Source organism: Myotis nattereri, assembly GCF_964212035.1.
Source record: "Myotis nattereri genome assembly, chromosome: 2".
Taxonomy (NCBI): Eukaryota; Metazoa; Chordata; class Mammalia; order Chiroptera; family Vespertilionidae; genus Myotis; species Myotis nattereri.
The window spans coordinates 150,126,940-150,233,941 of NC_138076.1; the positions used below are offsets into that span (position 1 = coordinate 150,126,940).

Here is a 107,002-nt window from a genome sequence, read left to right on the forward strand (position 1 = left end):
GAAAGATTAAAGACCCAAACATAAACTACAAAATCCTAAATATATCAGAAAAAAATATAGGAGACTATGTTTATGACATTGAGAAACTCGAAGTCATTATAAACCAGACCCTAAATGCAAAAGACATAAAGGGATTAGCTAAGTTTGACTCCATTGCGACTGATATATTTGAAGAGCATGTAACCCTTCTCTACTCCAAAAGGCATCATAAGCAAAGTTACAAGATTGATAAATTTCAACACGTTTAAGCAAAGTTAAAAGACAAGTGACAAATTAGGAGATGATATTTACCACATGTACCATACAGAAAGGACTAGTATTTAGATCTATAGAGCACTCTTACAAAAAAGAAAAAAAAATACTCAAACCAATGGAAATATGGAAAAATAATAGGATAAGTTATTTATAGGAAAATAAATACAATTGGCCAATAAATATATGATAGCTGATCCTCACCAATTATCAAGAAAAATTGATTGATTATATATATTTTTAAATGCTTATTTATTGATTTTTAGAGAGAGAGAGAAAGGTGGGGAGAGAGAACATTGATTTGTTGTTCCACTTACTTATGCATTCATTGATTCACTCTTGTATGTGCCCTGCCTGGGGATCAAACCATAGAGTAGGGAGACAAGACTCTAACCAACTGAGCTACCCGGTCAGGGAAAAATTGATTATATTTAGAACACTGAGGTAATTTTAAATCATTACATTGGCAAAAATGACACACATTAATAAAATATTGACATGGGTGTGGGAAAGCATGCAGACACTGCTAATGGGAATATTAAATTGATATAGTCATGTTGACGGGCAATTTAGCAATATTGAGTAAAATAAAAGTACAAGTAGATTATAATCCAGCAATTCCAGATATCAGTGTCTACTTTTGCAAAACACTGACATTTTGCACAGGAAAACATGTACAAGCATGTCCCTTGCAGAGTTCCTCGTAAGGAGAAACTGGAAAAACTGAACCACGAATAGACGAATGACTAAGAAAGGGGACATTCAAACTATGCATGCAGTGGTGTGAGGCAGCCAAAAGAATGTGGTAGGTCTGTGTCAAACTGGATGGCTCTTCACAGCGTCCAGCTGGGCAGAAAAGCAAGTTATAGATATATTTTTCTATGTAAAAAGAAAATAAAGGGCACTACAGAATGAAATTACATATTTCCTAAGGGACACGTGTAAATATAGGTAAATGTTGAAAGAAGCACTGAGAGGATGCTAATCTAATTGATAACCCAGATTTCCTCTGGGGGAATGAGGTGGGGCTTGAAGGGGATTTGTCCTTAGCTATAATGTGTGGGGGCTATAAAACATGAATACTTTTCCTCCCACCTTTTAGCTCTTCTGGCTGGGCCAATACAAAATTAACGAGACACATTAACAGGAGAAAATCTAGTATGCATGGGGAATTCACATAAGCACAGAAATGCCAAAGATAGGGAGGCAAAGATACTGGACAAAAGGGAAAGAGGAGTCAGAAGTGAGAATGGGCAGTTTACAGGGAGCTGAGGAAGAACAGAACACACATGGCAGAAAAGTTCCTCCCAGGCAACTCAGAAACAATGGAACACAGGGCTATCTGAGGCCCTGTGTGAAGCCCGCTACCTGCCATACTTAATTCAAATTAGGCTGAGGGGACAGCCGAAGGTCTCCTTCCTGAAACAGGGTGCTCTGTCTGAATCTGTTAGCCAGGAAAGAGGGGAAGGGTTAAAGGTTCTTCCTGAGTCCTGTTTCTTAATAACTAGATTAAAATCAATATCCCAAAGAGCAGCATCAGGATGGCAAAACTTTGGTCCCCTTTAAATGTAATTCTCTTTTTTCACAAGGAGAATTTATGTATTACTTATTTAAAACTAGAAGCCCCACACATGAAATTCGTGTGTGGGTATGGTCCCTAGGCCTGGCCTGCGATCAGGGCCATCTTCCCCGGCTGCTGGCAGCTGGCCCTGCCCCTCACTGCCACCCACCCCCAGTTCCCCGTTCACCATCAGGCGATCGGAGCCTGCCGGCCAGGGGGAGGGACAAAGAGGTCAGCCGTTCCCGCTCGCTCTCCAGCCCCACCCCCACCACGGGTCTCCCTCTGTGTGTGGGGTGACTCATGGGGGCCTTGGCCTGGTGCTGCCCGCGTCCCTTCCCATCCACCCCCGCGTCCCTGTTTGCCATTGGGTGATGGGACCCTGTTGTCCAGGGGAAGGGACCAAGAGGTGGTCAGTGCACCTCATAGTGGCTGGTTGAATGGTCGTTTGGTCATTCTGCTGTTAGGGTCAATTTGCATATTACCCTTTTATTATATAGGATTTATTTGTTTAATTAAGTCAGTTTTCTGGTTAATAACTGGTATAAATGAAATATGTATACTCCCTTTAAACATATAAAGATGCTGACTAAAATGTCAAATAAAATTTAAATAGTATAAACTTATAAATATTAATTTAAATATATACACATATACATGTATAGCATAACTTGAAATAGATTTTTTCATTTTTATTTATTTTTTATTTTTTACTTATTTTATTTTTTTTCTTACTAATCCTCAACCGAGGATATTTTTTCCTTGATTTTTAGGGAGAGTGGAAGAGACAGGAAAAGACAGAGAGAAACATTGATGTGAGAGAAAAACATGGATTGGTTGCCTCCTGCTGAGTCCTGACCAGGGCCAAGGTCGAAGAGGAGCCTGCAACCAAGGTATGTGCCCTGGTCACAATTGAATTCTAAAGTCCTGGTTCGTAGGTTGATCGATCAATGCTCAACCACTGAGCCACACTGGCCAGATTAGAATTTTTTTTTTTAAAAAAAATTAAATTTAGAGAGGAAGGGGGAGAGATAGAAACATCAATGTGAGAAAAGAAACATTGATGAGCTACCTCCTGCACACCCCGTACTAGGGATCAAGCCCATAACCTGGGCATGTGCTCTGACCAGAAATCGAACCTGAGACCTTCTAGTGCATGGGATGACACCTGACCAACAGAGTCACACCGACCAGGGCTAGAGATTTTCTTTTGTAGCAGAAATTAAGAGGGAATAGGATTAGACTTCATTAGTAGGGACTGGACATTCACTTGTGGGCTGCAGCATCAGAAGCCAACAGAGTGTGGATTAACCAGGTGGACAAGGACATCAGGCTGGAAAAGTGGATGAGAGCAGAACTGACAAAGAATAGCACATGGCTAAGAGCAACTCCCAACCCCAAATTCTAGAATAGCAGCTTAGAAAAGCAGGGGATGGGAGAAATATAAAACCAAAGACTGAACATTTCTTCCTATCTATCTATCTATCTATCTATCTATCTATCTATCTATCATCTATCTATCTATCATCTATTAAAAACCAGAACATTTATTGCACAGCTAATTATTAAAATCTTTAAGATAAACTGTTAAATATCACAAGCATCTTTGAATATTCCTATTTAAAAGAGGCTGGACATTGTCTAAATGGACCATTTAAATGATCAGATACAGCCAGATTTAAATAGTTTTCCTATTAAGCTCCAGGTTCAGCCTCAGGAATAATTGTAGGCAAAATTAAAGTGTTATATTTTTATTTGCCTGAGTTGTAATGAGTTGAATGTGCAACCCCACATAGTTTTCAGAAGCTTAGAGCAGGGCTCCTGGGTGAGCGGGAACCACAGTCTACTACCAGGGCTAAGTACAGATGGCGAAACCCTGGGCTGAGATGAGTTTGTTAGTAAGGAACGTGGTTCTGTTGCAATCCAGATGCCAGAGTGCCTAGAACCAGGAATAAGGCAGACTTGAGTGATAACTTTTGAGCTAGGTTTGATCCTTCACCCTGTGCCTGTGGGTTGGCACTCAAGAATGTGACAAGGGTGGACTCATTGTCTTTGTTTGGGGGAAGGCTGCACTTTCATACCAAAGCTGACAGTTAGGTCCCCTTACCTGGGGGTCTAAGGTGAGGTTTGCTCCTAGAGACGGAGTTACATAACCTTCTGCCTCCCTGCATATGTTAGTGTAGGTAGCTAGTTAGTATTAATAAGGAAAGAAGCAAAGGGAATCAGACCTTAAACATCATAAACTAGGGACCTGAATTGGACAGTAAGCCTGCTTCACTAGGAAGTAGCAGCCTAGGCCATTGCATCCTCTGCTCTGGGGACCTCATCCCCAAAGTGGGCAGGATTGTTACTAGTCATTAGTTGTGATTAGCTAGTGAGAAATAAGAACAGCAGAGAAATCCCTCTTCTGGGCACATGCTCAGGGGTGGGGGGAAGAGATTAACCAACGAATTTACATGCATATATGCATAACCCATGGACACAGACAAGAGTGCAATGAATCCCTAAAAGGGGGGGAGGGTACACGGTGCAGGGTGGGGTCGGTCAATGGGGAAAAAGGGGGCTTAGCTGTAATACTTTCAACAATAAAGAAGAAAAATGTTTCTAAAGCAGGTTACTCCAGCTCACAGCAGTTGGGGGGCTGCTCCTTGTGATGACCGCTCTGCACACTTCGGTGTGCAGCAGAGCGCTTTCTGTGTACTTCCCATGACATCACACAGAATACTGGCGAGCCGTATATTCAAGGGTCAAGGCGAAGTACAAGGAATGCTTTTGACTGCTTCTTCTAGGACATTCTTAGTTGACTCTTAAGGGAAACTGTCTTTTTTTTCTTTTTCTTTTTTTACGGTGAGTGCGTGATGGTGAAGAATAATACAATGACTGCTAGTAGAGCTGGTGCCACAGCCTTGATTCATGCCAAGGTGCCAAGCATCCTACCCACCATCAGTGTAAATGTCAACAAGGTAAAAAGAAGCCAATAAAGGCTTAACATTATTATGAAAACAATTTAGACTTTACAAGAGCCCTTCAGGGCGTACATAGGCCACACTTTGAGAACCTCTGCCCTCAGCTTTCAGGATGTCACAGGGAACAAAACAACAAAGTCCCTGCCCCAGGAGGAGCGCAAATCCCAGGGATGGTAGACAATCAAGAAGTAGAGAAGTAACAAGGTGATTTCAGAGGTAATGAATTCCATGAAGAGAATAAGCAAGGGCAGTGAGAGCAGGGGACTAGGCCTGGGGGAGGGGCTGCCTTGGCGAAGGCCCTCCCAGGTGGTGATATCTGAGAGGAGAGCTCAGTGATGAAAGGGATCCACCATCAGGAGCATGTGGGAGAGATTTCTGGAAACATGATACAGCAAGGCCCACAGCCCTGTGGCAGGAATTGGTATTTAAGAGATGGAGGAAGGCAGACAGTTGGGTCTGGACAGGAAAGTATTTTTTATGGTCCTTACCATTTCTTTTGGGGATTTCATGTTATTATTCTGAAAAATGGTAACAGTATATGCATTAACTTTAATTCTAGCAACAATCTTGTTGTTATCCCCCATTTTACAGATGAGGAAACTGAGGCATGCAGAGAATAGGAAAGTGGGTGTCAGAGCTAGAACACCGAGGCAGATTGGCCACAGAACCTATACTCATAATGTTTAGAGACTCTTTTTGAGAAAACAATCTCTCACTAGGTTAAAAACGTCCTTGTTAGTGCATATAAAAGCTAGTGTGTGTGTGTGTGTGTGTGTGTGTGTGTGTGTGTGTGTGTACTATATCTAATGTATCCCTTTTCACTTTGGGTCTGGGAACTGGTAGCTCAATCACTTGAGGAGTAGCCAAAGTTCAGTGGAAAGGAGTTTCTCTGAATAATTACCCTGAAAAGTGTCTCAGCTTGAGCAGTCAGTCACCTTTGCATTGATTCTTTGAAACTTTCGTCTTATCTATATATATATTATAAAAGCCTAATATGCAAATTGTCCCCACGGGAGTTCAACTGGGAGACCAATCGCTCACTATATGAGCGCTGACCACCAGGGTGTGGTGCGGAACGAAGGAAGGCCCTGGCTGGCAGCCGAGGGGGCAATTTGCATATTGGGCTTTTATTACACAGGATAGCCAAATTAGGACTAATTTATTTATTACATTCAGTCCAGTTTAATTATTTGCATAAACATAACAAGAATAGCAATTGATCATAAAGGCTCCCTTAAATCGGCTTTACTGCAATCTCACAAGGAATCTCCAGATTGAACTTTAATTAAACTCTCCAGACTAAGAAGTCCAGCCACACAGTTGCCATCAGGCTCTGTCTGAAACACCTGTAGATGTTTTACTTGTCTAAATCTCTCGGGCGGAAAGGGGGGAAGGTCAAAGGGTCTTTCTGAGTCTTTTGTTTCTTAATAAAACAGCTTAAAGTCAATATCTTAAAAAGCAACTTCATGGAGGCAGAGTTTTGGTTTCTTCTCTACTTATGCTAACACTGTAAGGATTTTGCTTTTTCCCTTTAATAGAGAATTCTTGCTTATACAGAGAATTTTCAACATGAGGGCATTTAGAATTAATTAGAAAGAGGCAACATCACAGATATTCCTAATTCTAAAGATTCTGTCAAATTTACAATGAGAATGCTAATTAGCTTTTCATGCCTCTGTACACGTATTGTCGTATTCATCCCCAAAGTCACTTACGTTTACATTGCAATCACAAATCTTATACTTTTGAAAATAATGCTCTTAATAAATTCAACCTGAATTCCTCAAGGACGTTCACTGCAACCACAGTTTAAACAAGATTTTTTTTTCTTTCTCCCTTCTGTGTTGTGAATGCACATTTATTCTGAGTTAGCCCAGAGTCTAGGTTTGTTGCCTCTGAATCAATGCTCTGTCTAGGAGGTAGGTGCTAGAGAAGACAAGCCTCCCTTTCATAGGTTGAGGGCAGCAAAATAAACTTTTTCAACCTTAGGTCTGATGGAGAAAGTTCTTCAAATTAAAAAAAAAAAAAAAGCAAGGCTTTCAGAATAGCATACTAATTTTTATTTTATTTTAATAAAAGGTGTGACTTTAAAAATCATGTATTGATATTTTAAAACAAAATTATAGGACTAATTTAGGTAAAAGTGTTAGCATAGATAGCTAGACATTAATAAAGGAAGAGAGCAAAGGGAATCAGACCTTATTAAGCACAATCAACTGGGGAGAATATGCTTCCCTAGGAGTTTACAGTTCCACACCCTCCCTGGGGAACCACTGGTCCACTCCCCACAGGTCACTGAAGGAAGGGATAGAACAATGAAGGGGGCGGTAAGCACCTGTGCAGTGAGAACCAAGATGGCACCAGAGGGGCCTATCAGTCTAGCATGGAAAAAGGACCAGATTGGATAAAAGAAACAACCCAGAAGATCTAGGAAAAAGATTTGTTAGAAGGTGGACCCATCAGAAGCCCATGAAAGCTTGGGAAGTTGATTGGTTATTTTGAAAAAGCACCTCACTGCCCTGGCAGGTATGGCTCAGTGGGTTGGGCATTGTCCCATGCACCAAAAGGTTGCCGGTATATAAATTTCAGGTCAGGGAACATGCCCTGGTTGTGGACTTGATTCCTGGTGGGGGGCGTGCAGGAGGTAGCCGATTGATGTTCTGCTCTTGCATCAATGTTTCTCTGTCTCTCTCTCTCCCTTCCTCTCTTTCTAAAAATCATTAAAAAATACATATATTTTTTAATGCACCTGGTCCTTCCCAAGCCTGAGATAATATAATCCCAGTTAACAAAACCCCTTTTTCTCTCTCCGTAACTGGTGCTCATCCATCTGTTCGCATGTTTTCTTTATAGTGGCCATGTGACCCTAGCAGCCTCCTGGGGAATCTCTGGACACTGTCCCTATTTTGGGGCCTGATGAAGGCAAGCTTGGACTTTTTCCATGGTGGGACATTGGAAACTCAGGGAAATTCCTTTGATTTTGCATCTGGTGCCACAAGTAAATCTTACCACCTCCTTCCCCATCCCTTCCCCATCCCCTCCCCATGAGTCTCCTGGAATGCTTTCCTGCGACACTGAAACCCCACTTCCATCAGCCACAAAAGGAGGAACTGATCTACAACAATCAGATGTCCTACATTAGAAATTATATCTATATATACACACATAGCCAGTGACAGGAACACCGTAATGACCAGAACGACCGGTCACTATGACGCCCACTGCGGCCAGGGAACGGGCCCAATCGGTGGGGTGGGGCCGAAGCCAAACTCCCATGGCCTCGCCCCGCAGCCAGCCCACCCCTGATCAGCCTCTCCCACCCTGATTGAGGGTGGGGTGGCCAGCCAACCCCCCATAGCCCTTCCCCCAGCCCTCCCTACCCTGATCGGCCTGCAGCCCCTCTCACCTGACGGCCCCACCTCTGATTTCACTCCCCACCCCAATAGGGGGCAAGGCCGGCTGGCCAACCTCCTGCAGCCCCTCCCCCCGCCTGGCCCCAACTCAGATCAGCCCCCTCACCCTGATCAGGGGCAGGGCTGGCCAGCAACCGCTTGTGGCACCTCCCTACGGCTAGCCCCATCCCCGATGGGCCCCAAACACCCCGATTAGCCTGCAGCCCCTTACCCCAGTCAGCTACCATCAGGGGCAGGGCCAGCCGGCCAACCACCTATGGCCCCTCCCCCAGGCTGCTGGCCCCCAATCAACCCCTCCACTGCAATCAGAGGTGGGGCTGGCTGGCCAACCTCTCACGGCCCCTCCCCCTGGCTGCTGACCCCGATTGGCCCCCACCTCATTTGGGGGTGGGGCCAACCAGCCCACTGCCCACAGCCCCTCCCTATGGCCGGCCCCACCCCCAATCAATCCCCCAACTCCAATTGGGGGCAGGGCCCACTGGCCAATCACCCTCAGACCCTCCCCCCAGCTGGCTCGGCCATGATCAGAGCAGGCTGGCTGGCCAACCTCCAACCATCTCCTCCTCCCTACAGGCTCTGCCCTGATCCACCCTGAGTGGGGCTGGGCGAGCCGGACCCCACCCATGCATGAATTCGTGCACTGGGCCTCTAGTACTAGATAATGGAAACAGCCCTAAAGATTCACCAAAAAATTATTAGAATTAATAAATGAATTCAGTAAAACAGCAGAATACAAAATTAATATTCAGAAATTTGTTCTATTTTATACACCAATTAATGACCTATCAGAAAGAGAAATTAATAAGATAATTCAATTTACAATTGCATAAAAATGAATAAAATATCTATGAATAAATTTAACCAAAATGGTAAAAGACCTATACTTGGAAAATTATAAGACTTTGAGGAAAAAAATGAAGAAGGTACAAATTAATGGAAGCATAAGCTGTGCTTATGGATAGGGAAAATTAACATCATTATAATGTCCACACTACCCAAAGTAATCTACAGATTCAAGGCAATCTCTACCAAAATACCAGTGGCATCTTTCACGGAACAAATAATCCAAAAATTTATATGGAACCACAAAAGACCCCCAAAAGCCAAAGCAATATTGAGAAAGAAGAACAAAATTGGAGCTACCTGATAGCAAACTAGACTACAAGACTATACAGTAAGCAAACAGCATGGTACTGACATAAAAACAGACACACAGATCAGTGAAAGATAAAAGAAAGCCCAGAAATAAACTCATGCTTATGTAGTCAACTAATCAATGTCAAAGGAGGCCAGAATATACAATGGGTTAAAGACAGTCTCTTTTATAAATGTATTGGGGAAAACTGGACAGATACATGCGAAAAGAAAAAAATTAAACCAGACCACTGTCTCACACCGTATACAAGAATAAACTCAACGCGGACGAGGGACTTAAATGTAAGACCTGAAACCATAAAATTCCTGGAAGAAAACACAGGCAGTAAACGCTCTGACATCATTCTGAGCAATATTTTTTGTTTGTCTCTAGGCAAGGGAAACAAAAGATAAAATAAATACATGGGATAACATCAAACTAAAAGGTTTTGCCCTAGCAGGTTTGGCTCAGTGGATAGAGCATTGGCCTGCGGACTGAAGGGTCCCGGGTTTGATTCCGGTCAAGGGCATGTACCTCGGTTGCAGGCTCAATCCCTGGCCCCAGTCGGGTTGGGTGTGGCAGGCATCCAATCGATGTGTCTCTCTCACATTGATGTTTCTATCTGTCTCTCCCCCTCCTTTCCACTCTCTCTAAAAAAAATAAAATAAAAAATAATCCTCAGGTGAGGATTAACAACAACAGTCATGGAGATGTAAAGTACAGCATAGGAAATATAGTTATTAATAATGTAATAACTATGTGTGGTGTCAGATGGATACTAGACTTACTGTGGTAGTGTTTTGCAAGGTATATAAATGTCTAACTACTATGTTGTACACCTGAAAGTAATACAATATTGTGTCAACTGTAATTGAAAAATAAATTTTTTTAAAAAAAGGGAATTCTGACCCATGCTACATCATGGATGAATTTTGAGGACGTGTGCTCAGGGAAATAAGCCAAATAGTAGTAAAGCAAAGGAAATACAGAGTAGTCAAATTCATAGAGACGGAAAGTAGAATGGTGATTGTCAGGAACTGGGGTGGAGGGGAATGTGGCATTACTGTTTATTGGATATAGTTTTTGTTTTACACGATGAAGAGTGCTAGAAATGGCTGGTGGTGATTTTTGCACAACAATGTGAATGTACTTAATACCCCTGAATGTGTACTTTAAAAAATAGTTAAGATGTTAAATTTTATGCGTATTTCACTACAGTAAAAAATTCAAAAAATTTTAGATATTAGAAATTGGAGCCAGAGAAGTGGCCCAAAATGTGCTTCTCAGTCCACTCCCTGCATGCTTAACCGCAACCCAAATTTACAGTTGAACCTTTAACAATGCAGAGGAGGGGAGTAGGCCTGCCTCCCCTCTCCCTCACACAATTAAAAATCCATGTATAACTTTGACTCCCCCAAAATTTTATAGCTAATAGCTATGGGAATGTAAAAAAAAAATTCCCCCCACCTTTTAAGTTCTTTTAGCTGGGTTAATAATCAAATCAAGACAGATTAATAGAACATATCCAAAATTTATTACGATTGTACATGTGGGGGTGCTATAAGAATCTAAGTCCTGATTTACATGCCATTTTGAACAAAGGAGAAGGGGGACAGGGGCCTAGGATTTCGAAGGGAAAGTGGGCAATTCACAGGTAGATGAGAAAAGAGTAACATGTAATGAACAAATTTTTGCTGGGCCACCCATAAACAATGGTTCACAGAGGAAGTTCAGGAAGCAGGCTCTGCTGGACTTCTCCCTGTCTGCCACGTTTCATTTATGTGATGCTAGGGTGATGTTCCCTTCCTTTAAGCAGTTTTTTTCTATCTAAATTCCTTTAGGCACCTAAGGGGGAAGGACCAAGTTCTTTTCTGAGTCTTTTGCTTCTTAATAAAGAGCCTAAAGCCTGGCTGGCGTGGCTCAGTGATTGCGTGTTGACCTATGAACCAGGAGGTCATGGTTCGATTCCAGGTCGGGGCACATGCCCAGGTTGGTGGCTCCATCGCCAGTGTGGAGCATGCAGGAGGCAGCTGATCAATGATTCTCTCTCATCACTGATGTTTCTATCTCTCTCTCCCTCTCCCTTCCTCTCTGAAATCAATAAAAATATACTTTAAAAATAATAAATAGCCGAAACCGGTTTGGCTCAGTGGATAGAGCATTGGCCTGCGGACTGAAAGGTCCAGGGTTCGATTCCGGTCAAGGGCATGTACCTGGGTTGTGGGCACATCCCCAGTGGGAGATGTGCAGGAGGCAGCTGATCGATGTTTCTCTCTCATCGATGTTTCTAACTCTCTATCTCTCTCCTTTCCTCTCTGTAAAAAATCAATAAAAAATATATATAAAAAAAATAATAATAAATAAACAGCTTAAAATACATTTTCCAAAAGGCATAGTATTTTGGGGTGGCAAAAGTTTGGTCCCCCTCATTGCCCACTGTTGACTAGAAGCCTTGCCAATAACAAAAACAGCCGATTAACACATTTTTGTGTGTTGTATGTATTATGTATTATTATATGCTTACAATAACATAAGCTAGAGAAAAGAAAATGTTATTAAGAAAACCAGGAGGGCCCTGGCTGGTTTGGCTCAGTGGATAGAGCGTCGGCCTGCAGACTGAGGGGTCCTGGGTTCGATTCGGTCAGGGTCATGTGCCTTGGTTGCGGGCACATCCCCAGTGGGGAGTGTGCAGGAGGCAGCTGATCGATGTTTCCCTCTCATCGATGTTTCTGGCTCTCTATCCCTCTCCCTTCCTCTCTGTAAAAAATCAATAAAATATATTAAAAAAAAAAAAAAAAAGAAAACCAGGAGGAAAACACATTTAGAGAATTTATTGAAAAAAAATCCATGGATAAGTGGACCTGCGCAGTTCAAACCTGGGTGGTTCAAGAGTGAACGGTATTTGTTAGTCACATTTATTATTCTTTTGACTTTCCTGCATATGGCTACATCCATTCCCTCCTCCTGAGCTGTTCTGCTTATTCTGGTTCCAGCTACTTATCTTGGGGCAGGATCCAGACCAAACACTTAATCTCGCTTGTAGACGCTTCCAAAGCCTCCTGGGAGACACAAGGTCACCGGGTTCACTACCTGCACCCTGAAATGTAATCGTTCACTATTCTAGCACATTCTCAACATCAAGTATCTTAAACCAGTAACAGATGGTTTAAATAAATTATTTTTACAATTGTACAGGAAACAAAAAAAACCTCTTAACTTAAACTTACCTATAATGTCATCTCCGCTCTTCTTTTCTGTTGTCACTGTTCCAAACACTTGAAAAGATGTGTGTTCTTTGCTTGTTGAGTTGCAGGGTCCTCGATACAGCTTATTAGACAAGCTCACTAGCTTTCAGGCTACTTGCACTATCAATTTCTTTTTTTAAAAAAATATGTTTTTATTGATTTCAGAGAGGGAGAGAGAGAAACATCGATGAAGGAGAATCATTGATCGGCTGCCTCCTGTACGCCCACTACTGGGGATTGAGCCCAAAAGCCAGACATGTGGCCTGACCTGGAGTCAAACTGACCTCTTGGTTCATAGGTCAACAATCAACCACTGAGCAACACCGGCCAGGTTGTGTTATCAATTTCTAATGGAGTTATGTTTAAAATCTCAATTTTTCTTTTATTAGTTTGTTATGTTACTCATGATTGTTTATGTTCTTGGTGAATTGTCCTTTAAAAAATGACCCTCATGATCACGGTATCTCCCCTGTCAGGTAAGCAATCACCCTGTTTCAGAGGTCCCAGGAGATCTCAAAAGGCTAATTTTTTTTTCCAGTATCCCACCTCCTGGGTTAAGGTCCACCCGTCACGCTCCTGCACCAAACGGCCAGCTGTAATTTTAAGAAAAGGAGAATTGAGAAAACAGGAAACTGACTTTTTTGGGAGTATAAGTACAAACAGGAAAAGGAAAATGATGACATTTGGTTGATCATTTAATTGTAAAAGAAAAAATAATCTCTATGGGTAACAGAAAATTTCAAAATTTAGAAATACATGTAAACCTAAAACTGCTCTTAAAAAAATAAAGTCCTTGCCCAGCTGGTGTGGCTCAGTGGTTGAGTGTCAACCTATGAACCAAGAGGTTACGGTTCAATTCCTGGTCCAGGTACATACCTGGGTTTCAGGCTCAATCCCCAGGGTAGGGTGTGCAGAAGGCAGTCGCTCAATGATTCTCTCTCATCATTGATGTTACTATCTCTCCCTCTCCCTTCCTCTCTGAAATTAATAAGAATAAACTACCTCTTGACGGCAGAAGACAAACAAACAAATTAATTAATTAAAGTCCTTAAAAATATGCATAGCTCTGGCTGGTTAAATAAGTATGCCGGCTTGTTCTTGTGGCATATATAGTATTTATGAGATATTTTTAAATAGAAAAATGTGAATTACTATGGTTTTGGGTGATGTGCTATTTTCCATATTAAAAACAGCACAGCAATAACCATAAACAACTAGTTGAATGGCAACAATTCACCTCCCAATGATTTCATATGATGTGTGAAGCAGCTTAAGTCAAATGAATCAACACATGTCTTCCAATATAAAAAATATGAAAATAAGTCACATTTAATGTTTTGCATATACTTTCTAAAAACAGAACCCAAGAGTAAAGAAATGCTCATGAACAAGAAAATCCTTATAAGGATTAAATAAATTCTTTCTTGTTTAGTTAATAAAATCCGCTCTCCATAAGAACAAATGAGACATTATAAATTTAGTCTAAGAAGCAGAACCAGGGGATTTTATAGCTAGAGGGCCCCTTGGAAATCATCTGGATCCAAGCTCTCACTTTACAGATGAAACAGAACTGAAAGTCAGGTGACTCGCCTAATGCCAACGGTATCCCAGTACACAGCAGAGTCTGGACTGGGAGCCACAGTCCTGATGTGCAGGATCGCCTCCCACCACAGCACCATACTGGTTCCCAGACTGGCACTGGCCTTTCTCTTGGCAGGTTCTTTTTCTCTTTAACTTAGCAGTACTACGAACAAGAAAATGCATGACTGGATCAGCCGTTAGTGGTTCACAAGATTGTTTTTCCAGAGTATCTGCAGTTGGCAAAAGTAACTGTTGATTTTGTTAATAGCAGTCCATATGACAAGAATACATTCAGGAGCTCAGGAGCCAGAAATAAAACCTCTTTTCAGAGCAAAAGATCATCGCTGTCACAGAAGCATCTGCCCTGTGCCTAGGGGTACTAGGATATTGGGTACTACACAGCTTCAGTTCTGTAATGATAAGTTACCATCACAATAAGTCTTAGGCTCACTCATAAAGAGCCCCCAGTTCTTATCAGGCAACACTCAGCGCTGCTTGTAACACTGCGTGTAATTAGCCACAGAATCGTCTCCACTCTTGGACTCTATATCCTGACCTCTCACACGCTGACTAAGCCCAATCCAATCTGCCTTTTTGCCTCCATCACTGCATTGAAGCAGCCTTACTAAGGTCAACAATAAACTGTCAATACAATTGCTATTTTTCTGTCCATGTCTACCTTGATTTCTCGGCAATATTACCACAGTTGTCTACCCTTGCTCCCATTACATCGTCATCCTCACTTTCCCTCTACCCTTCTCTTCCTTTTCAATTTCCTTTGCAGAATTATCTTCCTCTACCAATATATGCAGGAGTTCCTCAAGGTTCAGTAGACTTTTTGCTTTATACCAAGCTCATCCTGGTCTGTGCTTTCATCCTTATTGGGTATACTCCAGTAACTCTCCAAGTTTTATCTCCACTCTAAGTCAAACATTTCCCAACTCCTACATCTGTATATCTGATTATTTGGTTAACATCTTTAATCGGAGGCCTGAAAATCAACATAGCCGTGTCTGAACTCATCACCTTCCTCCGCCCTTGTGTTTCCTAAGAGAATGGCACCATTCTCTATCAGGCTGTGCAGATCAGACACGTGATTATTAACTTCACCCTCTCCTGTGCCCTTCATTTCAGTTCAAGTCCAGTGGATTTCATCAACTAAATTCTCTTTAATGTATCCAATCCTATCGTCTCACCACCATCCTTCCAAGCGATCACATCTACACTAATAAAAGAAAAACATGCAAATTGGTGTCACTCTGCTACACTCACCAGCCAATCAGGACGAGTATGCAAATTAACCCAACAAAGATGGTGGTTAATTTGCATACGCAGGCACGGAGCGAAGACTGAAGGCTCTGGCCGGAGTGAAGACTGAAGACTGAAGAGCCCTATCCTCACTGTGGCCGGAGGGGAGAAGCCAAGCCTCGCTGCAGCCGGAGGGGAGAAGCCTAGCCTCGAGGCTTGGCTTCTCCACTGTGGCTGGACCAAAGGCCTGGGTCCCGGGTGCCAGAGGAAAACGGGTGCTGGCAGCCAGGGGGAGGAAGGCCTAGTGCACGAATCTTCGTGCAATGGGCTTCTAGTCTTACTATAGTCACCACCCAACTGGTCTCCTGGCATCTCTCTGGTTCTCCTTCTTTTGTTTCAAAACAATGGGGCTGACTGTGCCATCCATCAGAACACACCCTCTTGCTCTTCCTAGATTTCTCACATAGCCTACAAGATATTCTATGGTCTCAGGCCGGTCTGCCATTCCAGGCTCATGTCACACTCTATCTCTCCCCTTCCCTATACTCCATCCTTTATGCAGTTCTTTACACTCATAATTCCTCCCACCAATGGGCCTTTGTATGTGCTATGCCCTTTTAGCAGAAATGCAGTCCTTTCCCTTTGCTTAGCCAACTTCTATACATTCATCAGATTTCAGCTCAACCATCCTTTCCACATAGATGCCTTCACTGACAGTCAGGCCTGGGCTAGGTTATTTGGTTACATGCTCCAGAGAACCATGTTCTCTTCAGCATAATAAACTCTGTTTTTATTTAATTAATGTCTATCTTTTCTGCTAGACAGATGTCTCTTGGAAACATAGAGCTGTCTTTGCATAGTGCCTAGCACAGTACCTGGCAGACAACACACATTCAGTAAAACTTTGTTGAGTGAATGAAATTATTGTGTTCCTAATGTTCGCAAGTATAATCCAGTTCAAGTTTGGAAACAGAAATGCAAAACAGGGTATGTTTAATAAACCTGATTTCCATTCTTTTAATCAGACTTTCACCTTTGGCCATTCTGCATATTCACTCACTCAACTATTGACTGACAGAGCCAATGTGAAGTGCTTGATTAATGCTATTGCTCTTAGATAAATTAAAAAAAAAAAGATGACTAATGAGCCTGGCCAGTGTGGCTCAGTAGTTGAACCAGGTCAGGGTTTAATTCCCAGGTCAGGGTTTAATTCCCAGACAGGGCATATGCCCAGGTTGCAGACTTGATTCCCAGTAGGGGGCATGCAGGAGGCAGCCAATCAATGATTCTCTCTTATCCTTGATGTTTCTACATCTCTTTCCCTCTCCCTTCCTCTCTGAGGTCAATAAAAATATATTTAAAATAAATAAATAAATATAGCAATGTTTAAAAAGTATTTTTAAAGATGAAACAGGAGAAAGCTTGGTTCATTATAGAGAGAGAGATTCCTCCTTTGGGTTATTTTAAAAGGGACAATAGGATTTCACTTCATTAGATTCCGCATATTTGGGAGCTGGACAGGCCAGCGTTCCCACTGCACATACACACTGTGCGATGCTATCATTCTTCCACGGGTTCTAATACACACACGAAAGTGAAAACATCAGGTTCTCTTTATTTAACAGGTAAAAACTGAAAGTCCAGTCATGTAACATAGGATAAAAAACAAATGCAGTTATATCTGTAACAGGAAGGTGGTGTCCTCCACAGCACCAAGCTTCCAGTGTGCCTCTGGGCTGGTCCTGGTCATCTGGAACATTTTCCCTGGGAATTTCCTTCCTTGTCAATGGGAAGACCATCTTCAGGGTCAAATCTGTTCACCAGCCTCTAGGTCTAGGAGTACACATTTTATTCACTTACATATATGTACCCCTCCAACTTTCTCACTGCATTCCTACTGACATCAGTCATTCATTATAACCCTTCCCCAACATTTACTACCCCCCCCCCCCCGAACTTGTATTTACAGTTAAGGAGAATGTGTACATGGCACAAGTTAACTCAGCTGCTAGTGCACAGACACCACGTGATCCTCACTGTGCTGACATACTTTTCCCCAGCTTTGGGGAAATAATTATGTACACAGAGAACCGCAGTTGACAAACAATGCCTGAGGCTCATCTGCTAAGACAAATTGTTCTGTACTTCTTAGCACAGTAAGATACATTTTCAGAAACTGAGAACCAAAGATTATTTAAAACACAAGTAGAAAAATCACACATCTAATCATACAACAGATTGACTGATAACACTGAAATTCTGTCAAAATAGATTTTCCTTGAGGCTTTCATTTCAAACAAGTCAGGAAAAAAAAAATCCTAAAAAACCCACATGGCTTTGTCCTCTTAAGAGTTGCTTTCTCATTTAAAGTTTAAAAATAATATTTAGAAAAAGAATTACTTATTACAAGAGGGTTTATCTGTCTCAGTCAACTCATTGTGAGAGGTTAACAACAATTTCTTTTAATGTTCTAATGTCAAGAAGTTGGAAGGCAGAAATAAATTTTGCAATTAAATATATGGCACTATGTATCTCCTAGGGTGGGATTTTGTATTTCCCCTATAGCCTAATTTAAAAAAAATTATTCCTGTCCTGGCCGGTGTGGCTCAGTTGGTTAAGCGTAGTCCTGTCCACCAAAAAGTGGCAGTTCGATTCCTGGTCAGGGCACATATCCAGGTTCTGGGTTCGATCCCTGGTCGGGGTGTGTTTGAAAGGCATTGATCAATGTTTCTCTGTCCCAATGATGTTTCTCTCTCTCTCCCTTCCTCTCTTTAAAAATCAATAACATTTAAGAAAAAAATTAAAATTAAAAATTGATTCCTTTAAAAACTCATAGAACTAAACATTGATAATTTTTCTACTTCTCTTTCAAATATTTCCTAACATTTTCACCAAGTTTTTGCTTTGTGTTTGGATAGCATTTGCCATGACCTTTGTGTAAGAATTTTCCTCAGCCACCTTAAGGCTGGACAGTCCACTCCAGATACTCAATGCCAAAGGAAGCCCCACTAATGCCTCAAATGGGGGCTGGGGTGACCGGGGCAGTAGGAAGTAATAGCAGAGGGGTGGTATTAAGAAATTACTAACATGAGCTCAGTTGGCTGGAGCATCATCCTGTATAGCGGAAGGTTGTGGGTTCCTTTCCTGGTCAGGGTACATACCTGGGTTGTAAGTTCAGTCCCTGGGGCACTTATGGGAGGCAACAAATTGATGTTTCTCTTGTACATCAATGTTTCTCTCTCTCTCTCTCTCTCTCTCTCTCTCTCTCTCTCTCTCTCTCTCTCTCCTTCCTCTCTCTAAAATCAATGAAAAACATATCCTTGGGTGAGGATTTAAAAAGAAAAGAAGAAAAAAAAAAAAAGAAATTGCCAACATGAAAGGCTCAAAGAGGCCAGGAGAACAGTTACCAAGATAATAAGAAACCTGTCCAATTCCATCTATAGTCTTTCCTTTGGGCCAGTTGAACATGGAGCTATTTTGTTTTTTAACTTCACATACCCTTTGTAGAGTTCTCTGAGAGCTTGAAAACAAGAGAATACCAATAGAAACTGCAGGGGTTTTTTTTTTTTTGATAATGTATAACTTTTTACATCAATTTTCCACTGGAAAAACAGTACTATTGGAATTGGACTTTGTTTTATGGTTTTCTGTCCTACACTTTGTTTTCTATAAATTATATTTCACTAGAGGCCTGGTGCATGAAAATTCATGTACTGGGGCGGGGGGGGGGGGGGTTATCCCTCAGCCCAGCCAGTCCCCTCTCACAGTCCAGGAGCCCTCAGGGGCAGGAGGCAACCCAGTGATCAGGGGAAGGTGACGCCCCCATCACACCTCTGCTGCTGCCACTGCCGGCAGCACAAGCCTCAGCCGGCCCTGGTTACCTGAGCCTCGGGCAGCCCTGGGCGGATGGGGGGCTGAGGGAACTGGGTGCTGCCATCTTGTGGCTATAGGTGCTGCCATCTTTGAGGGCGTGGCAGTTAATTAGCATATTCCCTCCTTATTGGCTGTGGGCGCCGCCATCTTTGCAATGGTGTGAGGGTCAATTAGCATATTTCCTCTTTATTAGATAGGATTTCTACAAATGAATTAAGCAGGAAGTTATACTAAACCAACTAAAACAGAAATGCTAGGTTTAAATTCTGACTTGAATGCTAGCCAAAATGATAAGAGAGCTCACACTGGGGACCACCCACAAGCAAGCAGAGAAGTCCTATGAGTCCTTCTTTGGAAGAGTATGAACACTTAACTCCCAGGACCCATCTGTGGTTTAGTGATATGCAGTCCTTTGTCGCTGTTACAGAACTTTAAATTCATGTACTTCATTTGGTGTAACCAAACCATCCTACATACTTCATACAATCATGACCTTTGAAAAGAGGCGTGAATTAAGTTCTTAAAAATAAAGGTACTCTAACTGAAAAAGTCATATAAAATTCCCTTTGTGTTACTTCTTGTAAACTATCATTCATTGAATTCTGCAATGTAATTTTTTTTCTTCTTTGAAAGCAACTTGCACGCTTAACATTTTTTTAGTCTTCTTGGGGTGATTTTCTTTTCTCCACAAAAAAACAATTAAGGACGTTGTACCAATTTACTCTTACTTCCTTCCTGTTCATTGAGTTTAAAGTGGGTATAGGCGAGAATGCCAAATAATGTACATAACATGCCAAGACACTGATTAACTGACAGCGGATCCTTAAATAAAACATAGCCTCCAAATAAAGTGATGCAGAACTTGAAGTGTCCAAACATGTTGTAGCTGAGGGTTTTGGATAAGGATAAAAAGGAATAACAGGCGAGGTGCTATATTCACACACACACACACACACACACATGCACACACGCGCACACATGTGCACACACACACACAGCAAGGGCTTCCTGGAGCTGGAAAGAATGGCGTGACACACAGCCGGAACAGCTAGCCGTCCACCCTGCCCCTCGTCTAAAGAACAACAGGAGCTTCAGTGAAGTGCTGGGTCCATCCTAGTTCCACAGGTAGGTTTCAGCAATGAGTCAGTGACAGGAGACGGCGTCAGCTATTCCTGCTCACCTCTCCAAAGAGAGAAAAGGGGCTAAAACAGAAAGTTAGGAAAGGAATTCCGAGCAAGGTAGAGAGAAGACATGTTGTACAGCAATTTATGACTGTTTCAAAGTGCCATTTCTAATAATTATTAGAAATTATTATTATTATTATTATTATTATTTCTAATAATAACTTCCCTTGGCAAGTGAGGTGAGATGCGACGTGTAAGGCACCAGAGAGCTGCCTCAAGGCAAGCTCTCCGTATGCTTATTTAGGAGGGTGTGAGGGGAGGGGAAGGAAGCAATACTGAGCCCCAATGACATGCCAGGCACTAAGCACCCTATGTGTTAGCTATAGTAATAGTTATCAGCAGCAGTATTGATGCATAATAAACACCTGCCAGGTGGCGCCTGACACATATTCTCTCAAACACTCAAAACAACCAACCATCATTTCGTAGATATTATTTCCCCCATTTCATAAGTGACAAGAGTGAGGTCCGAGAGCTCTCACGCCTTGCTCAGGCCCCCAGGTAGGGGCAGAGCTGGCGTGTGCACCTGATCTGCCTCACTTCAAAGCCTAGGCTCTTTGCTCTGTTCTGGGGCCGACTGAGCAGCCTGGAAGCTCCTCTCGGCAGGAAAGTGCTGGCGTGTCACAGGGTTACCTGAGCCTGCCTGACCCAACAGAGGTGACTTCCTCAGAGACAGGATCTTCCCAAGGATCGTCATGAGAACATGAGAACTATGCTTATTTCCAATGAGGAGCTATCTTCACGTGCACTGCCTCTACCACTGTGGCATTCCTTTATCGCCCAGCCTCTTTTAAGTAGATCATGATGTGTTAAAGATATTTATACAAGAGGGAAGGCTAATTTAAAGAAATTCTTCAGTGAATCCTTTTGTCAATAAAAAGAGGAGCAGCTATACATGGTATTTACAAATCCTCTCTCCAATTTTCCACTCATTAACTTTCACTTCAGCACCCTGAAAGCTCTTCTCAAAACTGTGAGGACCTCCGCCTTGCAACCCCCCTCCATGGATTACCAGTCTCGCTCGCACCTGACCTGTCGGTGGCATCCCTCCTCACTTGGTTTCTACAGCACTCTCCTTCCTTTCCGCCTCGGTCGCGCTTTCCCTGTCTCTTCCACCTGGCTCCTCTCATCCCTCTGAGCTCGAAACACCGAATGGATCTTTGGGCGTCTTTTCTTCTACTTGTTTGCTTGGCCTTCTCAACCAGTCTCACCACTTTAAACCACTGGCTCTCTCTGGACTCTCCCCAGCTAAGACCCTGAGCTTCCAGACTTGTTCACCCAAAACTGAGCGTGTGCTCTTCCTCCCCACCCCCAAACCTCAGGGCTGTCCCATCCCAGCTGACGGCAACTCCATTCTACCATGTGCTCAGGACAAAACCAAAGGAGTCAACCTTGTTTTCCCTCATATTCTCCACATCCAATTTGTCAGAAAAACCTGTTGGTTCTACTTAAATATATCCAGCCCTGGCCAGTGTGGCTCAGCTGGTGGGGCGTCTTCCTGCACACTGAAAGGTCACTGGTTCAATTCCCAGTCAGGGCACATGCCACAGTTGAGGGCTCGATCCCTGGTAGTGGGTGTGCAGGAGGCAGTCGATTGATATTCTGTTCTCACATCAATGTTTCTCCCTCTCCCTCTCCTTTCCTCTCTCTCTAAGAAAAATCAATAACAATATTTTATGAAATATCCAGAATCCAATAGCTTCTCACTGTATCCACTGGTACCACCCTGGAACCAAACCACTGTTACTTCTAAATTAGAATATCGCAATGGCCTCAACAATTTCCTTTCCTGCCTTGCTTCACATAGTCCAGTGGTTTGGTTCAGTGGTAGCAGTGGATATAGTGAGGGGTGGACTCTGCCACCTAGACAAGGTCTGATACATAATTGGGGACAGGGAGTGCTACTGGCATCTACAGAGGCCAGGGATCCTGCCAAACATTCTACGATGCATAGGACAGGTCCCTGCAACAAAGAATTGTCTGGCCAAAAAGGTCAATAGCACTGATTAGGGAAACCCTGCTTTACTCTACTCTTGACATAGTGGACCAGAGTGACCCTATTAGAACATAAGTAAAATCATGTCATTTCTCTGCTCCAGCGGCTTCCCTTCTCACTCAGAGGGGCGGTCCTTCCGTAAGAGCTCTGCCCCACCTGGCTCCATCACCTCTCAGGCCTACGACACATCCTCCCTCTGCGCTTCCTGCTCCAACCGCAAGGGCGCCCTTGTTCCTTAGGGCTCCTCACCCACTGTTCCTTGGTTCCCTCGCCTGATCTGCCTAGAGTAACCTCTTTCCCTTCAGGTCTTTACTCAAAAGTCCCCTTCTTACAGAGGCCTTCCTGACTTCTCCCCCTAAAATTTCACTCTGTCCGCAACATTCCATATCCTCATCCCTGCTTTATTTTTTCTCCCTGGCACTTAACACTATCTAACACAAATCTGTATATTTTCTTTTTGTGTTTTGTTGATAGTCCGCTTAAGCCCATGAGAGCAAAGATTTTTGTCTATTTTATTATATCTCCAGTGCCTGACATACAGTAGATATTCAATATGTAAACAGAAACTCAATGAACAGTTTACAGTGGGTGTTCAATAGATGTTTGTTGAATGCATAAATGTTCTTATTAAGGGCACACACTTGGATGCCTTGACGTGGCAGCATGGTGCAGGAGTTTGGGGACCAGACTGCATGGTTTGAAATCTAGATGCAGCACTTCTCAGCTACACGACCTCAAGTTATTGACACTCTCTGCACCTCAACTTCCTCCTCTGAAAAATACAGTAATAGAATTTACCTCACAGAGCTGCTGTGAGAACTAAATGCCTAACATACCCACGGTGATTGGAAAAGTACCTGGCACAAAATAAACATTTATTAAGTGTTGTTCTTTTAAAAAGGTGATTATTTATTGATAGTTGGCAAGTAGGATGCTTTTTTACTTTGATGACATCAGTGTTCACTCACTTATATAAATCAGTACACTATGACATAACATTACTAAACTACTTCTCTGATGTAAAGAAGTCCATTCATTGCATTTGCCTAAGAGTGGAGCAAAGGGAAATGAGAAAAGAAACAGAATGACAAGCAGAATGTTAAGAACTGGTAGTTGAGTTTGATTCAGACCTTCAGGGTATGACTTCATTTCTTAAATACTGAGAAAAATAGGCACACCCATATCCACATAAGTACAAAAACATATGCTAGAATTCAGAGGTCACATGTCAATTTCAGAGGCCTGGTTATATTTTGTTATATGGATAACCACACCTCTACTTTGTTACAATAGATAACTGAGAATTGACTGAAGACCCAAGCATCCATCCCATTATTGAACCCACAAACATTTATTTAACCCCACTGTGCAAGAAATGGTTTTCTATGTTAATTTTGATAAGGGAAAGGGTCATCTATGATGTGAGAAAATGAAAGAATGTTCATGATACAGAATGCTAATGCATTTTCCCAGTTCGCATTTCTTTAAGTTTCTACAGGCTTAAGTGTGGAATGAGATGATTAATGATTAAAAATAACTCACTCTACTCAAATTAGGCCATGCAATAGTAATTGTCAGACTCAAGGAAGTTAATGTGATGGTGTTTTAGAAAAATATAAAAGACTATGCATTTGTAAGTCATTAGGAAAAGGATACGTGACTGGTGAAGTGTTCCCAATGATCCAATAAATTGATAAGTTCACCATGAAAGCTATTACTCCAGATAGAAGCACCATAAGCTACAAATAAAGCAAAAGAATCATTAATGCATCTTCAATCATTATAATCTTCAAGTGAAAATACATTTCATTAGGCATTTCTAAAAACTCAAATATCAACCATTAGGAACAAAATTTTTAAAAAGAATCAATTTAAACCCTGGCCAATGTGGCTCAATTGATTGGGCGTTGTCCCTTACACCAGGAGGTTGCCGGTTTGTTTCCTGTTCAAGGGCACATACTTAGATTTGGGGCTCGATCCCCAGTAGGGGGTATGCAGGAGGCAGCTGATCATCGATGTTGTGCTCTCACATTAATGTTTCTCTCTATCTTCCTCTCCCTTCCTCTCTCTAAAAATCAATAAACTATTCTTTTGTTTTTTTGTGTTTTTTTAAAAAGAATCAATTTGAAAGACAACAAGAATTGAAGGTAAAAGAATAGAATAAATAATATTCAGAAATGTAATTTTGTCTAAAAAAACTGAAAGGAAAATCTACACTAATAATAGAGGAATATGCAAATTGTCCAGGATGCTGTCATGTAAGGATCAATCAGGAGGGGGTTGCCGCGGTGGAGAGCTCTCAGCACACCTGTGCTGCGGGTCCAAAGGGCAAGGAGAGGAAGGGAGAACAGATAGGCAATTAAGGGGATCAGGCCAGGAGGAGAGAGCAGTTAGGCAGTTAGGGGGATCAGGCCAGGAGGGGAGAGCAGTTAGGCAGTTAGGGGGATGAGGCCAGGAGGTGAGAGCAGTTAGGTAGTTAGGGGGATGAAGCCAGGAGGGGAGAGCAGATAGGCAGTTAGGGGGATCAGGCCGGCAGTGGACAGCAGATAGGCAGTTAGGGGGATCAGGCCAGGAGGGGAGAGCAGATAGGCAGTTAGTGGGATCAGGCCAGGAGGGGAGAGCAGTTAGGCAGTTAGGGGGATCAGGCCAGCAGGGGAGAGCAGTTAGGGGGATCAGGCCAGCAGGGGAGAGCAGTTAGGCAGTTAGTGGGATCAGGCCAAGAGGGAAGAGCAGATAGGGGGATCAGGCCAGCAAGGGAGAGCAGTTAGGCAGTTAGTGGGATCAGGCCAGGAGGGGAGCCGTTAGGGGCATGAGGCAGACACGTAGGTGAGCAGTCAGGAGCCAGTGGTTCTGGATTGCAAGAGGGATCCCGGATTGGAGAGGGTGCAGGCTGGGCTGAGGGACGCCCCCCCCCCCCCCTGTGCATGAATTTCGTACACCGGGCCTCAAGTTCTCCAATAATAACCTGCCTCTCAATGTGAATATCCAAGTTCATTTTCTTATCCATCTGAAGAAAAATTACTTTTTAAAAAAATTTAATATTATGAAAGTAATACATGTTTATCATAGAAAAATCAGAAAATAAAGAGAAACATAAAATAATTCTTATAATCCCAACCATCAACCACTGTTAATACTTTAGCATATATTCTTCCAGATCTTTCTTCTATTGAATTGCTCATATTTGTTCTTATTTAAATTAAATCAATATGTATTCATTGGATATCTACAAAACGAGGCCACGCCTTGTGGGGAACACAGTATGTTCTTGTCCTCAAAGAGCTTAGAAAACACTTAAGGACACAAAGTCATGGGAATCATAGCTGACACTTACATAGTCATTACTATGTGCCAAGAATTGTCCTAAATGTTTTACATATATTACTTCATTTAATCCTCACAAACCCCGTGAGCTGGTAAAATATTATCCCTTTTATAGATGAGAAAACAGGACACAGTGAGGTGAAGTAATCTGCCTGAGACCACACAGCCAGGAAGTGGCGGGCTGAGATTTAAACCCAGCAGTCTGGTAATGGAGACCCTGCTTTTAACCCACTCTCTTATGCTACCTCTTAGCCACATGAAAGCGAGAGTGCAATGCAAGATTTCTGTCTCAGGCAATAAAAGAATATGAGCTACCTCATTTGTAGGCAAACAGACAATATAGGTTCTATATGAATCTCTAGGCAGGACACACCATTTTGGGCTGGGCTAATGAGAAAAGTCTTTGGATTTCAAATGTATGTGTCCATTAAAGAAAAAAGAGGGGGCGGGATTTCAAGCAGAGGGAACAGTATGGGTCAAAGCATGGAGGCATGAAAACAAAAGGCACATACAAAGGATAGTGAATTAGACAACTTGGCTGAGGACTGAGGAACAACGTGGGCTGAACCACTGTATACGTACACGGCATTCCGTTCAAACCTATCTCACACTTTTATTTTAAAAGTTATAGTCATTTTTTTATTTCTAAAATAAGAGAGTTTAGATAAAATATTAGTTATGATTTGAATTAGTAAGTAGTTTACATTCCAAAGAGATGACTAAGTCATATTGGAAGATTCCTTCTGTCTCATGTGGGTTTTTTCAGTTTCAGATCAGCACAGTCGTAAGAGGCCTAGTGGAGTTGGATTTGTGTCTTATTTAGGTAAAAAGAGTAATCGGTCATTTGTTTAATAAAAGTAAGGCCCATTACATTTTCTTTCTTTATCTTATTTTTTTATTAAATTGATTGGGGTAACATTGGTCATAAATTTTCAATTAAGGGAAACTTGCTCCTTAAATATTGTAAAAAATATATATTTTATTGACTTTTACAGAGAGAAAGGGAGAGGAATAGAAAGCTAAAAACATTGATGAGAGAGAAACATCGATCAGCTGCCTCCTGTACGCCTCCTACTGGGGATCGAACTCGCAACCAAGGTACATGCCCTTGACCAGAATCGAACCCTGGACCTTTCAGTCCGAGGGCCGATGCTCTATCCTCTGAGCCAAACTGGTTAGGGCAACTCCTTGAAGATTTTAAAAACTGTTTCTAGAAATATATCATTGTTAATTTTATTGAGTTCACAGAATGTTACATACTTATTCTTGATGACTTAGCATTAAAAATACAATTACAAGCTCTACTTTGAGGCAATGATGCCCTCTAGGGACATTAGAGAAGGAAGGTGCCTTTCCCTTACTTAAATGGCCTTGGACTGCTGTGCACTAAGTATCTTTGACTTGCCTTATGGCTTTTCTGCTGCTCTCTTCTTTCAAATCTGTCAGAGGACCTATGACAAAAAACCTCTCCATTTCTAATTTAAGATGTCTAAGCTGCAATGGTTTGAAGACCAGATCACTAAGATGGTTAGAACTTTTGTAAGATTAATAGGAAATATCTAAAAGAGGGGACAGCAATTTCTATTTTGGAAAAAAGGGTTTGTGTTGGTAGGGGCTTGCCCGGGGTGGGAATGGCTGGCGGGGGGAGGGAGGGGTGTCAAGAGGGAAAAAGGAGACATAGGTAAAATTTTAGACAAATAAAAAAGGGGATTTATGTCAAAGCATGTGAGTTTAAAACAACTATCAATCTGCTTACAGGCAGCACAGTGGATTGGTGAAGAATATGGACTTTGGAGCCAGAAAGCATCGATTCCAATTCTAGCTCTGCTTACTAGCTGTGGGATCTCAGGTCGGTTACTTAACTCTCTGGCTCTGTTTCCTCCTCAGTCAATATAGGGAGAAAATAGCACGGATCCACACAATAAAACTGTTATAAGCAAGTTAATATTTGCAAAGTGCTTAGAACAGAGCCTAAATAGACTAAGGGCTATGTAAGTTTGATGAGTTAACACCACTAACAAAAAAAAGACATTCCTATTGACTGTGTTCCAAAGGTTACATGGGAAGCAGACATTCCTTCCCTAAGTGGGGGATTATACTTTCTAACTTAAAATATCACCAAAGTACATATCGCTTTGATCTGGCAATTCTACTTTTAGGATTCTATTTCATTAAAAAAAAAAAAGTACCAGTTCACCCTAGCCGATTTGGCTCAGTGGATAGAGCATCGGCCTATGGACTGAAGGGCCCTAGGTTCAATTCTGGTCAAGGGCACATGCCTGGGCTGTGGGCTCAATCCCCAGGAGAGGGAGTGCAGGAGGCAGCCGATCAATGATTCTCTCTCATCATTGATGTTTTTATCTCTCTCCCTTCCTCTCTGATATCAATAAAAAATATATATGTTTAAAAAAGAGTTACTTTAAAAAAAGATACTTTCATGAGATATTACATGAGAAAAGTTAGATACAGAAAATCATGTGATATGATGCCATTTTTGTAACCAAATGTTTATTTATGTATAAATATATGTGTGCTTTGTGTATGTTGATATATGGGTATGTATACCAAGGAGAAAAATATGAAACAACAAATAGTAAATGTTGACATGTCTTACTTCAAGGGACAGGAATGGGATAATGATATGTGGAAGTGTGCATGGGAAAAGGAATCCATGATGGAAAAAAAAAAAGCATATATGGTAAGGATCTGTGCATATAAAATTATATATCCACACATACAAACACACATACATGTGTGTCTATGTATCTGAAAAATAGATAGATGGAATAATCACGAAAATGATAAAGGTGATTATCTTGGCTTTAGAGGACCTTCACTTTCTTTATATTTTTATGTATGTTCAAAATCTATACAATGACCATGTACTATTTATATTATCAAACAAATCCAAGCAGCAAGTGAAAGTTAACTATAAGGGAGCTCCCCTAAGACTGTCAGCTGATTTCTCAACAGAAACATTTCAGGCCAGTAGGGAATGGCACAAAATATTCAAAGTGATGAAAAGCAAGGACCTACAACCAAGACTACTCTACCCCACAAGGCTATCAGTTAAAATTAAAGGAGAAATAAAGAGCTTTCCAGATAAGAAAAAGCTAAAGAAGTTCATTACCTCTAAACCAACATTATAAGAAATGTTGCCCTAACCGGTTTGGCTCAGTGGATAGAACATCGGCCTGTGGACTGACGGGTCCCAGGTTCGATTCCGGTTAAGGGCATGTACCTTGATTGCAGGCACATTCCCAGTAGGGGGTGTGCAGAAGGCAGCTGATCGATGTTTCTCTCTCATTGATGTTTCTTTCTTTCTTTTTTTTTTTTTTTTAAAAGTATATTTTATTGATTTTTTACAGAGAGGAAGGGAGAGGGATAGAGAGTTAGAAACATCGATGAGAGCGAAACATTGATCAGCTGCCTCCTGCACAACTACCACTGGGGACGTGCCCGCAACCCAGGCACATGCCCTTGGCCAGAATCGAACCCGGGACCCTTCAGTCCACACGCCGACGCTCTATCCACTGAGCCAAACCGGTCAGGGCAATGTTTCTAACTCTCTATCCCTCTCCCTTCCTTTCTGTAAAAAATCAATAAAATATATTTTTTAAAAAAGAGAAAGAAATGTTAATGGACTTCTTTAAGAAGAAAGAAGATAAAAACAAAATCAATAAGCCTATATTTTCACTGTAAAAAAGTAAAATAAAAGTAGGTACCTGAATTATTTGTGGGCTATAGCTTTGAGTGGTCAGAACAGTAATCAGGCATTAGCAGACCTGAATTTTAGGCCTGGTTTTGTCACTATCTGTCTGACCCTAAGCAAGTCCCTTAATCTTCATGCCTCAGTTTCTTCATCTAAAAAATAATCCTTACGCCAAACCGGTTTGGCTCAGTGGATAGAGCGTCGGCCTGCGGACTGAAAGGTCCCAGGTTTGATTTTGATCAAGGGCATGTACCTTGGTTGCGGGCACATCCCCAGTAGGAGGTGTACAGGAGGCAGCTGGTCGATGTTTCTCTCTCATCGATGTTTCTAACTCTCTATCCCTCTCCCTTCCTCTCTGTAAAAAATCAGTAAAATATATTTTAAAAAAATAATCCTTACTTTGCTTCCCTGAAAGGATAATGATGAATATTAAATATGAGTATGGATCTGAAACAGTGCTCTGAACATTAAAACTGCATTAATAATGGAGGGGTTGTTATTATTTTGTTTCTTAGACACAAAAAACAATTAGAACTCACCAAAGCAGAAACTGACCAGGGGCTGAAGAGTCCTCCTTCTCCAAATAGTGGCTCAAAGAAGGGCACTGCGACCAGCAACATGCCCGATGACATTGGAGCCTGGTAGTACAGCAGCTGCATTGAGTTAACCTGCAATTCATGCTGTTTGGCTCCTACCCACTGAAAATTAGGAGATAAAACCAGTTAGGCAGAAAAAAAAATAGTATTACTCACTATAAAGCAAAGATGCAACTCTAGCCACAAAGATGGAAATGTGGGGCACAGGGCTGGGGGAAGAGGAAATGCCTGATTATTCTACAAAATTTCAAAGATCAATAACATATACAAATGTTCTTAAAGCACCGTGGATGAGAGGAGCTTTATTAATTCAGTGTCTGATCATGTATTTTCTTTTTTTAATCTCATTTTAGTTTTTTTTTTCTTTCTTTTGATTATGTATTTTCTTCTGAATTATAAAGAAGAAGAAAAAGATCCTCTCTTCCCTCCCGATTCTAGTAAATGGGGATATCCATGCATACAGGAGCCCACAAGCATAAGAGATCTCAGGAAAATATGTCAGGAATGGAAATTTTGGTCATTAGTAGGAATACAGATGCAGTGTCCAACTTCATTTCTTTCTAAAATGTGCCCCCACAAAAAAACTGGGGGAAAGGGCAGACTAATTAGAGACAGACAGGAACCTCAGTTACCCCAGGTGGCTGCCAATGTATGTGGCTAGAAAGGTGTGTGAGGTCTTTCACTTCACTTTAAAAAGCCCAGTCAATGGTAAACGGACTGAGGTCTTTCAATTCCTCTTTATGGATGACTTTTCTGTGGGTAATCTCCCTCTAATACATGTCGAGAAACGAGATGATCACAAACCCTAAACAACTATATCATTCAGCAGAATCAGCACCTCAAAGCCAAATCCCACCAGTCCTCTAAATGCTTCACAATTATAACTGCTTAAAGAAAGCTTGACAGGGCGGTTTGAATAAGATCTGGCAAAAACAGCCAGAATAACTGCTCCCACATAATTCTTTTTCCTGTAGGTCTGGGTATCCTATTACAAATACTCTAAGTCTATAGAACTTCACCAACACAAAAATAAAAGAGCAGGAAATCTGACACATACTCCTGCCAGCCTTAACTAACAGTCTTCTGTGACTATGAAGGACAAATAATTGATTCTTCTGCTGCTGGCTCCTTGGGGCACCGCAGTGAGCAGAAACGAAGGCAGAGTGTACCCCTGTCCCTCTGGCAGCCTCGCCAGGCAGCTGGGTATCTCTGACACGGACCCGCCTGGTGAGTCAGGGCCTCTACTTCCTCTTCTTGTAGGGCAGCCTGGCTTCTGCCCACCACCCCTCTAATGCAACTGCTCCCTCAAAGGGCACCATCACCTCCAAGAGCTCCATCCAAAGAACTCCCTTCCAATCTCCTCCTGCTGGAGCTCTCTGCAGAATCTGAACATTTCTCTTGGAAGAACCTGATCTCTGGTTTGCACTGCTTCCTTTCTCACCCCTTCCTTCACTTACTATTTTTAAGGTTGGTGTCTGGCCTTCCACTTTTAACTCCCTAACTGGTTTCCATTACTATCTGCTGACATCTACAGCTCTGACCTCTTTCCTTGAGCATCCTTAAACTCACATCTTCAACAGTTTATGAGACATCCTCACCCGCAAGCATGTCAAACTCGCAGCTGGTGGGCCACGCCACATGCCTTGTATATTTAAAGAGGAAAATTCCTTCTACCATCGACTGGGCTTTTTAAAGTGAATTGAAAGACCTCACACACCTTTCTAGCCACATTTATTTAAACGAGGCATGCGGCCCGCCTGTCGCGAGTTTGACATGCTTGAATCAGGACTTGTTTAAAATCGAGTTCATTTCTTCCTTCCCCAAATTAATTCCTCTTGCGTTGCTCCAATAATTGATATAATTTCCTCCAAGGATCAGACTCCTTGCTTTCCTTGCTCTCACATTCAGTCAGATCCCACTCATTCTTTCTTTGAAAGGTTTCTGGAGTGTTTTCCCTGACCTATTCCACTACCACTATGCTTGATGAGCACACTCCCATCTTCTCCTTGAACCATGGAGAGCTTCCGAACTGTTACCCTTCCTTCCCTCTCTTACTCATTCTTCATTACCATGAGTTAATTTTCTAAAACACAGGGAATGATCAAGTGACTCCCCTATCCACACTCCTTTCCTGATGCCTGCAGGGTGAAGAGCACACTTCCTTCTCATGACAGCTAAGACTCTACCATCTGGTCCCACCCACTTCTACGCCTTGTCCTTCCACAACAGTCTCACCAAACAAATCAAGTTCTCCAAGAATGCTCCAGCACTGCAAAGAAAGACCTCTGCTATATTTATTTGCTAAGCAAATTCATCTGTCCTTCGATGTAAATTGTTCACGTTTCTATGAAGACTTAACCCACCACCTTCTGGGGTAGAACTGCCGCTTCCTCCCTGGTGTACCTCAGAACTTTCCTCATACCCTGAGCTATCCTACTTGTGATCAGCTGTCTAAATGTGTTTCTGCAATACTGGGTTATAGCTGCTTTTCATCGTTGTATCCTCAAGGCTAAGCATAAAGCAGAAGAAATGTCTGCTGAATGAATCAACAGTCTTTCCACACAGTATTTCTACAAAGATGACCACTCATCTTTTAACTCCTTTTAATGCCCCAGCAGAAATAACTGACAAATTATACCTGGATACAATTGGAAAATGCAACTTTCTTTAAAATGAATTTTGGGGAAATATACCTATTTTGTAACAGTACTTTTACCACTTACTAATAATGAAGAACTCTGCCCATTTGTTAGTCTACAATCATTCCTTGGTCGATCTCATTTCAAATATCCACCTGAGGGATATCGAATCCTTTGATTCTAATCTATAACATGTTGGGACTTGTGTGGACAAAAATGTTCATATTGGCATGAACAAGTGAGTGCTCTGAATTTAAAATATATATAATGAATACAAGAAAGTCTAATATTCAACAAAATTTCTTGCCATATTTAATAAATATTTAATCCATACGGGGCGGAAAAGAAAAATAAGTTCATTTAGCAGAAAAGAATGCTCATTTACTTTATCTAAAACTCACTGCAGGACACACAGTATAATGTTCTTAAAGCACAAAGCTGAGCTTCCTCTGGTTACTCTCTGTAGTAAAAGACAATTTCTGGGAGCCAAGTGACAAGACTGCGTGGGTGCTCATCCTTTCATGCTGCTGGTGTCTTTTTCATACTGTTTCTCTGCCACTAAAATATGTATTCAAGCCCAGAATGTTTACATAACAACATTCCTGAAATGATCAGTATTATAAAGTTTAAGATGCTAAGGCTGTATCATTAAACTTCTAACACTCAGTAAGAATGCCTTAGTTTATAACTAGTAAATGTTTGCAAGAAAAGTAAAATTGGTTACACATTTTGACTCTAATTTCCCCATGCAGGCACACCCAGAATTTTCAGTCCAAGGTTTCCAGTATAGAGAAAATACTGTTTCACTGTACCCTACACCAACTTACTTCCCCGCCCAATATAAAAAACAAAAAATATACTTGTTCAGATTTTATGGTAATGAAGTAAGTGGATCCATGAGCAAATTTTTAACGAATGCCTGCTATATAGGCAAGACACTGTGCTAGTACAAGAAGTGAAATACCCATTGCTATAAAATATTGATATAAATTATTCGAAGCCAATAATTGTAACAGTAGCATTTTTTTGAGGCAAAGATTTATAAATCTGTAATTTTCCTTTCCCATTCAAATTTTTGAAAGTGTACTCACTCCTTTCACAATGTTATAATTTAAGAGTAAATGATACATGTAACCCATGAACTCAGTCCTCAAGCAAAAAGTTTTATTACTCATTTTGTGAAGAATTCCCAGAAAATAATGTACCACCACCCCAAACTCAAACTGTTAAGCATGGGTATTATACACTTACAAACAGGTAGGTGGGTATTTGGTGAGCATCGCACACCCAAGTTTCTCTGTCTCCTTTCTTCTCTTCACCTTGAGTCAGACAAGTTATGCAATGATGCTTTCTTCCTAACAGTCTATTGTCTCTATACTGTATTTTATAAACCTTGGGATACAGCTTCAATTATGAAATCTGCTAAAAAGGCACATAAAGAAAAAAAAAATTACCAACCACTTGATAAAGGGATGTAACTAAAACACCAAGAGCAGCAAACACCATTCCAAGGAAATTAAACTTCACATCGTAATAAGAATTTAGGATTACACCTAAAGTTATAGGAATCTGTAAAGAAAAAGAGGTAAATGTTGTTCAGATTAAGTTCAAGAGTATTCCTTTCATGGTGTCTTACCAAGTTAATTTTAAAAAAAAACATCACTAGGAAACAATGAACCTCTATACATTTTTCTTTTCTATTTGAAAACATTGACTGTTAATCCTGTTTCCTTAAAGTTAAATATTATAGTTCTCATTGTGTTCACATTTAATTCTACTTAAAATTTTGGGTAGCCCTACCCGGTTTGGCTCGGTGGATAGAGCATTGGCCTGCGGACTGAAGGGTCCCAGGTTCGATTCAGGTCAAGGGCACATGCCCAGGTTGCGGGCTCGATCCCCAGTGAGGGGCGTGCAGGAGGCAGCCAATCAATGATTCTCTCTCATCATTGATGTTTCTATTTCTCTCTCCCTCTTCCTTCCTCTCTGAAATCAATAAAAAATATATATTTAAAAAATAAAATAAAATTTTGGGTAAAATAATGAGTTAATGCATTGCACTTTGCAAGAAATGAATACCATATGCCGGGACATAGGAGGAAAACAACCCCCAAACTAGTGTCCACGTATAACAATAGCACTTGGATCTTAAATGCTGTAAGTTATTAAGAGCTAAGATTATTTTAGTCCATTTCCTTCTATTTATAGATGCAGAAATCACTGCAGAATGTCGCTGCTGACATAGCCTGAGACATATTTTATCTTAAACCTTTAACGTTTATTATACATGGTTTGGTTCCCCTGGGGGAGGTGGGCTGTTTTCGGTTTGAGATTTTGCAGATATCTAATGGACTGAATTGCACTACCCAATGCAGCTTTCCTTTCTCACCGACCACAGCATTTAAGGATATCCAACAAACAGTAGTTATTAAAACGCACAAGCACACTTGTAGGCTAAGAGCCCAATGGAGTGTCAAGATGGCTTTTTTCCATCTCCCCCAAGTAAGCCTTAAACTGACATGCTCACAGATGACACGTGTGTGGATTTCAAGATGATGGAAAAAAGCGTGGCGCAAGGTTAAACATTCAAAATTCCCGGTGAAAAAGACAGTCCAGGAGGTGGGGTGTTAGAGGAGCGCCTTGCGAAGCTGAAGCTACTCACCAGCGTGAGCTGTATTTTGGTGGAAAAGGTTTTCTTGTAGCAGAGGGTCTGGATCGCTATGATCACCGGCGTGGTCATGGCCTTGGCCAGCTGATAGGTGCCGATGGTGTTGTTCTGCAGGGAAAGGTTGGTGAAGACCACGAAGCCACAGAAGCTGAGGGCCAGGAGGAGGAGCTTGGAAGGCGGCAGGCTCTTGGGGGCAAAGATGTTCAGCTTCTGGCAGAGGTACAAGCCCAGCCAGGTGACCACAAAGTGCACCAGGGTCAGGCTCATGTTGGGGAAGCCGTGGTGCACATAGATCCACTTGTTGAGGAACACGATGCAGATGGACACCAGCAGGTTGAGCAAGAGCCCGGCGGCGATGCGCCCATTGCCCCTCATTCTCTCCGCCAGCGATGCCATGACCCCCACGAAGCCCGGGCCCTTCAGCCTCGGAGAGGGACGCCCGGCCTGCCTCCGGCTGTCCTTGCCCTCTTCCTCCGCGGCCGTGTTCCCGCAGCCCCTGGCTTCAGCCTCTGGCCGGCTAGAGGGTCCCAGGCGAGCAACAGCAGAGTACACATGCTCTGCCACCGCCCATTGAGCCCGCGACGACGCGGCGGCACGTCCCGCGCGCCCCGCCCCTTGCCACGTGACTCGGGGCGCCGGCGATTCCGCCCCCAGCTGGGAGCCGAGCAGCCGCTACCCTGCGCAGGCGCACTGGGCTCATCGTGTGCAAAGCTGCGTTCTTCATTCTGTGTTCCCCCTTAATTGCCTAACCTGGACCCTGCGGGGCCCATCTGAGTTTCTTTTGATGTATGGTATTTTCTGTGTGTCAGTTGACTCGACTTGCTAGACTGCTGCTCTCAAGCTGATGGAATGGGCTGTGCACACGGTTGGTCAGCTTTCTGTATGAGACAGGTGCTGAGCAATTTTAGTCCTCCAAATATACAGAAAAGTCAGTATGATGAAACGTCATATATTCATCATGGTTCGTAAACAATGCAGATTTCCTCTTTGATTGTCCTTTTATTATTCTAGAAAAGTGTCCATTTTACTTAAGTGTTTTATTATACTTGGTTAGAGTTGTAGATAATATTCTATCATATTTTAAATTTATTTAATCTGTTGTTATATAATTTTACTTATGCATTTGGGGTTTCTCTGTCCCTTGATTAGCCTTGCCAGTGATCTATTTTATGGGCCTTTTCAAAGATTACTTCTACTGATTTTGTTTCAAGTCATTACTTTTTTCATTCCAACTTCCCCCCACTCCCACCCCCCAATCTCTTGAATAGAATGTTCAGTTTGTTTAAAGAATTTAAAGCTGTGACTCCCACCCCCCACCCCTCCCAAGAACAGCTTTGCCCACAGTCCTCTGGACAATGTAATATTCTCATTGTCCTTAATTCCTAAGTCTGATTGAATTTTAAGAATTATTCAGATATTGAGCACCTAGTTGGTGTCAAGCACTGTATTTTGCACTTGGAGATAATGGAGAGTAAAACCAATCCAGACCCTTTGTTATAGAACTTAGTGAGAGAAACCTGGTACTCAACAATTATAAACCATAATGAATGAATGTTGTGAACAAAATATGGTCCTATGAATGTATAAGAGAATTTAATCTAAACTTGGGGAGGCAAAGGTGGTCAAAGGCTTCCCCAAGAAATGACTCAAACTAACATTTGAGAATGAGTGAAGTTAATTAGGCAAAGTCTAAAGTCTACCTTTCTTAACATGGTCTTTCTGATATGCTTTTTTTCCTATCAAGCCACCAAACTCTATCATACTGTGTTATGTGCCTTTCCATTGTATACTTATATTGCCATCCTCCCTTCCAGTTTGGACCTACAGACCTCTACCTGATCAAGGATTTATCATGTTTACCCTCACCTGTTTTCCAAAGAAAAGCCTAGGCTTTAATTAGCCTATCTTTGTTGTCTCCTTGTGATTATAGATTTGGACTGATAATCTTAGCATGGATGATAAGTTATATTTTTATCATTCCTCTGTTTCTTATACTGTATTTTGAAAATAGTTAAACTATGAACTCATAGTTTAAAATATCCAGTTAACCCATTTTGACACATTCAACGAGTTGCATGCCCTTTTCACTCCCCAAATAAAAGCTAGTTTATAAGAACCAGTGTGTTGTTTCCCAAGTCCGTCATGTCATCAGGCTAAAAATAACAGTAATTTTTAAAGTCCACTTATTTGTTCTGTCCTTAGTGCAATTGTATTATGTTTCTAACTATTAACAATATACATAACTTGACATCATTAAAAAAAAGTTAAAAATACCTAGCAGATTCTAACTGCCTGTTGGGTTAGGACAGTGGTTGGCAAACTGCGGCCCCTTGAGTGTGACTCTTACACAAAATACCATGTGCGGGCGCGAAGTGCGATTGAAACTTCATGGCCACACTCAAGGGACCAAAGAGCTGCATGTGGCTCGCGAGCCGCAGTTTGCCGACCACTGGGTTAGGGTTACAATACTGCCATTCAAGGCCTCCCTTAGTCTGATGCCATCTTTGATTCTGTCATTCAAGGCCTCCCTTAGCTGATGCCATCTTTGACATTCATCCAATTTCCCAGTTTCAGACTTTTACCTCTCCAGGCTGATTTAGTTGATAAGTGGCTTTATTTCCTTCAGCGAAGCACAGGAGCCCTAACCCTTATCAACCTGAAATGTGATTATCTTACTCTCATTTTTACATGTTGAAAATAGAGGTTCATGGATGTTTTCTTGCAGCTAAAATGGGATGAGGATAAGGTTCAAACCCAAATTTCTCTGGCTCCCTAACCCATTTCCTTCCTTTTTGTTATGGAAAAAATGCAAACTTGTGCAAAGTTAAAACAGTGTGGTAAGCCCACTTGTAGCTGTCACTTGGTTCCACCAACTGCCATTCTTGTTTCATGTATACTCCCCACCCTTCCATTCAGTTTTTAAAAGGTAAATTTATAACTCTTAAACTGTACAATTTTTAAAGTATGTTTTTTATTGATTTTTAGAGAGAGAGGAAGGGAGAGGGATAGAAATATCCATGAGAGAGAATATCATCCATCGGCTGCCTCCTGCACACCCCTTACTGGGAATTGAGCCCACAACCCAGGCATGTGCCCTGACTGGGAATAAAGTGTGACCTCTCAGTTCCTGGGTCCGAGCTCAACCGCTGAGCCATACCAGCAGGACAAATTGTACAATTTTTGACAAATGGATGCACCAATGTAATCCACACCCATTAAGCTATAGAACATTTCCATCACCACACAAAACTTCCTAAATTCCTGCCCACACCCAAGAGGAAGCCACTGTTCTAATTTTTTCACCAGTTCTAGAACTTCATATAAATAGATCATACAGTATGTACTCTTTGTGTCTAAGTTTTTTTGTTGAGATCAATTCTTTCCTTTTTATATTGCTAAGTAGTACTATTTTTGTGTGTGTGTTTTCATTCACCCGAGGATATGTTTTTCATTGATTCTACAGAGAGGAAGGGAGAGAGAGAGAGGGAGGGAGGGACACACACACAGAGACATGGATGTGAGAAACACTGAGAAGTTGCTATGCATCCCGACCAGGGATTGAAACCACAACCTGGGTGTGTGCCCTGATTAGGAATTGAACCTGAGAGTCTTTAGTGTATGGGACAATGCTTAACCAAGTGAACCACACCGGCCAAAGTAGTAGTACTGTTTTATATAAATACTAGAGGCCCGTTGCACAAAATTCATGCAAGAGTAGGCCTTTGCAGCCCTGGCTTCATCAGGAAGGTCGTCCGGACAGTCATTCCACTGTTTGGTTGATTTGCATATTATTCTTTAATTATAGATTCCACAATTTGTTTAGTCATTCTCCTAATGACAGTATATGGTATAAAGTGGGGGTCAAGTTTATTTTCCATATAGAAATTCTGTTGTTCTGTCACAATTTCTCAAACTCCACCCAAATTTTTCATTTTGAAAAAATTTAAATCTATAGAAAAGTTGAGACTAGTATAATAAACATTCTTGTGCCCTTCCTGTAGATTCACTAGTAAGCATTTGGCTGTATTTGCTTTATTTTTGTAGACTTTTATTTTAAAGCCTAAACCATTTAAAATTAAAGTGTAGACTTCATGACCTTTCATTTATAAATATTTCAGCATGCATCTCTCCTACCTAGCCACAATACCATTATCATACCTAAGAAAATTAATATTAATTGAATCATCCCAATTAAAATGCAATCTATTTTCTGGCTGGAATTTTGATGGGAATTATGTTAAACCTGAATATCAGTTTGAGAAGGGCTATCTTGACCATGTTGAGTGTTCTAGTTAATGAATGTGCCTCTCCGTTTATTTCACCCTTCTTTGGTTTCTTTCATCAGTATTTTGTAGTTTTCAACATACAAATCCTATACATGTTTTGTTAGATTTACTCTTGCTTATCAGTTCATATCGCTCTATCTCATTTTAAAATGGATACATAGTAAGATATAAAAATTAAAAGGTTGTGATAAGTAAATATTCTCATCTTTGGATCACTTTAGCTAGAAAACGAGGCAGAGTCCATGTCTCTATTATGATCAACAGTACACTGCTATCTGCTTTAGGTTCAGGAGGAGTACCAATACCCATTTCTGATGTAAGCCAGAATGACTCAAACTTAGCTATTTAGAAATCACCCATAGCTTTATTTAAAAAATACAAATTCTATGACCCCATTCCAGGCTTCCCGAGCCCAATATCTCTAGAGCTGGCACCTATAAATACATATTTAGCAGTTCCTCAGGAGATTCAGATGATTAGCCAGTTCGGGTAGTTATTAACCTAGACCGTGTTTCCTATTAGACGCACATTGTCTCTTCCTTTCTTCCTGCACTGTAGTCAATGTGGCACATTTGCCGATTCATAAACATACAGTTTATGAATACAGCTACTCTTTCTCGGTCTTGCTCATACCGCTTTCCTACTCTGTAGTGCCTCACCCTTCTTGTGCTTTAACTTTGCTTTTGCAAATTGAGTGCATTACTCAAATCCCAGCCCAAAAGCTACTTCCTCGGGGACCTTTTAGCTGGAAGTAGTTTCTTCCTGCTCAGATTGGCTGTATATCCTAATGGCATTTACAATGTATATTGATTGTCTTTCCCTTCCTAAAAGGCTGAATTAGATTTTACTCATTTTGCATTCCTCAAGTCATTCAGTTTACTGTGTGCTGGGTCCCACATCAAGACTGTACAAGCGCCATTTCAGTGGCAGGCTTGCTGAGAGTTACTAAACTGGAAATGTCTTCAAAGTAAAGAAAACAATACCTTAATATTATTTTAGAAAACATTCTTCCTCTATTCATCTTCTTAGTTGTACTATTTAAAGAAATGCTAAATTTTATGATGAGAAATTACATACCTGGCTTAAATCTACTTTCCACCCTCTTCATAACTTTAAGATACCAGAGTACTTATGATCATAGGAAAAAAATGGAATAGGAATTTTAATTACTTATTATATAACAGAAACAATCCTGGAATTTCTAAGAAAAGATTTTAATTTTTACATAATTTTATTAATAAACACAGGGAAATACTGATATAATACACTAAAATTTCAGTGTCACCATAATATTCTGAAAAGTACAAAATTCAAATGTCTACATTTTTAAAACATTTCTCCCCATGATAATGCAAAAGAAAAGCCCCAGTAATTACAAATATGTATATTTTACAAAAAACTCCATTTACCATGGAAATTAGTAAGATTACACAGAGTAGACGAATTATGACTGAATTTCATATCCTAATGGGTCAAGTCCCTGGTCTAGAAGCATCAAAGAGGATTCTCTTAACTTCTGTAACAATTTCCTTAGTTCTTCCTTAGAAAATACCTGATTTTTAAAAAAGAGAAAAATGTTAAGAATGAGAACAAAGAAGAGTAGGAACTTATAGTCAACTAATCAACCTGATTAGCTTAATACAAGAAGAAATTCCTTTTTAATATTTATGTAGCCAGAGGCCAGTACATTAGCATGGTTAAGAACTTCAAAGCTGTTTCTCTGAGCCAGTCTATATACCCCTAACTCAGCTGTGGGCAAACTACGGCCCACGGGCCGGATCCGGCACGTTTGAAATGAATAAATCTAAAAAAAAAAAAAGACTGTACCCTTTTATGTAATGATGTTTACTTTGAATTTATATTAGTTCACACAAACACTCCATCCATGCTTTCGTTCCGGCCCTCCAGTCCAGTTTAAGAACCCATTGTGGCCCTCGAGTCAAAAAGTTTGCCCATCCCTGCTCTAACTGCTTAGGAATGTATACATATTTTGAAAAAACAAAACAAAACAAAAAACAAAAACGGGCACATCATTAAAATGAGACTATTTAAGTATAAAATCTAAGTATAGCTGACCAAATCACTAAAATTTAAAAGCGCAGTTGCTCTAGAACTTACCAGATACAGTTTGTGGCGCTCAGAGGATACCATATCGGCTAACTGCAGGCATTCCTGATATTGACCCGTATTGTGCAATATGGTGTGAAGCAGAAAACACAACATTGGCAGACAAAGCTTTCTCAGTAGAACCATCTGGTGTGTTCTTTCATGGTCTTCTTCAGCATCCTACAGACAGACATTAAGTAGTCATAAAGTTGTTAAAAATGACTACCTTTCAAGCATCCTGTCCAGATATCTTCCAGGCAGAAGTAACCTTTTTATTTCCGGAATTTACAGAATACTCAATTGGTGTGTTTCTCATGGCATTTAGTACTTTTATAACTGATTCTCAACCCAGCCTACACATTAAAGCTCTCTAGACAGTTAACAAAACAAAACAAAAACCCAGCCCTACCTTAGACTAATTAAACTAGAAACTCTGGGTGTAGAACCGAGTAGTTTTTAAAAGCTTCCCAGGTCATTTAAATGGATAGCTCAGAGGTGAGAGCCACTGCTTTATATATGTACTAGAGGACTAGTGCACAACATTCATGCACTCGGGGAGAGTGATGGTGTCCCTCAGTCTGGCCTGCGCCCTCTAGCAGTCTGGGAGCCCTTGGGGGATGTCCGACAGCTGCGGAGGCGAAGGGAGAGGCTCCCGCCATCACCGCTGAGCTCGCCAGCCATGAGCCCGGCTTCTGGCTGAGTGGCACTCCCCCTGTGGGAGATCACTGACCACCAGGGGGCAGCTACTGCATTGAGTGTCTGCCCCCTGGTGGTCAGTGCGTGTCATAGCAATCGGTCGTTCCGTCATTCAGTCGATTTGCATATTAGCCTTTTATTATATAGGGTTACTCATACTACTAAGACTTATCTTTGTATCCCTAAACTGAGTTGAACACATGTATAATTAAAAATTTTGGTCCAGGCCCTGGCCAGGTGGCTCAGTTGGTTAGAGCAGTGGTCGGCAAACTCATTAGTCAACAGAGCCAAATATCAACAGTACAACGATTGAAATTTCTTTTGAGAGCCAAATTTTTTAAACTTAAACTATATAGGTAGGTACATTGTTATTAACTTAATTAGGGTGCTCCTAAGGGTTAGGAAGAGCCACACTAAAGGGACCAAAGAGCCACATGTGGCTCGTGAGCCGCAGTTTGCCGACCATGGGGTTAGAGCATTGTCCTGATATGCCAAGTTTTGGGTTCAATCCCTGGTCAGGACATATACAAGAATCAACCAATGAATGCATAAGTGGAACAACAAATCAAAGTTTCTCTCTTCCCCTGAGTGAACATATTAAATCTGAAGAAATAGTTTACCCAAGAGTCAAATATTTCCATTCTCTAGCTCATATTTTCAGTTTAGGTTTAAATTATGGGATGTTCAGTTATAAGAATAATGGTTATATAAGAAGTATAGATGCTCCTATTCAGAAAAAAAAAAAAAGAAAAAAAAAACTTAAGAAACAAAATAAAAAACTTTTGCCCAACCAGCATGGCTCAATGGTTGAATGTAACCTCTGAACCAGGAGATCATGATTCCATTGCAGGTCAGAGCACATGCCCGGCTTGCAGGCTCAGTCCAGGAGGTAGCCAATCAAGGATTCTATCATTCACGTTTTTATTGCTCTCTCCCTCGCTGAAATCAATAAAAATATATTTAAAAAAACAAACTTGTTTTTTGCTTTTAGCTACAAACAATACACACAGCTTACCTCTCTAACATCTACCATCCAGCCTCCATCAACAAACAACAGGACATTATACATTTTTTCCTTCACGTCAGCAGTTAGGGCATCCAAATGCCCTTTCCAAATACCATAATCCATCTGCAAAACAAACATAAGGCAGATATATCGTGGACGAAAACCACTAAATAATGTATTTGTAAAGTACAGACAGGAATATATATGTGGAACATCATTCACAAGCAGCGATTTTCAACCTTTTTCATTTCACAAAACACATAAGCCAATTACTAAAATTCTACAGCAAACCAAAATTACAGTTTTTGCCCATCTGACAAAAAAAGAGTATAATTTTAATTGATTTACCAAAAAAAAAAAAAAAAAGTTATTACTATTTTTGCTCCAAAGTGACTTTTTAAAAAGTCAAAAATCAGATGCCTAGCCTGGCCAGTGTGGCTCAGTGGTTGAGTGTCGACCTAGAAACCAGGAGGTCACCATTCTATTCCCGGTCAGGGCACATGCCCGGGTTGCAGGCTTGATTCCCAGTGTGGGGCATGCAAGAGGCAGTCAATCAATGATTCTCTCTCATCATTGATGTTTCTCTCTCTCTCTCTCTCTCTCTCTCTCTCTCTCTCTCTCTCTCTCTCCCTTTCTGAAATAAAAATATATTTTAAAAAAATCAGGTGCCTATACTTGTATATAAGGATTTCTGATACCAAGTACTAACCAATCAGTCCTAGCTGTGTGGCCCAGTTGGTTGGAGCATCATCCTGTACACCAAAAAAGGCTTCAGGTTTGATTCCTGGTCAAGGCACACACCTAGGTTGTGGATTCCGTCCCTGGTCGGGGCACGTATGAGAGGCAACCAATCGATGTTTCTCTCTCTCTCTCAAATTAACAAACATATCCTCAGGTTGGGATTTAAAAAAAAAAAAAAGAACCCATCAGATGCAACCTTATTATGCAACATGATCAATAAGATACAACTCTATTATATGACCTACATATTTATGATTCGAGACAGGGCATTCACACCAGATGGCCATTGTTGTGTTGGCTGTTGTCATTTTTTATTTGACAATTTAAGGAAAGAGGTCAGTGCCCCTGACTAAATAGTTAGGTATTGCAGATTTTAAAAATTCTTGTGGCACACCAGTTGAAAATCACTGTTTTAAATTGTTGACATTCAGTTAGCCAAATGTAAAAATAAACATCAACAGGCTGCAGTTAAATAAAACACTAAAATAATAGCGTTGTACATGAACATTACTGTCACCTGAAGGTAGGTTTCAGGTCTATTTAATTCTCTACAGAAAGTTTTCTTTTTTTTTTCAAAGTAGAACACAAACAACAAGATCATCTGTTATAATAGGAATATAGTTGCTGAAAAATGGCCTCTTTAAGTATATGGCATGTGTTGTTAAGGTGCAATACACAGGTTTTAGCTATAGTCAACTTACTTCATATTTCTTTTCTTTGTGCTCATGAGCCGTTTTCTCAATAAAGGTTGGTTGAGGTATCAAACTAGGTTTTTGTGGGGCTGAATTCATATGTTTAAACCACTCATTAAAGGTTTCATGGGCTTCCTAAAAATGAAATAAAATAGAAAAATACAAAAGAAGTTTTCACATATGTTCAACAGTTTTTCAAATTTGGTTCTTAGAAATAATTTTGCAGCATCAAGAAATAAAACTTTAATATTTACTTTTTATGCAAAATAATCATTGGAATAAATGTTTTGTTGAGTGACAAACACTAGTAAGGTTTATATTATACTAGTAGCCCGGTGCACGAAATTCATGCACATTAAAAGGGAATTAATTGCCCTAACTGGTTTGGCTCAGTGGATAGAGCACCGGTCTGCTGACTCAAGGGTTCCAGGTTCGATTCCAGTCAAGGGCATGTACCTTGGTTGCGGGCACATCCCCAGTAGGAGGTATGCAGGAGGCAGCTGATCGATGCTTCTGTCTCATCGATGTTTCTAACTCTCTATCCTTCTCCCTTCCCCTCTTTAAAAAATTAATAAAATGTATTTTCTTAAAAAGGGAATTAATTAGCAGAGATATTTTAATATTGCTATTTGCCCTTTCTCTATAATAGAAGTGTGAGAGATAAAAGAAAATTAGTAAAATGTATATGAAAATAATAAATTTATTAATAAATAAACAGTAACAAAAGGATATATAACAACAACAGAGGCATGATATAAAAATGACAAAAACATGATATGAAAACAACAACAAAATGATAGGAAAACAAAAAAAACATGATATAAAAACAACAGTGATGCAAACAATGACTGATAAAGTGACTAAACTTATTCTAATATCTCCCTGTACAACACATTAAGAGTGAAAACACTTTCAGAGTGCTTGACTAATTTCCCTTGTGATTAAGTACTTAGAACTTTAACTGTAACATCACATGCTCTTCAAACTTGAGAGAAAGCAACATATAACTGACCATGTGCAAAAAACGGGTTCAGGTAGGAATATGCCTACTTTATCTAGAGTTTGTCCTTGTGATTTATTAATAGTCATCACAAATGCTGGCATCACGGGAAACCATAGTCGAATCAATTTAAATGGGAGGCCAGTGTCAGATGGGGACAAATTAATTCTTGGAATCAGAACAGCCTCTCCCTCTGCAGATCCTGTTAATACTTCAGCTTCGATAATATTAGGTCATAATCTTTTGGTAATAAATCTGGTACCATTACAAAGACCCCATTTACTATTGAGATTTTTCAATAGCATGATGATTGCACCCACTTTCAATTTTAATTTATGATACAACATTCCCGAAGGAGTAATACTATTAAGAAATTCAATGGGAAAATTTTCCTTTCAGCATCATCTGTAGAATCAATGGAATCATCACTCAAATATGTGTGAAAATCTCCATCGAGTATATCCATATTTTCTTCATTTAATTTTTGAACATGCTCATTTTTTGGACAAAGAATTGCACGTTTAGATATATTTGTAATATTATCTATAGCAGTGGTTCTCAACCTTGGCTGCACATTAGAATCACCTGGGAATCTTTTTAAAATCCTGACTCCTGGGCCTCATCCTCCGGATATTGTTTCTTTGTTATGGGGTGGGGCCACAACATTAGTAACAAAGAAACAGAATTAAAACTTTATTGTGGGGAGCCGCTACAGTGTTTTGGACAGGTTCAAGTCTTGGACTGATGAGAGGGCACAGTCCTCTCATTGCCACGTGCAAGTCCCAGCTGGAGGGCAGGGCCCTCCCAGCACAATTATAGCCAACAGCTGTAGTTGTAAGCTTGAACCTATGGTACAAACACGTGGCCCCATGTGCCTGAGTGATGTAGGCTTGATAGAGTTCAGGTGCATGTAGTTGAGTAGGATTGAAACCCAGGAGAATGTTGTAAACATCTTGGTCACGCCCTTACTTTGCCTTGTAGCATCTGCTATAAAATAAAGGCATGGCTATGGGCGTGGTCGCTGTCTCTCAGAGAAGCAGCGTCCCACCAAGGCCCAGGTTTCCTTCTCTTGTCTGTCTTTTCTAAGCCTTTCAGCCGCCCCCACTCAGGTTCACCCTTGGCTGTGCTGGCACGGCACACTTTATAAAGATAATGCCTCCACACTCCCAGGGTGGGTTCCTGCCTCAAACCCCACCCTTACAGGAAATAGCTCCGGGGAGGGTGCAGCTGTTGCCAAGACAACCCCTGCAGGACTGACTTCCTTCCGCTTAGTCACGGCGGTTCTGGTCATGATGAACACCACCCATGGTTTTTATATAAGTAGATAGATAGTAGAGGCCCGGTGCACGAATTCGTACACTGGTGGGGCCCCTTGGCGTGGCCGGTGATCGGGGCGATCAGGGCTGGACGGCAGGGGGGAGGGACAGTGGGAGGTTGGCCGGCAGTAGGAGGTTGGCTGTGGGAGCAAAACTGACCACCAGGGGGCAGCTCCTGCGTTGAGCGTCTACCCTCTGGTGGTCAGTGCACATCATAGCTACCAGCCGGTCATCAGGTCATAACGGTTACGCTTTTATATATATAGATAGATATGTGTTTTCTGGCACTTATTCCTATCTTAGCATCCTGATCACGTCTGTATCTTGTATTTGTCACTCTGTAATGTTATCACTCTGTGATGTATGCATGTTTACTGTCTTTTTTATTGGTCTATTAGTTTCTAGAAGGCAAGGACAGAAAGCCATCCACAGATTTAGCCCTAGAACATAAGCCCACTGTAATCAGTTCATTATCTGTTGAATAGATTTTGAATGAGTTTGTTATTATTTTAGTCAGAACAAATAGAGAATATATTGCTTTTCTCAGTTATGGCCAAAAACAGAAATATTAAAGACAAAGCATTCAAAGAATCTTAGGAAAACATAAGTTACAGATATCACATACACTATGTGCCATGTGAGATGTTCTTAATTAGCAGCTCATGTTAATGAAGACAAGGTCATGATTTCAATGCCCATATGGATCAGTCAGTACCACAGTCACAAGAGAGATGATAATGAGCCAATCATCATTTCTGCAAACAGTTCAAAGTCTGAGAGTGAACCAGAAAATCATCATGAAGATAGGCACATTTGTTGTTTTCTTTACAAACTCACCAAATAAGCTCTAATGCACAAATATTCTCTGATAGCATTATCATCTTCAGGGGGAAGTGGACTTTCCATTCCTTGCTCTTCCCACTGATTATAGATTTCTGCTATAGAATCCTGAGGAATTTTCACAAATACTTCTTTTGCAGCTTCATGCTTTTTTGATGCTGTGAAAAAGATACAAAAATTTTCAATATATGTAGATTTATTTCTGTATAATGGTTTATAAAAGGGATTCTAATAATTAGTTTGCAACTTTTACAGTGAGCTGTAACATTTCAGGTCCCAACATACTTAAAGGTCTGGGTGATCTTTCAGCCTAAAGGCTGGAGTTTTTCCTTACTTCAATGACATAATCACAAAAGGATTTATTAAATACAGTTATTTTTACATACATCTGTGTCTTATAAAAAGGATTACATTTTTCAAAGCCTTGAGATTATATGCAGAATTGAGTAGGATGTGAAAATTCATTGTAAACATTTTGTTTCATAACATCAGGTTTGATACAGGAGAGGCTGTTTTGTGCTCTCCCTCATTGGAAGGGTTAGAAAAACAAAACACAAACAAAACAAAACAAAGTTTAAGAATATATGGATTTGAACAAATACTTTAAAAAAAGAATATAAAAAATACAGCATACCCAAGAATTTTCTCATTATTGCATTGCCTTGTTTTAATGCCTCTGCCCTCTGTGCTGGGTCAAATACCAACCAGTCAATTACATCAATTTTTAAACGGTCCTCCTATTCATTTAATTGAAAAAGAAAAAACAAAACAAAACATCAACTTTATTATTTTCTAAGATATTCTGCAAATTAGTAAAATTAACTTACACCTGCACTTTAATGAACATAATTTTCCCTCCAGTTATACAAAATTGTGAAAGAATCTAGCTTTCTTTAGTATATTTCCACATTTAATAGCTTTCTATTAAATTACAGAAAAAGTTACTGGACTGTGAATCTGGAATTGTATATTCTATGACCCACCAATTTAATCGTGATTCCTTTAAATACTACTCTTAAATTTATTTTCTTTCCTAGACAACACTTTCATTCCTTTCTGAAAATAGTAATAAGAAAGCTACATAAGGGTTAGTATCTAGAATAATCTGATGAGCAAAAATCCAATGCTCAGGTTTTTTCTATTAAAGAAGCTTCCTGTAACATAATATTAATATAAGTAAGCCCTTACATAAGACCTTAAGCTTGCTCCTGATTTTTATAATTTAAAAGGCTTGGCTGACAAAACAGAATTCTTAAAAAAAAAAAAAAAAAAGCAGCCAGAGTATTTTAAGGCAGAAGTTCACCAAAGCACAGCACTTCTCTTCCCTTCCGCTTCACATTACCTCAGTAGTGCCAGTATCTAGGGCTGGGGCCAGGTCATGATGACTGAATTCACCATTATCTTTCTTTCGAATATTCTCAACTACAGTTTTTGTTATAGTAGCAATATCCAGATCTAAAGAATTTTTTGAAGAAACAAAAGCAAGAATTAATTGTTCACACTAATATTCTCTAAACAGATACAATAATTTGGGATAACCATTTTTTAAAAATATAACATAAAATGAAACACATTTTTAAAATGCCGAAATTAAAAGATATTTTATGCATGAGTTACAGTGCATCTTATTCCTAAAACAGAATTTCATTGAAATTCTCTTAAGAGAAATAAGATTTAAAAGTAGAAGGATAAATGTTACTAAAATCAAAATGATAATTTGCTTACAAAGCTCAATAGATGAAGTTCTCAATCATTCTTACCTGCTTCTTTAGCCAGCTCCAGGCAATGGTGGCGCTGTTCAAATTCTGTAACACCTTCCAAAAATAATGCATACTGGGCAACAGCAAGGTCTTGAGGCAAATGACAGGTATAAAATGCTACAAGATTTGTATGTTTCTCATTTATTAAAAGCTAAAAAACAGAAAAAGATCAAAGTATGTAACCAGTTAAACAAAAGTTTTAGGATCAGTGGTACTTTTTTTAAAAGTTCACTTCAAAATTTCAAACATATTTAGGAGAAATTCATACAAACAGAGATTTGTGCTGCTAAACAGAATAATTTTGAACTCTAAAAAAATGAACTTCGGATAATTAAAAATCTCTTGTGGATTCTAATGAATTTCCTGTGACTGGGTATTAAAATATTATTTTTTTTCATTAAAATAGTAAAAAATAAAAATAAAAAAGGACCATATTGTGGATTCTTAAACTTTACCTGTATGTATGTCTTTAAGACCTCAATGGAAACTTCTTCCTTCAGAGGAAAAAAAGATATAATTCAATTTTAAACACAACTGCCTATGTATATCAGCAATATATCTAATAAAAATTCTGCTATGAAATGATTTAATGATTCAATATTTAACACTGAGCAATAACTAGTGCTTAGCAAAGTCCATGCATTGCCTGATTTAACCATACCATATTCTCTGTGAGTAGTTACTATTATTCACATTTTACAGAGAAAGAAACTACGACCTATGGAGGTTTTATTTACCCAGAATTAAAAAACTGTAAGCTGGTGGGTAAGGCTGTAAACCCAGGATTCTTACTCCAAAACCCAAGCTTTTAACTACTGTATCATTCTGCCTTCTACATGTACTCTAACCAAAATGTTATTAATCATTTAGGAAAAGAGAAAAAGAAAAAAGAAAACAAAGGTTTACAATCTCATAGAATTTAGTCTGGTTCAGTTAGCTTAGCTGGTTGATTCAGAGTTGGGTATTACTGAGGATTAAAGTTCCGAATTTACCAGAAACCAGAAGAACATCAGCATTCTGCAGCGGCGGATTAGAACCCTAAGGGGTCACCCACAGGGAGACTGTACAGAATACTTTGGCACCCCCATCACCAATTGTAGAAAACCACAACAAAAAGCAGTGTTTTCCTGATGACAGGTGTAAAGCATCAGCCTTCCAGAGAACGGTAATGGTTCACTTTTATTTACTTTTGTTTGTAGTCCCAGCGTGCGAAAAAACAAAATGAGATGAGTCATGAAGCGGAGAAGGTGTCCAGGCAGGTTATTTCTGCTTTTGGAGAGCCATTTGCTAAACTCATCCATCAAACCTGTAAGCCATCAAAGCAAAGATTCAACAATAGGGATAAAAAACAACAACAAAAAAGCTAAATAAACATCACTAAAAACATTTACCACATCCCTCTAGTGCAGGGGTGGGCAAACTTTTTGACTCGAGGGCCACAATGGGTTCTTAAACTGGACCGGAGGGCCGGAACAAAAGCATGGATGGAGTGTTTGTGTGAACTAATATAAATTCAAAGTAAACATCATTACATAAAAGGGTACGGTCTTTTTTTTTTTTTAGATTTATTCATTTCAAACGTGCAGGATCCGGCCCGCGGGCCGTAGTTTGCCCACGGCTGCTAGTGCTATGAAATCACTATCTCATTGTTAATAACCATTACATAACACAGTCTCTGGATGAAACCCAAACTTTATAACAATTAAGTGGATAGTTGCATTTAAATAGGCTGACATTTATACAGATTAAAAGATGAGGTAAGTCATATGCATTGTTTTGACAATTTTTTACATTACTATAAGACAACAAGGAATTCATACAAAGTAAACTAAAATTATAATATCTTACCATCAATGTCTCCCAGGATAAGGAATTTTTGAACTATATGATAATGCTCTTGATTCTCTTCCAGAACTCTCTGAAAAAAATTTTTACATTTTCCATAAATCTTCTAGTGGTCATTCTGTAGTATGTACTCATTGTTAAACTAAAAATGTCACAAACTTCTGAAAATACATATATAAAGAAAAAGTTGGAAATGAAAGATTTTAGAAAACTAAAACAAAATAAAATATGGAAAGAATTCTGCTTCTGAATATACTTAAGACTTACAAATCTAGGACTGAACAGTATTTTTGAAAGCAGAGAAGTATGATAAAATGACTTAATCTCTGCGAATGCTATTATTAAACTTTAATTTTTATATTTTACTACTATTTTCCTTGGCACTTCATGGTGGACTAGAAAGGAAGGGCTTTAGTGAAATAAATTATAAAGATTTCTATCGACATGAACAGCATTCTTTGGGTAGTCTCTTCAGCACATGGCACTAAGAGTAATAAAAAACCATCAAAATAGTGATTAGGCACAGAGGAAAAAAAAACATTTACAGGTCACTGGGAGATGGATTTCTTGTACCAAATAGTTTATTTTTTTGTCAAATATCTAAAATTTTTATTTAGTTCACATTTTCTTTCAGTATTTATTCTTTTTACATTTGAACCATTGCTTCATCTGGAATTTATTTTAATACATGGCATGAGGTAGGGATCCTGCTTTGTTTTCTGTCTGGATGGAAAGTCAATTATGCCCATACTGTGAATCTAAAGAAACCATCCCTTTTTCTCTAATATGAAAGGTTACCAGTATCATTTACGTTCTCATCTATACTTGGATTTCATATGAACTTTTGTATTCCTGTGTCAATGCCATACTGTTTTCCTTTTTAAAAAAATCTTTATTGTTGAGAGTATTACATATGTCCCCATTTCTTTCCTCATTGACCTCCTCCAGCCTGTCCCCGCCTCCCACCCCAGGCCTTCACCACACTATTGTCTGTTTTGCTATATTTCTATATTAAGTTTTATTATGAAGACAACTATCCCATAACTATTGTTCTTTTCTAATTTCTCTTCTTTTTCTTATTCTCCTATTTGGAAATTTTCTGTCTAGAAATAATCCCCTAAAGCACTAACTTTCTATGTTAACTCTGGAATGAATGACATTTACTAATGATTAAGTCTTCTCATCTAGGAATGTGGTATATCTATTTATCTGTGTTTTTCTTTTTAATTTTTATTTATTGATTTTATAGAGAGGAAGGGGAAGAGAGAGAGAGCAACACTGATCTGTTGTTCCACTTATTTATGCATTTATTGGTTGCTTTGTATATGTGCCCTGACTGGGGATTGAACCCGCAACCTTGGCATATAGGGATGTCACTCTAATCAACTATCTGAGCAGGGCCATCACGTTTTTCAATAAGATTCTACAGTTGTCTTTAGGAAGGTTCTCAAACCTTTGGTTAATTTTTAATTCTAGGTATCTTATAGTTTTAGTCAACAATTTAAATGGCACTATTGGGAAGGAAAGCTATATCCTTTTCGAACTAGTTGTAACAAATATAGAGAGGCTATGACTTTTTTGTAACTTTTTTTTGAATTTTAGATGAACAAATTCTCATCTTATTAATTCTATGGAGTTTTGAGTTTCTAGATTTACATTTTTATCATATGAAAATGTTCCCTCCTTTCCAATATTTAGATCTATTCCTTGACTTTCTTATTTTATTTTCATTAGCTGGTATCTCCAAAATAATAAACTGGCAATAAACCTTTGACAGAAAAAGCATTAATTTCCTTACTATACAAAGAACTCATTATACAATAAGGAAAAGACAAAACCCACTAGAAAAATAGGTAAAAGATCTGAACAGGAAATTCACAGGTGGTCAATAAACATAGGAAAACTTGCTTAGCCTTCTGAATGCACAGAAAAATGAGTAGAACAGTACACTCCTATTATCTTTTTTTAAAAAATGTATTTTTATTGATTTCAGAGAGGGAGGAAGAGGGAGAGAGAAAGAGAAACATCAATGATGAGAGAGAATCATTGATCAGCTACCTCCTGCACGGCCTCTGCTGGGGATCAAGCCCACAACCTAGGCATGTGTCCTAGACCGGAATCAAACCCGGGACCCTTCAGTCCACAGGCTGATGCTCTATCCACTGAGCAAAACCAGCTAAGGTGGTACATTCCTATTTTCTACCTAATGTGATGGATGGGCAAAAAATAAAAAGGGTGATATCTGGGACCAGTGAGAATGCAGGGAAATGGACACACTAATAAATTACTTGTGGGGGTATGAATCAATTGCTACAACCAGTTAATAAATTCAATATACATACACCTTTTAAACAGCAACCCTGCTTTAAGGAAACCTATCCTAGAGAAACAGGACTAGTAGATAAGCATATATATACACAAATGTTCATTATAGTGCTAGAAACAACCTAAATATCACCAAAAGTGGGATGATTTAAAAATTATACATCATTATACAGAACATTATGTATCTATTAAAAAGAATAAGTTGGGTTGTTAAATCTGTATCTACTAACTTGAAGTATCATTAAATGAAAAAACACACACAATAGAAGTTGTAATGTATATGTAATATAAGAAAAGCCATAACAAAACCCAAAATCGTACAGCAGAATATCTACATTATTTCTACATATTTGTAAGACTATGGTGAAACATATGGAAGAATACATATCAATTTGCTTTACCTTCTTAGGGGAATGAGAATAACCACAAAAGTGTTGAGAGGAAATTATAAAAGTTTTATTATTGGACTAGAGGCCCAGTGCACAAAATTCGTGCACAGGGTGTGTGTCCCTCAGCCCAGCCTGCACCCTCTCCAATCTGGGACATCCCTTTCACAATCCAGGACTGTTGGCACTGAACCACTTGCCTTCCTGCTTGCCTGATCACCCCCTAACCACTCCCCTGCCAGCCTGATTGATGCCTACCTGCTCCCCTGCCAGCCCGATTGCCCCTAACTGTCTTCCCCTGCCAGCCTGGTCACCCCTAACTGCTTCCCTGCTGGCCTGGTCGCCCCTTACTGTCCTTCCCTGCAGGCCTGGTTGCCCCCAACTGCCCTTCCCTGCTGGCCCGGTCACCCCTAACTGCCCTCCCCTGCAGGCCCGATTGCCCCCAACTGCCCTCCCCTGCAGGCCTGGTCCCCTGCAACTGCCCTCCCCTGCCAGCCTGGTATCTTGTGTGTTGGAGTGATGGCCAATTTGCGTATTACCTCTTTATTATATAGGACTAGAGGCCCGGTGCACAAAAATTTGTGCACGGGAGGGTTGGGTCTCTCAGCCCGGCCTGTGCCCTCTCGCAGTCTGGGCACCGGCACCCCTCGGGGGATGACCACCTGCTGGTTTGGGCCCGCTCCCTGGGGGGTTGGGGCTAAGCTGGCAATCAGACATCCCTCTGGCAGCCCGGCAGCCCTTTGGGGATGTCCATTTGCCAGTGGAGAGCAGGCCTAAGCTGCAGTTAGACATCCTTAGTGCTGCTGAGGAGGCGGGAGAGGCTCCCACCACCACCGCTGTACTGACAGCCTTCAGCCTGGCTTGTGGCTGAGTAGAGCTCCCCCTGTGGGAGTGGACTGACACCAGGGGACAGCTTCTGCATTGAGCGTCTGCCCCTTGGAGGTCAGTGTGTGTCATAGTGACCAGTCATTTCCAGTCTTTCTGCCGTTAGGGTCAGTTTACATATTACCCTTTTACTATATAGGATAGAGGCCTGCTGCACGGGTGGGGGCCGGCTGGTTTGCCCTTCAGGGGTGCCACTGGGGCGCCTGGCCAGCCTGGGTGAAGGGCTGATGGCTGTTTTCAGGCTAGCCACACCACCTTTAGGGTGGGGGGTCCCCACTGGGGTGCCTGGTCAGTCTGGGTGAAGGGCTGAGGGCCGTTTTCAGGCTGGCCAAGCTTCCCCAGCGACAGAAGCTCCCAGCCTCTCCTTTTTATCTTTTTTTCCCTGGGATTTATTTACCTTCTATAATTGAAACTTTGTAGCCTGGAGTGGAGCTCAGAGCCGGCCAGGGCGGGTGGGAGGGAAAGTCTCCTGCGCTCTCCAGCTCCATGGCCACGGCTGGCCGAAAGCAGGTATCTGGGGTTTATTTATCTTCTATAATTGAAACTTTGTTGCTTTGAGTGTAACTTAGAGCAGGCCGCGGCAGGCGGGGAACCTTGGCTTCCTCCATCACTGGAACAAGCAAGACTCCTGCTCGTTCCAGCTCCGTGGCTGCCGGCTGCCATCTTTGTTGACAGTTAATTTGCATATCTCACTGATTAGCCAATGGAAGGTGTAGTGAAGGTATGGTCAATTACCATGTTTGTCTATTGTTAAATAAGATTACTTTGCTCCAAGGACATATGCTATTACTTTGGTCATATAAAATTTTTTAAAGAACATTACTTTAAAAATATTGGATTATTTTGAGATCTAGGAAAAGTTTTATTAGTTTCAATTATGTGTCTTTATTTTTCAAAAGGGATAAATTAGCTTACATACATACTGTATATTTAGGTGAGACCAATCCTAAACCAAAGAAACAGAAATGTTGTATTACTTAAATATGCAATTACGCTTTTTTGCTTTTAAAAACTATCCCTCATTTGGATAATAGGTGAGGAAAAGAAGGGAGAAGATAACAAGGTTTCACATATTTTTTTGCCTCCCAGCTACAGTGCACAATAGCAGAACATTTATTGTTTTCTATTTCAGCTAATGTAAAATATTCATATTAATATTTACCTTTTTATCAGTAGCTTGAAGTTCTTCAAAAACCTTTTCTAAGGTCCAACTTCAAGAGAAAGAATAGGAAAGGGATAAAATAATATTAATAATATGAACATATGAACAAGGAATAAAAAATAAAACTTTAGAGTATACTAAAAATCATCATGACTATAACAAACCAACAAACTCACTTTGTTTCCAAATATTCTCTAGGGAGTTCTTCAGTTTCATCCAGAGTTATTACTGATGTCCGGATCTCCTGTTCCACCAGACTGTCCACCATCACTCGAAAATAAGCCCACACTGTGTCTTCCCAGGTGTCACAGACAGGAAGAAGCTTTTCCCCCAATCCAAAACAAAAACACAGGCACAGTCAACAAAAAAAGAAAGGAAAGCAGGTACATCCATGGATACGAACTATAAAGTCACTATAATCACAAAATATTGCGGACTGCAATGTAAAATAGCATAACAAACACCCCACCCATTCCCTGCCAAACCACATCGAAGTCTGAACTATTAAGATTTGCCCATACTGAGTTCAATTTTCTATGCTGCTATATGATAGGATTTCCACTAATATAGCATACCTCAAAATGGATGTAAAATGCATGGGGTAATAGGGTTACACATAGGATTGTTAGACCTCAGTGGTACACTTCTGCATAAAGCTATGCATTCTATAAGCCATCAGTAAATGTATATTGTAATTAAATTTATAATTCTTAGAAACTGAAGTCTGATTTCATGTATTAAAGCATCATTTAGAGTATGGGGTACATCATATCAAAAAGCTTGAGTCATTCTATTGCGTGATTATTTTTATCACTGTTACTCTTAAAAAGTAGCTTAAGTTTATGATTTATTAATATAATTAGAATATTTTATGTATCTGATTTCATTCCATAGGAAAAAAAGATTAAAACAGATTGCATACCTGTTTGAGATTTCCACTTAAAGCAGCATAAATTGCTCTCTCATATCTATTAAAAAGCTCCTGAAATAAAATAGAAATAAATTTGGAGAACTATTTTTCTTAACATGTCAATTTCTTTCATAACCGAGTTTGGCAATATCTTCCAAACTTAACTTATTTATTTGATAGTTTCTAAACTTTAGTGAAAGATCTGGTGGGGTAATAAGAGAAAGGATCCCGCCCAGGCGTGGCTCAGTGGTTGGGCATTGACATATGAACCAGGAGGTCACAGTTCGATTCCCAGTCAGGGCACATGCCTAGGTGCAGGCTCAATGCCTGGGGGGCTGCAAGATGCAGCCAATCAATGATTCTGTCTCATCATTGATGTTTCTATCTCTCTCCCTCTCCCTTCCTCTCTGAAATCAATAAAAATATATATTGGAAAAAAAGAGAGAGAGAGGATCCCTTAATCTGATGATATAGTCAATGCTGACATCTTTAGGAGAAGACAAACATCTAACTTTCAAATACAGGATAAAAGCAGATCCAAGTCTAATGGATTCTTTATTTACAATAGTCCAATTTTAGTCCAAACAGAATGTGTATAAGTGTTGTCAGCTAGAAAGTCCCTAAATATCTAATACTGCCTGATACTGACCTAAAAACATCAAAACAAAGCACTTGGACCCGCATCAGTTTGCATCAAACTCCTAAACAGAATTCATTATATTCATCAAATGATTCCATTTTACTTCCAGAATCTATTAATGGTACTTCCAGTTTTCTTATCATCCACACAAGAGACTTCAGAGACTCTCACTATCTGAGCCCTCCTTCTGTCTCCAATTACTTGTCCTGGCCATTCTTGCTCCCTCCCTTATCACTTTCAATATTCTAGGACAGGTCCTTATCACTTAGTATCTGAATAATTCTAACAGGTTCCTCTATAGTTTCTTGGCCTTTAGTCCAATCAATTATAAACCTATTTTCCACTGCCAGGCTAATCTTAACACTGCTGTCCCGTGTCCTTGAGGTTTCAATGGTTCACCACTATCTATGATAAAAACCCTCTCATTCCTTAGAACAGCACTCAAGGACCACACTGCCTGTTCTTAATTCACCTCTTTCATCATCTTTCCATTACAGTCAGTTCTGCTACAATGCTTGTTTTGAAAATGTAAATTTGTTTCAATGCAATTGATATATCAAGGAACAATCTGAACAAAACGCAATTTTCCCATTTGATTATGCACAATTTCATCCTCAAGAAAGACGAAGTGAATGTAGAAAACTACACCCAGCTGAACTGGCTACTTAGACATATACAAACATCTACCAGCCACCTCAGTTCATCAGGTGTGTTATCAGCTAAACTGACCCACAGAGTGTTATAATTTTCTGTTTGATTTCAGATAACCTCATAAGTTGGAATCCTCTGACCCCCAATTCCACAAGCAAACTTTAGGTCTCTTTCAAGGTAAAGTGCCACATTTATTATAGTATTTATGTCTTTCCTAACCATTTAAGTGTGAAACTGTTTCTATTAAGTTTTTATCTTTTTATGTATCACTGATGGTTTTTCAGTATTGTATTCTTAACTCCTTTCCCCCCAAAAGCCCTGTGGGTTTTTGTACAATTTTGCATGCTACAGTGAATTTTAGGAATGCACAAATCACATCATAACCTATGCATCCTAGCTAGAATTCCTTATTTTTATGCCCAACAGCCCAAATCCTACTAATTGTTAAAGGTTCAATTTAACTCTCTCTCCTGGGAACCAGCTTTAGTCCAAAGCTCATTTTCAGGATTCACTGGTCCTTTATATTTTTGCCTTATATCAATTTTTAATCCTTATTACTTAGTGTCTGAATAATTCTGATTAGTACTTAAGTCTGCCAATTCCTCAATATGACTAAAAGTTCTTGAAAGCAAGAACTTTAACCTTACACTAATCTGAGCATCTAGTAGGCCTTCAATTAATTAGAGTAAAAATCAGTAATAGTAAGTATTTTATTATACTTACATCTTCTGCCATTCTCCAACAGCTTATTTTCCAAATGCATCTATATGGATTCCCTTCAACAGGCTCTAATTCTGTTCCTGTAAAAGTTAAAGAAATAAAATACATAGTTTAAAATGAGATCGTTCACTTGACTTCTAAAAACAAAAGCTATATTTCACAGAGACTGGCATTTAGAGCTAAGAAACTATATGTCCCCAGCTCTCAGATAAAAATCTACTAAAATACCTCCATTAACATTAGGGTCATGATAGAGCTTCCAGCCTTCAAGTGTTGCAGCTCTCCATGCCTGACCACAACGTTTACAGAGCCGCTGTGCCTTCAGAAACAAGAAGAGCAGTTAGTCATATAACCAGTGGAGTGCTGGGAAAGTCCTAATGCTTTATAGAAAAGTGTAAGCGATGTGTGACAGGATTAAGTAATTTATGACATGTTACAAAGGATAATGTGGACAACTAGAAATGGCATTTCACTTTATCACCATATGCATGCCTTACTATTTTCTCTGCCTTTCTTTTCCTAATAATCCCTTTGCTCTGATTTTGGACTTATCAACAGGTTCCCATGGAGCCCACAGGCATTTAATTCTGCTAGAGACAAATGGGGCTAAAGAGGCTGATTACCCTCAATTTATGTAAAAGTATTACAAAAACATTGTTAGTTTCTAGATTAGAATGACAGGGTGCTATTGTTCATTCACTCTACTGACAATGTTTCTTTATGTTAAGTGTGGCCAATCAAATGAGCTCACTATGACAGTCAGATAGACAGGTTTTTGTTGTTCCATCATCTCCTCAGGAACTTTCTCTTCCCCATTCTTACTTAGCTTATATGGTTTGAGTAGGCCTAATCCCATGTCTGAACTCTAGGGTTAGGCATATGATTTAACAAGAATCACCCCAGGGCTCTTGCTGAAGATACTGAGAAAGAGATACACTCCTTCTGCTGGGATTGCTAGCTGGCAGGAAGATGTAAACTGCTGGTGGCCATCACAGATCCAAGCAGTGACTTCTTGAGAATGAAGTCAGAGAAGGCGGAGCCAAGAGATAGTATCCTAATGACATCTTCTGAGTCCCGAATCCTGCTTCAGCCAGACTTAACCCTCTGTACTTCCATGAGCCAATTAATTTCCCTCTTGTAAGTAATATAAGTTGGGTTTCTTGAACCTCAAAAACCTAATGAATACAACCTGTTAAAGAATATCTCAAACACCACTCTGGATTGGTGACTTTAAAACATTATGAAATAAATAAATTATAAAAGCTGTGCAGAAACATGGAAAAATGTTTTGATAGGCTATATAAAAATAAGATTAAAAACTGAATCTAAACCTTGAAAACATTCTAAATGAAATAAGCCAAACATAAAAGGACAAATATTACATGATTCCACTTATATGTAACTAGAGGCCTGGAACTTGTGCAAGAGTAGGTCTTCCTTCCCCTGGCTGCCGGCACCGGCTTCCCTCTGGCACCCGGGACCCGGGCTTCCCTCCAGCTGCCAGCAAGCACCCAGGACTCGGGCTTCCCTCGCAGCCCTGGCTCTGTCCAGAAGGACATCCAGTCTAATTAGCAAATTACGCTTTTATTATTATAGATATCTAGATGAGGCAAATTCATAGAGACAGAAAGTGGGTTAGAGATTAGCAGACACTGGGGGAAGAAGGAAATGGGGAGTTACTGCATAACAGTTAATAGAGTTTCTGTTTGGGGTGATGAAAACTTTTGCATATAGAGGCAATAGTTTCACAATGTTGCGAATGTAATTAATGCCACTGAAATGCACACTTAAAAATAGTTAAAAAGACAAATTTTGTTATATATATATATCTTGCCTCAATAAAAAAAAATTAATATTATACTAAAATCATTGAAGTATGTACCTTAAATGGGTGAATTGTATGGTATGTGAATTATATCTCAATAAAAATGTTAAAAGAAAAACAAACACTGAATGTATACTATGATTACAATTATGTTAAAAAGTTATACAAGAAAAAAGCTTTAAATAAATACAAAAACCTACGATCTGGGGTAATGTAAACGTAGAGGGACCTGGAAAGTTCTTGTTTCTCATGTCTTCAGTAATGTGATCATTTTCTGCTTTCTGCTTTTTGTTTGCCCTTACCTTTCCTAGTCCTTACACACGCCTGGCAGAGTGGCTGGGACTTAAATATTTTCTGAGTAAATGAATGTATGAGATCACCTTCTTTTATTAATTAAAAGAATGATGCTTGCCGAAACCGGTTTGGCTCAGTGGATAGAGCGTCGGCCTGCGGACTGAAAGGTCCCAGGCTCGATTCCGGTCAAGGGCATGTACCTGGGTTGCGGGCATATCCCCAGTAGGGGATGTGCAGGAGGCAGCTGATCGATGTTTCTCTCTCATCGATGTTTCTAACTCTCTATCTCTCTCCCTTCCTCTCTGTAAAAAATCAATAAAATATATTAAAAAAAAAAAAGAATGATGCTTATTAACCCAAGACTATTAATAAAAGAAGTTACTTAATATATGCTAATGGTTTATAACCCAGAACAAACAACAATTTGAATTCAAAAAGGACATCACCAAGAGTACTGCAAAAGATGTACAACATAATATCTAAAGCTTGAAGCTCCTATGTATCAGACTGCCTCATCTAGTAAGTTGTCTAATTAGATACTTAACATTCTACAGGCAAACCTCATTTTATTGTGCTTCACTTTACTGCACTTCATAGATGTTGCATTTTTTACACATTGAAGGCAAGACCCTCTACCATCAAAAAGATTACCACTCGCTTTATCATAGTGTTCTGGAACAGAACCTGCAATCTCTCAGAGGTATGCCTATACATTCAAGATCTTAAAATTCACAAATGAGATTAATTTTAAAGAGGTGAGATTAAAAGGAGGAAATCTGAGGGCCATGATGATCTTCAAATGCATCTTTTCAGTGTCACCTGAAAGAGCAATTTGGGGCAGACTTGTTCTCAACTCTTAAAAATCAGAAGTGGAAATAATGGAAATATGCCTAGGGAGGCAAAGTCTGGCTTCTTAAAAAATTTTGTCTATTAAGAGTTGTGCAAACTAGAGTGCAGTGCCCCTGAGGCAATGTGTTTCTTATCACTGAAAATGTTCAAACAGCAGTTACATCTAGATACATTGAGAAGGCATACTAGGTGGTCACAAAGATCCCTTTCAACTTAAGAAGAGTCTATGTCTTTTTACAATTGGACAAGCAGAGAGTACACAATTTACCTCTTCTGTCATTCCAGCACGGATTAGAGTGAAAAGATATTTGAGTAATCTAACTTCATCTTCTCTATCCAGATCATCAAGGGGCATTTTCTGTCTTATGGGAGCATCAGGGTCCTATAAAAACAAACAAAAAAAAACACCAACTGTAAGTCCTTTGTACTCACATACATTTATTTATTTAATATATTTTATTGATTTTTTTACAGAGAGGAAGGGAGAGGGATAGAGTTAGAAACATCGATGAGAGAGAAACATCGATCAGCTGCCTCCTGCACACCCCCTACTGGGGATGTGCCGGTAACGCGGAATCGAACCTGGGACCCTTCAGTTCGCAGGCTGACACTCTATCCACTGAGCCAAACTGGTTAGGGCTGTACTCACATACATTAAACACATCAAGAGATGATAAGTCTCTCCTGAATATATTACTGAAATAAATTCACTTACGATTTAGTTAATTAACAGGAATGAAAGTGTCACAAGTGTTCCAAATAGCCACACAACTGCTTACTGCGCATTTCAAATAGATTCCTTTGGCCCACAAAAGTGTATGCCTAGGTCAGGAAAAGTGGAAATACCACTAGCTTAGCCCAGCCCAACCAAGTAACTCTAGAATGATACTCATAATTCAAGATGGCTTGATCTTTACCCTGATACAGTAGCAACTACATGGCAAGTTAATTCTAAAAAATGAGCACAGAGGAGAAACTGAAGGAATCTCAATCTATTTTGTGACTAGAAAGGGCTAGTTGGTAGTTTCTGATAACCTATGTGAAGAGAGCCCATTATGGGGTTAATGCAAGATAAAACACACCAACACCGAATGAAACAAACAGATTTTGAATAAATAAATCCCCTCCCCCCCTCCCCAAAACAAACAAACAAACCCATCAGTTATTCCTTCCTACTACCTTTCACAGATAGAAAGAAATGTACTTTTTAACATTTGGGATAATATAATGTTCTCACTTTTAAGCCAAGAGCACCATGATCTGCATGTTGAATTTTACATGGAAAAATATTTTAATGTGACTTAAAAAAGGAAATAATTCTTATTCCAATGCTACTGTTTATGGCAATGTGAATATACAGAAAATGAAATGCATAATAGGTTTGGCTATTTTCACAAATACTTTGCAGACAGATATAATCATTCAATTTTGGAATATGGTCTCTTTCTGGAAAAAGGAAACCACTACTTTCCAGATAAGAGAAAATCACTTTCAGTTGCTTGCTACTAAGTAGTTTAGCTATAATTTATTCCAAACTCTTCTAACAGTTTCCAAACAATTTTCATCAAAAATCACTTTCGTGCCTGACCCATGTGGCTCTGTGGTTGAGCGTTTGACCTAATAATTAGGTGGTCATGGTTCGATTCCTGGTCAGGGCTCATGCCCAGGTTGCGGGCTTGATCCCCAGTTGGGGGCATGAGGGAGGAAGCTGATCAATGATTCTCTCTCATCATTGATGTTTCTCTCTCTCCCTCTCCCTCACTTTTGTTACCAAGTATAATTTTATCAATTTTTTCAACTGTTACTTATTTCTCCCACTGTTCACTATAAATATTTATCACATGCTGCCTCCTGTCACAAAGCTCTATTCCTTTATTTCTATAGACTCCTGTTCTTTTCAAATCCACTGTTACTCATGTCCGAGAATGACCTTTCTAACCTCAAGCTAATTCACGAAGCTTTATTTTTCCCCCTGCTTTCTATATGAAAGAGCTTTCATAGGTCACCATCAAATAGTTCAAGAATCAAACCTTGCTGTAAGACCAAAATTAATTTGTTGTTAATGCTGGAAAATCAGGAACACTTCTATACCTTCTTTTAAAATTTATAACTCATAGGTCACAGATATGTTCAAATACATGTCATCAAATTTAAATGCATCTTAGTAGTTTTAGAGTTAGTTTGTGCAAATCTTCAGGAAACAAAAACAAAGATCCAACTCTTAAAAAAAATATCACCTAACTTTGAAGACAACTTTCCTTATATTTCTTCAGTTTTTCTTTACTTTTTCTTCTTTTTTTTTTTTTTTGAAGAGAACTTTCATTTCAAAGAACACTTACCAATTCAGTGACAAGAGTACGGACACTTCCTATATAAGATAGCTGCCGCTGTTTCAAGGTATGCAGAGTATTTTCCCTGAGAGAAAAATAACAATTTCTTTTTAAGGAGCAATTCTAATAGGTTTATTTAAAAAAAAAATCATGTCAAAGTTAAAAAGAGTATAAACTCAGAAAAACAAGCAAAAATGCTAAGTATAAAAGGGCATTTTATATTTTATTTTAGCACAGATGAGTAATGATATTGAGCATTTTCATGTCCTTATTGGCCATTCATCTACCGTATTTGCTTTTGTGAGGTATCCATCTAAATCTTTGCTCTTTTTATTATTGGGTTATCTTTTATTACTGAGCTATAGTTCTTTATGAACTATGGGTTCTATGTTTCTTCCAGTCTGTGGCTCACCACTAATTTATTTTCTCAATGCCTTTTAGTGAGAAGTTTTAACTGATGAAGTCAACTCAATTTTTGACCCCTGATTATTGCTTTCTGTGACCTAAGAAAGAAACACTTGCCTATCCCCTAGTCATAAAGATTCCTCCTATATTTTCTTCTAAAAGCTTTATGGTTTTGATTTTTACATTTAGCACTGTGATCCATCTTGAATTAATTGTTCAGTATTTTTCACATAGATATCAAGTTTTTCTCAGTTTGTTGAACAGAGAGTCCTTTCCTTATCTGATTGCTTTGATTGCTTTGTTGAAAACCAAATGACCATATAAGTGTGGTCTATTTTGGGGTTCTCTATCCTGTATTTATTTAAAACTTGCAAAGACCTTAACAGGGCATTTTAACTAAAATTTTTTTTCTGAAAATGAAAATTCCTGTTTTGCTCAGAAAAATCACAAATATTGAAGATTTAATTTTAAATAAACACTCAGTAACACTAATTACCTAGTTAACCAGAGAAAAAATATAATTGACTTGCAGACTTTGTACATATAATATTACTGAATTCAAAGGCAACCTGAACTTTTTCTTCAAATCTTGAAATAAATTGTCCCTTTAACCTAATGGTGCTTTCTGGTTTCAAGGGCATACAATAACTTAAAAGTATTGAAGGGTATGGGGAAAAAATTTTTTTAAAAAATTACAAATAGCTAGAAACATAGTACAAAGTGTCTTTTTTAAAAAAAAATATTTTTTAAATTGATTTCAGAGAGGAAGGGAGAGGGAGAGATAGAAACATGAAAGAGAATCACTGTTTGGCGGCCTCCTGCACGCCTTCTTTGGGGATCGAACCTGCAACCCTGGCATGTGTCCTTGACCAGAATTGAACCCAGAACCCTTCAGTCCGCAGGCTGATGCTCTACACATTGAGCAAAACCAGCTAGGGCCAAAGAGTCTTCTTGATCAAATAATGATTATTAAGAAAATATAGCAGGTGATTGCTTGAAAACGTGAATCAAACCATATCACATTCTATTACTCTCAAGGTTTCCCATCACATTTAAAATAAAGTCCCAAACACTTACCTTTGCCTGCCTGTAAAAGTCCTACGTGAGATGGCTCTCTTCTATCTCATTTCTTATTATTCTTTTCTTTACTGTGTTCACAATGGCCTCCTTATGAACAAACATTTTACCTTCTCAGGGTCTTGGCAATTTCTGTTCTTAACCAGAACACTTGTCCCCCATATTTTTGCATGGCTCACCGCCTTTATTTCTTAAAAGCTTCTTGCTCTTAACTACCTGTTACTTCCTCAGAAAGGCCATCCCTAATCACTTCTACTTAAAGTAGTACCCATTATCATCCTCTATCCAGCAACTCTGATTCTTTTTTTTTTCCCAAAGCTTTTAATGCCTAACAGGATATGTATTTCTTTTTCCTCTTAAACAATTACAAATCCCTTAAAGGCACGGTTTTTATCTATTTTGCTCACAGACTGAGTAAGTAGTAAGTGAATATTCATCTTTCAGTATTTGCTGAAAGAATGAATAAACAAAACCAACTTTAAGTCTTTGGAATAAAAGTTTTAACGACTTACCAATATACTGATTTTGCATAAAACTCAATATTATCAGAAAAATCTCCAATCTCATCTTTGGCAATGCTCTCTAACCAATCCACCACCAACTAGGAAAGTTAAAAAAAAAAAAGAAAGTATTAACTATATAAAATGTTAGTATTTTATTTGTAGTACTCCAACACTTAATTTAAAAAAAAAGTTTCTGATACAAATATACCAAGTAACAATTTCTCTAATCACTATTTTTACTTTTTAAATATATATAAATATTATGGCAAAAGAATGAAATTTTCCACAGGAATAATACAGTTCTTAATAGGCTTTCCTGGAAATACTAGGGTTATTATTTGAAAACCAAAAACAAGGTTCTTAATTCCTTTTAATTACAAATAAAAGGATCAAAAAGAAAAAATTAAGAAAAAAAGTTTTAAATTAAAACACCTTCATTTCTATGTTTCATAAAAAATATTTAAAAATTCTAGCCATACCTGACTTTGTCGGACAAGTGAATCTCTCTGAAATAACGCCTCCACAACTGCTTTTTCACTAGCATTAAGAGCCTATTAAAAAAATATTAAAGGAAGAAAAAAAAATGCTCTAAGAATATTATTTCAACAGGAAGGTAAAAACATACCTGAAATAAGGATATTCAACCACCATAAACATTTTACTATACAGCAAATTGGTATATTTTTCTAAGAAAAGTTTCTGTAAATAAATTTCAAACTCCTATATCAATGTGTGGCTGCTTTTACTTGATATTTTAGTTCTTTAGCTTTACTTGGAGTTTAAAATATCTATTTTCCCCAGAGATATTGTTTTAGGAAAGTGGTTCTCAACCTTCCTCATGCCGCGACCCTTTAATACAGTTCCTCATGTTGTGGTGACCCCCCAGCCATAAAATTATTTTCGTTGCTACTTCATAACTGTAATGTTGCTACTGTTATGAATCGTAATGTAAATATCTGATATGCAGGATGTATTTTCATTGTTACAAATTGAACATAATTAAAGCATAGTGATTAATCACAAAAACAATATGTAATTACATATGTGTTTTCCAATGGTCTTAGGCGACCATTGTGAGAGTCATTCGACCCCCAAAGGGGTTGTGACCCACAGGTTGGCGACCCACAGGTTGAGAACCACTGTTTTAGGGGAAAATAAAATACAGAAGAAAATGAAACAAACAAACAAAAATCATAATAAAGAGATGGATTCAGTCATGTGACATGTTAGAAAATTAACATCTAGAAACTTAAATATCTATTATTCTACACAGCAGAAATTGAGAGGTGATAAAACTTAACAATCCAAGGCTCTTAAGACCAACTTTAAGGACACCTTGACAAAAATATGAGTAAGTAATATTAAACAGTATATTAAAAGGATAATAGTCCAGCTGATGTGGCTCAGCGATTGGGCATCAACTCATGCACCAAGAGGTCACTGGTTCGATTCCCAGTCAGGGCACGTGACAGGATTTTGGGCTCAATCCCCAGGAGAGGGCTTGCAGGAGGCATCTGATCGATGATGTGTTTCTCTCTCATCGACATTTCTATCTCTCCCTCCCTCTCCCTTCCTGTATCTCTAAAAAACCAATCAAAAAATATATTTTTTAGAAAAGGATAATATGTAGTGATAGAACCTATAATCAATCTTATTCAAAGATTCAAGGAGAAAAGCCATAGGAACATCTGGATAGATGACAAAATGTCATTTCATAAAGATATCTTCATAAATTACAAATAGAAGAATATTTTCCTAATATGATAGAGTACTAGCTAAAGCCTAGAACAAATATTACACTTAACTTGAAAACCAGAAAAAAACACACACAAAAAAACCTAAGTAGTAGTAAATACAGAAGAAGAGTCAAAGTTGTCACTGTTTTTAGTTAATAGGATTGCCTACCAGAAAACCAAGACAATCAGTAGAGAACTATTAAAGCTACTAAGTTCATTAAAGAGCCAAAGTAAGATAAATAATCTTCCTAGACATGTATATCACTTGGTTGGCATAAAATAAGTATTTGCAGAATAAATAAATTAAAAGATTGAGAAAGCAACAAATGAACACAAAAATAATAAACAAACAAAAATTCATAAACAGACAACAGTATAGTGGTTACCAGATGGTAGGGGGGGTGGGAAATAGTAAAAGGTAAAGGGGGTCAAGTATATGGTGACTGAAGATGATCTGACTTTGGATGGTGGGCACACAATGCAGTATAAGATAATGTATTACAGAAATGCACACTTGAAATCTATAGAATCTAATTAATGAATGTCACCCAATAATTTTAGTTAAAAAGTTAAATTAAAATAAAAAAAAATTAGCCGGTTTGCTCAGTGGATAGAGTCAGCCTACCGACTGAAGGGTCCCGGGTTCGATTCCAGTCAAGGGCATATGCCCGGTGGAAGGCTTGATCCCTAGTAGGGGGCATGCAGGAGGCAGCAGATCAACGATTCTCTCTCATCATTCATGTTTCTATCTCTCTCTCTTTCTTTTTAATATATTTTATTGATTTTTTACACAGAGGAAGGGAGAGGGATAGAGAGTTAGAAACATCAATGAGAGAGAAACTTCAATCAGCTGCCTCCTGCACACCCCCTACTGGGGATGTGCTTCTCTCCCTTCCTCTCTGAAATCAATAAAAATATATAAAAAAATTTTTTTTCAACCCATAGGTTGAGAACCACTGCTATATAATAAAAGGGTAATATGCAAATACACCAAACGGCAGGACAACCAAACAACCAAGCAAAGCATAATATGCTAATGATATGCTAAGGTTGCTCAACCACTGGCTATTATGTGCACTGACCACCAGGGGGCAGATGCTCCAACTGGTAGGTTAGCTTGCTGCTGGGGTCCAGCTGATGGAGACTGAGCCAGATGGGCCGGACACTCCCTGGAGCCCTCCCGCAGTCCCTCCCCAGCTCAACTGTGCTCTGGTGGGTCCCTCAGCCTGGCCTGTCCCTCTCGCAATCTGGGACCCCTCAGTGGATATTGGAGAGCCAGTTTCAGCCAATCCCGCAGGCCATCCCCTTGGGAGGGCACCAGATGCAGGGCTAATGGCTGGTGAGCACTGCTGTGGCAGCGCGAGCCTCTCCCGATGGGGACTGATTGGGCACAAGCCTGCAGCAGGCACAGTGGGGATGGGATGAGTGGGAGCAGCAGGTAGGAGCTGCAGGCGGCATTGGACTGCAGGTTCCAGCCTGATCCCTGCAGGCCACCCAGAGGGACCCCACCTGTGCACGAATTCGTGCACCGGGCCTCTAGTTATTACTTAAAACAGATAACTATAGAAGCTAAAAATTAGCTATAGAAGCTAATAAATTATAGCAGATATTACAGAAGCTAAAGAAAACATTTGACTGCATTCAAAATCTATCCCAACTCTTAGCTAGTTAGGAGAAAAAAAAAATCCATAATCTGTAGTAAAACAAAGTCAGGAACGCTAACTGATATAATTGTATAGATGCTCCTAGTCAATGGAATAAAGGAAAAGTAAGAAATTAGGAAGGATTAAGGAAACTATTTGTAAAATACTGCCAATACAGAAAGCCCAAGAAAATCAATGAAAAACTTACTAGAGCTAATAAAAGCTCCAAAAAAATGGCCAATTATAAGTTTCAGACATAAATCATTGAGCTATCTCACTGTTATAACTAATTATAAGATGTAATAGGAAAGAGAATCCATTCACAATAGGATTTACATAGACTTTCATAAAGAGCACAAATCTATATAAACTATATAAGATCTAAATAACTGGGGAGACATGCAATGATCATATACAGGAAAATTCAACATAAAAATGTCATTTCTCCTCAAATTAATTTACAAATTCAATATTACTGCAATAAATATCCCAATTAACTTTAAAAAAAAATGGGAATTGTAATGTTCACCTGGAAAAAAAAAAAGTGTGCAAAAATAACCAAACATGTTTTTTAAAATGAAGGAGACTAACCATCTGAGATAACAAAATTTCTGAGCTAGAGTGACTCAGGTGAGTAGTATCGCCTTTCAAATGAATCAATCAATAAAACAGAAAAGATCCATGCATAAGTATGATAAATATATTTGTTTGATAAATGGTGTTGGGATAAATGACTTTCCATATAAAAAAGTTAAATCCCTTACATCTTTTTTAAAAAATATATATTTTTATGATTTCAGAAAGGATGGGAGAGGGAGAGAGAATCACTGATGGGCTATCTCCTGCATGCCTCTACCGGGATCAAGCCCACAACCTGGGCATGTGCCCTGACTGGGAATTGAACTGGGACCTCCTGGTTCTTAGGTCAATGCTCAACCACTAAACCATGCCGGCTGGGCTAAATTCTTTGCTGCTTCAGAGACTAACTTACTCCGGATGAATCCAAGAGCTTATTATATAAAAAATAAGATTTAGATCTGGAAGAAAACATTGGAAAATATTTTTTTAAATAGATAGTAAAGGTCTTCTTTAACAAGACAGAAGATAGTGAATGACAAAGGAAAATATGACAAATGTGATCAGTTAGATATGGAAATGTCAGCTTTACAAAGACCCTTAAACAAAGCTGAAAGACAAGTGACAGAAAGATGATTATCTTTAATATATACAAGAAAAGAATTATTAGGAAAATAAGCTAAGGATATGAATATAGAATTTATATAATATAAATCCGTAAGGATGACAAATATCCCACCTCACCACTAATTGTCACTGACATGTATCTTAAAATAATGAGATATCTTCCCTCCAATTGGCAAATTCAAATGATTAATATCAGAGTAAACATTTTCACACACTGTGAGAGTGTATGTAAATTGGTACATTCCATTACCAAACTCTGACCCAACAATTTCACTTCCAGAAATATAGAAAATACTCAAATACATAGATAAGTATGAAGAAGAATATTCATTGCATTATTGATTGCTATAGCAAAAAGTACTGGAAACAACCTATATATATATATCCAGCCAAATGTCTGAAAAAATTATGGTATATTTATGTTTTCATATACTATAAAAAAATAAGGTAAACATAAGTAAACTGACATGAAAAGCAACTAAAAATATTGATAAATAAAAACTCTCAGAGTAATGTACAAATTAAATCATACCATATGTTAAAAAAAAATCTGTGTGAATAGAGCCTGGGAGACTAGATGAAAGCTACTGCCGTAATCCCTGCAAAGAATGATGATGGCTCAGGCTGAAGTGGTGGCAAAAGAAACAGAGATGAGTGGTCACAGTTGGGACTGAAGAGATAGAAGAGAGTCAACCAGACTTGATGATGGATCACATTTTGGAGAGCAGACAGAGACCAGGATCTACACCCTTGCTACTCTGAGTGTAGTATACAGAACAACAGCATCAGCATCACCAGGAAGCTTATTAAAAATGCAGAACTGCTCTAGCTGGTGAGGCTCTGTGGACAGAGCTTCAGCCTGCGGACTGAAGGGTCCCGGGTTCAATTCCGGTCAAGGGCACATGCCCGGGTTGCGGGCTTGATCTCCTGTAGGGGGCTTGCAGGAGATAGCTGATCAATGATTCTCTCTCATCATTGATGTTTCTATCTCTCTCTCCCTCTCCTTTCCTCTCTGAAATCAATAAAAATATATATTTTTTTAAAATGCAGAACTCATGCCCTGACCAGTGTGGCTCAGTTAGCTGGATGACCAGTGCACCAAAGGTGGCCAGTTCGATTCCCAGTCAGGGTACAGGCCTGGGGTTGCAGACTCAATCCCTGGTAGAGGGTTGTGCAGGAGAAAACCAACCCATATTTCTCTCTCTCTTTCCCTCTCCCTTCCTCTCTAAAAAAAAAAATCATAAAAATATCTTTTTTAAAAAAATGCAGAACTTAGGCCCCACACCAGAAATAGTGAATCAGAATCTACATTTTAACAAGATACCCAGGTGACTCATGTGCACAAAATAGTTTGAGAAGTACTGATTTAGAGGACATTCAGGTTCCTTGGAAAACTGCCTATGGTGCTGTCCAGTGAAAGACAAAATCGGGTTTGGCTTTTGGCAGGTTTGAGTTATGATGCTTGAAAGTTATTTTGAATAGAAAAGACTAGACTAGACTAAAGTAGAATAAAAAAAAAAGGTGCTCGCTCTTGAAGGGGAGCAGTTTATAAGTTCCCCTGAGTCTACTAGGAGGCAGAAAAGAAAAATATGGGGAAACTATTTATAGAATGAAACAGAGCCAGGGGACACATTCCTTTCAGGCTCTATCTTCTTTCTGCTTGGATCAAGAAAGGAATATGTTCCAGCATTGATGAGGAGTCTGCACAATTCAATAACCTGATACCTTTGCTAGGCACCAAGTCATTGAATCCTGCAACACTTTACCGAGATTGTATAAAAAATAAGCCCTTGAGCTTCTGCTGAACAGCCTGAGGGACAACCCCCCTTAAATTTTCTAGAGGTTCAATGTTTGATACAGAAGACAGTGAAGCATACCTCTCTTCACCTTTGAGATCCCTGTCTGAAGGAAGAGATCTCTAGAGCATCACAGTGGCTCTTTCCAAGAGTTAACCAATTATTTCACAATGAAACTCTCATCTTTATCTTTCAAAAAAACCCAAAACAATAACAACAAAAAAGCAAACTATGTTTGCATATATACTATGTAATAAAAGGGTAATATGACAATCGGCGGAACGGTGGAATGACAGGTGGCTATGATGCGCACTGAGCAGGCAGGCAGGCAGGCAGGCAGAGCGGTTAGGGGTGATCAGGCAGGCGAGTGGTTAGGAGCCAGCGGTCCCAGATTGCGAGAGGGATGTCCCAAGGATCGGGCCTAAACCGGCAGTCGGACATCCCCTGAGGGGTCCTGGATTGCAAGAGTGCGCAGGCTGGGCTGAGGGCACCCCCATGCCCCCGTGCACAAATTCTGTGCACTGGGCCTCTAGTGCATGTACAAAAATGCATAGAAAAATGTCCGATGGGCTGCAATACCAAACTCTTAGACTGAACAGTAAGAGAAATAAAGTGGACTTTTATCTTTTATTCTATAATATAAATAAGTATTTGATTATTTTATCTTTTACTCTATCTTTTATTTACTTGAAAAAATATTAAAATGAAGAAATTCAAAAATCAAATTCTACTACTAAAAACATTTTAATTTTTAAGCATTAATGAAAAAAATTAATATAAAACTTACGGTAACTGCAAACATATTTTCATCTTCTAAGGCACACTGTATTCTGTCTCTGGGGAAAAATAACACAAAATTTCACAGGAGTATATAAAATCACCTTTTAAGCTATATGCATGCACAAACCTACAATCTAAAAAGTGGGTTTCAATTATCTTAGCCATCATGCTTTAAACACAAGATACAAGCAATAAATGCCTTCTGAATTTTACCCAAATAAAACTGATATCTCTTAAAAATACACCCTGCAACAAGCATATCACACTCGCGGCCCACAACGAATATGTTTGCAGCCCAGCCAATATAACAAACAGTATGTAAGAAACGTTTTAATAAAAATTTCATAACTTAATTTTTACAATATCCTGTTATACATAATTATTAATAAGGAACTACAACGTTTGCTAACGACCGATTACTATAATCGTGTTGCATTCATTTCCCTTATGCACCTTACACACAGGTGCACCATTTCTTTCCACTAATACTAGCAGCAAATATTTTAGCAGCCAATTGCCACATCATTAGTCTTGGACTGACTTGTTTGGTGTGTGCAATAGGAAATATTTCACTTTCGGAGAACAGGAAAAATAGGTTTATTTGTGTTACGCTTATTAATTTGTGCAGTTATTCAGTGTCTGGTAAGTTAATGTTCAAGAAAAAATATTAATTTTTATTAAAATGTGTATTATTTTATCTTAATGATTACTCATTTATTTCAGCCCTTTGTATCCAGCATGTCTCTATCAAAATAAACCTACGTTTCTATGAGAATTGAAGCTTTTGTTTTTTTTGCGGCCCATATAAACTTACACCTGGTTTACTTGGCCCGTGTTAGCTTTTGAGTTTGACATGCTTACCCTACAGTCTTTAACAACTACCTGCTGATGCATACACCTAACTTTTGAATATAATGTTTTCGCATGGCAAGATTTTCTCATAAGGATGAGAGAGTAACAATGAATCAAAACCACTGAGCATCTGAGAGAAGAAAAATTTTGTTTATTTCTTTCAAACATCCATATTACATAAATCATCAGTTTTTTCTTTTAATCTATCCTCTCCCAAGTTTTATAGTATTTTTAGCACTTTCCTTAAATCTTTATACATATCCAATTTTTAGTAGCCACCAGCTTTATGACCTGATATTCAACTCCTCCCTCACTCACTCCTAACAACTAAGGCATCAGAAATGATAAGCGTAAAGAATAGCAGAACCTATTTCCAAACACATCCTACTCTAACTTTTAAATTAATTTCTGTTGGTTTGTGTTTATTTTATTCATGACTTGTACACCACTTTACCTGTACAAAGAAGCCAGCAGCCTCCACGTGACCATCTCCTGTTGAAGAAGCCAGAGCATACTGGCTGTTTTTGAAAACTTTTGAAGACCAGGTGTTGCTCGGTTCACTATTTTACTCAGTATATTCACCTGGATTATAAACACAGACATAAGGAAGTTTCCTGTAATCCTGAATGACAACTTTGTATTCTTTAAGTATATTGTGCTAAAACTAATTACATAATAGTACGTATGTACACATCCTATCTAATAATAGAGAAACATGGTAATTAACCATAACTTCACTACCCTTCCCATTGGCTAATCAGCGAGATATGCAAATTAACTGCCAACAAAGATGGCGGCCGGCAGCCACGCAGCTGAAGCGAACATGAGGCTTGGTTGCTCCAGTGACGAAGGAAGCCAAGGCTCCCCGCCTGCCGCAGCCCAGCTCTGAGCTCCGGATGCAACAATGTTGCAATTATAGAAGCTAAACAAACTCCAGATACCTGCTTTCAGCTGCCAGCGGGCTCAGAGCTTAGAGCGCCAGTGATGGTAAGAGAGTTTCAATTATAGAAGCTAAACAAACTCAGATACCTGCTTTCAGCCAGCCGCGGCCTCAGAGCTGGAGCCGGCTTTCAGCTCCAGTGACAGCTATAGAAGGTAAATAAATCCCAGAAAAAGAAAAAAAAGAAAAAAAAAGAGGCTGGGAGCCCCAGTCACCCACCAGGATGAAAACGGCCCTCAGCCCCTCAACCAGACTGGCCAGGCACCCCAGTGGGAACCCCCACCCTGAAGGGGGTGTGGCCAGCTGCAAACAGCCATCAGCCTGTCATCCAGGCTGGCCAGGCACCCCAGTGGGGACCCGCACCCTGAAGGGGGTGTGACCAGCTGCAAACAGCCATCAGCCCATCATCCAGGCTGGCCAGGCACCCAAGCGGGACCCCCACCCTGATCTAGATCACCCTTGAGGGCAAAGCAGCCAGCCCCCACCTGTGCAGCAGGCCTCTATCCTATATAGTAAAAGGGTAATATGCAAACTGACCCTAACAGCAGAAAGACTGGGAATGACTGGTCACTATGACACACACTGACCACCAGGGGGCAGACGCTCAATGCAGGAGCTGCCCTCTGGTGGTCAGTTGCTCTCACAGCGGGGAGCTCTGCTCAGCCACAAGCCAGGTTGACGGCTGCCAGTACAGTGGTGGTGGTGGGAGTCTCTCCTGCCTCCTCAGCAGCGCTAAGGATGTCTGACTGCAGATTAGGCCTGCTCCCTGCTGGCAAGTGGGCATCCCCCGAGGGCTGCCGGGCTGCCAGAGGGATGTCTGATTGCCATCTTAGGCCCCATCCCCCAGGGGAGCAGGCCTAAGCCAGCAAGTGGTCACCCCCAAAGGGTCCCAGACTGCGAAAGTGCACAGGCCGGGCTGAGGGACCCTCCACCCCTGCCAGAGTGCACAAATGTTTGTGCACCGGGCCTCTAGTCTATATATATAAAAAGCCAGTGTCCCTAACGACCAGAATGACCAATCGACCAGTTGCCATGAGGTGGCACTGACCACTTCTTGGTTCCTGCTTGCCCCCCAAACTCCCCGCAGGCTCCGATGAATCAGATGGTGAATGAGGGAATAGGGTAGGTGGTGGGAGGACCGGGCTGGCTGTCAAGCTGTTGGGATCACCAGCTTATCCCTGGCTGCTTGGGGTCTCAGGCCTGCGGGAAAGTGGGCGCTGGCAACTTCACCTCCTTGTGTGTGCGCCAGGCCGGCCGCTGATGGAATGCACTGCCCGCTCGGGGCCGCTCATGCTGGGACGGGTAGGTTGCAGGTGCACCCCGCAGCCTCCGTCAGTGCCTCAAGTCCCAGCAGCAGTGGCGCGGTGGCGACACCCACATGAGCAGCCCCAAGCAGGCAGCACGTTTCATCAGAGGCCAGCCCAGCACACGCACATGGAGATGAAGTCTCTGAGCAGCTGCAGATGAGCTGGTGATCCCAACAGCCTGACAGTCCGGCAGTGGGGGCAGCGTTTGGCTGGGGACTGGCGAACGGGCAGAAGATGGCCCTGATAGCAGGAGGCTAGGCCTAGAGACCCTATCCGCATGATTAAATCGTGTGCTGGGCGTCTAGTTATATTATAAATATGTCCTGCCTATCTATGGTCTTTTTTAACTGAATTTAATATAACGTTTCCACTAGAAGTGGCCTTAAAGTAAGGTGTGTTTATGTGAGTATATATGTAAAAGTTTAACATAACCTAGACTCAACAAGAACAGCTTTGGGTATATTTTTTTCTCTCTGTATATTACCCAGAAGATAAACTAACTCTAACCTACACCTGACAAAATCATAACATGAACCAACAGAGTAGCATGAAAATTAAAAATAAGATATCTTCAAATTATGGCTGATAAATTTATACCATATAACAAATCAAGAAAAATGTTTTCTTAAGATTGGCACCAAAACAATGCCAATTCTAGCCAAAACTTCAAAGTAAGTCCCTCCTTGTTCTAAAACAGTTCTTAACCTTTTTGGGACTGAAGTAAGTGTGAAAAATTAATGAAAGATATGCATGTTCTCTCCAGAAACACACACAAAATTTGTTTATCAGGAGGTTTAAGTACTCTGGGTAAAAGAAACCTTTCTCAAAGGTATTAATGAGCTGGCACAATAAGAGCACCCTCCTTATCTTATCAAAGGGAATAAAGAAACATGTTTATTCTCGTTCAAACCTTGAAGAATCACCACCACAACAGGTTTCCCTCCCTTTGAAAAGTATTCACAAAGTAATGTTACTTCTGTCTTAGGCCAGTTTTTAATAAAAGTGGGGGCAGCGTTTGGCATATCTATACTCTCATTCATTAAATTCTTTTTTTTCCTTTTCATTGAATTTATTGGGGTGACACTGGTTAACAAAATTATACAGATTTGCGGTGCACAATTCCATAATATATCGTCTGTTCACTATATTGCGTGTTCACCACCAAGTCTCCTTCCATTACCATTTATTTCCTCTACTAGAGGCCCAGTGCACAAAATTTGTGCACTTATGGCGGGGGGGGGGGGGGGGACGTGGGGAGGGAGAGACAGTAGTCCCTCAGCCTGGCCTGCGCCCTCTCACAGTCTGGGAGCCCTCAGGGGATGTCTGACTGTCAACTTAGGCCCAGGACATCCTTAGTGCTGCTGCGGAGGCAGGTGAGGCTCCCACCACTGCCACTGCGCTAGCCAGCCATGAACTCAGCTCTGGCTGAATGGCGCTTCCCCTGTGGGAGTGCACTGAGCGTCTGCCCCCTGGTGGTCAGTGCACATCATAGCGACTGGTCATTCCACCATTCGGTCCATTTGCATATTAGCCTTTCATTATATAGGATACCCTCCTCCACCTCCCCTCAACCCCTACCCTCAGCAATTACCACTGTTGTCCATCAATGTCCCTGAGTTTTCTTTTTCTCAATCCCCCCCAACTCTCTTGTCTCTTTATGGCATGATAAGCTTTTAACACTGAATACTACTCTATTGTCTGAACCCAGTACCACAGTTGATTTATCCATTCACCTACTGCAGGGGTGCTACAGACCGTATAAGGCCCACGAAATTATTTGGTCTGGCTTTGCCAAGGCAACTGCAGGTGGGACTCAAAATTCAATAAATCTAGGAGTTTTCATAGCAGCATAAATTTATATTAAGTGAATGATGTTATAAATATCCAATTAGTCCTTGGTAGAAAAAAGGTTCCCCACCCCGAACATACTGAATGGCATCTTGGTTGATTCCAAATTAAGCCAATCCTATATAATAAAACCTTAAAATGCAAATGGACCAAACAGTGGAACGACCAGTCACTATGATGCGCACTGACCACCAGGGGGCAGACGCTCAACGCAGGAGCTGCCCCCTGGTGGTCAGTGTGCTCCCACAGGGGGAGTGTCGTTCAGCCAGAAACTGGGCTCACAGCTGGTAAGCACAGCAGCAGTGGCGGGAGCCTCTTCCGCCTCCATGGCAGCGCTAAGGACCCCTGGGGGGATGTCCTAGACTGTGAGAGGGCTTGGGCTGGGCTGAGGGGACCCCCAACCCCCAGTGCACGAATGTCATGCACCAGGCATCTAGTTATGAATAAAGCTGCTACAAACACCTATATGCAGGTTTTTGTGTAAATATAAATTTTTAACTTATTTGAGTAAATACCAGAGTATGAACGTTGGATCGTATGCTAACAGTATGCTTAGATTTGTAAGAAACTGTCTTCTAAAGTGGCTGTACCATTCTGCATTCCCACCATCAATGAATGAGAGAGTTCCTGCTACTTCACATCCTTGCCAGCATCTGGTGGTTATTAGTGTTTTGGATTCTTGCCATACCAATAGTACTGTGTCATCTCATTGTTTTAATTTGCAATTTCCCAGTGACATCTAATGTTGAGTATCTTCTGATATGCTTATTTGCCACCTGTACATGTTCTCTGGTGAGGTGTCTATTAACATGTTTTGTCTATTTTTTAATTGAATTGTTCATTTTCTTATTATTGAGTTTTAAGAGTTCTTTTTATATTTTATTTTATTATTTTCTTTTTGTTAATCCTCACTTGAGGATATTTTTTTCATTGATTTTTAGAGAGAGTGGAAGGGAGAGGGAGACACAAAGAGAGAGAAACATCAATTTGAGAAAAACACATCGACTGGTTGCCAGGGATTGAGCCTGCATCTAAGGTACGTGCCCTTGACAAGAATCGAACCTACGTCCCTTCACTGATTCTCTACCCACTGAGCCAAACTGGCTAGGGCTAAGAGTTCTTTATTTTAGATTTTCCTTTTTTAAAGCAGCAGAATCCTTTTGACTCCAAAACAATTCTGATATGGACCCTCAGTATGTAAAAAGCAGAGCTACTTTGCTGATGTGCCAACCATGCCATCCCTGCCATTATAGCTAAGACATCTCTTTTAAATAACATATAGAAATTCACAGGTTGATGCTGTTAAAAAAAAAAAACACACAAAAGAAAACTAGGCATATTGAAGTTTGACCAACAATGGAGTGAATTAACATACCTGAACACTACAAATGTTTTCATACTCTTCTACAAGGTCAAAAACTGTAGTTGAAGAGTGCTTCAAAAAAGACTGCAGGAAGTCAGAAAACATACTCATGGATGCTAGAACACATTAAAAAGAAAAGAAATAAAAAACATTAAATGACATACTTCTAGGTAATTGTTTGAAAACTTAAAAGCATAGGTACGAGTCTTTTTTTTTACTGCAATATGTTTTAAAAAATTATAATTGTGGTAAAATACACATAAAATTTACCATCATAACCATTTTTAAGTGTATAGTTCAGTGGCACTAAGTACATTCACACTGTTGTGCTACCGTCATCACCATCTATTCACAGAACTCTTTTCATCTTGTAAAACTAAAAACCACAGAATAGTTAAAACAACCCTAACAAAAAAGAACAAAGCTGAAGGTATCACACTTCCTGATTTCAAACTATCTTACAAGGCTAGAGTAATCAAAACAGTACGGTACTGGCATAAAAACAGACATACAGACCAGAATAGAGACTCCAGAAATAAACTCCCACATATATAATCGAATAATATTTGACAAAGGAGCCAAGAATACTCAATGGGAAAAGGATAGCTTTTTCAATAAATGGTATTGGGAAAACTGGATATCCACCTGCAGAAAAATAATATTAGACCCCTATTCTACATGGCTCATACAAATGATTAAAAATAGCCGAAACCGGTTTGGCTCAGTGGATAGAGCGTCGGCCTGCGGACTGAGGGGTCCTGGGTTCGATTCCGGTCAGGGGCATGTACCTGGGTTACGGGCATATCCCCAGTGGGAGATGTGCAGGAGGCAGCTGATCGATGTTTCTCTCTCATCAATGTTTCTAACTCTCTGTCTCTCTCCCTTCCTCTCTGTAAAAAATCAATAAAATATATTAAAAAAAATGATTAAAAATAAATTAAAGACTTAAACATAAGACCTGAAAACGTACAACTTCTGGAAAAAAAAATATAGGGAAAAAGCTTCTTGTCATTAGTCTTGGAAGTAATTTTTGGATATGACATCAAAAGCACAAGCAACAAAAGAAAAAATCAAGTGAGACTATATCAAACTAAAAAGTTCTGCAAAACAAAAGAAACAATAAAATAAAAAGGCAGCCTATGGAATGGGAAAATATATTTATGAACCATATACCTGATAAGGAGTTAATCTCCAAAAATACACTGAGTGGCCATATTATCATGACTGGCCAGATTATTTTGACCACCCCATCAGTACTTCGTTGGGCCACCTTTTGCCTTCAATATTACGGCGATTCTTCTTGGCATTGACTCCACGAGATGTTGAAAGGTGATGCGAGGAATCTGACACCATGCCTGATGAATAGCACTGTCCAGTTCTGTGAGATTTGATGGCTTTTAACTTCGTCCCACAAATGCTCAATTGGATGGAGATCTGGTGATTGTGGGAGCCACCTAAGCAAGGTAAAGTCTCCCTCATGTTCTTGAAACCACTCCTGCACAATATGAGCACCGTGGCATGGTGCATTGTCTTGCTGGAAGAAGCCATCTCCATTGGGATACGCCATCAACATGATAGGATGAACTTGATCAGCAACGATACTTAGGTATGTTGTGCTATTCAGACGTTTATCATGATCTGGCCCTCTAGCAATGTCAGCGCGAAATTATAGCTAATTTGCCTACAAACGTCAGGTGGTCATAATAATCTGGCCACTCAGTGTATATAGCAGTAGCATGCTGGCTGATGATGATGATAAAATTGTGAAGAACTTATATGATAATGTGTAGATACAGAGACACTAAAAGCAAAAATTTTCCCCAAAAGGGAATGGTAATAACTAATCTAAACCTAGAAAGGTTTCAATACTATTTGAAAAAACAACATCAACATCCAGGCCAAAGCAAGACAGGTCAGCAGTGTTAGATAAAACTAAACCTAAAGAAAAAGAGAAGCTCTTTCAACAGCACAAATAAGAAAAAAAATAAATAAAAGAATAAAAATATCAGAGACCTGTCTACTAATAAGCTAACAGGCTGCTCTTTACACTGAAGGATAAAATGGCAACATGCTGCTCCAACTGAGAACTAAGGTGACATTCTCAAACTTCTAGAGCTGCTACATCAATTGGCTTAGCCATTATCAGAGCTAATTAGCTCAACAAAAAAATATTTAATGATGACATTCAGGAAAAGGAGGGGATAGCTTCCTTGACCTTAGTAAAGCGACAGGCTACCCGTTGTTACAAACAAAGCTCAAAACCATTTACCAGCTTCTCCAGGATCATCCTCACGTAACATCACAGCACTGAGGGTTACGTCCTCTGTTACACCATGGGGCTCTAAGTTTGTGAAGAGCCCTGAACGCTGTGCTGAGAATGCCGCGGTCCAATTACTGTCGTCCAGATTAGTTACCTTATGAAAAAGGAAGATAGAGAAAAGAAATGGAGTTATTGCCATTGAGTGAATAAAGACATTAATGCTGTTACATTTTTTTAAAACATTATGTATATTTTCCATTTTCAAAAGATAGCCTTGGGGGCTATTTTGAGAAGGAAAGTGTGGCTTTTTAAAATTGCTTTCTTCTTTGTACTACTCCTGCTTAAAAAAAAAAAAAAAAAAAAAGCCAATAGAGACTACATCTTGTAATATTTAAGCTGATATAAGTAGGTAACTAAGGAATTCCTACCGCTCTAAGTTCACGTTAATTTTTTATGTTGGGAAAATTGTACTGGACAAATGACCCAGCTTCTTCAACAAATAAATAGTAATTTTAAAAAAAGATGAGGGAGATGCCCAGCCAGCATGGCTCAGTGGTTGAACACTGACCTATGAACCAGGAGGTCATGGTTCAATTCCCAGTCAGGGCACATGCCTGGGTTGCTGGCTCAATCCCCAGTGTGGGGTGTGCCGGAGGCAGCCGATCAATGACTCTCTCTCATCACTGATGTTTCTATCTTTCTCCCTGTCCCTTCCCCACTGAAACAAAAGAAAAAAGAAAAAGATGAGGGAGAAACTTAAGAGATTTAAAAGACATATCAACCAAATGCAATACGGTGACCTTGTTTGGTTCCTAATTTGAACCAACCAACTTAAAAAAAAATTGACACAACTCAGGAAATGTGACCAGTTAATGAATATACAATAACAAATATAAAGTAGATATGTAAAATGAAAAAGGAATTAGTCTCTATATGTTTGGGGGAGGTTTAAATGTTAGAGATGCTGTAGGTTTAGTCCCAGACTACTACAATAAAGTGAGTCACATAAATTTAGGGGTTTCTCAGTATATATAAATCATGTTTACACTATACCATAGTCTATTAACTGTGCAATAGCAGTATGTCTAAAAAATAATGCACATACCTTAACAAAAAATATTTTATTTCTAAAAAATGCTAACGATCATCTGTGCTTTCAGTGAGTCATAAATTTTTGCTGGTGGAGGGTCTTGCCTTCAATTTATAAAAAAAAATGTAATATCTGTGAAGCACAATACAATGATGTATGACCTGTATGTATTGTTTTTATGTTACAGAAAGTGTCGCTCTGTCTCAAAGGTATGTACTGAAGTATTTATGAATGAAATTCCCAGTCAGGGCACAACCACCTTTCAGTGCACAGGACAATGGCTATGAGATTTGAGAATTGTAAGGTAATATAGGGGAAATGCCATGGTATAGATGAAACAAGATCAGCCATATATTGTTAACTGTTGAAACTGAGGAATGAGCACATGGGGGCTTATGCTACTATGCTATTTTCGGAGATATTTTAAAATATCCATAATAGCCGAAACCGGTTTGGCTCGGTGGATAGAGCGTCGGCCTGCGGACTGAAAGGTCCCAGGTTCGATTCCGGTCAAGGGCATGTACCTGGGTTGCGGGCATATCCCTAGTAGGAGATGTGCAGGAGGCAGCTGATCGATGTTTCTCTCTCATCGATGTTTCTAACTCTCTATCTCTCTCCCTTCCTCTCTGTAAAAAATCAATAAAATATATTTTTAAAAAAATATCCATAATAAAGTTGTTTTTTAATCCTCGCCTCAGGACATTTCCATTGATTTTTCCAGAAAGAGAAACACCAATGTGAGAGAGAAACATCTACTGGTTGCCTCCTGCACTCACCCGGACCGGGGTTGGGATTGAACCCAAGACCTTTCAGTGTACAGGATGATGCTCCTACCAACTGCGCCACACTGGCCAGGTCCATAAAAAAGTTTTTAAAAATTCACCTTTATTTAAAATCCAGGCACAAGCAACAATAAAACTATACCTTTAAATCAGTCTCCCAAGGAAAATGCTAAAGATGGGTGGTGAAACCCTATATACTCATGAGACACTAACTATGGGCTGAGGAGAACTCAGTTTTAACTATTAGAGACTGATTAATAGTTCACTCCCTCTGGGTACTTATCATCATTAGTATAAGGATCAAGTGAAATCTTACATAGCAATGACATTTTGCATTCAGAAAAATACTTTGCTCCGCAATCAAGTCTCGGGAAGCAAATATATGATAAAAGTAATGTAAAAATTTTACTTCCTTCAGGCAACCTACATATCCAAGGCCACCTCTTATAGCCAATATTACAACTGGCAAAACAAATCAAGAAAATACATTTGACTGCACAGTAATTCATAAACATTTTATAATAATCAATACACACCTTATTCTACCCTTGCCTTTAAGAGAGTAACAACTTTACTATTAATATTGAAGCTTTGAAGCCAGTAAATAATAAAAGTCATCTTTTGCTTAAATCCCGAGGCAGTCAATTCACTCATGTTTTTTTTAAATCCTCACCTGAGGAAATGCTTAGAGATCATTGTTACACTCTATAAATCCACAAGACTATAATAAACATTTCAAAAATCAAGTTAACCTTCTAAGATAAAGACAGGATTAACAAGCAAAACCGCTCATCAGAAAACACCCAATTTAGACAATTTCAAGTGCGTGTAAAATTTGTGCCTTTTTAATAAGCACAGAGTCAAATAGAGAAGAATTGTTTTTATCTCATTTTTGGAATGAAATGTGCCTACTAAGTCCTCTACTCTTCCAACAAAACTCTTCTGTTTTTATTCTTCTTCCTAGTGAGATACAATTCTTTCTTTTTCTGTAGTATTTAAACTAGGTCAAGTCATTCTATATCACAGTTTATATGACATTTCTTCTGCTATTTTAAATACTGTACCATAGTGATTCCTAGAGAGCATCATATCATACTTTTATGAAAGGGAGAAAATTTCAGTCTTATATTTCAACATACCATAGATAGATTTCCCAATAACCCTGAAGACTGTGTAAACCGGGGAGACCTCCCTCCCGTTCCAAGAATGCAGGAAACATCTGGCTGCCTGAGAAAGCTTCGGTTTGGTGGAGTAACTACAAACAAGAAGTTAGTAAAAAGAATCCAGAGTGCATAAGCACTGATCATGAAAACAGAACAAGCAAACAAACAATAAAGAACAAATAATATTCAGTTTTCAATTACTTCAATTATAAGCAAATAAATACTTTACATATTCATTTCCATATGAAGAATTTAACTTATTTTGGTAATATTGAGCTCATCAAGAAACATTTTACTGCAAACAGAGATGCTTTCATTATAGCATAACTGAGCAGTAAAAAAGAACACTAATGAGTCAATGGATTCTTCATATTCTAATTTTATAAAATAGCACACTGAAGAGGCAGTACAGTGTAGAGGGCATGGCCTTTGGAGTAAGCAGATCATTATTTGAATTGTAAGTATGTAAGTACTTACATACTTACTTGACTATGTTATCAGCATTAATTAACTTCTCCAAGTCTCACTTTCAGTTGTGGCAAAATAGAGATAATACCTATATCACAGTTATTGTGTATTTATGTAAAACAGAGTTATAAATAGCAACTGCAATCGTTATTATTTGTTCTTAGTTATTGATATTTCAACCAATATAATTTAAGTGTATCATCAGTGTTAGCTACTACTACTACCACTATTAAATGCTTTATAAGCAGAAAATCTTACAAGGCAGTCGAAATGAGCTGGGAGTTCGAGGGGTAACCTGGTTTCTTGGAGTGGTATTGGCAAAAATTTCATCTTGGGATGCCCGAACTGTAGGAAGTTAAGAAATATTTTCCATGTACAAAATACACCATTAAAGTTAGAATTAACCATGTTTACACTATACAAAATATATGAATACATTTTTCAAGGACAAGGGATTTTATGTCTATCATGTTTTCTACGCAAAGAATAAATAATTTTCTCTACCATTTAAGTTCTCAGATTTCAGTCTTAGATTACTGCACACTGAACTAAGAGTTATTAGTCACATTTCAAATTGCATACTTACCAAATAGCATATCTGAGAAATCAAAAAATAGTTTCTGCAGCATTTTATTATTACAGCTAGTGTTTAATGCCTCTCAAAGAAAGGAAATTCTATAATCCTGATCCCAAACATGCTGCAATTTTTATAATGATACTTAAAATGCAAAGGATACTTAAAACTCTTTTCTGAGCACTCTGTTTCCGTGCAGTCCGTGTCACCTCCGCCTCCCGGATCACAGGGGATGGCATCTCTCCAAAGCCACTCCTAAAACAGCACAATCAAGCTCATGTGAATGAAATGAGAATGTAGCATTTGCACAGAACTTTATCATCATGATTGGAGCAAAGGATCCTGAGTTAGTCAAGGTATAGATCATCACAGTAATGTCTTTGCTTTTTGTTGTTGTTAATTCTCACCTGAGGATATATTTTTCCCCACTGTTTTTAGAGAGTGGAAGGGAGGAAGGGAGCGGGAAGAGAGAAACAATGATGTGTGAAAGACACACTGACTGGTTGCCTCCCGCACATGCCTCAACCGGGGCCAGGGATTGAACCTGCAACCAAGGGAACTGAACCCTTTGGAGCACAGGCCCATGCTCTAAGGGCAAGCCCACGGGCCATATCCAGCCTGTTTGAAATGAATAAAACTATTGAAAAAAAAGACCGTACCCTTTTATGTAATGATGTTTCCTTTGAATTTATATTAGTTCACACAAACACTCCATCCATGCTTTTGTTCCCGCCCTCCTGCCCACCCCTAAACCAGTTCGCAATCTTGGGCAGGGCTCATCTTTGCTCTTTTTGTTGACAATGCCCTTCCAGTTCTAAATCCTGCTATCCCTCAAAGTCCTGCTTAAATTTTACCTGCACAAAGATTTCTTGGCTTTCTAGCACGCAGTACATTTTCTCCTTTGCAATTATTCCAACACTTGGAATGAGCTTTTCCTCCACTTAAAACCTTCAGATAACTACTGCTGCCTTACAGAATCAAGTCCAAGTTTCCTCCCATGGTTTTTACAATCTGACTCCAGCTGACCAACTTCAGCCTTACAGTCAGTCACAAACATCACCCCCACACAAACATAAACATGTGAGCACTTCGCTACATAAGCATGCACATTCATATCCACACACCCTTGTACACGCTTCTTTTGCAGAGGCGGACGTTTGCCCCCTTGGTCTGCCTGGCGAACACTTACTCACCAAACAGGCTCCAGGAGTCTGGAGACTCCCAGATCCAGGTGGCAACTTGGTTCTTCTATCAATAAATAGCTTCCTAACTTTGACCAGGTTCTTAACCTTTTAGTCCGGTGTTATCTATGAGAAGAGGATCATAGCATCCATCCTCACAGGGCTGTTATGAAAATTACATGAGCTAAGAATATATTTGAAGTGTTTAAGGCACTCAACCTTTGGCTACTATTATTCAAAGACCCTCTAGGTTTCCTCCATTGAGAGGTCTTCACGATTCCTCCCGGGACAGGGAGACTTAACTGCTTCATTTCTTTTCCCACAGAGCAGTACAAAGCTGCTTGTACTGCTTGTCTCCTCCACGACAGACCTAATTCCCCGAAGGCCAAAACCTTGAACAACACCTTTGTCACAGCGGCTAGCTTAGTGTCAGGGTGCGAGGAAAACTCAAGTCCATCACTATCGGATGCTGTAATGTGTAATCTGTAAGTCTGAGATGAGAGTCCTAGTTCTGCTATTCACTGGCTTGGTGATCTCGGGCCGGTCACTGGGCATCTCGCATGCAGGGCCACCTTCTACCCCGCCCACCCCAGGAGCCGAAAAGTGCTCGGCAAAGGCGCAGAACAAACCGCAGAGCCGCCGCGGGATTCGCTTTCCCCGCATCCCTCTCCCACCCAAGCGGTCCTTCCTCCATCAGCTGCCGTCCCCGGCCCGGGAAAGAGTCCTAGGGTCGGCCCGGGCCCTGCGTGGTCTCGTTCTGCCAACAACCAACGAGTCTCCGCGCTCAGCGGACACCACCAGAACTGACCTGTCCATGGATACAGCCTTCTCCACCCAGAACCTTGTTAATTGGATTTCAGCTCAGCTACCGCGTTTCAGCCTTCCCGCTCTCCGGAAGCAAACCCTTCGACCCGGAAGCATGTTCCGGCTGTGTCGCCCTCAAAGGGGCGGGGGGCGGGGGCAGAAACGACTGCGAGCGCAGGGGCAACTTCCGCCTACACTGTAGGCTCAGACCCGATCTGCGCAGGCGCGAAGGTGTGTCCGTGTGGGAGGCGGGGCTAGCCGGACAGGGGCGGGGCTAGTCGGGCAGGGACGGGGCCTGACAGGGTTGAGCGGGCTGCGGGGGCGGCTACTTGGCCTGACTGGCATTTGTGGGCGTGACCGAGGCGCCTGGTTGTCCCACTGGGAAATTTGACTTATACTGAGAGCTTAGAAAACACGTGAAGTCATTTCCTGGCATTTCCTGCGAGAGAGCCTGCACTTGGAATACAGACGCGCAGGCTCTGCCCTACGCCTCGGGGGTGGGAGGCTGGGGGGTGGGGGGTGGGGAGGGGGGTCTCTCTCTCTCTCTCACTGTACTCACTTTGTTTGAACTGTAGTGTAAAACCCCTACAGTTTTTGCAATTGTTTTTCATAATGGCTATTTGTTCTTTTACGTTGTATGTTTCCCTATGAAAGAGGAAAGGCTTACCTGCCCTAAAAAGCATAAAAGTACTTCAAAGAGCAATGTGGGTAAAAGTAGTGTATTCTGGCCCCGAGGGGAGCAGTCCAGGTGTTGTCGTAGGTATCCACATTCTGCTCTAATCCTGGTGACATCCCTGGAAAGGCCTCTTCACACCTGTCCCCGCGGAGACAACTTCGCCTTCTGAACAAAGGTAGGCGCGGCCGCTGCCACCGCACGTTTCTCATCCGTGGAAGGGAGATAACGCCTTCACGCGGGGCTCTTGTGAGGATTGAAAACGAGATGTCAGATGTTCACTGCGCACAGTCGTCATCGAAAGGGTACTTTTCTTCTCCTTCAATAACTTAACCTGACCAGTCCCCCCCTGGCGCGCTGTCCTTCTTCCCATCGCCTCCTTTTCCTGTGCAAAAGAGCACTTCTCTTTTGCAAAGTGAATGGTGACCCTCATGATTGCTATCAGTGCCGTGGCAAGTTTACTCAAAGTGTGCGCCAGGGGTTCGGGTTCTCGCCATGCTTTCCTGGCAATGCAATCCCCGGGTGCTTTATTCGTATAATGTACTTGAAGGGATTGGCTATAAGGCACACAATTAAAAAGGAAGAGCAGTTTGGGGCAAAGGATTAGCCCAATGCTCAGTTCATATACAAAGAGAGGACACTTGTTGAAAAGTGCCCTGGGGTTCGTTTTTTGAAACAATTAAGTAGATATAAGCACCATGCTATCCTAAAATATTTCAAAATATGCCCATTTGACTTCTTTAAAACTACTTGAAATAAATCCTTGTGTGGTGCAGATTGTATACACTCTAAGTTTGTTTTGAGGGTTTTCGGGTTCAGTGACAGAAATTCACTGCAGCCAACTTAAGAAAAGGGGATTTTACTAGGACCCATCAGGAGCTCACAGAATTGGTGAGAAGCTGGAGAAAAGGCTTGGGAGAGAACAGCTGCTCAGGAACTCAGATCCAGTAAGTAAGCAGCCATCCTCAAAACACTCAAACCTGACCTGTCCGATGGGGAGCACCATTTTCTCTCCCTCAGCCCCAACAGCTGAGATCAAACATCATTGCCCCCCCCCCCATCCCACCGAAGTTTTAATTTGAAAAATTTCACAACTACAGAAAAGCTGTAAAATAGTACAATAGGCATCCATATACTCTTTTTTATTTTGTTGACAGTATTACAGATGTCTCCTTAACCTCCCTCCACCCAGCCCTGCCCCCTCCCCAGATCTTCACCACCCTATTGTCCATGTTCATGGGCTATGAATATCTATAATAATAAAAATGAAATATGCTAATTAGACCAGACATCCTTCCAGATGAAGCTGGGGCTGTGAGGAAAGCCTGGGTCCTGGATGCCAGAGGGAAGCCGGTGCCGGCAGCCAGGGGAAGGAAGGCCTATTATTTTTTTAAATAATATATTTTATTGATTTTTTACAGAGAGGAAGGGAGAGGGATAGAGAGTTAGAAACATTGATGAGAGAGAAACATTGATCAGCTGCCTCCTGCACACTCCCCATTGGGGATGTGCCTGCAACCAAGGTACATGCCCTTGACTGGAATCGAACCTGGGACCTTTCAGTCCGCAGGGCAGAAGACCTACTCTTGCATTATTTCATGCATCGGACCTCTAGTAAGTATATAAGTTCTTTGGTTTATCTCTTTTCGTCCCCGACCCCCACATGGAGGTATGTCAGTCTGTTCTATACCTCCATGCTTCCAGTCTTATTTTGTTAGTCCATTCATTTTGTTCTTAGATATACTCTTTTTTAAAGCAATTTTATTGATTGATTGATTTTAGAGAGAGAGTAAGGGAGAAAGGGAAAGAGAGAGAGAGACCCATTTATTGTTCCACTTATTTATGCATTCATTGTTTGCTTCTTGTATGTGCCTTCTCCAGAGATCAAACCTGCGGCCTTGGCATGTCGGGATGACACTCCAACCACCTGAGTTAACTGGCCAGGGTGGCTTCAATATACCCTTTGCCAATTGCTAACATTCCTGCATAATTGCTCTCTCCTTTTTGTTTGTTTTTGCCTGAACCATTTGGAAGTTAGCTGTATACATCTTGACACTTCACCCCTAAGTACTTCAGAATGTATATTTTAAATCAAGGACAAAATATTCTTCTACCTAATACAATAAAATAACCACTCAGTAAACATTGACTAATGTTATAATGCACCACATATCTACACTAATAAAAGAGAAAAATGGTAATTGGCGTACGACTAAGATTGGCAGTTAACTGCCAACAAGATGGCGGTTAATTTGCATATGTAGGCACAATGCAGGGAGGCGAAAGGGAAAGCAGGAAGAAGCCCCCTGCCACTGACAGTGATCGGAAACCCAGGGGGGAGCTAAGAGCTGGGGGGCAGGGCAAAGGCGGCCCTGGGGCCGCCTTTGCCCTGCCCCCCAGCCATGATTGGAGAATCAGGCGCCTTTGCCGCCCTGGCCAGTGATAGCAGGAAGCAGGGGTGGAGCCAGCGATGGGAGCTGGGCAAGGTCGAAGCTGGCAGTCCCAGGAGCTAGGGGTCCCTTGCCTGGGCCTAAAGCAAAGCCCACGATCGCGGCGCCCCCCGCTGCCACTGCAGGTCCCCACTGCCTGGGCCGGACGCCTAGGCCAGAGGCGTTAGGCCTGGGCAGGGGCGGAGCCTGCAACCGCGGGGAGCTGGGGGTCCCCTGCCCAGGCCTGACACCTCTGCCGGAGGCCTCAGGCCTGGTCAAGGGGCCAATCCGGTGATTGGTGATCGGAGGGTGATGAGGGTCAACTCCTCTGGCTGAGGCATCAGGCCTGGGCGGGGGGCAGAGCCGGGGATTGGGGGGATATGATGGTCCCCTTGCCCAGGCCTGAAGCCTGGGTCAGAGGCGTCAGGCTTGGGCGGGGGGTGGAGCAAGCGATCAGAGGAAGATGGGAGTCCCCTGCCCAGGCATGATTCCTGGGCCAGAGGCCTCAGGCCTGGGCGGGGGCCAGAGCCAGTGATTGGGGGGAAATGGGGGTCCCCTGTCCAAGCCTGACACCTCTGGCGGAGGCGTCAGGCCTGGGCAAGGGGCCGATCAGGTGATCAGAGGGTGATGGGGGTCTACGCCTCTGGCTGAGGCATCAGGCCTGGGCTGGGGGCAGAACCAGTGATGGGGGGAAATGAGGGTCCCCTGCCCAGGCCTGACGCCTCTGTCAGAGGCGTCAGGCCTGGGCAAGGGGCCAATCCTGCGATTGGAGGGTGATGGGGGTCAACGCCTGAGGGCTCCCAGTATGTGAGAGGGGGCAGGCTGGGCTGAGGGACACTCCCCCCCCCCACCCAGTGCACGAATTTTGTGCACCGGGCCCCTAGTGGTAAATATTCAGTATAGGTGTTTGTTCTTTTGTTCAGCTCCAAGAAGGCAGGGACCCTATGTGTTTCATTCACCACCACCTTTTGTCACTTGGTAGGTGCTCAAATTTTTCTTGAGTGAGTGAGTCATTTCCAATCAGTACAGTTTCATTCAATTTCTCAAAAAATATTCTAGAAAGAGTATCTACATTTGTACAATCAGATTGAATTTATTCTTCTTAATATTAAATTATATGATACTTCACAGTACTCTCTACCATTTCAAAAGGTTTCTTTATCATCTTAACCTTGTAGATCTTAAAAACAGGAAGGACCCTTGAATAATTTATGTGTTATAGCTTCTCTCTCCTCTTAATTCTCTCAAACTGTGTTCAATTTGAAGAGGAAAATAGAATGGCGAGATGTAAAACTTTGCAATTTCAAGTTACTCTTTTATTGCTGGACTGTGATTTAAACATTGATGTCTAGGAGATTTTTAAACATAAAATCATAACTATATTATTGCTTCATAGAATTCTAACAGTAAGGGTTAGCTCAATATAGGTTTCATTGTGGCTCGTGCTTCTAGTGCAGAAGTTACCAACCTTTTTTTGGCCATGCCCCACCTAAGCATCTCTAAAATCCTGATGCCCACAACCCCCCCCCACCCCGCCGCCCCGTGAGATATAATTCTTTTTTTTTTAATATATTTTATTGATTTTTTTACAGAGAGGAAGGGAGAGAGATAGAGAGTTAGAAACATTGATGAGAGAGAAACATCGATCAGCTGCCTCCTGCACATCTCCTCCTGGGGATATGCCCGCAGCCCAGGTACATGCCCTTGACCGGAATCGAACCTGGGACCCTTCAGTCCGCAGGCCGACGCTCTATCCACTGAGCCAAACAGGTTACGGCAAGAGATATAATTCTTATTATTCAAAAAGTGAACTCCTATTCATGTGGAGGAAGCCTAAAAGGCCATGAACTTTGTCTAAACAAACTTCCAAAGAACATGGCATCCATGAAAGAGAAAAATAAAAGAACGAAAGGACAGTTGAAGTACTGAGGAAGAAATGATTTAAAAAATAACAACATGAAGTGATATGAAAAAATAGCAAATAAAGTTTCAAAACATATAAGATAACTGAAATGCATAAGTATGTTACAATACATATTTATATACTGTATATGAAGCCCCTAGAACTATAAGAAATGCAAAAAATTCACTGTTAATAACTCATTCTCTAATTGTCCCCCTTCAAAAGCAAATTTCCCCCCTATGGGGCGTGTGCCCCACGTTGGGAACCACTTTTCTAGTGTCTTAAGCAAAGAGTAATTAGTGACATTTTCAAGGTACTGAGGAATTTGCTGACAAAAAGTTTGCCAGACAAATACATTAATTGCAATGACTCCTCTTTACAGACATCTTAGGCCTCATCAATAGTGAAAATGACCTTGGGGGCAATTGAAAAACTAAAATCATGATTCCCTGTTGATACGGCATTCTCCAGCTAAGCCACAAAACTTTTATTGCAGCTTGCACATTTTACCTTGCTGTTTTCACATACTTCTCTGCTTGGCAGAGAAATCTTGTAAATCAAACACACATTTGTGTTTCTGAAGAATGACTTATTACATCTCTGTCTTCTCTAAGTAGTACGATTTATATTGCTTAGACTTTGTTATGAAAAGAAGGTAGCTAGTATGAACCTTACCCCATAAATTTGACTGGGTAAGAAAATCACATTAAAAATTTTTTTTTATGTGGTCTTAGTTCTGACTGAGCCCTCCTCATCCTGGATGGTTTGATGGGGTGAAGGCAGGAAATTCAACCTCATCTAGTATAGGGGTTTTCTCCTCTTCTGAGGTTGGCATAAGAATCCAGAGGATGGCTTCCGTGGTGCTAAGAACACAGATGAAGACATTCAGTCTTCAGTCCACTTCATCTAATGGGGGTCATATCCACTCCTCAGTGTTGGCTCAAGTGGGAGGCACGTGCTGATTGCATACTGAGATAGTTGGACGAGGGTAGGGAGGGGGAAAACATACATCATCACCTGACTAATGATAACCTTTTGAGAAATAATGTAACAAATAATTAAAATTTTGAATAGGTAATTACCATATATGTACAGCGTTCTTTGTCTTTAAGATCTCATAGCATGCATGATCCTATGAATCTATTTTTTAACAACAAAATTTTCAAGGTGTTATTTTAATGATTAAAAATGTAGTATATTTATTTCACAAATCAAGACCAGGAACTGACTTTTAAAATACTTTGAGTATATTTTGAACTATAAACATATTGACATATAAGAGCAAACTATGCAGGTTCTATTAATAGAAGTGCATTAAAAAGCATAAACTGATAGAATGTAAATATTGGCAGTGCAATATAATGCCAAGAAAAAGCTGTGCCTGTCTTGAACATTGCCCTTGAAACTTGAGTCTGTGCTGCAAAAGGGCATTAGGTAAATCTGTGCTTCAAAATCCATCCTGGCTTCCTATTTGCAATTTTTAAGTGATTGAGTTTAATCTTTAGGAAACTACTTGCCATCCTAGGGGAGCCCTTCTGCTTCTTTGTCCTTCACAAGATCAACTGAAGATTTTTAGCTGTGCAACAAGGTTGAATTTCAGGTAATAAAAGAAAGCGAAACTCCTTTGACTTTTTGAATGATGATTTCCCCCCCAATTTAAGTATAAAGTTATGATGATTACTTAATGACAAAATTTTTAAAATTTATTTTTATGTAAAGGTAGCAAAACAATGTTAGGGCAAAGTAATTCGAAAGTCATCCATATTACTACTGCTAGCACAATAATTTTTATAATTATACATTATACTCCTCACATGCTTACATTCATATTTTACACTAGAGGCCCAGTGCATGAATGCGTGCATGGATGGGGTCCCTAGGCCTGGCCAGTGATTAGGGCTGATCGGGGCCGTCTTGTCCAGTCCCGATTGGGGCCAGGCCGATTGGGGCCTCCTGGGCGGGGAAGGAACAGGGGGAGTGACCATGGGAGGTTGGCCGGTCAGAGGGAGGGACTGCGGAAGGTTAGCCAGCTGGCCTGGGGGAGGGACTGGCAGGGGGAGGGACTGTGGGAGGTTGGCCAGGGGGAGGGACCAGCTGGGGGGAGGGACTGCATGAAGTTGGCTGGCCACAGGGAGGCACCAGGGGAGGTTGGCCGGCTGCAGGAGGTTGGCTGTGGGAGTGCACTGATCACCAGGGGGCAGCACCTACATTGAGCATCTGCCCCCTGGTGGTCAGTGCATGTCATAGTGACTGGTTGACCAGTCATTCCGATCATCCTGGTCATTCTGGTCGTTTGGTCGTAACAGTCACTTAGGCTTTTATATATATAGACTAGAGGGCCGGTGCACAAAAATTTGTGCACTCGGGGGGGGTGGGGGGTCCCTCAGCCTGGCCTGTGCCCTCTCGCAGTCTGGGACCCCTCGGGAGATAACAACCTGCTGGCTTAGGCCTGCTCCCTGGTGGCAGAGGGCAGGCCCAATCCCTAGGTGCAGCCCCTGGTCGGGCTCAGAGCAGGGCCGATTGGGGAGCTGGGGTGCCGCCCCCTGTCATACACAGAGCAGGGTGGATCGGGAGGTTGCGATGCCACCCTAAGTCATGCACAGGTTATGGCCGATTGGGGGGTTGGGGCACCGCCCCCTGTCACACTCAAGGCGGGGTCGATGGGTAGGTTGCGGCGCCACCCCGTCACACGCAGAGCAGGGCCAGTCAGGGGGTTGGGGCGCTGACCCCTGTCTCAGACAAAGCAGGGCCCATCAGGGGGGGTTGGGGCTCCGTACCCTGTCACGCACAGAGCAGGGCCAATCAGGGGGTTGGGGCACTGCCCCGTCACGCACAAAGCAGGGCCCATCAGGGGTTTGGGGCTCAGTACCCTGTCACGCATAGAGCAGGGTCAATCAAGGGGTTGGGGAGCTCCCCCCTGTCACTCACAGAGTAGGGACGATAGGAGAGTTGGGGCACCGTCCCGTCACACACAGAGCAGGGCGGATTAGGGGGTTGGGGTGCCGCCCTCTATCACCCACAGAGCAGGGTCGATCCAGGGGTTGGGGCACCGCACCCTGTCACACTCAGGGCAGGGCCGATGGGGAGGTTATGGCTCTACCCCATCACACACAGACAGGGCCCGTGGGGGGGTGAGGGGGGGGTTGTGGCGCCGCCCTCTATCACCCACAGAGCAGGGCTGATCAGGGGGTTGGGGCGCCGCCACTGTCACACTCAGGGCAGGGCCAATGGGGAGGTTATGGCTCTACCCCGTCACACACAGACAGGGCCCGTGGGGGGGTGGGGGGTGTTGGGGCGCCGCACCCTGTCACACACAGAGCCGCAGGGTGATCAGGGGGTTGGGGAGCTCCCCCTTATCAGGCATAGAGCAGGGCTGATCAGGGGGTTGGGGCGCCTTCCCCTGTCACGAACAGAGCAGGGCGGATAGGGAGGTTGTGGCCCCACCCCCTGTCACACACAGAACCACAGGGCGATCAGGGGGTTTGGGCGCTGCCCCCTGTCACACTGATCCCGGTGCCAGGAGGCCTCTCGGCTCCGCTGATCCCAGTGCTGGGAGGCATATTACGCTTTTACTATATAGGATAGAGGCCTGGTGCACGGGTGGGGGCCGGCTGGTTTGCCCTGAAAGGTGTCCTGGATCAGGGTGGGGGTCCCCACTGGGGTGCCTGGCCAGCCCGGATGAGGGGATGATGGCTGTTTGCAGCTGGTCACACCCCCTTCAGGGTGGGGGTCCCCACTGGGGTGCCTGGCCAGTCTGGGTGAGGGGCTGAGGGCTGTTTTCAGGCTGGCGGGTGACTGAAGCTCCCAACTGCTCCTTTTTTTTTTTATTCTGGGCCAGCTTTAGCTCTGGCTCCAGCTCTGAGGCCTCTGCTGCTGAAAGCAGGTATCTGGTTTGTTTGGGGTCTATAATCGAAACACTGTATCAACTCCAGCTCTGAGATCCCGGCTGGCTGAAAGCAGGTTTCTGGGGTTTTGTTTAGCTTTTATATTTGTAACAATGTTTCAAACTGCAAGCTCAGAGGCCGGCAGCAGCAGGCGGGATGTTGGAGTCCTCCGTCACTGAAGCAAGCAAGCCTCATGTTTGCTTCAAGCTGCCTGGCTGCCGGCCGCCATCTTGGCTGGCAGTTAATTTGCATATCGCCCTTATTAGCCAATGGGAAGGGTAGCGGATGTACGGCTAATTACCATGTTTATCTTTTATTAGTTAGGATATAACATTCATATAGCTTTTAATATTTATATTCCAGAAACTTATTTAGTTGCTACTGACAATGAAGATTCTCTATACCTTTGTCCTCCTTTTTTTTCCCCATGACTGTATTTTTGCTTTTCTTCTCCCATCTACTGAGATCTCCCGAACTTGCTCACCCTACCCTTCTTTAGCAATTTAATTTGTGTAAAATATTTTAATTTTAAAATAGCTTTCAAGTTTCTTGAATTGGGCTAAGGTCTCCCCTATCTCTAGACTACACTTCCAGTCTCAGATTTTCTTCTAAAATTTTTGTTTTGGGGGTGGGGGTGGGGGGATAAAGACACATATATAATACCTTAGTCAATGAAGAAAAAAATAAAATTTTTGTTTTATAGCTTGAAATTTTTCAATATATCTGCAATGTGCTTTTGGTGTGATATAGGGGTCAAACTTTTATTTTCTTCATAAATATTTTCTAGCTTGAATATTTACTTCAAACTAGTTATGCCAGCATCATTTACAAAATAATATTCTTTCTTATTGAAATGTTTTTGTTATATGTTAACTTTTGTTATATACTGGAATCTGCTTCTGGACTCAATTCTAATCTACTGGTTAATGCTATTTCCTCTTTCCCTTGAACTTTAAGATCATTTAGTTCATTTTCAATTTTCAAATAACCCTGTTGAAATTCAAATTGGAATCATATTACATTAAATGTTAACTTGGGGGAATTGGTATTTTATGACATTGTCACTGCATTCAAAAATATTTATTCAGATCTTGATTTATGTCATTTAATAAAACTTTATAATAGCTCTTTTGTTAGCTTTATTCCTTTAGACATTTATAGTTTTTATCTGTCATAAATATTTCCTCCTGTATGAACTTCTAGGTGCTTATTGTGACTATAGGGAAAAAAAGCTATTTGTTTTTGGCATATTTATCTTGTATCCAGCCACATTTCAACTTCCTGAATAATTCTTAGATTTTTTTGAGTTTTTGAAGTATTTAGATCAGCAAAAATAATTTAATTTTCCAGTGTTTATAATGAATATTTCATTCTATTGATTTGATGCACCATTAGCACTATTAGGGGATACTAATAGCCCCTATTTCATGGCATTGTTTTGTGGGCTAAGACAAACACATAAAGTCCTTAGAGAAGTGGGTGACACATAGTAGGGGGGTCCAAGAAATAACTAATATGATTACTTAACTATCAGAGCTTGTGAGTTGTTCATAGAAACATCATGCTGAAGAACCAAGAATTAAGCTATCATTTGCTTTTTTTACTATTCTCCTTTTGTGATTCTCTTAAAATAGAATAACAGGAAAGAGCAGAGAAACAGTCTATGTATGGAAATGGTACTGCAAATTGTTATCATTTAACAACCTCAGTTTATTTTCCTTTGGGAAAGAAAAGTTAATAGTCTAACTAAGATTAAGGCTAGATATTGAATATTTTTGGTTTAACTCAAAAGGTGTTTTAGGGTTCATTTGCGCAGATCAAGACCTGTCAAAATTTTTTGCTTCCTATAATTTGTCACTTTTCTTCTTCAAAGTGATAAAGCAGTTGAGCCAATTGTGACAAATTCTATTGCTCCCTCCTCTCAGTAAGTTTTACAAATAACTGATTTAAAAATTCCTTCCTTATGATGTAATAGCCTTGGGTAGATGAACTCTTGGGGAGATGCAGCTGACAGACATTTGGAGAGGTAACACTGTAAACTGTGTTCACTTTCCAGGGCTGACAAGTTACATTTATTCCATTTGGATGACATTCTGAGACCTGTTCTCTTTACTGTCCCTGAACAAGAAGACCCTTGGCAGAGCGCCTAGGGCAACAAAATCATTAATTCCGTATCCGGCATTAGCCACATCCTGCTAAGGGGAGAGTGCCCTGATAACAGGAATATCCTGTACGTGTTTAGAGTGGGAGGATGAGGGGAGAGACAGTGGGTGCCACTTTCTTCCTTAGGGACATCCTCCATGACAGCATTGGTGGAATCAGTAAGGGTCATGGTGGTGGCTGTTTTCTGAAAAATTGGGAGCTGGCTGAAAAATCAAGTCAGGTATTTGCTAAATAATAACTGGTTCAGTTTCTACAAGGAGCCCAAGATGTAGTTCAGGTATTGTCTTTCAGTCTAATAAAATAGACCCTATAACTCTTCAGTTAAAATCTTTATTTTATTGAATTCAGAAAACTCTAAGGAAAGAATGAGTGAAGTGACGAAAACTATTTCCAGAATAGTTCTAGGAAATGATGACTGGATCAACTTCTGGGAACATGTGTCTTAGACACGTAACCATACAGATAATTACCATCTCCTTACACCATTGCTTTAAATAATTGACAAATAAGGCCTATTTGGAGAAGATCCAGTGACAGAAACCTCACTTGTATGCAGGGTGCACTTACAGATATTTTTTAAAAACTCAAACCCATTGGGTTGAATTAATCCCTAATTTTTTTGAATGTTCAATGTACTTCATCTAAGCATATGATTTTTATCATCTAATCCTTGTGCCTGCACACTCCTCCCATTTCTAAAAAACAAAAACAACACATAAACAACACATTAAATTAAGGGCAGAAATTGAGTACAATCCTCTAAATCATGACACTGGTTTCAGCAGCACTCACTGTCTTCTAATATGAATCATGTATTTCTGATTAAAGGTGGGGGGTGAAGTGGAGGTAAAGCCCTCTTGTGGCTGAAAATGATGAAGAAAATAAAGTTTGCTATTTACATCACTCAATGGAAGGGGGAAATTTCTGTCATCACTGAAAAATATAAAATATTTATAGTACACAGGATGTATGCTAACACCAGTAGAAGGTAACTCAGTGGGAAATGGTTAACACAGCATTCCATGGACACTATATTGATTCTTGAATTGCAAAACTAGCCCAGACTAGGCATCTTACTGATTCCTGCAAGTTGTGTCTGATTCTAGCTTCCTCCAGAATCGCTGCAGTGTAGCTTCATTCTGGAGCTTTCCTAGGTCTGATGTAATTCAGCATACTTTGGGTAATTCTAGGGTAGACCCATGCTAGTCTCTGTTATTGCAAAATTAGTAAAACACTGTGTGGTGGGCTGATAATGTCTCCCAAAGATATGCCTGACTCCTAATGCCCAAACCAATGTATATTACTTTTATTTTAAAAAGGTGTTTTTAGGGGATGATCACTTAGAAAGTTTCATAATGTCTAATTACTGAGGTGTATACCTGGAACTAATATGTCAACTGTAATTAAAAATATATATATATATAGTCTTTGCAGATGTGGTTAAGGCTCTTGAGAATATCCTGGATTGTGCTGAGGGGCCCTAAATGCCATCACAAATGTCCTTAAAAGTAAGAGATAAAACACAGAGATAGGAAGATGGAGGCACAGTTTGGGTTGTGGCCTAATGACAAGGAACGCCAGCAGCAAGGAATGGATTCTCTCCTGGGGCCGCTAGAGGGAGCAAGGCTTGCTGACACTGATTTTGGACCTCTGGCCCCTAGAACTGTGAGCAAGTTTGTTTTAAGCCACCAGATTTGTGGTAATGTGTTATAGTAGCCTTAGGAACTAATACATACTGTTTAACTAGGACATTCATCTTTTTAGAAAATAATAGGTCAACATAAGAACCTAGTTAATAAGAATTAGTAAGAATCACCTAACACATTTTTGTGGGTAAAACACCAAAGTGCCATTTAAGAAAAATGAGAGGAACAAAAATGTGGCCTTGGTGCTGCTCAATTTGAAGTTTTCAACACTGGTTCTGAAACAGACTTTTTAATCCTTATACCGACATCCACAGACCTGGTACTAATTTAGAGGACGATATTTCCAAAACTATCCCATCATCTCCTTAGATTAGTAGCCAGTTTTCCCCTAAGAAGTATATATACAGATACAAATTATGATGTGTCCAAAGGATGGAATTACTGCTGGTTTATAGCATAGTAGGGGGAACATAAGCCTCTGTATGCTCGGACAATAGAAGGCTATCTTATCTGTAAGAGCAGTCCTTTGTACTCCAACCCTCCCCTCCCCATTCCCAACCCGCTTAGGTCAGGATGTCCTATTTTTCTTTCTCATGCTTAATTCTTATGAAAATAGTTTCATTCACATTCATGGTTTCAGTTGCCTCCTGTATGTGAGTGAATTCAAGGTCCAACTGTTAAAAAAGCCTCTTCTCAGAAGATACTCATGACAATATTTCACTCAACTTAAACTTTGTCTTAACAAAAAATTCTTTCGCTCATACACTAAAAATCAATTCCTTGCTGGCTTCTTCAATTTATCTTCATTGGTGCTCACTCTGGTTCTGCTAATATAATCAGATATTTTACTTTGCTTCAGCCCCCGCATCTAAGCCATTAACCAAATTTCCAGTTATTCCTTTAAAAAATTTCTTGGGCTCCCTTTCTCATCAGAGCTCCAACCCTATATACTTCATGCTTCCAGACCCAAGCAGCCTACAAGCTGGCTGGGTTAACTCCAGCTCTACTACAGTGGGGCCTTGACTTACGAGTTTAATTTGTTCCGTGACGGAGCTAGTTACTCCTATGTCAAATCAAGACGTGAATGAGTGAGACACATGATGCTGGGCTGATGTGGCGTTCACTGTGACGTTCGCTGCGCCAACTAGCGGTGGGGTATCTGAAGCTGGCTCGTAACCCAAATTTTAGCTTGCAACTCAAAGCAAAAAATCCGCCGAGAGACGGCTCGTATCTTGAAAAACTCTCGTTATTCGGGACACTCTTAAGTCAAGGCCCCACTGTATTACTCCTCTCTGGCTATCTTTCACACAGCTGTCAAAATGTTACTTAGTCGTAGTACTCACTTAGAACAGTAGAGTGGCTCCCTCATAGCTACTCACTACAGACAACACCAATTTGATTATACTCCATTTCTAGTGTGTAAAGATACTCATTTTTTTCCTGCCAGCCATGTAGTTCTCCACCACTGGTTGATTTGCTCAGAGACTCTAACATTGATCTGAGTAAAACTAATAATTACACATTTGAAAGCAATTTTTACTTTTATGTCACTTGTATAGTATGGATAACAGAATATGATCTATTATTAGATATGTTACTAGATTTTTGATTATTTGAAACTTTTTGGGTTGTCTTACCCACCATTGATGCATTAAGCGTCTTGCAGGAACTGGGTCTAGCATTTACTTTTTTATTTTTTTTTAAACATTACTGATTTCAGAGAGGAAGAGAGAGGGAGAGAGAGAAACATTAATGATGAGAGAGAATCATTGATTGGCTGCCTCCTGCATGCCCCACACTGGGAATTGAACCGATAACCCAGGCATGTGCCCTGATGGTGGAATCAAACCATGACCTCCTGGTTCATAGGTCCAGGCTCAACAACTGAGACATGGCGGCTGGGCTAGCATTTACTCTTTGCTACTTCCCTCTGCCCCAAGCACAGAAAGGTGCACATTCAAAAGTTTGACAATAAAGTCATGAGCAGCTTAATATGTTCTGAGAAATCCTTTGTTCGATGATTTGTCATGTGAACATCATAGATTGCACTTACACAAACCTAGATGGCTTAGCCTACTACACACACCTAGGCTATAAGGTATACCACTGTACATGCAGTCCATCATCGACGGAAACATTATGCAGCACATGACTGTAACAGTTTCCTGTTCTGAACGTAGTGCTTAGAGAGAACATAAACTACCACACTATACACAGAAATTTGAAGGACTAATAATGGCAAATGACAAAAACATGAAAGGCTTTGATCTGTGCCTTTTTAAAAACTGCTGAAAACCTTGACTTAATGAATATATTATTCACATAAAAATCCTGTAAGATCTGTGCTAATTCTCAGGAAAAAAACAACAACAAAAAACAAAAACACAAAACTGTGCATGTTGACCCAAATGCTGAATCTGCATTATTCTCATTTATGTAACTGTATAAGGAAAACCATGTTAAACTAGGTTCAGAATATAAAATAGTAAAAATTGTCTCCACCCCCTTTCAGGCAAATCAGGAGATTATTGATTGCCTATAAATGATAAAACAAGGTAGATAAGCAATATTGAATACGTTTGTTGATTCTTAAAAAAAATCAGGTAGCTATCCCTAATTTTGGTCAAAATTTTTCATTCTTAAAGTCAGTAATCTATAGGCCACTAAGAAAGATGTTTTAAGGGAGCAAGTTCAAAGTATGTACAACATGTGGAATTTTTTTTTTAAATCTGAAAAAACACTGCAGCACTTAGAAAACAGACCTATTTAGCAATGAGTATATTATTTCTACCTTTCAAACATAAATTAATATCAAACCTACTAACTTAGTTATTCCATTAATAGATTTAGTAACCAATTCTGACAAGTACCAATATCCCAACAAAGACTCATACATATCTCTGTTAATATCAGTTAAGAGAACATAAATTTAGTTCTATTTTTTTTTAAAAAAATATATTTTATTGATTTTTTACAGAGAGGAAGGGAGAGAGACAGAGAGTTAGAAACATCAATGGGAGAGAAACATCGATCAGCTCCACATCTCCTACTGGGGATGTGCCCGCAACCCAGGTACATGCCCTTGACCGGAATCGAACCTGGGACCTTTCAGTCCGCAGGCCGACGCTCTATCCACTGAGCCAAACCGGTTTTGGCATAGTTCTATTCTTAATTACACTTTTCTCATGCATTCATACCACTGTATTAATGCACTGAAACAAATTACAGAACAAATTTTTAAAAATAATTTGAGTCCCATAAATCACAATTTGTTAAGGCTTACTGATAGGTTGAAAGGTTGCAGATTTGATTCCCAGTCAGGGAACATGCCCAGGTTTCAGACTTGATCCCCAGTAGGGGGCATACAGGAGGCAGCTGACCGATGTTGCACACTCATGAATGTTTCTCTCTCCCTCTTCCTTCCAATCTCCAAAAATCAATAAAAACATATTAAAAAGAGAAGCCTGCAAACACGATTTCTAAGATAAGGTCATAGGAATATTAATTTCTAAAATACTGTAACTCTGCCCTAGCTGGTTTAGCTCAATGGATAGAGCATTGGCCTGCGGACCAAAGCGTCCCGGTTTCGATTCTGGTAAAGGGCACACCTTGGTTGCAGGCTCCTCCCCAGCCTGGGCCCTGGTCAGGGCTCATGCAGGGTGCAAACAATCCATGTATTTCTCTCACATTGATGTTTCTCTGTCTTCCCCTCTCTTCCACTCTCCCTAAAAAAAATCAATGGAAAAATATCCTCTGGTGAGATTAAAAAAATAAAATAAAATAAAATAAAATAAAATAAAATAAAAATACTATAACTCCTTCCTATATTTCCAAGATTCAATAGAGAGGAGACAGAACAACACATGGGGATTAAATTCAAAGAAGACACAGATTGAGGTAAACAAAAACCAGGTTGCATTGATTCTAAGTTTGCTGCCCCACATCTAAAGTCAAGATGATTAAAAAAGCAAAGCAAAACTCTTTCAAAAATAGGTTTTAAAAACTTTTTACTCATATAAAAAGCTGAGCCAACATTAAAGTCAAAATAGGGTTTTTATATTTAAATTAAGTGAAATATCCTTCTGGTTTTCTCTTAAAATTCCAGTTTCTACAAGTATCCTTGGGGACATTAAAAGGAGCTTGTGAGTTTTCTGACTGAATTACTTTAGCATTTTTCCATTTAAGCACATAAGTTCTTCTACATATGATTTGCATTCCTAAGGTGCAGTTACTATTTTGTATGAGAGATAATGGTGCTTTCTGTGTAACCACAGCCCTATATCTATCAGCAAAATAGAAATATATATATATTTTGACCTAAAGAGTGGTATTGGCTCTGTGTAACCACAGCCCTATATCTATCAGCAAAATAGAAATATATATATATATTTTAACCTAAAGGGTGGTATTGGCATTTATTTCATTCTTTTTAACTCCTATGAAGTAGGTGCTATTATCATTCCCATTTTACAGATAAGGAAATAGAGGCATCTATCCAGGTTCACATGCTAGGAAGTGGCAGAACTGGGATTAAAAACCCTGGAAATCTGGTTCCAGAGGTTACATTCTTATTCATAAAATGTCCATTTTGTATTTTTACTTTTAAATAAATTAATGTATTTCCTACCAGATCTCAACCAGGGCGATTTTGCCTGTCAACACCTGCTCTCCTCCCCTTTCCCTAAATCTAACTAGAGGACAGCTGGCAATGGCATTACTGGCATCTAGTGGGTGGAGACCACGGATGCTACAAGAATCCTGTCATCCACAGGGCAGCCTCCCACAACTCCTTCATTATCCAGCACAAAACATCCATGGCGCTGGCTGAGAAACTCTACAATAGAATATAAATTCTAGGAGATCAGGGTACTAAGTTAATCTCACTGCTCTATCGTCAGACCTAGAACAATGCTTGAAATGGAGTACTTAAATTTTATCTGTTTTTAAGAGCCTAGAACTGAGCCTGATACATAGATGGTAGGTAACAAACATTTGAATTGAGGGTTGTCCTAGCCGGTTTGGCTCAGTGAATAGAGCGTTGGCCTGTGAGTTGAAGGGTCCTGGGTTCGAATCAGGGAAAGGGCATGTCTGGGTTGTGGGCTCAATCCCCAGTAGGGGGCTGTGCAGGAGGCAGCCAATCAATGATTCTCTCTCATCATTGATGTTTCTCTCTCCCCCTCTCCCTTCCTCTCTGAAATCAATAAAAATATAAATATTAGAAAAAAGAGGGTGCCCTCAAAGAGGGTCAAATGGATGCAACAGGACACAGTAAACTGAAGTGACTTTAGTGCTCCACAACCCCATGTCTTTTGGGTTTAATTTTCTCCCAATGACTGTAAATACAACCAGTTCTGCCAAAATAAGTCTTTTTAGTTAAGTGGGGCTACTGCAAGGACAAATATTTATTTTTTTATAAATCCATGGAACCTTTAAAGACACAAAGATCCATGGAATTTTGTGAGTTAAATATATAAGGAGTAAGACCCTTTTCTTCTTTAAATGAAAGTATCCAATTCAAATAGAATCTATTTAGGGGATTGGCAGACACCCCTACGTGAGATGGTATCAGTAATTAATTGATGATATACTCCAGTGGCTGACAAATATTTTAAGAAAGTTTGAGTTAACATTTGTTTGCAACCCCCCCCCCAAAAAAAAACCTGAATTACAGTACACGTAAGACAAAGACAGACCTATTATCTAAAAAGAAAGTAGTACTTGAGTCCACTTCATTCAAAAAATTTTATAACCATAATATTCTAAGTATAACTTCATCCTATATTAAAAAAAAATCCAAATGTGTAACATCTGTCAATGTATTTTCAATTCTTCCTTACACCTCAAAGAGCTATTAAACATTATGCAGAAGGCATATGT

The 107,002-nt window shown here is 40.3% G+C and overlaps 2 protein-coding genes across 3 annotated transcripts; both read right to left on the reverse strand.

Moving 5' to 3' along the window:
- Positions 1–18,968: 18,968 nt before the first annotated feature.
- On the reverse strand, positions 18,969–36,010 carry SLC35E3 (solute carrier family 35 member E3). 2 transcript variants are annotated; one of them, XM_081083112.1, is made up of 5 exons: positions 35,382–35,998; positions 34,181–34,291; positions 30,027–30,185; positions 24,108–24,190; positions 18,969–20,157 (listed from the first exon to the last, which is right to left on the reverse strand). In XM_081083112.1, the coding sequence occupies exons 1-5, from the start codon at positions 35,781–35,783 to the stop codon at positions 19,971–19,973; spliced, it is 942 nt and encodes a 313-aa protein (XP_080939238.1). In that variant the 5' UTR covers positions 35,784–35,998; the 3' UTR covers positions 18,969–19,970. The 2 variants fall into 2 exon arrangements, with proteins under 2 accessions (XP_080939238.1, XP_080939239.1); XM_081083113.1 differs by lacking the exon at positions 18,969–20,157 and adding an exon at positions 23,347–23,497 and having other exon boundaries at positions 35,382–36,010.
- Positions 36,011–40,868: 4,858 nt separating this feature from the next.
- On the reverse strand, positions 40,869–88,536 carry NUP107 (nucleoporin 107). The gene is made up of 28 exons (XM_081083114.1): positions 88,432–88,536; positions 86,606–86,697; positions 86,127–86,213; positions 85,377–85,492; positions 82,375–82,519; positions 80,118–80,221; positions 75,102–75,229; positions 73,803–73,851; positions 67,117–67,188; positions 66,647–66,735; positions 64,662–64,737; positions 62,591–62,704; positions 59,583–59,673; positions 59,358–59,434; positions 57,356–57,415; positions 56,610–56,755; positions 56,434–56,482; positions 51,679–51,748; positions 51,018–51,136; positions 50,286–50,324; positions 49,831–49,981; positions 49,413–49,525; positions 48,705–48,807; positions 48,068–48,228; positions 44,924–45,049; positions 43,491–43,604; positions 41,792–41,959; positions 40,869–41,225 (listed from the first exon to the last, which is right to left on the reverse strand). The coding sequence occupies exons 1-28, from the start codon at positions 88,437–88,439 to the stop codon at positions 41,118–41,120; spliced, it is 2,775 nt and encodes a 924-aa protein (XP_080939240.1). The 5' UTR covers positions 88,440–88,536; the 3' UTR covers positions 40,869–41,117.
- Between the last annotated feature and the right edge of the window lie 18,466 nt (positions 88,537–107,002).

What these genes read in the sequence shown, in the direction of transcription:
- SLC35E3 (XM_081083112.1), bottom strand. Translation starts at nt 35,783, where the DNA reads ATGGCATCGCTGGCGGAGAGAATGAGGGGCAATGGGCGCATCGCCGCC. An exon ending in TTACATCCCTTTATCAAGTG is followed by an intron (nt 30,186 to 34,180) that starts GTTGGTAATTTT and finishes CCTAATTTTCAG; the next exon opens with TGGGTAGGAGCCAAACAGCA. An exon ending in CCTGGTCAGTTTCTGCTTTG is followed by an intron (nt 24,191 to 30,026) that starts GTGAGTTCTAAT and finishes CTTTATTTGTAG; the next exon opens with CTTATGGTGCTTCTATCTGG.
- NUP107 (XM_081083114.1), bottom strand. An exon ending in GGATGATCCTGGAGAAGCTG is followed by an intron (nt 80,222 to 82,374) that starts GTAAATGGTTTT and finishes AATGTGTTCTAG; the next exon opens with CATCCATGAGTATGTTTTCT. An exon ending in CTGCTGGCTTCTTTGTACAG is followed by an intron (nt 73,852 to 75,101) that starts GTAAAGTGGTGT and finishes ATTTTTCCCCAG; the next exon opens with AGACAGAATACAGTGTGCCT.